Source organism: Pleurodeles waltl, chromosome 6 (assembly GCF_031143425.1).
Source record: "Pleurodeles waltl isolate 20211129_DDA chromosome 6, aPleWal1.hap1.20221129, whole genome shotgun sequence".
Taxonomy (NCBI): domain Eukaryota; kingdom Metazoa; phylum Chordata; class Amphibia; order Caudata; family Salamandridae; genus Pleurodeles; species Pleurodeles waltl.
Genome location: NC_090445.1, coordinates 81,432,100 through 81,571,320, shown reverse-complemented (window position 1 = coordinate 81,571,320; position 139,221 = coordinate 81,432,100). Strand labels below are relative to the sequence as shown.

The following is a 139,221-nucleotide window of genomic DNA, read 5'->3' as shown; positions in this document are numbered from 1 at the left end:
GGGGGTGGCAGGACGGACCGGACCAGACTCCGAGCTCGCTGTAAGCACGGGCGGCTTAGGCTAGGAAAGGGCGCAGGAAAGGCTCGGCCTAGGACCGCTCCAAGCGGCGCCTCCCAGGGCGGGAAGTGCTGCGTTGTGTGGAGTCCTGTGGGAATCGTGAGGCAAACTGCAGGATGTTTCTGTGTGTAGATTCAAGCCTCAGCGAAATATCTGAAAAAGGTGAGAGTTAAAGTTAAACCCGAAAATGGAGAAGCCTTTGAAAAGCATTACGCCCAACATGGGGCTCGAACCCACACCCCTGAGATTAAGAGTCTCATGCTCTACTGACTGAGCTAGCCGGGGTGCTGTGCCTATGTCATTTCACACACCCTCTGTGTGTTCTTTGTGAGGAAGTAGTGTGTGGTTATCCCAGGAGGCCCCTTTGTTTCATTTTCTCTGCTGCTGACTCGACACAGGCACCTTTCTCTTTCTCCATCTCTCGCTCTACCCCAGTCTTATGTCCCCATCAGTCTCTCTGGAGCTCACTCTGGTACATACATGCATCTGTCCTCTCAACCTTTCTCAGGGCACATACTTAAATGTCCAATAGAGAACAGTGTGAAATCTCCCTGTTTCGCGAGGTGGCAGTCAGCCTCCAGAGCCGTGTTTCGGAGGCTGCCGGAATGGCTGAGCGGTGTAAGGCGCCACATTCAAGAGCAGTATCTTCCCCAGTCCCGTGATCAAATAGCGCTGCCGACGTAAAGTAGTTTTCATACCTACTTTAATCATAACACCAGGGGGGATGAGACCTTAAACTCCTCTTTTTGAAAGGATGGGGGGGACAGGACGGACTGCAGCGGACTCCGAGCTCGCTGTAAGCACGGGCGGCTCAGGCTAGGAAAGGGCGCAGGAAAGGCTCGGCCTAGGACCGCTCCCAGCGCGCCTCCCAGGGAGGGAAGTGCTGCGTTGTGTGGAGTCCTGTGGGAATCGTGAGGCAAACTGCAGGATGTGTGTGTGTGTAGTTTTAAGCCTCAGCGAAATATCTGAAAAAGGTGAGAGTTAATGTTAAACCCGAAAATGGAAAAGCCTTTAAAAAGCATCGCGCCCAACGTGGGGCTCAAGCCCACAACCCTGAGATTAAGTGTCCCATGCTTTACCGACTGAGCTAGCCAGACTGCTGTGCCTATGTCATTTCACACACCCTCTGTATGTTCTTTGTGAGGAAGTAGTGTGTGGTTTTCCCAGGAGGCCCCTTTGTTTCATTTTCTGTGCTGCTGATTCAACACAGGCACCTTTCTCTTTCTCCATCTCTCGCTCTACCCCAGTCTTATGTCCCCATCAGTCTCTCTGGAGCTCACTCTGGTACATACATGCATCTGTCCTCTCAACCTGTCTCTGGGCACATACTTAAATGTCCAGTAGAGAACAGTGTGAACTCTCCCTGTTTCGCGAGGTGGCAGTCAGCCTCCAGAGCCGTGTTCCGGAGGCTGCCGGAATGGCCGAGCGGTGTAAGGTGCCACATTCAAGAGCAGTATTTTCCCCAGTCCCGTGATCAAATCCCGCTGCCAACATAAAGTAGTTTTCATACCTACTTTAATCATAACACCAGCGGGGATGAGACTTTAAACTCCTCTTTTTGAAAGGATGGGGGCGGACAGGACGGACCGGAGCGGACTCCGAGCTCGCTGTAAGCACGGGCGGCTCAGGCTAGGAAAGGGCGCAGTAAAGGCTCGGCCTAGGACCGCTCCCAGTGGCGCCTCCCAGGGCGGAAAGTGCTGCGTTGTGTGGAGTCCTGTGGGAATCGTGAGGCAAACTGCAGGATGTGTGTGTGTGTGTGTAGTTTTAAGCCTCAGTGAAATATCTGAAAAAGGTGTGTGAGAAAGTAGCCTCTTTCTAGCCTTATTACCCCCACTTTTGGCCTGTTTGTGAGTGTATGTCAGGGTGTTTTCACTGTCTCACTGGGATCCTGCCAGCCAGGGCCCAGTGCTCATAGTGAAAACCCTATGTTTTCAGTATGTTTGTTATGTGTCACTGGGATCCTGCTAGCCAAGACCCCAGTGCTCATAAGTTTGTGACCTAGATGTATGTGTTCCCTGTGTGATGCCTAACTGTCTCACTGAGGCTCTGCTAACCAGAACCTCAGTGGTTATGCTCTCTCTTTCCAAATTGTCACTAACAGGCTAGTGACCAATTTTACCAATTTACATTGGCGTACTGGAACACCCTTATAATTCCCTGGTATATGGTACTGAGGTACCCAGGGTATTAGGGTTCCAGGAGATGCCTATGGGCTGCAGCATTTCTTTTGCCACCCATAGGGAGCTCTGACAATACTTACACAGGCCTGCCACTGCAGCCTGAGTGAAATAATGCCCACATTATTTCACAGCCATTTTCACTGCACTTATGTAACTTATAAGTCACCTATATGTCTAACCTTTACCTGGTAAAGGTTACGTGCAAAGTTACTTAGTATGTGGGCACCCTGGCACTAGCCAAGGTGCCCCCACATTGTTCAGGGCCAATTCCCCGGACTTTGTGAGTGCGGGGACACCATTACATGCGTGCACTACACATAGGTCACTACCTATGTGTAGCTTCACAATGGTAACTCCGAATATGGCCATGTAACATGTCTAAGATCATGGAATTGCCCCCTCTATGCCATCCTGGCATTGTTGGTACAATCCCATGATCCCACGGGTCTGTAGCTCAGACCTGGGTACTGCCAAACTGCCTTTTCTGGGGTTTCACTGCAGCTGCTGCTGCTGCCAACCCCTCAGACAGGTTTCTACCCTCATGGGGTCAAGCCAGGCTTGTCCCAGGATGGCAGAACAAAGGACTTCCTCTGAGAGAGGGTGTTACACCCTCTCCCTTTGGAAAATGGTGTGAAGGCAGGGGAGGAGTAGCCTCCCCAAGCCTCTGGAAATGCTTTCTTGGGCACATTTGTGCCCAATTCTGCATAAGCCAGTCTACACCGGTTCAGGGACCCCTTAGCCCTGCTCTGGCGCGAAACTGGACAAAGGAAAGGGGAGTGACCACTCCCCTGACCTGCACCCCCCTGGGAGGTGTCCAGAGCTACTCCAGTGTGCTCCAGACCTCTGCCATCTTGGAAACAGAGGTGCTGCTGGCACACTGGACTGTTCTGAGTGGCCAGTGCCACAAGGTGACGTCAGAGACTCCTTCTGATAGGCTCCTTCAGGTGTTGCTAGCCTATCCTCTCTCCTAGGTAGCCAAACCCTCTTTTCTGGCTATTTAGGGTCTCTGTCTCTGGGGAAACTTTAGATAACGAATGCAAGAGCTCATCAGAGTTCCTCTGAATCTCTCTCTTCACCTTCTGCCAAGGAATCGACTGCTGACCGCGCTGGAAGCCTGCAAAACTGCAACAAAGTAGCAAAGACGACTACTGCAACTCTGTAACGCTGATCCTGCCGCCTTCTCGACTGTTTTCCTGGTGGTGCATGCTGTGGGGGTAGTCTGCCTCCTCTCTGCACTAGAAGCTCCGAAGAAATCTCCCGTGGGTCGACGGAATCTTCCCCCTGCAACCGCAGGCACCAAAGAACTGCATTACCGGTCTCCTGGGTCTCCTCTCAGAACAACGAGCGAGGTCCCTTGAATCCAGCAACTCTGTCCAAGTGACTCCCACAGTCCAGTGACTCTTCAGTCCAAGTTTGGTGGAGGTAAGTCCTTGCCTCCCCACGCCAGACTGCATTGTTGGGAACTGTGACTTTTACAGCTAGTCCAGCCCCTGTGCACTTCCGGCGGAAATCCTTTTTGCACAGCCAAGCCTGGGTCCACGGCACTCTAACCTGCATTGCACGACTTTCTAAGTTGGTCTCCGGCGACGTGGGACTCCTTTGTGCAACTTCGGCGAGCACCGTTTCACACATCCTTGTAGTGCCTGTTTCTGGCACTTCTGCGGGTGCTACCTGCTGCTGAGAGGGCTCCTTGTCTTGCTCGATGCCCCTTCTGTCCCCAGACGCAATTGGCGACATCCTGGTCCCTCCTGGGCCACAGCAGCGTCCAAAAACCCTTTTCGCACGATTTGCAGCTAGCAAGGCTTGTTGGCTGTATTTCCACAGGAAAACACTTCTGCACGACTCTCCACATCGTCGCGGATCCATCCTCCAAAGGGAAAGTTTCTAGCCCTTGTCGTTCCTGCAGAATCCTAAGTTTCTACTGTCCAGTAGCAGTTTCTTTGCATCCACCATTGGCATTTCTTGGGCATCTGCCCATATCCGACTTGCTTGTGACTTTTGGACTTGGTCCCCTTGTTCCACAAGTACCCTCGTTTGGAAATCCATAGTTGTTGCATTGCTGGTTTGTGTCTTTCCTGCAGAATTCCCCTATCACGACTTCTTTGTCCTTTGGGGAACTTTAGTGCACTTTGCACTCACTTTTCAGGGTCTTGGGGTGGGCTATTTTTCTAACCCTTACTATTTTCTAATAGTCCCAGCGACCCTCTACAAGGTCACATAGGTTTGGGGTCCATTCGTGGTTCGCATTCCACTTTTGGAGTATATGGTTTGTGTTGCCCCTATCCCTATGTGTCCCCATTGCATCCTATTGTAACTATACATTGTTTGCACTGTTTTCTAAGACTATACTGCATATTTTTGGTATTGTGTACATATAACTTGTGTATAATTGCTATTCTCATACTGAGGGTACTCACTGAGTTACTTTGGCATATTGTCATAAAAATAAGGTACCTTTATTTTTAGTATATCCGTGTATTGTGTTTTCTTATGATATTGTGCAAGTGACACTAAGTGGTACTGTAGGAGCTTCACTCGTCTCCTAGTTCAGCCTAAGCTGCTCTGCTAAGCTACCATTATCTATCAGCCTAAGCTGCTAGACACCCTATACACTAATAAGGGATAACTGGGCCTGGTGCAAGGTGCAAGTACCCCTTGGTACTCACTACAAGCCAGTCCAGCCTCCTACAAGGTGAGAGTTAATGTTAAACCCGAAAATGGAGAAGCCTTTAAAAAGCATCACGCCCAATGTGGGGCACGAACCCACAACCCTGAGATTAAGAGCATCATGCTCTATCAACTGAGCTTGCCGGGCTGCTGTGCCTATGTCATTTCACACATCCTCTGTGTGTTCTTTGTGAGGAAGTAGTGTGTGGTTATCCCAGGAGGCCCCTTTGTTTCATTTTCTCTGCTGCTGACTCAACACAGGCACCTTTCTCTTTCTCCATCTCTTGCTCTACCCCAGTCTTATGTCCCCATCAGTCTCTCTGGAGCTCACTCTGATACATACATGCATCTGTCCTCTCAACCTGTTTCTGGGCACATACTTAAATGTCCAGTAGAGAACAGTGTGAACTCTCCCTGTTTCGCGAGGTGGCAGTCAGCCTCCAGAGACGCGTTCCGGAGGCTGCCGGAATGGCCGAGCAGTGTAAGGCGCCACATTCAAAAGCAGTATCTTGCCCAGTCCTGTGATCAAATCCTGCTGCCGACATTAAAGTAGTTTTCATAACTACTTTAATCATAAAACCAGCGGGGATGAGACCTTAAACTCCTCTTTTTGAAAGGATGGGGGGGGACAGGACGGACCAGAGCGTACTCCGAGCTCGCTGTAAGCACGGGCGGCTCAGGCTAGGAAAGGGCGCAGGAAAGGCTCGGCCTAGGACCGCTCCCAGCGGCGCCTCCCAGGGCGGGAAGTGCTGCGTTGTGTGGAGTCCTGTGGGAATCGTGAGGCAAACTGCAGGATGTGTGTGTGAGTGTGTAGTTTTAAGCCTCAGCGAAATATCTGAAAAAGGTGAGAGTTAATGTTAAACCTGAAAATGGAGAAGCCTTTAAAAAGCATCACGCCCAACATGGAGCTCGAGCCCACAACCGTGAGTTTAAGAGTCTCATGCTCTACCGACTGAGCTAGCAAGGCTGCTGTACCTATGTCATTTCACACACCCTCTGTGTGTTCTTTGTGAGGAAGTAGTGTGTGGTTATCCCAGGAGGCCCTTTTGTTTCATTTTCTCTGCTGCTGATTGGATACAGGCACCTTTCTCTTTCTCCATCTCTCGCTCTACCCCAGTCTTATGTCCCCATCAGTCTCTCTGGAGCTCACTCTGGTACATACATGCATCTGTCATCTCAACCTGTCTCTGGGCACATACTTAAATGTCCAGTAGAGAACAGTGTGAACTCTCCCTGTTTCACGAGGTGGCAGTCAGCCTCCAGAGCTGTGCTCCGGAGGCTGCCGGAATGGCCGAGCGGTGTAAGGTGCCACATTCAAGAGCAGTATCTTGCCCAGTCCTGTGATCAAATCCTGCTGCCGACATAAAGAAGTTTTCATACCTACTTTAATCATAACACCAGCGGGGATGAGACCTTAAACTCCTCTTTTTGAAAGGATGGGGGGGGGACAGGACGGACCGGAGCGGACTCCGAGCCCGCTGTAAGCACGGGCGGCTCAGGCTAGGAAAGGGCGCAGGAAACGCTCGGCCTAGGAGCGCTCCCAGTGGTGCCTCCCAGGGCGGGAAGTGCTGCGTTGTGTGGAGTCCTGTGGGAATCGTGAGGCAAACTGCAGGATGTGTGTGTGTGTAGTTTTTAGCCTCAGCGAAATATCTGAAAAAGGTGAGAGTTAAAGTTAAACCCGAAAATGGAGAAGCCTTTAAAAAGCATCACACCCAACGTGGGGCTCGAGCCCACAACCCTGAGATTAAGAGTCTCATGCTCTACCGACTGAGCTAGCCAGGTTGCTGTGCCTATGTCATTTCACACACCCTCTGTGTGTTCTTTGTGAGGAAGTAGTGTGTGGTTATCCCAGGAGGCCCCTTTGTTTCATTTTCTCTGCTGCTGATTCGACACAGGCACCTTTCTCTTTCTCCATCTCTCGCTCTACCCCAGTCTTATGTCCCCATCAGTCTCTCTGGAGCTCACTCTGGTACATACATGCATCTGTCATCTCAACCTGTCTCTGGGTACATACTTAAATGTCCAGTAGAGAACAGTGTGAACTCTCCCTGTTTTGCGAGGTGGCAGTCAGCCTCCAGAACTGTGTTCCGGAGGCTGCCGGAATGGCCGAGCGGTGTAAGGTGCCACATTCAAGAGCAGTATCTTGCCCAGTCCTGTGATCAAATCCCTCTGCCGACATAAAGTAGTTTTCATACCTAATTTAATCATAACACCAGCGGGGATGAAACCTTAAACTCCTCTTTTTGAAAGGATGGGGGGGGGGGACAGGACGGACCGGAGCGTACTCCGAGCTCGCTGTAAGCACGGGCGGCTCAGGCTAGGAAAGGGCGCAGGAAAGGCTCGGCCTAGGACCGCTCCCAGCGGCGCCTACCAGGGCGGGAAGTGCTGCGTTGTGTGGAGTCCTGTGGGAATCGTGAGGCAAACTGCAGGATGTGTGTGTGTGTAGTTTTAAGCCTCAGCGAAATATCTGAAAAAGGTGAGAGTTAATGTTAAACCCGAAAATGGAGAAGCCTTTAAAAAGCATCACGCCCAACGTGGGGCTCAAGCCCACAACCCTGAATTAAGAGTCTCATGCTCTACCGACTGAGCTAGCCAGGCTGCTGTGCCTATGTCATTTCACACACCCTCTGTGTGTTCTTTGTGAGGAAGTAGTGTGTGGTTATCCCAGGAGGCCCCTTTGTTTCATTTTCTCTGCTGCTGATTTGACATAGGCCCATTCTCTTTCTCCATCTCTCACTCTACCCCAGTCTTATGTCCCCATCAGTCTCTCTGGAGCTCACTCTGGTACATACATGCATCTGTCCTCTCAACCTGTCTCTGGGCACATACTTAAATGTCCAGTAGAGAAGATTTGCAACTCTTCCTGTTTCGCGAGGTGGCAGTCAGCCTCCAGAGCCGTGTTCCAGAGGCCTGCCATGGGCTGCCTGAATGGCTGAGCGGTGTAAGGCGCCACATTCAAGAGCAGTCCTGTGATCAAATCCCGCTGAAGACATAAAGTAGTTTTCATACCTACTTTAATCATAATGTTAGAAATGGGGTGTTTGGTTGGCAGTCAGGTTACCCCCTGTCCAAGCAAAGCCCTCACTCTAGTCAGGGTAAGTCACACACAATCCAAGATTATCCTGTGCCCACCCTCTGGTAGCTTGGCACGAGCAGTCAGGCTTAACTTAGAATGCAATGTGTAAAGTATTTGTGCAATAAATCATACAATACCACCATATAGCACCACAAAAATACACCACACAGTGTTTAGAAAAATATATAATATTTATCAGGATAATTGTAGGTCAAAACGAAATAAAGTTGCAATGTGAATTTGTAGAGATATCACTGGAAAGTGATATAAAGTGTCTTAAGTCTTTAAAAAGCAAACAAAGGGGGTCATTCCAACCCTGGCGGTCGGTGTTAAAGCGGCGGCCAACCCGCAAACAGGCAGGCGGCCAAAAAAATGGAATTCCGACCCTGGCGGGAACCGCCAACACAGCCCGCCACTTTACCACTCCGACCGCCACGGCGGTACAGACAAGCAGCGCGGCGGTCACCGCCAACAGACAGGCGGCAGACAATGTACCGCCCACCGTATCACAACTCACCTATCCGCCACCTTTTCCGGGGCGGGAGCCCCTGGATAAAACACGGTGGAAACAGACTTCGAACGAGAAAACGCTCACCTCCATACACCCCATGAGGAATCTGGACAGCATGGAACCCGAACTACACATCCTACCAGCTATTGTCTACCTGCTCCTCTACCAGGAGCACGAACGCCGGCGCAGAAGACAACGGTGAGTACTGCACCTACGACACAGGGGAGGCAAAAAATTACGGGGACACACATACGCCACACACCCACCCCCACCCTCACCCACTACAACACACACATCAATGCAGAGCAACAAGTCAGAGTGACACCCCCCATCCTCCCCGGAAGAATGCAAAGACAAAATAAAATGATGATTAAAAATGAAGTATATTATAGCATAATTGAAGTTAAGTGAAATATGAAAATATAAATAAAATATATTACATCATGAACAATATATACATAGGTCAAAAGTCCGGCCCATATTGGCTATCATCCATTGTTCGTGGGCCATTGGAGAGAACACTGCAGGGGCATCAGATAGTAAAACTACAGGCACCTCAGGGGGAAGGGAAGGGGGGCACCTCAGCCAGTTCAGTCCACGACGCCAGATCCACGAGGGGCCTCCATGCCCACTGTACCATCCTGGGGAGTGCAAAGCCACAGTCTCACAAGTCTCTACATTGGGTGGTTTGCCCACTGTTCCATCCTGGGGAGTGCAAAGCCACAGTCCATCAAGTGGATTACAGACTCCACTGGTTCTGGAGGAGGCATGGTGCCCAGAGTGCTTCGTGAAGCCCTGGCCGACACAGATCCGGCCCTGCCAATGGGCCAGCGGTGCTTGAAATGAAGGGCCCAGCGGAGCGGTGCTTGAGATGAAGGGCCCAGCGGGGCGGTTCTTGAGATGAAGGGCCCAGCGGAGCGGTGCTTGACAGGAAGGGCCCAGCGGAGCGGTGCTTGAGATGAAGGGCCCAGCGGAGCGGTGCTTGCCACGGCGGGCCCAGTTCGGTGGTGCCTGCCACAGCGGGGCCCTGTTCAGCGGTGCTTGTCACAGCGGGGCTCTGTTCGGCGGTGCTTGCCACGGCGGGGCCCAGTTCGGCGGTGCTTGTCACGGCGGGGCCCTGTTCAGCAGTGCTTGTCACGGCGGGGCCCTGTTCAGCGGTGCTTGTCACGGCGGGGCCCTGTTCAGCGGTGCTTGTCACGGTGGGGCCCTGTTCAGCGGTGCTTGTCACGGCGGGCCCAGTTCGGCGGTGCCTGTCACGGTGGGGCCCTGTTCAGCGGTGCTTGTCACGGCGGGGCCCTGTTCAGCGGTGCTTGACATGTGTTCCCAGGGAACCAGATCGGGCCAATATTGTCCGCTCAGTCGCCATCCGACCTTTCGCTTGCGGGGCCCTCCTCTGCTGGAGTCCTGGGCCCGTGGGTGTCCTCCTTCACACCCGAAATGGGGCTGGTGGGGCACTCCTGGCAGCTCGCCTGCTGCCTTGCCCTCCTTCGCCAATTCTCTGGGGCCCTTGCCTCCCTTTGTGGATGTGCCAGGTGACGGTGCCAGGGTATTGCCTTTGGGGGCTGCCGTCTCTGGCCTCTCGCGCCGGCCCTTCCCTTTTTTAGTTTTTTTCCCAGGGGGATGGGCTGCCTGTCCTCTTGCTGCTGGCTGATGTTGCTGCCCTAGAAGCTGGTGGACTCCAATAGCCCTGGACTATGGTCCTTGTAGGTGCAGGGCTTGTGGTGGCTGAGGTGCTGTTTGGACTCTTACGAGATGGAGGGGGTGGGTCAGGTGATGCAAAGAGGTTAATTTTGGAGAGGAAAAACTTTTTAGGAGCAGTGGGAAGGGTAGGTGCAGTGGGTATGGGAGTGGAGGAAGAGGATGTGGTTGTAGGAGAGTCAAGTGTGCTGTCTTTGGGTGCAGGTGCTTGTGACGGAGGCTGTCGTGAGGTGGATGGCTGTTGGGTGGGTGGCTGCCTGCGTTTGTGTGGTTTGGAAGAGGGGGTGACAGACACACTGGGAGAGGACACAGGGGACGTGTAAATGGCAGCGGGGGTGGTGACTGCACGTGTGCAGAGTGTTCTGGTGGGTGTGCTGGTGATGGACGTACTGGCTGATGGTGGCGTGCATGCAGGTGTGAGTGGAGACGTCACAGGGAGGGAGGAGGGAGACGAGGAGGAGGGGGACACAGAGGAGGCAGTGGCTGTTGGCATGTCTGTATGTGGATGTTGCATGTGTGATCTGTGGTGCTTATGTCTGGATGAGCTGCCCTTGGGTATTGATGTGTGTGCAGGCTGGTCTGTAGGTGTGGCTGGGATAGGCAGAGGAACAGGGGAGTGGGACTGGGATGAGGAAATTGGAGGGGGGAGGCAGGAGACAGGGACAATGGTTGCCGTCAGTGCTGAGGCCAGAGCGTTGAACGATCGCTGATGGGCAGCCTGACCCGAATGAATGCCCTCCAGGTATGCATTGCTCCGGTGCACCTCCCTTTCTACACCCTGGATGGCATTCAGAAGGGTAGACTGCCCAACAATGAGCGTCTGCGGAGGTCAATGATCTCCTCACTGAGGGCAGCAGGGGTAACTGGGGCAGGGCCTGAGGTGCCTGGGGCGAAGGAGATGCCCGCCTTCCTGGCCGAGCGGGCATGGGGCGAACGCTGAGGGGCTGCTTGGAGGGCAGAGCTGGTGCGCGGGGTGGCGGCTGTACCTGTTGTAGCGGTGGGCACGGATGTTGCCCCCACCACAAGGGAGCTCCCTTCCGAGGACGTGTCTGTGTCGCTGACGTCTCCACGGGTCCCTGTTGTGGAGCTCCCCTCGCCCTCCGTCTCACTGGTGAACTCGGAGTCGGTTGCATGGCCCTCCGGGGCCATGTGAGATGCAGCTCCCTCATGCTCCGATGCCACCTCTCCTCCGCCTGATGATGCTAATGCACACATGAACAGGAAGACCACAAAAAAGGGGGGGGAGAAAAAATGACATGTTGAGTGCATGCACTGGCGACACCGTTGGCAGAGAGGACAGACACAGAAGCCCCCTGCACTACACCGCGCACTCGGTGTACACTACTCAATTATTGTGACTTGGCCTACAAGCCTATGGACGACAACTGCACACATAGGTGACCCAGGGCCATGGATAGCTGTACTTAGCACCCTACAGAGGTGGGGGGGGCGGGGGCACAGGGCCATGCGTTACGGAGGGGACCAGCCTACAGAAGTCGCCCTGGCCTAGAGATACCCACAGCCCTCCTCCCCCACCCAGACACCTCCACTGTGCGCTAACATAGCAGAATGTGCTGGTACTCACCCCCTTGTGTCTGCTGTGATGTCCTCACGCGCCCATCCAAATCGGGGTAGGCCACCGCCAGGATCCGGGACATCAGGGGGATCAATTGACGGGAGCCACCCCTCCTACGTTGGGAGGCCATCCCCAGCAGAGCCTCCGCGGTCTTCCTGCTCCCGCAGCGGATGTCCTCCCACCTCTTGTGGCAGTGGGTGCCCCGTCTGTTGTGGCCCCCCAGGGTCCTGACGTCCTTGGCGATGGCCCGCCAAATGTCGATCTTCTGATGGGCGCTGACCTATGTGACATGGACAGGGTGGGGAAAAAAAATCATCATTTTCTGCATGGTCGATGTGAGTGGCCCCCTCTCCCCAACCTTGCCATATGGCACATGCTCTCATCTGTTGTGCGATGCATGCCTCATTCGCTCCCCTCCCCACCATCTTTCATCCACCCCACTCAACACAGGCATTGCCCCCAAAGCATGGTCCCAGTTTACTTACCTGTTGGTCTGGAGGACCGTAGAGTAGCGCATACTGGGGGAGGACCCCATCAACAAGTTTCTCCAATTCCTCAGATGTGAAGGCAGGGGCCCTTTCCCCAGTCGCAGCAGCCATTGTATCTTCCAGACCGAGGTCACAGCAGCACTTGCAGTATAGGTCCTCTCCTGTGGATGATCAGGTTTCGAGTGATTAAGCAGATAGAAGATGGCGGTCACGCCCGCGGCGGTGCGTACCGCGGCGATGCGTACCGCGACCGCCGGCGCACATCGTCATTGGCTCCTGAGACCCATAGGTTAACCAATGCTGCTTTGCGCCGTGGTCTTCGAGCGTCTACCGCCACGGTGTGCCACGCCAGCGCATTGACCTCACATCCCATTGTCACACTTTACAGGTCAGGCAGCCGCCATTTCAAGGGCCCACATGGCTTAATTTGTACTGCGTCCCACAGGCCTAGGCCTTGCATTGCCACTCATACAAGCCATTCAATGCATAGCGAATCGTGTTCTGTGCAAGCTGTGGTTACGTACCTGTGGGTTGCTTGACTCTGTGCTCCATGTTGTCCTTCCTAGGCACCGTCCGCTGGGACTTGCGAGGAGACAGAGGAATGTTCCCGTGTACAGACCGCTGGTGGACCTGTCGACAATGGAAGAAAGACATGTCATACTGACATACAGACTTGACCGAGCCACTATACCGGAACTGTGTGCCCAGCTGGAGCCAGACCTGATGTCCCCCATTCGCCAACCCACAGGGATTCCCCCTCTGGTGCAGGTTCTGTCAGTACTCCATTTTTTGGCAAGTGGATCATTCCAAACAACAGTGGCCATATCATCAGGGATGTCTCAGCCTATGTTTTCTAAGGTTTTGTCCAGAGTGTTGTTTGCCCTGATGAAATACATGCGGAGATACATTGTTTTCCCTGAGGTGGGCGATTTGGCTACAGTGAAGGGTGATTTCTATGCCCTTGGCCATATCCCCAACATCATTGGTGCCATTGATGGGACCCATGTGGCTTTGGTTCCCCCCAGTGAAAGTGAGCAGGTGTACAGGAACAGAAAAAGTTATCATTCGATGAATGTCCAGGTGGTCTGTTTGGCTGACCAGTACATCTCCTATGTAATGCCAAGTTCCCTGGGTCAGTGCATGACGCGTACATCATGCGAAATAGCAGCATCCCTTACGTGATGGAACAGCTACAGAGACACCGTGTGTGGCTAATTGGTGACTCTGGTTACCCCAACCTGTCGTGGTTACTGACCCCAGTGAGGAATCCCAGGACAAGGGCAGAGGAACAGTACAATGAGGCCCATGGGCGTACTAGGAGGGTGATCGAGTGGACCTTCGGCCTCCTGAAGGCCAGGTTTAGGTGCCTGCATATGACAGGTGGATCCCTAATGTACTCACCAAAGAAGGTGTGCCATATCATCGTGGCCTGCTGTATGCTTCACAACCTGGCTTTGCGACGCCAGGTGCCTTTCCTGCAGGAGGATGGTCCAGATGGTGGTATTGTAGCAGCTGTGGAGCCTGTGGAGAGTGAAGAGGAGGAAGACGACGGGGACGACACAGACAACAGGGACACAGTGATACAACAGTATTTTCAGTAGCACACAGGTACGAATCAACCCCGCCATTTTACATTTACTTAAAGTCTCCTGCCTCTCCTCTCTACTGTCTGTGTTTCCCCCCAGTTCCTGTTAACTGAGTTGTGACTTTCCCTTCCGTTTTCAGAGCTGTGGGCCCCACTGCGTGACCTCTGCTTTGTTTGCCCATGGACTACAGCTGTGTGACAGTGGTATGTTGTCATCACAATGTAACTGAACATTTTGGCACCGTTATGTCTGATACATTTGTTCAAAATACAAGCAGACTCCAGATTTTTAAAGTGCAATAAGTGATTTTATTAAAGTGCTAAATTTAGGGACATGATTGAAAAACGGTGATGGGTGATGGTGGAGTAATGTCCATGGCAGAGTCCAGTTTTCAGTCTCACAGGTGCATTGTCCATATGCCTGTGGAAGGATGGAGCAGGGGCAGTTTAAGTTTGGACAGGGTGACAATGTGGGACAGTGGGATGACATCAGGGGGTATCGTTTGCTGGCGGGGGTCTTGGCATCCTACTCTGTCTTCTTGTGAGATCTCAGGTACCGCTTGCGGGGTGGTTCTTCTTCTGCAGGAGGTGGGGTTCTGGTGGCCTGTCGTTGTGTGGGGGCCTCCTGTACACTAGCGACGGCGGAGGTGGTAGGCTGTTCCTGGTCCAGGCTAGTGACAGGGGCCCTTTGTGGTGCCACATGGCCCTGCAATGTGGTGACTATCTGGTTAAGGGCCACGACGATGGTCCCCATTGCGGAACTAATGTTTCTCAGTTCCTCTCTGAACCCCATGTACTGTTCCTCCTGCAGTACCTGGATCTCCTGGAACCTGGCCAGTACCGTAGCCATCGTCTCCTGGGAGCGGTGGTATGCTCCCATGATGGAGGAGAGGGCTTCTTGGAGAGTCGGTTCCCTGGGCCTGTCCCCCCCCCTGTCGCACAGCAGCCCTCCCAGTTCCCCTGTTTCCCTGGGCCTCTGTCCCTTGGACCGTGTGCCCACTACCACTGCCCCCAGGTCCCTGTTGTTGTTGGGGTGGTGGGTCAACCTGGGTGCCCTGTAGTGGTGGACACACCGCTGATTGACGTGTCCTGGAGACAGAGGCATGGGCCCGCTGGGTGGGAGCTGTGCTGGTGTTCCCAGAGGGGGTTAGGTCTGCTGTAGCCTGTGGCTGTCTGTGGGGAACCGACTGTCCCGAGGTCCCCGATGGGCCGGGCTGGTCATCTGGGTCCAGGGAGACAGAGCTGCTGTCATCACTGGGGGCCTCTTCTGGGGGTGGGATGGACATCTCTGGACCCTCCTGGGCGGTGTGGTGGCGTTCGGGTCCTGCAGGGGTATAAGAGTATGGTTATTGCTTCTGTGTGTGCCATTTCGTGTAATGGGTGGGTGGCCGTGTACCCCAGTGCTGGCATTCCCTTGTGGGGGCTTTTGTGACGGTGGCTTGTGGGGGAGATGGGTATGTGCAGTGGGCATGCTTTGGTGATGGGTGTCCATGCTTTGGGGAGGCATGCAGGGCTAGGTTTTGGGATGGGTGGGTTGTGATGGTGAGCCATTTGCAAGGAGTTGGTGTGATGGGGGTGGGGGTGAGGGTGGGGGTATGATTTGGCATGCAGGTGGGGTGGGGGGAATGAAGTAGTGAAGATTTGACTTACCAGAGTCCATTCCTCCGCCTACTCCTGCGAGGCCCTCAGGATGCAGGATGTGCAAGACTTCCTCCTCCCATGCTGTGAATTCTGGGGGAGTAGGTGGGGGTCCGCCGCCAGTCCGCTGTACCGCGATGTTGTGCCTTGATACCATGGAACGCACCTTCCCCCGTAGGTCGTTCCACCGCTTCCTGATGTCGTCCCGATTTCGTGGATGCTGTCCCACAGCGTTGACCCTGTCCACTATTCTGCTCCATAGCTCCATCTTCCTGGCAATGGTGGTGTGCTGCACCTGTGCCCCGAAGAGCTGGGGCTCTGCACAAACTATTTCCTCCACCATGACCCTGAGTTCGGCGTCAGAGAACCTGGGGTGTCTTTGGGGTGCCATGGGGTGGTGTGGAGGAGGTGAGGGGTGGTGTATGTGTTGTAGAGTGTGGTGAGTGTGGTGGTGTATGATGTTTTGTGCGTGGAAATTGTGTGGGTGATGTTGTGATTTGCCTCTGTGTGATGGTCTACTCTATGCTGTGCTGTCTCTCTCTGTCCTTCAGTCGCAATTGTGGTCGTAAGGGTTTGTGGGTGATGTGGGTGTGTGTTTTATATTTAATTGGGTGTGTGGGAGTGGTGTGTGTATGTGTCTCAGGTCTGTGTATTTTGAATTGTCCAATGTGGTAGTGTTTTGTAAAGGTGTGTGTATTTTGAGCGCGGCGGTGTGTACCGCCAATGGAATACCGCGGTTGAAAGACCGCTGCGGGGATTTGTGGGTCAGAATGGCATGGGCGTATTTCTGTTGGCGTGACGGTGGAGGTTTGGTCATCGCCAGTTTTTCGCTGGCCGTTGCTGTGGCGGACTTTTGTTGATGTCGGGTTTTTGGCGGCTTGCCAGTTGCGGGTCAGAATGACCGTGGCGGTTTACCGCGACCACGGCGGTGTTATGGCAGTCTCCTGACCGGCGGTAAGCGCCTTTTACCGCCGAGGTCAGAATGACCACCAAAGTCTCTTTCATGCACAAAGTACCTGGTTTGGAGTGGAAAATCTCCTCAGAGGGCCACAGAAGAAGAGATACGTGGAAAAAGGGTGTGTGCGTCGATTTCTCCTCAGCACACACGGACTTGTGTCGTTATTTTTCACGCGGGGAAGTCGTGCGTCGTTTTCTGGTGCGCGGACAGTCTCTTTCTGTGGATCGTGGGGATTACCAGATGTCCCGGGTCTGTGCGTGGATTTTCCTCCTTGTTTTCCGGTTGCGCGTCGTTCTGCGGGGCTGCGCGTCGAAATTACGATCTCACGGCAGGCGTCGCGTCGATTTCTCCTCTAGAGGTCGGGCGGCGTTGTCCTTGCGAAGCCGTGCGTCGCAGTTCCGGTCGTCCCGAAGGTGTCGCGTCGATCAGCGTCGGTGTGCGGCGTTTTTCTCGTAGCGGAACAAGCTGTGCGTCAAAATTTTCGTCGCACGGAGCGTCCAAGTGAAAAAGAGAAGTCTTTTTGATCCTGAGACTTCAGGGAACAGGAGGCAAGCTCTATCCAAGCCCTTGGAGAGCACTTTCACAGCCAGACAAGAGTTCACCAAGGCAGCAGGCCAACAGCAAGGCAGCAGTCCTTTGTAGAAAGCAGACAGGTGAGTCCTTTGAGCAGCCAGGCAGTTCTTCTTGGCAGGATGTAGTTTCTGGTTCAGGTTTCTTCTCCAGCAAGTGTCTGATGAGGTAGGGCAGAGGCCCTGTTTTATACCCAAATGTGCCTTTGAAGTGGGGGAGACTTCAAAGAGTGGCTAAGAAGTGCACCAGGTTCCCTTTCAGTTCAATCCTGTCTGCCAGGGTCCCAGTAGGGGGTGTGGCAGTCCTTTGTGTGAGAGCAGGCCCTCCACCCTCTCAGCCAAGGAACACCCATTCAAAATGCAGATGTATGCAAGTGAGGCTGAGTACCCTGTGTTTGGGGTGTGTCTGAGTGAATGCACAAGGAGCTGTCAACTAAGCCCAGCCAGACGTGGATTGTAAGGCACAGAAAGATTTAAGTGCAAAGAAATGCTCACTTTCTAACAGTGGCATTTCTAGAATAGTAATATTAAATCCAACTTCACCAGTAAGCAGGATTTTTTATTACCATTCTGGCCATACTAAATATGACCTTCCTACTCCTTTCAGATCAGCAGCTACCACTTCAATACTGTATGAGGGCAGCCCAAATGTTAGCCTATGAAGGGAGCAGGCCTCACAGTAGTGCAAAAACGAATTTAGGAGTTTTACACTACCAGGACATGTAAACTACACAGGTACATGTCCTGCCTTTCACCCACACAACACCCTGCTCTAGGGGTTACCTAGGGCACACATTAGAGGTGACTTATATGTGGAGAAAGGGGAGGTTTAGGCTTGGGAAGTACTTTTAAATGCCAAGTCGAGGTGACAGTGAAACTGCACACCCAGGCCTTGCAATGGCAGGCCTGAGACAAGGAAAAGGGACTACTTAAGTGGGTGGCACAACCAGTGCTGCAGGCCCACTAGTAGCATTTAATCTACCGGCCCTATGCACATAGAGTGCACATTACTAGGGACTTATAAGTAAATTAATAGTCCAATCAGGTATGATTCAAGGTTACCATGTTTTAAGGGAGAGAGCATATGCTCTTTAGCACTGGTTAGCAGTGGTAAAGTGCGAAGAGTCTAAAAGCCAGCAAAAACAGTGTCCAAAAAGTGGAGGGAGGCAGGCAAAAAGTTAGGGGTGACCACCCTAAGGCTGTCAGGTCTAACACATAACACTAGCGGGGATGAGAACTTAAACTCCTCTTTTTGAAAGGATGGGGGGGGGACAGGACGGACTGGAGCGGACTCCGAGCTCGCTGTAAGCACGGGCGGCTCAGGCTAGGAAAGGGCACTGGAAAGGCTCGGCCTAGGACCGCTCCTAGCGGCGCCTCCCAGGGGGGGAAGTGCTGCGTTGTGTGAAGTCCTGTGGGAATCGTGAGGCAAACTGCAGTATGTGTGTGTGTTTAGTTTTAAGCCTCAGCGAAATATCTGAAAAAGGTGAGAGTTAATGTTAAACCCGAAAATGGAGAAGCCTTTAAAAAGCATCTCACCCAACGTGGGGCTCGAACCCACGACCCTGAGATTAAGAGTCTCATGCTCTACCAACTGAGCTAGCCGGGCTGCTGTGCCTATGTTATTTCACACACCCTCTGTGTGTTCTTTGTGAGGAAGTAGTGTGTGGTTATCCCAGGAGGCCCCTTTGTTTCATTTTCTCTGCTGCTGACTCGACACAGGCACCTTTCTCTTTCTCCATCTCTCGCTCTACCCCAGTCTTATGTCCCCATCAGTCTCTCTGGAGCTCACTCTGGTACATACATGCATCTGTCCTCTCAACCTGTCTCTGGGCACATACTTAAATGTCCAGTAGAGAACAGCATGAACTCTCCCTGTTTCGCGAGGTGGCAGTCAGACTCCAGAGCAGTGTTCCAGTGGCTGCCAGAATGGCCGAGCGGAGTAAGGTGCCACATTCAAGAGCAGTATCTTCCCCAGTCCTGTGATCAAATCCCGCTGCCGAGATAAAGTAGTTTTCATACCTACTTTAATCATAACACCAGCGGGGATGAGACCTTAAACTAATCTTTTTGAAAGGATGGGGGAGGACAGCACGGACCGGAGCGGACTCCGAGCTCGCTGTAAGCACGGGCGGCTCGGGCGCAGGAAAGGCTCGGCCTAGGACTGCTCCCAGCGGCGCCTCAAAGGGCATCACAGGTACAGACTTGAACACCACGGTAGTCAAGAAGCACCGCAGGTACAGACTTGCACAGGGCAGGCTGGCACAATGCAAAGAGCTACATCAGGGTAGTCAAGAAGCATTGCAGGTATAGACTGGTGTAATGCAAAGTGCTGCACACAGGATGTGTAGTAGTATTAAAGGGGTAGATTGGTGCAGGTCAGACTGGTGCAATGCAGAGACGTACAGGACTGATGTTAAGTGTCAAGATACAGACTGGCACAGGGCAGACTTGTGCAATGCAGATAACTACAGCACTGATGTGAAGTATCAGAGGAACCTGCAGGGTAGACTTGTACAATGCAGACAGCCGCAGCACTGATATGAAGTATCACTGGCGCAGACTGATGCAGGGCAAACTGGCGACATGCAGAGAGATACAATATAGATGTGAACTGTAGAATATCTGCCTTTTCTGCATAGTCACTACAATGGACCCTATATTTTTGCTGGTTTTAGAACTCTGTGCAGGTTACCCCTGCTATTAAGTAGTAAAGTGCCTGTGCTCCCCCTTTGAACATGGTTGAATTGGCATACTTGTTAATGGCATAGTTAACTTGCCAATAAGGTCCTGGTATATGGTACAAAGTGTACCAAAGACATGGAAGTTAAATGTCACTAGTGCTATGCAGCACATATTGTGACATCCACTACAGTCACAGTGCAAACCTGGCTTCAGACTCATCATTATAGCCTGACTGTAGCATATGGAAGATGCCATTCAATCAGTCAAAATAAACCCTCTCAATAAGTAAAAACCTCCCTTTTAAATATTAACAACTCATCCCAATGTAGGTGTGGTAGTCCGCTAGACAGGGAACATGGTATTTAACCATAGGGCATGTAGAACTTTAATGTTAACATGTCCTTACAGTGATTAGCACCCACAAACTATTTTCCACTGTGGGATGCCTAGCTGTCCTATTTAGAAAACCAGAGTACAGATTAAAATACTAATACTATATTTTGGGGATGGAACTAGTTACCAAAAAATTTAAACAACTATTTTAATAGTTAATAAAAATCCAATTCAATGGTGGGGTCAGATTTTTAATAGAAATGGAGGAAAAGTTACTTTTAGAAATCTATATTTTCCATGCCTGAAGTTCCTAGAGTCTAGTTTGCGTTGGCTCTGCAGCTTTTCACATCCAATAATTAGCCTTGAAAAGGTATGAAATGCTTCCCAGAAGCCGGTGCTGTAACAATAACCGAGGGGACCCTCTCGAAGGGAAGATAAGGGTGCTCCATCACCCCACCTTAGTCCTATTGCACTGGATGCATTGTTGCGCTATCCCCCTATACACTTTGCCTCACTGCACAGTCTCTAGGATATATTAGACCTTTTTGAAAACAGTTCCTCAAAGACAGTCAATCAATATAAGGACAACCCAAGATTCTACAAAAACCTTTTTATTTAAGTTAGTTTTGGATTACATAATCTGACTTCAAAACAACCTTACATTGCTACACTGATCTGGCTACGGAGAGAGGGAATGTAACCAAAGCTTCACCATCCTGAGATCTACCTGGTTATACCTGTGTAGTGACTGGGTACAAACTGTACATTACATCAGGGATGGTATGAAAATAAGCAAAGCATTCATCACCCGAGAGGAGGACAGTTTTACCCACACAGTGTTTAGAAATAGGCCACACATTTTCTCAGCATAGGCCGGTAAATATCCCCAATACTGATAACTGAAGAGTTTCACCCCTGTAATGGCTGGAAAAAAATCTTATATTATCACACAATAAATCTGTAATAACAATTACCCACACCTTTGCTATATAATTATACCCAGCATCATCGGAAGGGAAGTTTACAGGCTTTCTGACAATGAAAGTGAAAAAGAACAATGTCTCTAAATAACAGGAAAACAATGCCTGGTCATTATCTTTTTTGTTTTGGCCTGAGGAGGACAACCTCCATGACATTAGCATTGTTAATATAGGGAAATAAACATCCTAACTTTTAAATAAAGGTGTGGTTATTCATGACTGCGAGGTCATGGTGTGTCAATTACTGACTTTTAATGATTACTAATGTTATTGATTATTGTTGAAATTGACAAATTGGTGATTGATCAGTGTTGGTATTGTTTCTTTATGGTGGAAACATCTCAATCGTTAGTCAAAAGGTTCATCGACCTACTCGCCTCCCCTTGTAAGTTTACTTAATACGGTCTGACGTGCTAACATCTGTTGTGTGACATTTAACCCCTGATGTCTTTGCAAGAATCCTCTATACTACATGGCCGGTGACAATATTACATATGTAATAGTTGTTTTGTCTTGTGTGCTGTATGTGTCTACCCTGAGGCGTTTAAATCTAGGTGTCTCTTCTAGAGCTCCATGAAGTATGTCTGACCCAGGATGCGTTGCCATCGGGCTCTCATGGCAGACGCCATTAGCGATGTCTTTACTGCAACATTTGATTTGTAATCGAAAATATCTCACTATTGATGAACCTTCTGGGAACAGTCCCTTTAGATGTGGCTTAGGGGACAGTTTATACCGTAAGTCTGTGACATTCTTCTCAATTGTGAATGTGAGATAGAGAACCTGGCATTGCTGATAGCTGTTTCGGGAAGTATGCTCAAGATGTCTGTTGTGAAACATTTACATGCTGCTATCTCTGCTAAAAAGAGGCGATGCCTGTGGCATAAATGTCTGGTACAGCAGATGCCAACGGCTGTGCTCTTACTGTGACTTCAGTGCCAGATGCCTGTTCCAAGAGATCTGGGTTCCAGATGTCTGAACTAGAATATCTCACTGGAGATGTCAGTGAAATGATATTAAATCATTGGTTTATGTTCATGAACGTCAATTCACCGAAATGCCGGGGGGAGCAGAAGTGACATCACACGACCTTTGACCTCCACTTTCACTCACACACACATACTTATAAAAACATACAAATTGACACTTGCATACATTCTCTCTCACATAAATACCCTCTCACCCGCAAGCATGCACACAATAGACATTTACAAGCATTTTTTACTTACCTCAGCTGCCATGGACAGGCATTTCCCAGCTAACTGTACTCCATTTTTATTACACTAATAGTGAATAATATATTATTTTTCACTATTAGTGTAATAAAAAAATTGACAGACTACAAAGAGTGGAGCCCAAACTGAAGTCCATAAGGACGAGCTGCCACTGTGTTCCTGGCAGTGAATTTGCCATGAATGACATTTATGTCAGAAAGGTCTGGTGCCGGGTTTGAAGGGGCAGGGTGGATTAGTAAGGGCAGTTGTGTAATATTAAGCGGCAGCCTTGGGCTCTGTGGCCTTTAGGGTCTGACACCTGCTCTAGATGGAGAGATGTGTAAATTTGACAATGATTTTTCTAGTTCCTGATGTGATATGCCTTTTCTGACGCGTCCTTGAATGAGCAAGCCGTGGTATGTGCTGTAAAAGCATTGGGGTTGGGTGTGTGATGTAGAAGGTTGAAGTGCTGGTGTTTATTGTTAAACATTTGGTCCTTCGATGCCCGTCTTGCAGCAGCGTCTCCCTGATGTCTGTTGAGGAGGCCCGTGCTGCTGAGGGTGTTGTGATAAGTGTCCAGTAGAGAACAGTGTGAACTCTCCCTGTGTCGCGAGGTGGCAGTCGGCCTCCAGAGCCGTGTTCCAGAGGCCTGCCGCGGGCTGCTGGATTGGCCGAGCGTTGTAAGGCGCCACATTCAAGAGCAGTATCTTCCCCATTCCCGTGATCAAATCCTGCTTCCGACATAAAGTAGTTTTCATACCTACTTTAATCATAACACCAGCGGGGATGAGACCTTAAAATCCTCTTTTTGAAAGGATGGGGGAGGACAGGACGGACCGGAGCGGACTCCGAGCTCGCTGTAAGCACGGGCGGCTCAGGCTAGGAAAGGGCTCAGGAAAGGCTCGGCCTAGGACCGCTCTGTGAGAAGGTAGCCTCTTTCTAGCCTTATTACCCCCACTTTTGGCCTGTTTGTGAGTGTATGTCAGGGTGTTTTCACTGTCTCACTGGGGTCCTGCCAGCCAGGACCCAGTGCTCATAGTGAAAACCCTATGTTTTCAGTATGTTTGTTATGTGTCACTGGGACCCTGCTAGCCAGGACCCCAGTGCTCATAAGTTTGTGACCTATATGTATGTGTTCCCTGTGTGATGCCTAACTGTCTCACTGAGGCTCTGCTAACCAGAACCTCAGTGGTTATGCTCTCTCTTTACAAATCGTCACTAACAGGCTAGTGACCAATTTCACCAATTCACATTGGCATACTGGAACACCCTTATAATTCCCTCGTATATGGTACTGAGGTACCCAGGGTATTGGGGTTCCAGGAGATCCCTATGGGCTGCAGCATTTTTTTTGCCACCCATAGGGAGCTCTGACAATTCTTACACAGGCCTGCCACTGCAGCCTGAGTGAAATAATGCACACATTATTTCACAGCCATTTTCACTGCACTTATGTAACTTATAAGTCACCTATATGTCTAACCTTTACCTAGTAAAGGTTAGGTGCAAAGTTACTTAGTGTGAGGGCACCTTGGCACTAGCCAAGGTGCCCCCACATTGTTCAGGGCCAATTCCCCGGACTTTGTGAGTGCGGGGACACCATTACACGCGTGCACTACATATAGGTCACTACCTATATGTAGCTTCACAATGGTAACTCCGAATATGGCCATGTAACATGTCTATGATCATGGAATTGCCCCCTCTATGCCATCCTGGCATAGTTGGCACAATCCCATGATCCCAGTAGTCTGTAGCACAAACCCTGGTACTGCCAAACTGCCTTTCCTGGGGTTTCACTGCAGCTGCTGCTGCTGCCAACTCCTCAGACAGGTTTCTGCCCCCCCTGGGGTCAAGCCAGGCTTGTCCCAGGATGGCAGAACAAAGGACTTCCTCTGAGAGAGGGTGGTACACCCTCTCCCTTTGGAAAATGTTGTGAAGGCAGGGGAGGAGTAGCCTCCCCCAGCCTCTGGAAATGCTTTCATGGGCACAGATGTGCCCAATTCTGCATAAGCCAGTCTACACCGGTTCAGGGGACCCCTTAGCCCTGCTCTGGCGCGAAACTGGAGAAAGGAAAGGGGAGTGACCACTCCCCTGACCTGCACCTCCCCTGGGAGGTGTCCAGAGCTCCTCCAGTGTGCTCCAGACCTCTGCCATCTTGGAAACAGAGGTGCTGCCAGCACACTGGACTGCTCTGAGTGGCCAGTGCCACCAGGTGACGTCAGAGACTCCTTCTGATAGGCTCCTTCAGGTGTTGCTAGCCTATCCTCTCTCCTAGGTAGCCAAACCCTCTTTTCTGGCTATTTAGGGTCTCTGTCTCTGGGGAAACTTTAGATAATGAATGCAAGAGCTCATCAGAGCTCCTCTGCATCTCTCTCTTCACCTTCTGCCAAGGAATCGACTGCTGACCGCGCTGGAAGCCTGCAAAACTGCAACATAGTAGCAAAGACGACTACTGCAACTCTGTAACGCTGATCCTGCCGCCTTCTCGACTGTTTTCCTGGTGGTGCATGCTGTGGGGGTAGTCTGCCTCCTCTCTGCACTAGAAGTTCCTAAGAAATCTCCTGTGGGTCGACGGAATCTTCCCCCTGCAACCGCAGGCACCAAAAAGCTGCATTACCGGTCCCTTGGGTCTCCTCTCAGCATGACGAGCGAGGTCCCTTGAATCCAGAAACTCTGTCCAAGTGACTCCCACAGTCCAGTGACTCTTCAGTCCAAGTTTGGTGGAGGTAAGTCCTTGCCTCCCCACGTCAGACTGCATTGTTGGAAAACCGCGTCTTTTGCAACTACTCCGGCTTCCGTGCACTTCCGGCAGAAATCCTTTGTGCACAGCCAAGCCTGGGTCCACGGCACTCTAACCTGCATTGCACGACTTTCTAAGTTGGTCTCCGGTGACGTGGGTCTCCTTTGTGCAACTTCGGTGAGCACCGTTTCACGCATCCTTGTAGGGCCTATTTCTGGCACTTTTCTGGGTGCTACCTGCTGCTTAGAGGGCTCCTTGTCTTGCTCGACGTCCCCTCTCTCTCCTGACGAAATTTGCGACATCCTGATCTCTCCTGGGCCACAGCAGCACCCAAAAACGCTTACCACACGATTTGCAGCTAGCAAGGCTTGTTGGCAGTCTTTTGGCGGGAAAACACTTTTGTACGACTTTCCAAGGCGAGAGGGATCCGTCCTCTAAAGGGGAAGTCTCTAGCCCCTTGCGTTCCTGCAGAAACCTCAGCTTCTTCTGTCCAGTAGAAGCTTCTTTGCACCCACAGCTGGCATTTCCTGGGCATCTGCCCATCTCCGACTTGCTTGTGACTTTTGGACTTGGTCCCCTTGTTCCACAGGTACCCTAGATTGGAAATCCACAGTTGTTGCATTGCTGGTTTTTGTCTTTCCTGCATTATTCCCCTATCACGACTTCTTTGTCCTTTGGGGAACTTTAGTGCACTTTGCACTCACTTTTCAGGGTCTTAGGGAGGGTTATTTTTCTAACTCTCACTATTTTCTAATAGTCCCAGCGACCCTCTACAAGGTCACATAGGTTTGGGGTCCATTCGTGGTTCGCATTCCACTTTTGGAGTATATGGTTTGTGTTGCCCCTATCCCTATGTGTCCCCATTGCATCCTATTGTAACTATACATTGTTTGCACTGTTGTCTAAGACTATACTGCATATTTTTGGTATTGTGTACATATATCTTGTGTATATTTCCTATCCTCTCACTGAGGGTACACTCTGAGATACTTTGGCATATTGTCATAAAAATAAAGTACCTTTATTTTTAGTATAACTGTGTATTGTGTTTTCTTATGATATTGTGCAAGTGACACTAGTGGTACTGTAGGAGCTTCACTCGTCTCCTAGTTCAGCCTAAGCTGCTCTGCAAAGCTACCATTATCTATCAGCCTATGCTGCTAGACACCCTATACACTAATAAGGGATAACTGGGCCTGGTGCAAGGTGCAAGTACCCCTTGGTACTCACTACAAGCCAGTCCAGCCTCCTACATTGGTTGTGCAGCGGTGGGATAAGTGCTTTGAGACTACTTACCACTCTTGTCATTGTACTTTTCATAAGAGAAAAATATACAAAACAAGTTCAGCGTGTGTACACATTGCTAAAAGTTATGCATTTCTTCTTTTCACTCTTTTCTAAGTGCTGAAAAGTACTTCTAACTTTCTAAAAAGTTCTTTAAAAGTTTAAAAAGTTTTTTTTCTCTTTCTAAAAGTTCTGAAAACCTTTTTCTTCACTTTTTCTATCACTTAAACTCTTTCTAAAATGTCTGGCACAGACCAAAATGTTGATCTGTCCAAACTTGCATATGACCACCTTAGCTGGAAAGGAGGAAGGAGTCTTTGTATAGAAAGAGGTTTGAGTGTAGGGAAGAATCCTTCCTTGGAATTGTTACTTAACATGCTTAGAGAACAAGATAAGGCTAAAAGTGCCCCATCTGTTGAAAAAGTAGCTAATGGTTCCCAATCTGATCCAGGGACTCCCCTAGGAAAAGATTCAGGAAAGAAACTTCTCAGCCTGCCCATTACTAGACAGTCTAGCATAGTTGGTACTGATGTAGAGTCACACCATACAGATAGTGTTGTCTCACATCATAGCAAGAGCATTGTTTCTCACCACAGTAGAACTGATGTTTCTGTTAGCCAAGCGGTTAGGGTGCCTTCTGTAAGGGACAGGTCTCCTTCTGTCCATTCTCACCATACTTCTGTGTCTAGGAATGTCCCTCCCACCCACCCTGAAGACAGATTGTTAGAAAGGGAGCTCAATAGATTGAGAGTGGAACAAACCAGACTGAAGCTCAAGAAGCAACAGCTGGATTTGGATAGACAGACCTTAGAAGTAGAGAAGGAGAGACAGAAATTGGGTTTAGAAACCCATGGTGGCAGCAGCAGTATTCCCCATAGTCATCCTGCAAGAGAGCATGATTCAAGGAATCTGCACAAGATAGTTCCCCCTTACAAGGAGGGGGATGACATTAACAAGTGGTTTACTGCACTTGAGAGGGCCTGTGTTGTACAGGATGTCCCTCAAAGGCAGTGGGCTGCTATCCTATGGCTATCATTTAGTGGAAAAGGTAGGGGTAGGCTCCTTACTGTGAAAGAAAGTGATGCCAATAATTTTACAGTTCTTAAGAATGCACTCCTGGATGGTTATGGCTTAACCACTGAACAATACAGGATAAAGTTCAGAGAGACCAAAAAGGAGTCTTCACAAGACTGGGTTGATTTTGTTGACCATTCAGTGAAGGCCTTGGAGGGGTGGTTACATGGCAGTAAAGTTACTGATTATGACAGCCTGTATAACTTGATCCTGAGAGAGCATATTCTTAATAATTGTGTGTCTGATTTGTTGCACCAGTACCTGGTAGACTCTGATCTGACCTCTCCCCAACAATTGGGAAAGAAGGCAGACAAATGGGTCAGAACAAGGGTGAACAGAAAAGTTCATACAGGGGGTGACAAAGAGAACAATAAGAAGAAAGATGGTGAAAAATCTCAAGATAAGCATAGGGATAAGGGTAAAACCAAAGATCCCACTTCTAATCTTAAACACTCTTCAGGGGGTGGAGAAAAAACAAATTCTTCCTCTTCTTCTCAACCTACACAATTTAAAAAGACTTGGTGCTTTGTGTGTAAAAATAGAGGCCATAGGCCAGGGGATAAGTCCTGTCAAGGTAAACCCCCTGAGCCTACCACCACTAATACATCAAGCTCTAGTGCCCCTAGCAGTAGTGGTACTAGTGGTGGGACTGCTGGCAACAGTCAAGTTAAGGGTGTAGTTGGGTTCACTTATGGGTCCATAGTAGAAACTGGGGTAGTCACTCCCAAGACAGTTTCTGTCACACCTAGTGGCATTGGCCTTGCCACACTGGCTGCTTGTCCCCTTACAATGGATAAGTACAGGCAGACAGTTTCAATAAATGGTGTTGAGGCCTTGGCCTACAGGGACACAGGTGCCAGTATCACTTTGGTGACTGAAAACCTAGTGCACAATGATCAACACATCATTGGACAACAGTTTAAAATTATAGATGTCCATAACGCCACTAAGTTTCTTCCCTTAGCTATAATTCAGTTTAGTTGGGGTGGAGTTACTGGCCCTAAGCAGGTGGTGGTATCACCTAGCTTACCTGTAGACTGTCTCTTAGGTAATGACCTAGAGGCCTCAGGTTGGGCTGATGTAGAGTTTTATGCCCATGCAGCCATGCTGGGCATCCCTGAGGAATTGTTCCCTCTCATTTCTACTGAAATGAAAAAGCAAAGGAGAGAAGGCCTGAAAACTCAGGATCCCTCTCCATCAACAGGTAAAAAGGGTATCACAGTATTCCCTAACAACCCTACCATTCAGGACACCATTCCTGTGGTGGGAGAAACCTCTCCTGGGGTGGCACCTGTTCCAAGGGAATCATCAGTTGGCAAAACTGTACTCCCTGAGGTAGAAGTACCTCTCTGTGGGATAACTAACATTGTTGAGAAAAAGAGCACCATTTTAGTTAACATGGAGCATCCCTCCAACCCTCCCAGAGAAACTTTAGTGCAGAAAATCTGCACTGCCTCACAACACTTAGGACAGCATCCCTGCCCTAGTGTGGAGCTCATAGGACAGCATCCCTGCCCTGCTCCAACTCAAGAGAAACAGCATCCCTGTTCTCTCTTCCAGCCATATGGACAAAGTTTTTGCCCAGCAATGGCGTTATTGAGCCAGCATCCCTGTCTGGCATTTCCATCATTACAAATAGGTTCAGTGGACAATTCCCACTGCTCTAAACTAAACCTTACTGATAGAAACTATGAAAATACATCTTCACATTGTTGCTTAGCTAAAAAACTTCAAACAGGGTGGTTTACATCCTCACAGGGAAGTAACCATATAGTGGATGATAAAGGGAGTAACCAGTCTATTGCAGAGCTACTCTCTACTTATCACCACTTAGACAATAAAGTCTCAACTGGCCAAGGTTAGCCTTATTGTCCTTCGTTTGGGGGGGTGGGGTTGTGTGAGAAGGTAGCCTCTTTCTAGCCTTATTACCCCCACTTTTGGCCTGTTTGTGAGTGTATGTCAGGGTGTTTTCACTGTCTCACTGGGGTCCTGCCAGCCAGGACCCAGTGCTCATAGTGAAAACCCTATGTTTTCAGTATGTTTGTTATGTGTCACTGGGACCCTGCTAGCCAGGACCCCAGTGCTCATAAGTTTGTGACCTATATGTATGTGTTCCCTGTGTGATGCCTAACTGTCTCACTGAGGCTCTGCTAACCAGAACCTCAGTGGTTATGCTCTCTCTTTACAAATTGTCACTAACAGGCTAGTGACCAATTTCACCAATTCACATTGGCATACTGGAACACCCTTATAATTCCCTAGTATATGGTACTGAGGTACCCAGGGTATTGGGGTTCCAGGAGATCCCTATGGGCTGCAGCATTTCTTTTGCCACCCATAGGGAGCTCTGACAATTCTTACACAGGCCTGCCACTGCAGCCTGATTGAAATAATGCACACATAATTTCACAGCCATTTTCACTGCACTTATGTAACTTATAAGTCACCTATATATCTAACCTTTACCTAATAAAGGTTAGGTGCAAAGTTACTTAGTGTGAGGGTACCCTGGCACTAGCCAAGGTGCCCCCACATTGTTCAGGGCCAATTCCCCGGACTTTGTGAGTGCGGGGACACCATTACACGCGTGCACTACATATAGGTCACTAGCTATATATAGCTTCACAATGGTAACTCCGAATATGGCCATGTAACATGTCTATGATCATGGAATTGCCCCCTCTATGCCATCCTGGCATAGTTGGCACAATCCCATGATCCTAGTGGTCTGTAGCACAAACCCTGGTACTGCCAAACTGCCTTTCCTGGGGTTTCACTCCAGCTGCTGCTGCTGCCAACCCCTGAGACAGGTTTCTGCCCCCCTGGCATCAAGCCAGGCTTGTCCCAGGATGGCAGAACAAAGGACTTCCTCTGAGAGAGGGTGGTACACCCTCTCCCTTTGGAAAATGGTGTGAAGGCAGGGGAGGAGTAGTCTCCCCCAGCCTCTGGAAATGCTTTCATGGGCACAGATGTGCCCAATTCTGCATAAGCCAGTCTACACCGGTTCAGGGGACCCCTTAGCCCCGCTCTGGCGCGAAACTGGACAAAGGAAAGGGGAGTGACCACTCTCCTGACCTGCACCTCCCCTGGGAGGTGTCCAGAGCTCCTCCAGTGTGCTCCAGACCTCTGCCATCTTGGAAACAGAGGTGCTGCCAGCACACTGGACTGCTCTGAGTGGCCAGTGCCACCAGGTGACGTCAGAGACTCCTTCTGGTAGGCTCCTTCAGGTGTTGCTAGCCTATCCTCTCTCCTAGGTAGCCAAACCCTCTTTTCTGGCTATTTAGGGTCTCTGTCTCTGGGGAAAGTTTAGATAACGAATGCAAGAGCTCATCAGAGTTCCTCTGCATCTCTCTCTTCACCTTCTGCCAAGGAATCGACTGCTGACCGCGCTGGAAGCCTGCAAAACTGCAACATAGTAGCAAAGACGACTACTGCAACTCTGTAACGCTGATCCTGCCGCCTTCTCGACTGTTTTCCTGGTGGTGCATGCTACTACTCCGGCGTCTGTGCACTCCCGGCGGAAATCCTTTTTGCACAGCCAAGCCTGGGTCCACGGCACTCTAACCTGCATTGCATGACTTTCTAAGTTGGTCTCCGGCGACGTGGGACTCCTTTGTGCAACTTCAGCGAGCACCGTTTCACGCATCCTTTTAGTGCCTGTTTCTGGCACTTCTCTGGGTGCTACCTGCTGCTGAGAGAGCTCCTTGTCTTGAACGACGTCTCTTCTCTCACCAGTCGCAATTTGCGACATCCTGGTCCCTCCTGGGCCACAGCACCACCCAAAAACGCTTACCGCACGATTTGCAACTAGCAAGCCTTGTTGGCAGTCTTTTGGCGGGAAATTACTTTTGCACGACTCTCCAAGGCGAGTGGAATCCGTCCTCCAAAGGGGAAGTCTCTATCCCTTTGCGTTCTTGCAGAAACCTCAGCTTCTTCTGTCCAGTAGAAGCTTCTTTGCACCCACAGCTGGCATTTCCTGGGCATCTGCCCATCTCCGACTTGCTTGTGACTTTTGGACTTGGTCCCCTTGTTCCACAGCTACCCTAGATTGTAAATCCACCGTTGTTGCATTGCTGGTTTGTGTCTTTCCTGCATTATTCCCCTATCACGACTTCTTTGTCCTTTGGGGAACTTTAGTGCACTTTGCACTCACTTTTCAGGGTCTTGGGGAGGGTTATTTTTCTAACTCTCACTATTTTCTAATAGTCCCAGCGACCCTCTACAAGGTCACATAGGTTTGGGGTCCATTCGTGGTTCGCATTCCACTTTTGGAGTATATGGTTTGTGTTGCCCCTATCCCTATGTGTCCCCATTGCATCCTATTGTAACTATACATTGTTTGCACTGTTTTCTAGGACTATACTGCATATTTTTGGTATTGTGTACATATATCTTGTGTATATTTCCTATCCTCTCACTGAGGGTACACTCTGAGATACTTTGGCATATTGTCATAAAAATAAAATACCTTTATTTTTAGTATAACTGTGTATTGTGTTTTCTTATGATATTGTGCAAGTGACACTAGTGGTACTGTAGGAGCTTCACTCGTCTCCTAGTTCAGCCTAAGCTGCTCTGCTAAGCTACCATTATCCATCAGCCTATGCTGCTAGACACCCTATACACTAATAAGGGATAACTGGGCCTGGTGCGAGGTGCAAGTACCCCTTGGTACTCACTACAAGCCAGTCCAGCCTCCTACACGCTCCCAGCGGCGCCTCCCAGGGTGGGAAGTGCTGCGTTGTGTGGAGTCCTGTGGGAATCGTGAGGCAAACTGCAGGATGTGTGTGTGTGTAGTTTTAAGCGTCAGCGAAATATTTGAAAAAGGTGAGAGTTAATGTTAAACCCTAAAATGGAGAAGCCTTTTAAAAGCATCACGCCCAACGTGGGGCTTGAACCCACAACCCTGAGATTAAGAGTCTCATGCTCTACCAACTGAGCTAGCCGGGCTGCTGTGCCTATGTCATTTCACACACCCTCTGTGTGTTCTTTGTGAGGAAGTAGTGTGTGGTTATCCCAGGAGGCCCCTTTGTTTCATTTTCTCTGCTGCTGACTCGACACAGGCACCTTCCTCTTTCTCCATCTCTCGCTCTACCCCAGTCTTATGTCCCCATCAGTCTCTCTGGAGCTCACTCTGGTACATACATGCATCTGTCCTCTCAACCTGTCTCTGGGCACATACTTAAATGTCCAGTAGAGAACAGTGTGAACTCTCCCTGTTTCGCAAGGTGGCAGTCAGCCTCCAGAGGCATGTTCCGGAGGCTGCCGGAATGGCTGAGCGGTGTAAGGCGCCACATTCAAGAGCACTATTTTCCCCAGTCCCGTGATCAAATCCTGCTGCTGACATAAAGTAGTTTTCATACCTACTTTAATCATAACACCAGCGGGTTGAGACCTTAAACTCCTCTTTTTGAAAGGATGTGGGGGGACAGGACGGACCGGACTCCGACCTCGCTGTAAGCACGGGCGGCTCAGGCTAGGAAAGGCACGGCCTAGGACCGCTCCGAGCGGCGCCTCCCAGGGCGGGAAGTGCTGCTTTGTGTGGAGTCCAGTGGGAATCGTGAGGCAAACTGCAGGATGTGTGTGTGTGCAGTTTTAAGCCTCAGTGAAATATCTGAAAAAGGTGAGAGTTAACGTTAAACCCGAAAATGGAGAAGCCTTTAAAAAGCATCACGCCCACCGTGGGGCTCAAACCCACGACCCTGAGATTAAGAGTCTCATGCTCTACCAACTGAGCTAGCCGGGCTGCAGTGCCTATGTCATTTCACACACCCTCTGTGTGTTCTTCGTGTGGAAGCAGTGTGTGGTTATCCCACGAGGCCCCTTTGTTTCATTTTCTCTGCTGCTGACTCGACACAGGCACCTTTCTCTTTCTCCATCTCTCGCTCTACCCCAGTCTTATGTCCCCATCAGTCTCTCTGGAGCTCACTCTGGTACATACATGCATCTGTCCTCTCAACCTGTCTCTGGGTACATACTTGCAGTTGCTTTTGTCTGTTTGCCACTGTTCTGGGTACACTACACTGATCTGTCTCCCTGCATCCAGCCGCCTGTATCTCTGGACCAGCTTCTGCTTACATACATGCAGCTCTCTTTCTGCTTCCTGCAGGCTGTCTCTCTTTGGGCCAGGTTTCAGAATCCCCCACTGCCACCTTGCGCCACATTTGCATCAGTTTTAAAGCAAATGCGGTGCTAAGGTGGCATTTTCACCCAGGCCATATTTACAAAGTGGCGCAATGCATGCATTCTGCCACTTTGTAACCCCTTTGTGCCACATTATGCCTGCACCAGGCATAATGTATGCAAGGGTGGTGTTCAGGCGTTAGTAGGCCCGAAAGAATGGCACAGTGAAATTTACCAGATTTCACTGTGCCACTTTTTCTCTCATTTTGCACAGCTGCTCAGAGCAGGCATTAAAATGACTCACCCATTTAAATCAATGCGCCTCCTTGCACTTTGCTACACTAGCATCAAATATTTTGGCGCTAGTGTAGCAAAGCGCCACAATAGCGTCAAACATTTTGATGCTATTGTTCTAACTACCACCATGGTGTGCCTTATGTTAAATATGGCACAACTATGGCGTTGTAGGTGCCTCTAGGGTGGCACAGAAAAAGTGGCTCGTCAGAGCTAATGAGCTACTTTTTTATCAATCTGGGTATTTGTGTGTCTTCACTTGAATGAAAAGATTCTGAAGCAGCCCGCCCTGTGTGCATTTCCACCAACCATTAATACCCACTCCAGTCTGTCACCCCGGGCAGATAAATAGCTTTGGAGGCGGTTCATAGCGCAAATACGTGTCTGTGAAAACAAGACAAAGTTGTTTTTCTGCCTCAGTTACATTTCCACCTTCCATTACATTCAGGGACATAGGCACAGACTCTGTCAGAGAGAGTGTGAAGAGCAGAGTGACCCCATAGGGCCTCACAACCTTGCTACAGTGAGCTACAACAGCTGAAGAGAGTGAAGGATTAACTGAACAACACACAGAGTTCCACTGGTTTGCGAGGCCCGACAGCAACTGACTCAGAAGGGCAGACTGGCACAGTGGAAAGAGCACCAAGGCTGTGTAGAACCATCACAGGTACAGACTTGAACACCACGGTAGTCAAGAAGCACCGCAGGTACAGACTTGCACAGGGTAGACTGGCACAATGCAAAGAGCTACATCAGGGTAGTCAAGAAGCATTGCAGGTATAGACTGGTGTAATGCAAAGTGCTGCACACAGGATGTGTAGAAGTATTAAAGGGGTAGATTGGTGCAGGTCAGGCTGGTGCAATGCAGAGAGGTACAGGACTGATGTTAAGTGTCAAGATACAGACTGGCACAGGGCAGACTGGTGTAATGCAGATAACTACAGCACTGATGTGAAGTATCATAGGAACCTGCAGGGTAGACTCGTACAATGCAGACAGCCGCAGTACTGATATGAAGTATCCCTGGCGCAGACTGATGCAGGGCAAACTGGCGACATGCAGAGAGCTACAATATAAATGTGAACTGTAGAATATCTGCCTTTTCTGCATAGTCACTACAATGGACCCTATATTTTTGCTGGTTTTAGAACTCTGTGCAGTTTACCCCTGCTATTAAGTAGTAAAGTGCCTGTGCTCCCCCTTTGAACATGGTTGAATTGGCATACTTGTTAATGACATAGTTAACTTGCCAATAAGGTCCTGGTATATGGTACAAAGTGTACCAAAGACATGGAAGTTAAATGTCACTAGTGCTATGCAGCACATATTGTGACATCCACTACAGTGACAGTGCAAACCTGGCTTCAGGCTCATCATTATAGCCTGACTGTAGCATATGGAAGATGCCATTCAATCAGTCAAAATAAACCCTCTCCATAAGTAAAAACCTCCCTTTTAAATATTAACAACTCATCCCAATGTAGGTGTTGTAGTCCGCTAGACAGGGAACATGGTATTTAACCATAGGGCATGTAGAACTTTAATGTTAACATGTCCTTACAGTGATTAGCACCCACAAGCTATTTTCCACTGTGGGATGCCTAGCTGTCCTATTTAGAAAACCAGAGTACAGACTAATACTATATTTTGGGGATGGAACTAGTTACCAAAAAATGTAAACAACTATTTTAATAGTTAATAAAAATCCAATTCAATGGTGGGGTCGGATTTTTAATAGAAATTAAGGAAAAGTAACTTTTAGAAATCTATATTTTCCATGCCTGAAGTTCCTAGAGTCTAGTTTGCGTTGGCTCTGCAGCTTTTCACATCCAATAATTAGCCTTGAAAAGGTATGAAATGCTTCCCAGGAGCCGGTGCTGTAACAATACCTGAGGGGACCCTCTCGAAGGGAAGATAAGGGTGCTCCATCACCCCACCTTAGTCCTATTGCACTGGATGCATTGTTGCGCTATCCCCCTATACACTTTGTCTCACTGCACAGTCTCTAGGATATATTAGACCTTTTTGAAAACAGTTCCTCAAAGACAGTCAATCAATATCAGGACAACCCAAGATTCTACAAAAACCTTTTTATTTAAGTTAGTTTTGGATTATATAATCTGACTTCAAAACAACCTTACATTGCTACACTGATCTGGCTACGGAGAGAGGGAATGTAACCAAAGCTTCGCCATCCTGAGATCTACCTGGTTATACCTGTGTAGTGACTGGGTACAAACTGTACATTACATCAGGGATGGTATGAAAATAAGCAAAGCATTCATCACCCCGAGAGGAGGACAGTTTTACCCACACAGTGTTTAGAAATAGGCCACACATTTTCTCAGCATAGGCCTGTAAATATCCCCAATACTGATAACTGAAGAGTTTCACCCCTGTAATGGCTGGAAAAAAGTCTTATATTATCACACAATAAATCTGTAATAACAATTACCCACACCTTTGCTATATAATTATACCCAGCATCATCGGAAGGGAAGTTTCCAGGCTCTCTGACAATGAAAGTGAAAAAGAACAATGTCTCTAAATAACAGGAAAACAATGCCTGGTCATTATCTTTTTTGTTTTGGCCTGAGGAGGACAACCTCCATGACATTAGCATTGTTAATATAGGGAAATAAACATCCTAACTTTTAAATAAAGGTGTGGTTATTCATGACTGCGAGGTCATGGTGTGTCAATTACTGACTTTTAATGATTACTAATGTTATTGATTATTGTTGAAATTGAAAAATTGGTTATTGATCAGTGTTGGTATTGTTTCTTTATGGTGGGAACATCTCAAGCGTAAATCAAAAGGTTCATCGACCTACTCGCGTCCCCTTGTAAGTTTACTTATTACGGTCTGACGTGCTAACATCTGTTGTGTGACATTTAACCCCTGATGTCTTTGCAAAAATCCTCTATACTACATGGCCGGTGACAATATTACATATGTAATAGTTGTTTTGTCTTGTGTGCTGTATGTGTCTACTCTGAGGCGTTTAAATCTAGGTGTCTCTTCTAGAGCTCCATGAAGTATGTCTGACCCAGGATGCGTTGCCATCGGGCTCTCATGGCAGACGCCATTAGCGATGTCTTTACTGCAACATTTGATTTTATTACAAGACCGGAGGCTCATATTATGCAGTCTTTTCTTGCTTTAATTACAACAGCAGCCAAGCAAGAACTACAGTTCCCAGAAACAAAGAACCACAAAATGACATCATAGTGTAGTAACCAATGGGATATCACAATGCACTACTAATATCTTAACTGCGAGCAACAAGTCCTCTTTTCTTGCTGCTGGCAGTCAAGATAAGTACCTGCATTATTTATTCGATAAGTTATTAGCTTTTTTAACCGCTCCGGTAGGGTTTTAAGCTTGTTGACTTCATACGCTGTTATTCTGAGTGCACGCGCGTCTTTTTCCTTCTTTCACAGCGCGTCTCTCAACGGCCGTCTTCGGCCGTTGAGGACGCGCGCTCGCGCGTTTTGCATTTCCACAGATTCTTCACATTCTCCTGCCGCCATACCTCGTCGGTAGTCGCTCGGTGTTGTCAAACGGTTTTGGGGCTGCTTTTGAGCACAATTGGCTCGGTTTCCTCCCGTTTTTCTTCATCGTCGAAGCCCTGCCCACTTCAGTTCAGCCTGCTTCGTTTCTACTGAAACGCCTCCTTTTGCTTGTACCGCCCCTTCAGCCACTCCTCCCTTGTTTTTCTTCAGAAGTTAACCCTTGTGTGCCCAGTGCTTTAGCTATTTGCTTGTTTTTATTTTTTTGACTAGTGTTTTTACATTATGGCTGGGGAGGAGGATTCCCAAGTGTTTCAGGAGAGCTTGAAGTCCTTCATAAGGGACTCTGTTCAACAAGCAGTTTCTGTTTCCATGTCTGAGGTTACCAAAAATTTTGAAGCCTCGGTTTCAAAGATGATGTCTTCTTCCAAGTTGCCTCTTAATAAGAGCAGGAAACGTGCGGCCACTCTCCCAATATCGTCTAAAGGTGTTTCCTCTGGTCCTTCCACCCGAAAGGTCTATAAATCGGGTCCCCCTCCTTCCCCTTTGTATGTTTCACAGTTACGAGACACGGATGACGATGATAATGTTTCCAGCCATGATGGCGATATGGACGGATCAGGAGATCCATTTACTTATGGGCCTCTGGAGAAAAGGCGTAGAATTTCTCCTTCTGACTGTGGTGACGTTCACCCAGTGTCTCATGATTTGGTAGACCAGGCTGGTGAGCCCTTATTTGATCCCTCCTTCATGGTCCATCCAAATTCAAAGGAGTGGTATCCATCAGAACATGTGGCGGATTATGTTTCCTTCTTTTTGCGTCATCATCTGGATAAAGCCGCTCATAATAAACTTAAGTCAGAATGTCCTCGTCCCTCTCTTCCGGATAATATTACAGCAACTCCGGTAATTGATCCTAACATGCTGATGTTTTTCTCAAAATTCGGCAAGGATCCCAAAAAGGGCGTGGATAGAGCCTGGTCAGGCTGCCAGGACAAGCTTCTTGATTTGGTGGGCCCTCTCACCAGAATTTTTGATTTGGCGGAAGAAGCAAAAATGGATAATAACCCCATTGATCCGGAGGTCCTTTCAAACTGGGCGCAACGCGCTATTTGCATGCTGGGGAACGCTAACACTCAGCTTTCTATTGAAAGGAGGAAGAGTCTACTTTTAAAGATCGATCCCAAATTAACTTCTCTGGCCTCTAAAGATGAGGGTCCTTTGGCCAAAGGCCTGTTATTTGGAGACTCTTTTATTAAAGATTTGGGCAAATATGTGTCCACCTTTGCCTCACTGGATAAGGCCCAGCTCTCGATGAAGAAAATGTTTTCATCTCGGGTTTTTGACAGGGCCGGCAAAGGCAGGAGTCGCTTTGCCGGCCGTTCCATCAGGAATCAATATTCCAACAGAGACTCCTTCAACCAGCAATCACAGCTTGAATCCTATTCAGGATACAAACCGAAGTTCTATCCCCGTCGCTCAAGAGGCTACCGTTCCAGAGGTTACTCCAACAGGGGAGACCAAACCTCCGGTAAGTATTTCCGCTTCTGGCCTTCCTCCTGTAGGAGGCAGATTAGCTCTGTGTCTCGACTCATGGCGTTCTCTCACCTCAGATCCGTGGGTGATTCAATCTGTTCAAGGGTACCTGTTGGAATTCTATCAGATGCCAGTTCAAGGGCGCGTCCCTATACCCCTAGTTTTTTCCCAAGAGCAAAACGAGCTTCTGCGCGTCGAAATCCAATCTCTCCTGGCCAAGTGCGCAATAGAGCCTGTTCAATTCGACTCTTCGGGCTTCCTCAGCACCATCTTTCTAGTTCAGAAGAAAAATCACAAATTTCGACTAGTGTTGAATCTCAGGGCTTTCAACAACTTCATAATCTATTGTCACTTCAAGATGGAGACTATTCTCCATCTCAGGGACATTCTGCTTCATCGAGATTGGCTAGTCAGACTGGATCTGCAGGACGCCTATCTCACAGTCCCTATCCATCATTCGCACAGGAAGTTTCTTCAATTCCAATGGCAGGACTCTTTCTACCACTTTCGAGTTCTTCCCTTCGGCCTTTCTTCCGCTCCATGGTGTTTCACCAAGATTCTCAAACCCGTCGCAGCCTTTCTCCGGTCTCACGGGGTGCGTTTAATTCTTTATTTGGACGACTTCCTTTTGATGGCACCGGACAAGAATCTACTTCTAGATCATCTTCAACTGTGTCTAAACCTGCTTCGCGGTCTAGGTTTTCTCATCAATGTGCAAAAGTCGGTTTTAGTTCCGACTCAAACACTGGAGTTTCTCGGTTTTCAAATAGATACTACTCTGTCGGTGTTGCAGCTCCCGCAACACAAGGTATCATTGATCAAGAAGGAGATTCGTCACTCCCTTTCCCTTCCGCATATCTCTCTCAGAATCTGGCACGCCTAGTAGGTCTGTTAGCTTCTTCCATTCAGGCAATCTTCCCAGGTCCTTTACATTATCGAGCCCTACAACGGCTCAAGATACGTCATCTTCACAAAGGTCTCGCTTATTCGGATCCCTTGGTCTTAGATGCCGAATCCAAAGAAGAGCTTCAGTGGTGGCTAACGCATCTAGATGCCTGGAACGGCAGAACTATCTTCTCTGCCGCCCCAGACCTTGTATTAGAATCCGATGCAAGTCGGACGGGTTGGGGCGCGAGATGTGGTCAGTTCTCGACTGGGGGCGCATGGTCTCTGAAGGAGTCCTTCTTGCACATCAACAGTTTAGAGATGCTTGCAGGTTCCTTTGCCATCCGCACTTTTGCAAAAAACAGGGTAAGTTGCACCATCCTTCTCAGGATGGACAATTTGTCCGCGGTCAGATACATCAATCACCTAGGAGGTACCAGGTCCAAGGTACTCTCCTCTCTAGCAAAACATCTTTGGGAATATTGTCTGCCTCGTCGGATTTCAGTCAAGGCGGTGTTCTTGCCAGGCAAATTCAATACAGTAGCGGACTGGTATTCCAGACACCTTCACGATTCCAGCGATTGGCAATTGCACCCTTCAGTGTTCAGTCACCTTTCTTCTATCTTTGGAGAAATGTCCATAGATCTGTTTGCTTCTCGCCTCAATTCTCACCTTCCTTCCTATTTCAGTTGGAGGCCAGATCCGCAAGCCCTGGCTACAGATGCCTTTCTTCAGATTTGGCCGTCTTCCCTTCTATATGCATTCCCCCCTTTCCTTCTCATTCCCAGGGTCCTCGCTCAAGTGCGCAGGCACCGGTCTATTCTGGTGATTGTAACTCCTTTCTGGCAAACCCAACCGTGGTATCCGACTCTATTAGAGTTGGCGATCGCTCCGCCTATTTGGCTGCCTCAATTCCCCGATCTCCTCTTGAACCCCCAGGGCCAACAACATCAATTGATCCTCGACGGGTCCCTGTTCCTCATAGCTTGGAAGGTTTCGGGTCGTCCTGGAGAGCCTCAGGAATTTCGGAGGACGCTGTTAAATTTATCCAGCAGGCCAGAGCCCCTGGAACTTCCAGGGCCTACAAGTCAGCTTGGTCCCTTTGGCACAGCTGGTGTCTGGACAGGGATTCAGATCCCTTTTCAGCGAGTGTAGTACTAATTATAAATTTTTTGGCTTCCCTGGCTTCTCAAGGTAAGGCTTATCGCACTATTAATTTGTATAGATCTGCCATTTCTGCGGAGCATCAAAGAGTTGATGGTAGGCCAGTTGGAGAGCATCCCCTTGTCTGCCAATTGTTAAAGGGAGTAAGATATGTTAATACACCGTCTCCTAAATATAATGTTATGTGGGATGTTACTCTGGTGTTGCGTTTTCTTACCTCGTGGCCTGATAATGAGTTGTTATCTCTCAAACAGCTTTCGGCCAAGTTAACCATGCTTTTATGTTTGGTCTCTATCAAGCGGATCTCAGACGTTAGAGCATTAGAGGTTACTTCTTTTTTCTTTTCTCCCCTAGGTGTTTCGTTTCAGATCAAAAGGCGTACGAAAACCAATTTGTCTAGTATTAATTATCCATTTTTTCCTTCTCAACCCAAGATATGTGTTGGAAATTGTTTAAAAACTTATGTAACCCGTACTGCAGATTTGAGATCGTCCTCTTCATCCCAACTACTTATTTCCTTTCAGAAACCTCACCTTCCTGTGTCTTCCCCTACCCTGGCTCGCTGGGTTAAATGGGTTATGTCCCTTGCTGGCATCGATATTAGTGCCTTTGGTGCCCATTCGGCCAGAGGGGCTATGGCCTCTCGCGCCTTTTGGGCAGGTTCCTCTTTACAGGATATTCTCAAGTCTGCAGACTGGTCGAATGAAAATACGTTTAGAACTTTTTATTGTAAGCCGATTTCTCATGTCTCAGATTCTGTGATTGCAATGCTTTGAACATGCATAATATGAGCCTCCGGTCTTGTAATAAAATTGAGATTTTCCTAGCCTTGGTGTCTGAAAGGCTAGATTTTATTAAAGACACGGAGGCGAGTATTATCCCACCACGATTTAACCCGCCCTGTTTCTCTCTTCCAGTGCCAACTCCCTCTTCCAGTGTTGGCTCAACTTGATGCACACCAACGTCTCTTACAGAGCTTGGACTTGATCGGCATCGACTATTCCTCCCAGTCGGCCTTCGGTCTCCGTCATCTTCAAGATTGCTGCATGGACTTTATGACTTTGGTTTTTATGTTCTATGTAATTGTTTTGGTTACTTCTCCTCTGTAGTTCGCATCAAGAAAAGAGGACTTGTTGCTCGCAGTTAAGATATTAGTAGTGCATTGTGATATCCCATTGGTTACTACACTATGATGTCATTTTGTGGTTCTTTGTTTCTGGGAACTGTAGTTCTTGCTTGGCTGCTGTTGTAATTAAAGCAAGAAAAGACTGCATAATACTCGCCTCCGTGTCTTTAATAAAATCTAGCCTTTCAGACACCAAGGCTAGGAAAATCTCAATTTGTAATCGAAAATATCTCACTAGTGATGAACCTTCTGGGAACAGTCCCTTTAGATGTGGCTTAGGGGACAGTTTATACCGTAAGTCTGTGACATTCTTCTCAATTGTGAATGTGAGATAGAGAATCTGGCATTGCTGAAAGCTGTTTCGGGAAGTATGCTCAAGATGTCTGTTGTGAAACATTTACATGCTGCTATCTCTGCTAAAAAGAGGCGATGCCTGTGGCATAAATGTCTGGTACAGCAGATGCCAACATCTGTGCTCTTACTGTGAATTCAGTGCCAGATGCCTGTTCCAAGAGATCTGGGTTCCAGATGTCTGAACTAGAATATCTCACAGGAGATGTCAGTGAAATGATATTAAATCATTGGTTTATGTTCATGAACGTCAATTCACCGAAATGCCGGGGGTAGCAGAAGTGCCATCACACGACCTTTGACCTCCACTTTCACTCACACACACATACTTATAAAAACTTACAAATTGACACTTGCATACATTCTCTCTCACATAAATACCCTCTCACCCGCAAGCATGCACACAATAGACATTTACAAGCATTTTTTACTTACCTCAGCTGCCATGGACAGGCATATCCCAGCTAACTGTACTCCATTTTTATTACACTAATAGTGAATAATATATTATTTTTCACTATTAGTGTAATAACAAAATTGACAGACTACAAAGAGTGGAGCCCAAACTGAAGTCCATAAGGACGAGCTGCCACTGTGTTCCTGGCAGTGAATTTGCCATGAATGACATTTATGTTTATGTCCCAGAAAGGTCTGGTGCCCGGTTTGAAGGGGCAGTGTGGATTAGTAAGGGCAGTTGTGTAATATTAAGCAGCAGCCTTGGGCTCTGTGGCCTTTAGGGTCTGGCACCTGCTCTAGATGGAGAGATGTGTAAATTAGACAATGATTTTTCTAGTTCCTGACGTGATATGCCTTTTCTGACGCGTCCTTGAATGAGCAAGCCGTGGTATGTGCTGTAAAAGCATAGGGGTTGGGGGTGTGATGTAGAAGGTTGAAGTGCTGGTGTTTATTGTTAAACATTTGGTCCTTCGATGCCCGTCTTGCAGCAGCGTCTCCCTGATGTCTGTTGAGGAGGCTCGTGCTGCTGAGGGTGTTGTGATAAATGTCCAGTAGAGAAGATTGGGAACTCTTCCTGTTTCGCGAGGTGGCAGTCAGCCTCCAGAGCCGTGTTCCAGAGGAATACTGTGGGCTGCTGGAATGGCTGAGCGGTGTAAGGCGCCACATTCAAGAGCAGTATCTTCCCCAGTTCTGTGATCAAATCCCGCTGCTGACATAAAGCAGTGTTCATACCTACTTTAATCATAACACCAGCGGGGATGAGACCTTAAACTCCTCTTTTTGAAAGGATGGGGGGGGAGGGACAGGACGGACCGGAGCGGACTCCGACCTCGCTGTAAGCACGGGCGGCTCAGGCTAGGAAAGGGCGCAGGAAAGGCTCGGCCTAGGACCGCTCCCAGCGGCGCCTCCCAGGGGCGGAAGTGCTCCGTTGTGTGGAGTCCTGTGGGAATCGTGAGGCAAACTGCAGGATGTGTGTGTGTGTAGTTTCAAGCCTCAGCGAAATATCTGAAAAAGGTGAGAGTTAATGTTAAACCCGAAAATGGAGAAGCCTTTAAAAAGCATCACACCCAATGTGGGGCTCGAACCCACGACCCTGAGACTAAGAGTCTCATGCTCTACTGACTGAGCTAGCCGGGCTGCTGTGCCTTTGACATTTCACACACCCTCTGTGTGTTCTTTGTGAGGAAGTAGTGTGTGGTTTTCCCAGGAGGCCTCTTTGTTTCATTTTCTCTGCTGCTGACTCGACACAGGCACCTTTCTCTTTCTGCATCTCTCGCTCTACCCCAGTCTTATGTCCCCATCAGTCTCTCTGGAGCTCACTCTGGTACATATATGCATCTGTCCTCTCAACCTGTCTCTGGGCACATACTTAAATGTCCAGGAGAGAACAGTGTGAACTCTCCCTGTTTCGCGAGGTGGCAGTCAGCCTCCAGAGGTGTGTTCCGGAGGCTGCCGGAATGGCTGAGCGGTGTAAGGCGCCACATGCAAGAGCAGTATCTTACCCAGTCCTGTAATCAAATCCCGCTGCTGACATAAAGCAGTGTTCATACCTACTTTAATCATAACACCAGCGGGGATGAGACCTTAAACTCCTCTTTTTGAAAGGATGGGGGGGGAGGGACAGGACGGACCGGAGCGGACTCCGACCTCGCTGTAAGCACGGGCGGCTCAGGCTAGGAAAGGGCGCAGGAAAGGCTCGGCCTAGGACTGCTCCCAGCTGCGCCTCCCAGGGCGGGAAGTGCTGCGTTGTGTGGAGTCCTGTGGGAATCGTGAGGCAAACTGCATGATGTGTGTGTGTGTAGTTTTAAGCCTCAGTGAAATATCTGAAAAAGGTGAGAGTTAATGTTAAACGCGAAAATGGAGAAGCCTTTAAAAAGCATCACGCCCAACATGGGGCTCAAACCCACAACCCTGAGATTAAGAGTCTCATGTTCTACCAACTGAGGTAGCCAGCTGCTGTGCCTCTGTCATTTCACACACCCTCTGTGTGTTCTTTGTGAGGAAGTAGTGTGTGGTTATCCCAGGAGGCCCCTTTGTTTAATTTTCTCTGCTGCTGACTCGACACAGGCACCTTTCTCTTTCTCCATCTCTCGCTCTACCCCAGTCTTATGTCCCCATCAGTCTCTCTGGAGCTCACTCTGGTACATACATGCATCTGTCCTCTCAACCTGTCTCTGGGCACATACTTAAATGTCCAGTAGAGAACAGTGTGAACTCTCGCTGTTTCGCGAGGTGGCAGTCAGCCTCCAGAGGCGTGTTCTGGAGGCTGCCAGAATGGCCGAGCAGTGTAAGGTGCCACATTCAAGAGCAGTATCTTCCCCAGTCCTGTGATCAAATCCTGCTGCTGACAAAAAATAGTTTTCATACCTACTTTAATCATAACACCAGCGGGGATGAGACCTTAAACTCCTCTTTTTGAAAGGATGGGGGGGACAGGACGGACCAGAGCGGACTCCGAGCTCGCTGTAAGCACGGGCGGCTCAGGCTAGGAAAGGGCGCAGGAAAGGCTCGGCCTAGGACCGTTCCCAGCGGCGCCTCCCAGGGCGGGAAGTGCTCCGTTGTGTGGAGTCCTGTGGGAATCGTGAGGCAAACTGCAGGATGTGAGTGTGTGTAGTTTCAAGCCTCAGCGAAATATCTGAAAAAGGTGAGAGTTAATGTTAAACACGAAAATGGAGAAGCCTTTAAAAAGCATCACACCCAACATGGGGCTCGAAACCACGACCCTGAGACTAAGAGTCTCATGCTCTACTGACTGAGCTAGCCTGGCTGCTGTGCCTTTGTCATTTCACACACCCTCTGTGTGTTCTTTGTGAGGAAGTAGTGTGTGGTTATCCCAGGAGGCCCCTTTGTTTCATTTTCTCTGCTGCTGACTCGACACAGGCACCTTTCTCTTTCTCCATCTCTCACTCTACCCCAGTCTTATGTCCCCATCAGTCTCTCTGGAGCTCACTCTGGTACATACATGCATCTGTTCTCTCAACTTGTCTCTGGGCACATACTTAAATGTCCAGTAGAGAACAGTGTGAACTCTCCCTGTTTCGCGAGGTGGCAGTCAGCCTCCAGAGCCGCGTTCCGGAGGCTGCCGGAATGGCCGAGCGCTGTAAGGTGCCACATTCAAGAGCAGTATCTTCCCCAATCCCGTGATCAAATCCCGCTGCTGACATAAAGTAGTTTTCATACCTAGTTTAATAATAACACCAGCGGGGATGAGACCTTAAACTCTTCTTTTTGAAAGGATGGGGGGGGACAGGACGGACCGGAGCGGACTGCGAGCTCGCTGTAAGCACGGGCGGCTCAGGCTAGGAAAGGGTGCAGGAAAGGCTCAGCCTAGGACCGCTCCCAGCGGCGCCTCCCAGGGCGGGAAGTGCTGTGTTGTGTGGAGTCCTGTGGGAATCGTGAGGCAAACTGCAGGATGTGTGTGTGTGTAGTTTCAAGCCTCAGCGAAATATCTGAAAAAGGTGAGAGTTAATGTTCAACCCGAAAATGGAGAAGCCTTTAAAAAGCATCACACCCAATGTGGGGCTCGAACCCACGACCCTGCGACTAAGAGTCTCATGCTCTACTGACTGAGCTAGCCGGGCTGCTGTTCCATTGTCATTTCACACACCCTCTGTGTGTTCTTTGTGAGGAAGTAGTGTGTGGTTATCCCAGGAGGCCTCTTTGTTTCATTTTCTCTGCTGCTGACTCGACACAGGCACCTTTCTCTTTCTCCATCTCTCGCTCTACCCCAGTCTTATGTCCCCATCAGTCTCTCTGGAGCTCACTCTGGTACATATATGCATCTGTCCTCTCAACCTGTCTCTGGGCACATACTTAAATGTCCAGTAGAGAACAGTGTGAACTCTCCCTGTTTCGCGAGGTGGCAGTCAGCCTCCAGAGGTGTGTTCCGGAGGCTGCCGGAATGGCTGAGCGGTGTAAGGTGCCACATGCAAAAGCAGTATCTTACACAGTCCTGTAATTAAATCCCGCTGCCGACATAAAGCAGTGTTCATACCTACTTTAATCATAACACCAGCAGGGATGAGACCTTAAACTGCACTTTTTTAAAGGATGGGGGGGGAGGGACAGGACGGACCGGAGCGGACTCCGACCTCGCTGTAAGCACGGGCAGCTCAGGCTAGGAAAGGGCGCAGGAAAGGCTCGGCCTAGGACTGCTCCCAGCTGCGCCTCCCAGGGCGGGAAGTGCTGCGTTGTGTGGAGTCCTGTGGGAATCGTGAGGTAAACTGCAGGATGTGTGTGTGTGTAGTTTTAAGCCTCAGCGAAATATCTGAAAAAGGTGAGAGTTAATGTTAAACCCGAAAATGGAGAAGCCTTTAAAAAGCATCACGCCCAACATGGGGCTCAAACCCACGACCCTGAGATTAAGAGTCTTATGTTCTACCAACTGAGCTAGCCAGCTGCTGTGCCTCTGTTATTTCACACACCCTCTGTCTGTTCTTTGTGAGGAAGTAGTGTGTGGTTATCCCAGGAGGCCCCTTTGTTTCATTTTCTCTGCTGCTGACTCGACACAGGCACCTTTCTCTTTCTCCATCTCTCGCTCTACCCCAGTCTTATGTCCCCATCAGTCTCTCTGGAGCTCACTCTGGTACATACATGCATCTGTCCTCTCAACCTGTCTCTGGGCACATACTTAAATGTCCAGTAGAGAACAGTGTGAACTCTCGCTGTTTCGCGAGGTGGCAGTCAGCCTCCAGAGGCGTGTTCTGGAGGCTGACAGAATGGCCGAGCAGTGTAAGGTGCCACATAAAGAGCAGTATCTTCCCCAGTCCGGTGATCAAATCCCGCTGCCGACAAAAAATAGTTTTCATACCTACTTTAATCATAACACCAGCGGGGATGAGACCTTAAACTCCTCTTTTTGAAAGGATGGGGGGGACAGGACGGACCAGAGCGGACTCCGAGCTCGCTGTAAGCACGGGCGGCTCAGGCTAGGAAATTGCGCAGGAAAGGCTCGGCCTAGGAGCGCTCCCAGCGGCGCCTCCCAGGGCGGGAAGTGCTGCGTTGTGTAGAGTCCTGTGGGAATCGTGAGGCAAACTGCAGGATGTGTGTGTGTGTAGTTTTAAGCCTCAGCGAAATATCTGAAAAAGGTGAGAGTTAATGTTAAACCCGAAAATGGAGAAGCCTTTAAAAAGCATCACCCCCAACGTGGGGCTCGAGCCCACAACCCTGAGATTAGGAGTCTCATGCTCTATCGACTGAGCTAGCCAGGCTGCTGTGCCTATGTCATTTCACACACCCTCTGTGTGTTCTTTGTGAGGAAGTAGTGTGTGGTTATCCCAGGAGGCCCCTTTGTTTCATTTTCTCTGCTGCTGATTCGACACAGGCACCTTTGTCTTTCTCCATCTCTCGCTCTACCCCAGTCTTATGTCCCCATCAGTCTCTCTGGAGCTCACTCGGGTACATACATGCATCTGTCCTCTCAACCTGTCTCTGGGCACATACTTAAATGACCAGTAGAGAACAGTGTGAACTCTCCCTGTTTCCCCAGGTGGCAGTCAGCCTCCGGAGCTGTGCTCCGGAGGCTGCCGGAATGGCCGAGCGGTGTAAAGGCGCCACATTCAAGAGCAGTATCTTCCCCAGTCCCGTGATCAAATCCCGCTGCTGACATTAAGAAGTTTTCATACCTACTTTAATCATAACACCAGCGGGGATGAGACTTTAAACTCCTCTTTTTGAAAGGATGGGGAGGGACAGGACGGACCGGAGCGGACTCCGAGCTTGCTGTAAGCACTGGTAGCTCAGGCTAGGAAAGGGCGCAGGAAAGGCTCGGCCTAGGACCGCTCCCAGCGGCGCTTCCCAGGGCGGGAAGTGCTGCGTTGTGTGGAGTCCTGTGGGAATCGTGAGGCAAACTGCAGGATGTGTGTGTGTGTGTAGTTTTAAGCCTCAGCGAAATATCTGAAAAAGGTGAGAGTTAATGTTAAAACCGAAAATGGAGAAGCCTTTAAAAAGCATCACGCCCAACGTGGGTCTCGAACCTACAACCCTGAGATTAAGAGTGTCATGCTCTATCGACTGAGCTAGCCGGGGTGCTGTGCCTATGTCATTTCACACACCCTCTGTGTGTTCTTTGTGAGGAAGTAGTGTGTGGTTATCCCAGGAGGCCCCTTTGTTTCATTTTCTCTGCTGCTGACTCGACACAGGCACCTTTCTCTTTCTACATCTCTCGCTCTACCCCAGTCTTATGTCCCCATCAGTCTCTCTGGAGCTCACTCTGGTACATAAATGCATCTGTCCTCTCAACCTGTCTCTGGGCACATACTTAAATGTCCAGTAGAGGACAGTGTGAACTCTCCCTGTTTCGCAAGGTGGGAGTCAGCCTCCAGAGCTGTGTTCCGGAGGCTGCCGGAATGGCTGAGCGGTGTAAGGCGCCACATTCAAGAGCAGTATCTTCCCCAGTCCTGTGATTAAATCCTACTGCCGACATAAAGTAGTTTTCATACCTACTTTAATCATAACACCAGCGGGGATGAGACCTTAAACTCCTCTTTTTGAAAGGATGTGGGGGGGGGGACAGGACGGACCGGAGCGTACTCCGAGCTCGCTGTAAGCACGGGCGGCTCAGGCTAAGAAAGGGCGCAGGAAAGGCTCGGCCTAGGACCGCTCCCAGCGACGCCTCCCAGGGCAGGAATTTCTGCGTTGTGTGGAGTCCTGTGGGAATCGTGAGGCAAACTGCAGGATGTGTGTGTGTGTAGTTTTAAGACTCAGCGAAATATCTGAAAAAGGTGAGAGTTAATGTTAAACCCGAAAATGGAGAAGCCTTTAAAAAGCATCACGCCCAACGTGGGGCTCGAGCCCACAACCCTGAGATTAAGAGGCTCATGCTCTACCAACTGAGCTAGCCAGGCTGCTGTGCCTATGTCATTTGACACACCCTCTGTGTGTTCTTTGTGAGGAAGTAGTGTGTGGTTATCCCAGGAGGCCCCTTTGTTTAATTTTCTCTGCTGCTGATTCGACACAGGCACCTTTCTCTTTCTCCATCTCTCGCTCTACCCCAGTCCTATGCCCCATCAGTCTCTCTGGAGCTCACTCTGGTACATACATGCATCTGTCATCTTAACCTGTCTCTGGGTACATACTTAAATGTCCAGTAGAGAACAGTGAGAACTCTCCCTGTTTCGCGAGGTGGCAGTCAGCCTCCAGAGCTGTGCTCCAGAGGCGGCCGGAATGGCCGAGCGCTGTAAGAGGCCACATTCAAGAGCAGTATCTTGCCAAAGTCTGTGATCAAATCCCGCTGCCGACATAAAGTAGTTTTCATACCTACTTTAATCATAACACCAGCGGGGATGAGACCTTAAACTCCTCTTTTTGAAAGGATGGGGGGGTGGGACAGGACGGACCGGAGCGTACTCCGAGCTCGCTGTAAGCACGGGCGGCTCAGGCTAGGAAAGGGCGCAGGAAAGGCTCGGCCTAGGACCGCTCCCAGCGGCGCCTCCCAGGGCGGGAAGTGCTGCGTTGTGTGGAGTCCTGTGGGAATCGTGAGGCAAACTGCAGGATGTGTGTGTGTGTAGTTTTAAGCCTCAGCGAAATATCTGAAAAAGGTGAGAGTTAATGTTAAACCCGAAAATGGAGAAGCCTTTAAAAAGCATCACACCCAACGTGGGGCTCGAGCCCACAACCCTGAGATTAGGAGTCTCATGCTCTACCGACTGAGATAGCCAGGCTGCTGTGCCTATGTCATTTCACACACCCTTTGTGTGTTCTTTGTGAGGAAGTAGTGTGTGGTTATCCCAGGAGGCCCCTTTGTTTCATTTTCTCTGCTGCTGATTCGACACAGGCACCTTTGTCTTTCTCCATCTCTCGCTCTACCCCAGTCTTATGTCCCCATCAGTCTCTCTGGAGCTCACTCTGGTACATACATGCATCTGTCCTCTCAACCTGTCTCTGGGCACATACTTAAATGTCCAGTAGAGAACAGTGTGAACTCTCTCTGTTTCGCGAGGTGGCAGTCAGCCTCCAGAGCCGTGTTCGGGAGGATGCCGGAATGGCCGAGCGGTGTAAGGTGCCACATTCAAGAGCAGTATCTTCTCCAGTTCCGTTATCAAATACCTCTGCCGACATAAAGTAGTTTTCATACCTACATTAATCATAACACCAGTGGTGATGAGATCTTAAACTCCTCTTTTTGAAAGGATGGGGGGGACAGGACGGACCGGAGCAGACTCCGAGCTCGCTGTAAGCACGGGCGGCTCAGGCTAGGAAAGAGCGCAGGAAAGGCTCGGCCTAGGACCGCTCCCAGCAAAGCCTCCCAGGGCGGGAAGTGCTGCGTTGTGTGGAGTCCTGTGGGAATCGTGAGGCAAACTGCAGGATGTGTGTGTGTGTAGTTTTAAGCCTCAGCTAAATATCTGAAAAAGGTGAGAGTTAATGTTGAACCCGAAAATGGAGAAGCCTTTAAAAAGCATCACGCCCAACATGAGGCTCGAAACCACGACCCTGAGATTAAGAGTCTCATGCTCTACCGACTGAGCTAGCCGGGCTGCTGTGCCGAAGTCATTTCACTCACCCTCTGTGTGTTCTTTGTGAGGAAGTAGTGTGTGGTTATCCCAGGAGGCCCCTTTGTTTCATTTTCTCTGCTGCTGACTCGACACAGGCACCTTTCTCTTTCTCCATCTCTCGCTCTACCCCAGTCTTATGTCCCCATTAGTCTCTCTAGAGCTCACTCTGGTACATACATGCATCTGTCCTCTCAACCTGTCTCTGGGCACATACTTAAATGTCCAGTAGAGAACAGTGTGAACTCTCCCTGTTTCGCGAGGTGGCAGTCAGCCTCCAAAGCCCTGTTGCACAGGCTGCCGGAATGGCTGAGCGGTGTAAGGTGCCACATTCAAGAGCAGTATCTTCCCCAGTCCTGTGATCAAATCCCGCTGCTGACATAAAGTAGTTTTCATACCTACTTTAATCATAACACCAGCGGGGATGAGAATTTAAACTCCTCTTTTTGAAAGGATGGGGGGGGGGACAGGACGGACCGGAGCAGACTCCGAGCTCGCTGTAAGCACGGGCAGCTCAGGCTAGGAAAGGTCGCAGGAAAGGCTCGGCCTCGGACCGCTCCCAGCGGCGCCGCCCAGGGCGGGAAGTGCTGCGCTGCGTGGAGTCCTGTGCGAATCGTGAGGCAAACTGCAGGATGTGTGTGTGTGTGTGTAGTTTTAAGCCGCAGCGAAATATCTGAAAAAGGTGAGAGTTAATGTTAAACCCGAAAATGGAGAAGCCTTTAAAAAGCATCACACCCAACATGGAGCTCGAACCCACAACCCTGAGATTAAGAGTCTCATGCTCTACTGACTGAGCTAGCCGGACTGCTGTGCCTGTGTCATTTCACACACCCTCTGTGTGTTCTTTGTGAGGAAGTAGTGTGTGGTTATCCCAGGAGGCCCCTTTGTTTCATTTTCTCTGCTGCTGACTCGACACAGGCACCTTTCTCTTTCTCCATCTCTCGCTCTACCCCAGTCTTATGTCCCCATCAGTCTCTCTTGAGCTCACTCTGGTACATACATACATCTGTCCTCTCAATCTGTCTCTGGGCACATACTTAAATGTCCAGTAGAGAACAGTGTGAACTCTCCCTGTTTCGTGAGGTGGCAGTCAGCCTCCAGAGGCGTGTTTCGGAGGCTGCCGGAATGGCCGAGCGGTGTAAGGCGCCACATTCAAGAGCAGTATCTTCCCCAGTCCTGCGATCAAATCCTGTTGCTGACATAATGTAGTTTTCATACCTACTTTAATCATAACACCAGCGGGGATGAGACTTTAAATTCCTCATTTTGAAAGGATGGGTGGGGGACAGGACGGACCGGAGCGGACTCCGAGCTCGCTGTAAGCACGGGCGGCTCAGGCTAGGAAAGGGTGCAGGAAAGGCTCGGCCTAGGACCGCTCCCAGCGGCGCCTCAAAGGGCGGGAAGTGCTGCGTTGTGTGGAGTCCTGTGGGAATCGTGAGGAAAACTGCAGGATGTGTGTGTGTGTGTAGTTTTAAGCCTCACCGAAATATCTGAATAAGGTGAGAGTTAATGTTAACCCCGAAAATGGAGAAGCCTTTAAAAAGCATCATGCCCAACATGGGACTCAAACCCACGACCCTAGGATTAAGAGTCTCATGCTCTACCGACTGAGCTAGCCGGGCTGCTGTGCCTATGTCATTTCACACACCCTCTGTGTGTTCTTTGTGAGGAAGTAGAGTGTGGTTATCCCAGGAGGCCCGTTTGTTTCATTTTCTCTGCTGCTGAATCGACACAGGCACCTTTCTCTTTCTACATCACTCGGTCTACCCCAGTCTATTGTCCCCATCAGTCTCTCTGGAGCTCACTCTGGTACATACATGCATCTGTCCTCTCAACCTGTCTCTGGGCACATACTTAAATGTCCAGTAGAGAACAGTGTGAACTCTCCCTGTTTTGCGAGGTGGCAGTCAGCCTCCAGAGCCATGTTCCGGAGGCTGCCGGAATGGCTGAGCGGTGTAAGGCGCCACATGCAAGAGCAGTATCTTACCCAGTCCTGTAATCAAATCCCGCTGCTGACATAAAGCAGTGTTCATACCTACTTTAATCATAACACCAGCGGGGATGAGACCTTAAACTCCTCTTTTTGAAAGGATGGGGGGGGAGGGACAGGACGGACCGGAGCGGACTCCGACCTCGCTGTAAGCACGGGCGGCTCAGGCTAGGAAAGGGCGCAGGAAAGGCTCGGCCTAGGACTGCTCCCAGCTGCGCCTCCCAGGGCGGGAAGTGCTGCGTTGTGTGGAGTCCTGTGGGAATCGTGAGGCAAACTGCATGATGTGTGTGTGTGTAGTTTTAAGCCTCAGTGAAATATCTGAAAAAGGTGAGAGTTAATGTTAAACGCGAAAATGGAGAAGCCTTTAAAAAGCATCATGCCCAACATGGGACTCAAACCCACGACCCTAGGATTAAGAGTCTCATGCTCTACCGACTGAGCTAGCCGGGCTGCTGTGCCTATGTCATTTCACACACCCTCTGTGTGTTCTTTGTGAGGAAGTAGAGTGTGGTTATCCCAGGAGGCCCGTTTGTTTCATTTTCTCTGCTGCTGAATCGACACAGGCACCTTTCTCTTTCTACATCACTCGGTCTACCCCAGTCTATTGTCCCCATCAGTCTCTCTGGAGCTCACTCTGGTACATACATGCATCTGTCCTCTCAACCTGTCTCTGGGCACATACTTAAATGTCCAGTAGAGAACAGTGTGAACTCTCCCTGTTTTGCGAGGTGGCAGTCAGCCTCCAGAGCCATGTTCCGGAGGCTGCCGGAATGGCCGAGCGGTGTAAGGTGCCACATTCAAGAGCAGTATCTTCCCCCGTCCTCTGATTAAGTCCTGCTGTTGACATAAAGTAGATTTCATACCTACTTTAATCATAACACCAGCGGGAATGAGACCTTAAACTCCTCTTTTTGAAAGGATGGGGGGGCGACAGGACGGACCGGAGCAGACTTCGAGCTCGCTGTAAGCACGGGCGGCTCAGGCTAGGAAAGGGCGCGGGAAAGGCTCGGCCTAGCACCGCTCCCAGAGGCGCCTCCCAGGGCGGGAAGTGCTGTGTTGTGTGGAGTCCTGTGGGAATCATGAGGCAAACTGCAGGATGTGTGTGTGTGTGTAGTTTTACGTCTCAGCGAAATATCTGAAAAAGGTGAGAGTTAATGTTCAACCCGAAAATGGAGAAGCCTTTAAAAGCATCACGCCCAACGTGGGGCTTGAGCCCACGACCCTGAGATTGAGAGTCTCATGCTCTACAGACTGAGCTAGCCGGTCTGCTGTGCCTATGTCATTTCACACACCCTCTGTGTGTTCTTTGTGAGGAAGTAGTGTGTGGTTATCCCAGGAGGCCCCTTTGTTTCATTTTCTCTGCTGCTGACTCGACACAGGCACCTTTCTCTTTCTCCATCTCTCGCTCTACCCCAGTCTTATGTCCCCATCAGTCTCTCTGGAGCTCACTCTGGTACATACATGCATCTGTCCTCTCAACCTGTCTCTGGGCACATACTTAAATGTCCAGTAGAGAACAGAGTGAACTCTCCCTGTTTTGCGAGGTGGCAGTCAGGCTCCAGGGCCGTGTTCCGGAGGCTACCGGAATGGCCGAGCGGTGTAAGGCGCCACATTCAAGAGCAGTATCTTCCCCAGTCCCGTGATCAAATCCTGCTGCCGACATAAAGTAGTTTTCATACCTACTTTAATCATAACACCAGCGGGATGAGACCTTAAACTGCTCTTTTTGAAAGGATGGTGGGGGGGACAGGACGGACCAGAGCGGACTCCGAGCTCGCTGTAAGCACGGGCGGCTCAGGCTAGGAAAGGGCGCAGGAAAGGCTCGGCCTAGACCGCTCCCAGCGGCGCCTCCCAGGGCGGGAAGTGCTGCGTTGTGTGGAGTCCTGTGGGAATCGTGAGGCAAACTGCAGGATGTGTGTGTGTGTAGTTTTAAGCCTCAGCGAAATATCTGAAAAAGGTGAGAGTTAATGTTAAACCCGAAAATGGAGAAGCCTTTAAAAAGCATTACGCCCAACATGGGGCTCAAACCCACGACCCTGAGATTAAGAGTCTCATGCTCTACCGACTGAACTAGCCACGCTGCTGTGCCTATGTCATTTCACACACCCTCTGTGTGTTCTTTGTGAGGAAGTAGTGTGGTTATCCCAGGAGGCCCCTTTGTTTCATTTTCTCTGCTGCTGACTCGACACAGGCACCTTTCTCTTGCTACATCTCTCGCTCTACCCCAGTCTTATGTCCCCATCAGTCTCTCTGGAGCTCACTCTGGTACATACATGCATCTGTCCTCTCAACCTGTCTCTGGGCACATACTTAAATGTCCAGTAGAGAACAGTGTGAACTCTCCCTGTTTTGCGTGGTGGCAGTCATCCTCCAGAGGTGTGTTCCGTAGGCTGCCGGAATGGCCGAGCGGTGTAAGGCACCCCATTCAAATGCAGTGTTTTCCCCAGTCCCGTGATCCAATCCTGCTGGCGACATAAAGTAGTTTTCATATCTACTTTAATCATAACACCAGCGGGGAAGAGACCTTAAACTCCTCTTTTTGAAAGGATGGGGAGACAGGACGGACCGGAGCGGACTCCGAGCTCGCTGTAAGCACGGGCGGCTCAGGCTAGGAAAGGGTGCAGGAAAGGCTCGGCCTAGGACCGCTCCAAGCGGCGCCTCCCAGGGCGGGAGGTGCTGCGTTGTGTGGAGTCCTGTAGGAATCGTGAGGCAAACGTCAGGAAGTGTGTGTGTGTGTGTAGTTTTAAGCCTCAGCGATATATCGGAAAAAGGTGAGAGTTAATGTTAAACCCGAAAATGGAGAAGCCTTTAAAAAGCATCACGCCCATCTTGGGGCTCAAACCCACGACCCTGAGATTAAGAGTCTCATGCTCTACAGACTGAGCTAGCTGGGCTGCTGTGTCTATGTCATTTCACACACCCTTTGTGTGTTCTTTGTGAGGAAGTAGTGTGTGGTTATCCCAGGAGGCCCCTTTGTTTCATTTTCTCTGCTGCTGACTCGACACAGGCACCTTTCTCTTTCTCCATCTCTCGCTCTACCCCAGTCTTATGTCCCCATCAGTCTCCCTGGAGCTCACTCTGGTACATACATGCATCTGTCCTCTCAACGTGTCTCTGGGCACATACTTAAATGTCCAGTAGAGAACAGTGTGAATTCTCTCTGTTTCGCAAGGTGGCAGTTAGCCTCCAGAGTCATGCTCCAGAGGCTGCCGGAATGGCCGAGCGGTGTAAGGTGCCACATTCAAGAGCAGTATTTTCCTCAGTCCCGTGATCAAATCCTACTGCCGACATAAAGTAGTTTTCATACCTACTTTAATAATAACACCAGCGGGATGAGACCTTAAATTGCTCTTTTTGAAAGGATGGTGGGGGGGACAGGACGGACCAGAGCGGACTCCGAGCTCGCTGTAAGCACGGGCGGCTCAGGCTAGGAAAGGGCGCAGGAAAGGCTCGGCCTAGACCGCTCCCAGCGGCGCCTCCCAGGGCGGGAAGTGCTGCGTTGTGTGGAGTCCTGTGGGAATCGTGAGGCAAACTGCAGGATGTGTGTGTGTGTAGTTTTAAGCCTCAGCGAAATATCTGAAAAAGGTGAGAGTTAATGTTAAACCCGAAAATGGAGAAGCCTTTAAAAAGCATTACACCCAACATGGGGCTCAAACCCACGACCCTGAGATTAAGAGTCTCAAGCTCTACCGACTGAACTAGCCACGCTGCTGTGCCTATGTCATTTCACACACCCTCTGTGTGTTCTTTGTGAGGAAGTAGTGTGTGGTTATCCCAGGAGGCCCCTTTGTTTCATTTTCTCTGCTGCTGACTCGACACAGGCACCTTTCTCTTGCTACATCTCTCGCTCTACCCCAGTCTTATGTCCCCATCAGTCTCTCTGGAGCTCACTCTGGTACATACATGCATCTGTCCTCTCAACCTGTCTCTGGGCACATACTTAAATGTCCAGTAGAGAACAGTGTGAACTCTCCCTGTTTTGCGTGGTGGCAGTCATCCTCCAGAGGTGTGTTCCGTAGGCTGCCGGAATGGCCGCGCAGTGTAAGGCACCCCATTCAAATGCAGTGTTTTCCCCAGTCCCGTGATCAAATCCTGCTGGCGACATAAAGTAGTTTTCATATCTACTTTAATCATAACACCAGCGGGGAAGAGACCTTAAACTCCTCTTTTTGAAAGGATGGTGGGACAGGACGGACCGGAGCGGACTCTGAGCTCGCTGTAAGCACGGGCGGCTCAGGCTAGGAAAGGGTGCAGGAAAGGCTCGGCCTAGGACCGCTCCAAGCGGCGCCTCCCAGGGCGGGAGGTGCTGCGTTGTGTGGAGTCCTGTAGGAATCGTGAGGCAAACGGCAGGAAGTGTGTGTGTGTGTGTAGTTTTAAGCCTCAGCGATATATCGGAAAAAGGTGAGAGTTAATGTTAAACCCGAAAATAGGGAAGCCTTTAAAAAGCATCACGCCCATCTTGGGGCTCAAACTCACAACCCTGAGATTAAGAGTCTCATGCTCTACAGACTGAGCTAGCTGGGCTGCTGGGTCTATGTCATTTCACACACCCTTTGTGTGTTCTTTGTGAGGAAGTAGTGTGTGGTTATCCCAGGAGGCCCCTTTGTTTCATTTTCTCTGCTGCTGACTCGACACAGGCACCTTTCTCTTTCTCCATCTCTCGCTCTACCCCAGTCTTATGTCCCCATCAGTCTCTCTGGAGCTCACTTTGGTACATACATGCATCTGTCCTCTCAACCTGACTCTGGGCACATACTTAAATGTCCAGTAGAGAACAGTGTGAACTCTCCCTGTTTCGCAAGGTGGCAGTTAGCCTCCAGAGCCATGTTCCGGAGGCTGCCGGAATGGCCGAGCGGTGTAAGGTGCCACATTCAAGAGCAGTGTCTTCCCCAGTCCCGTGATCAAATCCTGCTGCCGATATAAAGTAGTTTTCATACCTACTTTAAACATAACACCAGCGGGGATGAGACCTTAAACTCCTCTTTTTGAAAGGATGGGGGAGAGACAGGACGGACCGGAGCGTACTCCGAGCTCGCTGTAAGCATGGGCGGCTCAGGCTAGGAAAGGGCGCAGGAAAGGCTCGGCCTAGGACCGCTCCAGCAGCGCCTCCCAGGGCGTGAGGTGCTGCGTTGTGTGGATTCCTGTGGCAATTGTGAGGGAAACTGCAGGATGTGTGTGTGTGTAGTTTTAAGCCTCAGCGAAATATCTGAAAAAGGTGAGAGTTAATGTTAAACCCGAAAATGGATAAGCCTTTAAAAAGCATCACACCCAACGTGGGGCTCAAACCCACGACCCTGAGATTCAGAGTCTCGTGCTCTACCGACTGAGCTAGCCCGGCTGCTGTGCCTGTTGTTTCACACACCCTCTGTGTGTTCTTTGTGAGGAACTAGTGTGTGGTTATCCGAGGAGGCCCCTTTGTTTCATTTTCTCTGCTGCTGACTCGACACAGGCACCTTTCTCTTTCTCCATCTCTCGCTCTACCCCAGTCTTATGTCCCCATCAGTCTATCTGGAGCTCACTCTGGTACATACATGCATCTGTCCTCTCAACCTGTCTCTGGGCACACACTTAAATGTCCAGTAGAGAACAGTGTGAACTCTCCCTGTTTCGCGAGGTGGCAGTCAGCTTCCAGAGCGGTGTTCCAGAGGCTGCCAGAATGGCCGAGCGGTGTAAGGCGCCACATTTAAGAGCAGTATCTTCCCCAGTCCGGTGATCCAATCCTGCTGCCAACATAAAGTAGTTTTCATACCTACTTTAATCATAACACCAGAGGGGATGAGACCTTAAACTCCTCTTTTTGAAAGGATGGGGGGGGACAGGACGGACCGGAGCGGACTCCGAGCTCGCTGTAGGCACGGGCGGCTCAGGCTAGGAAAGGGCGCAGGAAAGGCTCGACCTAGGACCGCTCCCAGCGGCGCCTCCCAGGGCGGGAAGTTCTGCGTTGTGTGGAGTCCTGTGGGAATTGTGTGGCAAACTGCAGGATGTTTGTGTGTGTAGTTTTAAGCCTCAGCGAAATAGCTGAAAAAGGTGAGAGTTAATGTTAAACCCGAAAATGGAGAAGCCTTTAAAAAGCATCACGCCCAACATGGGGCTCTAACCCACGACCCTGAGATTAAAAGTCTCATGCTCTACCGACCTAGCTAGCCGGGTTGCTGCGCCTATGTCATTTCACACACCCTATGTGTGTTCTTTGTGAGGAAGTAGTGTGTGGTTATCCCAGGAGGCCCCTTTGTTTCATTTTCTCTGCTGCTGAGTAGACACAGGCACCTTTCTCTTTCTCCATCTCTCGCTCTACCCCAGTCTCATGTCCCCATCAGTCTCTCTGGAGCTCATTCTGGTACATACATGCATCTCTCCTCTCAACCTGTCTCTGGGCACATACTTAAATGTCCAGTAGAGAACAGTGTGAACTCTCCCTGTTTTGCAAGGTGGCAGTCAGCCTCCAGAGCTGTGTTCTGAAGGCTGCCGAAATGGCTGAGCGGTGTAAGGCACCACATTCAAGAGCAGTATCTTCCCCAGTCCGGTGATCAAATCGTGCTGCCGACATAAAGTAGTTTTCATACCTACTTTAATCATAACACCAGCGGGGATGAGACCTTAACTCCTCTTTTTGAAAGGATGGTGGGGACAGGACGGACCGGAGCAGACTCCCAGCTCGCTGTAAGCACAGGCAGCTCAGGCTAGGAAAGGGCGCAGGAAAGGCTCGGCCTAGGACCGCTCCCAGTGGCGCCTCCCAGGGCGGGAAGTGCTGCGTTGTGTGGAGTCCTGTGGGAATCATGAGGCAAACTGCAGGATGTGTGTGTTTGTAGTTTTAAGACTCAGCTAAATATATCTGAAAAAGGTGAGAGTTAATGTTAAACCCGAAAATGGAGAAGCCTTTAAAAAGCATCACACACAACGTGGGGCTCGAACCCACGCCCTTGAGATTAAGAGTCTCATGCTCTACCGACTGAGCTAGCCAGGCTGCTGTGCCTATGTCATTTCACACACCCTCTGTGTGTTCTTTGTGAGGAAGTAGTGTGTGGTTATCCCAGGAGGCCCCTTTGTTTCATTTTCTCTGCTGCTGACTCGACACAGGCACCTTTCTCTTTCTCCATCTCTCGCTCTACTCCAGTCTTATTTCCCCATCAGTCTCTCTGGAGCTCAGTCTGGTACATACATGCATCTGTCGTCTCAACCTGTCTCTGGGCACATACTTAAATGTCCAGTAGAGAACAGTGTGAACTCTCCCTGTTTCGCGAAGTGGCAGTCAGCCTCCAGAGCCGTGTTCAGGAGGCTTCCTGAATGGCCGAGCGGTGTAAGGTGCCACATTTTAGAGCAGTATCGTCCCCAGTCCTGTGATCAAATCCCACTGCCGACATAAGGTAGTTTTCATACCTACTTTAATCATAACACCAGCGGGGATGAGACCTTAAACTCCTCTTTTTGAAAGGATGGGGGGGACAGGACAGACCGGAGCGGACTCCGAGCTCGCTGTAAGCACGGGCAGCTCAGGTTAGGAAAGGGCGCAGGAAAGGCTGGGCCTAGGACCGCTCCCAGCGGCGCCTCCCAGGGCGGGAAGTGCTGCGTTGTGTGGAGTCCTGTGGGAATCGTGAGGCAAACGGCAGGATGTGTGTGTGTGTGTGTGTGTGTCGTTTTAAGCCTCAGCGAAATATCTGAAAAAGGTGAGAGTTAATGTTAAACCCGAAAATGGAGAAGCCTTTAAAAAGTATCATGCCCAACGTCGGGCTCGAAGCCACGACCCTGAGATTAAGAGGCTCATGCTCTACCGACTGAGCTAGCCAGGCTGCTGTGCATGTGTCATTTCACACACCCTCTGTGTGTTCTTTGTGAGGAAGTAGTGTGTGGTTATCCCAGAAGGCCCCTTTGTTTCATTGTCTCTGCTGTTGACTCGACACAGGCACCTTTCTCTTTCGCCATCTCTCGCTCTACCCCAGTCTTATGTCCCCATCAGTCTCTCTGGAGCTCACTCTGGTAAATACATGCATCTTTCCTCTCAACCTGTCTCTGGGCACATACTTAAATGTCCAGTAGAGAACAGTGTGAACTCTCCCTGTTTCGCGAGGTGGCAGTCAGCCTCCAGAGCCGCGTTCCGGAGGCTGCCGGAATGGCCGAGCGCTGTAAGGTGCCACATTCAAGAGCAGTATCTTCCCCAATCCCGTGATCAAATCCCGCTGCTGACATAAAGTAGTTTTCATACCTACTTTAATCATAACACCAGCGGGGATGAGACCTTAAACTCTTCTTTTTGAAAGGATGGGGGGGGACAGGACGGACCGGAGCGGACTGCGAGCTCGCTGTAAGCACGGGCGGCTCAGGCTAGGAAAGGGTGCAGGAAAGGCTCAGCCTAGGACCGCTCCCAGCGGCGCCTCCCAGGGCGGGAAGTGCTGTGTTGTGTGGAGTCCTGTGGGAATCGTGAGGCAAACTGCAGGATGTGTGTGTGTGTAGTTTCAAGCCTCAGCGAAATATCTGAAAAAGGTGAGAGTTAATGTTCAACCCGAAAATGGAGAAGCCTTTAAAAAGCATCACTCCCAATGTGGGGCTCGAACCCACGACCCTGCGACTAAGAGTCTCATGCTCTACTGACTGAGCTAGCCGGGCTGCTGTACCTTTGTCATTTCACACACCCTCTGTGTGTTCTTTGTGAGGAAGTAGTGTATGGTTATCCCAGGAGGCCTCTTTGTTTAATTTTCTCTGCTGCTGACTCGACACAGGCACCTTTCTCTTTCTCCATCTCTCGCTCTACCCCAGTCTTATGTCCCCATCAGTCTCTCTGGAGCTCACTCTGGTACATATATGCATCTGTCCTCTCAACCTGTCTCTGGGCACATACTTAAATGTCCAGTAGAGAACAGTGTGAACTCTCCCTGTTTCGCGAGGTGGTAGTCAGCCTCCAGAGGCGTGTTCCGGAGGCTGCCGGAATGGCTGAGCGGTGTAAGGTGCCACATGCAAGAGCAGTATCTTACACAGTCCTGTAATCAAATCCCGCTGCCGACATAAAGCAGTGTTCATACCTACTTTAATCATAACACCAGCAGGGATGAGACTTTAAACTCCTCTTTTTTAAAGGATGGGGGGGGAGGGACAGGACGGACCGGAGCGGACTCCGACCTCGCTGTAAGCACGGGCAGCTCAGGCTAGGAAAGGGCGCAGGAAAGGCTCGGCCTAGGACTGCTCCCAGCTGCGCCTCCCAGGGCGGGAAGTGCTGCGTTGTGTGGAGTCCTGTGGGAATTGTGAGGCAAACTGCAGGATGTGTGTGTGTGTAGTTTTAAGCCTCAGCAAAATATCTGAAAAAGGTGAGAGTTAATGTTAAACCCGAAAATGGAGAAGCCTTTAAAAAGCATCACACCCAACATGGGGCTCAAACCGACGACCATGAGATTAAGAGTCTTATGTTCTACCAACTGAGCTAGCCAGCTGCTGTGCCTCTGTCATTTCACACACCCTCTGTCTGTTCTTTGTGAGGAAGTAGTGTGTGGTTATCCCAGGAGGCCCCTTTGTTTAATTTTCTCTGCTGCTGACTCGACACAGGCACCTTTCTCTTTCTCCATCTCTCGCTCTACCCCAGTCTTATGTCCCCATCAGTCTCTCTGGAGCTCACTCTGGTACATACATGCCTCTGTCCTCTCAACCTGTCTCTGGGCACATACTTAAATGTCCAGTAGAGAACAGTGTGAACTCTCGCTGTTTCGCGAGGTGGCAGTCAGCCTCCAGAGGCGTGTTCTGGAGGCTGACAGAATGGCCGAGCAGTGTAAGGTGCCACATAAAGAGCAGTATCTTCCCCAGTCCGGTGATCAAATCCCGCTGCCGACAAAAAATAGTTTTCATACCTACTTTAATCATAACACCAGCGGGGATGAGACCTTAAACTCCTCTTTTTGAAAGGATGGGGGGGACAGGACGGACCAGAGCGGACTCCGAGCTCGCTGTAAGCACGGGCGGCTCAGGCTAGGAAATTGCGCAGGAAAGGCTCGGCCTAGGAGCGCTCCCAGCGGCGCCTCCCAGGGCGGGAAGTGCTGCGTTGTGTAGAGTCCTGTGGGAATCGTGAGGCAAACTGCAGGATGTGTGTGTGTGTAGTTTTAAGCCTCAGCGAAATATCTGAAAAAGGTGAGAGTTAATGTTAAACCCGAAAATGGAGAAGCCTTTAAAAAGCATCACCCCCAACGTGGGGCTCGAGCCCACAACCCTGAGATTAGGAGTCTCATGCTCTATCGACTGAGCTAGCCAGGCTGCTGTGCCTATGTCATTTCACACACCCTCTGTGTGTTCTTTGTGAGGAAGTAGTGTGTGGTTATCCCAGGAGGCCCCTTTGTTTCATTTTCTCTGCTGCTGATTCGACACAGGCACCTTTGTCTTTCTCCATCTCTCGCTCTACTCCAGTCTTATTTCCCCATCAGTCTCTCTGGAGCTCAGTCTGGTACATACATGCATCTGTCGTCTCAACCTGTCTCTGGGCACATACTTAAATGTCCAGTAGAGAACAGTGTGAACTCTCCCTGTTTCGCGAAGTGGCAGTCAGCCTCCAGAGCCGTGTTCAGGAGGCTGCCGGAATTTCCGAGCGGTGTAAGGTGCCACATTCAAGAGCAGTATCTTCCCCAGTCCCGTAATCAATTCCCGCTGCCGACATAAATTAGTTTTCATACCTACTTTAATCATAACACCAGCGGGGATGAGACCTTAAACTCCTCTTTTTGAAAGGATGGGGGGGGACAGGACGGACCGGAGCGGACTCCGAGCTCGCTGTAAGCACGGGCGGCTCAGGCTAGGAAAGGGCGCAGGAAAGGCTGGGCCTAGGCTCGCTTGCAGTGGCGCCTCCCAGGGCTGGAAGTGCTGCTTTGTGTGGAGTCATTTGGGAATCGTGAGGCAAACGGCAGGATGTGTGTGTGTGTGTGTCATTTTAAGCGACAGCGAAATATCTGAAAAAGGTGAGAGTTAATGTTAAACCCGAAAATGGAGAAGCCTTTAAAAAGCATCACGCCCAACGCGGGGCGCAAACCCACAACCCTGAGATTAAGAGTCTCATGCTCTACCGACTGAGCTAGCCGGGCTGCTGTGCCTATGTCATTTCACACACCCTCTGTGTGTTCTTTGTGAGGAAGTAGTGTGTGGTTATCCCAGGAGGCCCCTTTGTTTCATTTTCTCTGCTGCTGACTCGACACAGGCACCTTTCTCTTTCTCCATCTCTCGCTCTACCCCAGTCTTATGTCCCCATCAGTCTCTCTGGAGCTCACTCTGGTACATACATGCATCTGTCGTCTCAACCTGTCTCTGAGCACATACTTAAATGTCCAGCAGAGAACAGTGTGAACTCTCCCTGTTTCGCGAGGTGGTAGTCAGCTTCCAGAGCCATGTTCTAGAGGCTGCCGGAATGGCTGAGCGGTGTAAGGTGCCACATTCAAGAGGAATATTTTCCCCAGTCCCGTGATCAAATCCCGCTGCTGACATAAAGTAGTTTTCATACCTACTTTAATCATAACACCAGCGGGGGTGAGACCCTAAACTCCTCTTTTTTAAAGGATTGGGGGGGACAGGACAGACCGGAGCGGACTCCGAGCTCGCTGTAAGTACGGGCGGCTCAGGCTAGGAAAGGGCGCAGGAAAGGCTCGGCCTAGGACCGCTCCCAGCGGCGCCTCCCAGGGCGGGAAGTGCTACGTTGTGTGGAGTCCTGTGGGAATCTTGAGGCAAACTGCAGGATGTGTGTGTGTGTGTGTGTGTAGTTTTAAGCCTCAGCGAAATATATCTGAAAAAGGTGAGAGTTAATGTTAAACCCAAAAATGGAGAAGCCTTTAAAAAGCATCACGCCGAACGTGGGGCTCGCACCCACGACCCTGAGATTAAGAGACTCATGCTCTACCAACTGAGCTAGCCGGGCTTCTGTGCCTATGTCATTTCACACACCCTCTGTGTATTCTTGGTGAGGAAGTAGTGTGTGGTTATCCCAGGAGGCCCCTTGGTTTCATTTTCTCTGCTGCTGACTCGATACAGGCACATTTCTCTTTCTCCATCTCTCGCTCTACTCCAGTCTTATGTCCCCATCAGTCTCTCTGGAGCTCACTCTGGTACATACATGCATCTGTCGTCTCAACCTGTCTCTGGGCACATACTTAAATGTCCAGTAGAGAACAGTGTGAACTCTCTCTGTTTTGCGAGGTGGCAGTCAGCCTCCAGAGCCGTGTTCCGGAGGCTGCCCGAATGGCCGAGCGGTGTAAGGTGCCACATTCTAGAGCAGTATCGCCCCAGTCCCGTGATCAAATCCCACTGCTGACATAAGGTAGTTTTCATACCTACTTTAATCATAACACCAGCGGGGATGAGACCTTAAACTCCTCTTTTTGAAAGGATGGGGGGGGACAGGACGGACCGGAGCAGACTCCGACCTCACTGTAAGCACGGGTGGCTCAGGCTAGGAAAGGGCGCAGGAAAGGCTCCGCCTAGGACCGCTCCCAGCGGCGCCTCCCAGGGCTGGAAGTGCTGCGTTGTGTGGAGTCCTGTGGGATTCGTGAGGCAAACTGCAGGATGTGTGTTTGTGTAGTTTTATACCTCAGCGAAATATCTGAAAAAGGTGAGAGTTAATGTTAAACCCGAAAATGGATAAGCCTTTAAAAAGCATCACGCCCAACTTGGGGCTTGAAACAACGACCCTGAGATTAAGAGTCTCATGCTCTACCGACTGAGCTAGTCAGGGTGCTGTGCCTATGTCATTTCACACACCCTCTGTGTGTTCTTTGTGAGGAAGTAATGTGTGGTTATCCCAGGAGGCCCCTTTGTTTCATTTTCTCTGCTGCTGACTCGACACAGGCATCTTTCTCTTTCTCCATCTCTCGCTCTACCCCAGTCTTATGTCCCCATCAGTCTCTCTGGAGCTCACTCTGGTACATACATGCATCTGTCCTCTCAACCTGTCTCTGGGCACATACTTGAATGTCCAGTAGAGAACAGTGTGAACTCTCCCTGTTTCGCGAGGTGGCAGTCAGCCTCCAGAGCCGTGTTCGGGAGGCTGCCGGAATTTCCGAGCGGTGTAAGGCGCCACATTCAAGAGCAGTATCTTCCCCAGTCCCCTAATCAATTCCCGCTGCCGACATAAAGTAGTTTTCATACCTACTTTAATCATAACACCAGCGGGGTTGAGACCTTAAACTCCTCTTTTTGAAAGGATGGGGGGGAGACAGGACGGACCGGAGCGGACTCCGAGCTCGCTGTAAGCACGGGCGGCTCAGGCTAGGAAAGGGCGTAGGAAAGGCTCGGCCTAGGACCGCTCCCAGCGGCGCCTCCCAGGGTGGGAAGTGCTGCGTTGTGTGGAGTGCTGTGGGAATCGTGAGGCAAACTGCAGGATGTGTGTGTGTGTGTAGTTTTAAGCCTCAGCGAAATATCTGAAAAAGGTGAGAGTTAATGTTAAACCCGAAAATGGATAAGCCTTTAAAAAGCATCAAGCCCAACGTGGGGCTCGAACCCACGACCCTGAGACTAAGAGTCTCATGCTCTACCGACTGAGCTAGCCGGGCTGCTGTGCCTATATCGTTTCACACATCCTCTGTGTGTTCTTTGTGAGGAAGTAGTGTGTGGTTATCCCAGGAGGCCCCTTTGTTTAATTTTTTCTGCTGCTGACTCGACACAGGCACCTTTCTCTTTCTCCATCTCTCGCTCTAACCCAGTCTTATGTCCCCATCAGTCTCTCTGGAGCTCACTCTGGTACATACATGCATTTCGCCTCTCAACCTGTCTCTGGGCACATACTTAAATGTCCAGTAGAGAACAGTGTGAACTCTCCCTGTTTTGCGAGGTGGCAGTCAACCTCCAGAGCCGTGTTCCGCAGGCTGCCGGAATGGCCGAGCGGTGTAAGGTGCCCCATTTTAGAGCAGTATCATCCCCAGTCCCGTGATCAAATCCCGCTGCTGACGTAAAGTAGTTTTCATACCTACTTTAATCATAACACCAGCGGGGATGAGACCTTAAACTCCTCTTTTTGAAAGGATGGGGGGGGACAGGACGGACCGGAGCGGACTCCGAGCTCGCTGTAAGCACAGGCGGCTCAGGCTAGGAAAGGGCGCAGGAAAGGCTCCGCCTAGGACCGCTCCCAGCGGCGCCTCCCAGGTTGGGAAGTGGTGCGTTGTGTGGAGTCCTGTGGGAATCGTGAGGCAAACTGCAGGATGTGTGTGTGTGTGTGTGTAGTTTTAAGCCTCAGCGAAATATATCTGAAAAAGGTGAGAGTTAATGTTAAACCCGAAAATGGAGAAGCCTTTAAAAATCATCACGGCCAACGTGAGGCTCAAACCCACGACCCTGAGATTAAGAGTCTCATGCTCTACCGAATGAGCTAGCCGGGCTGCTGTGCCTATGTCATTTCACACACCCTCTGTGTGTTCTTTGTGAGGAAGTAGTGTGTGGTTATCCCAGGAGGCCCCTTGGTTTCATTTTCTTTGCTGCTGACTCGATACAGGCACCTTTCTCTTTCTCCATCTCTCGCTCTACTCCAGTCTTATGTCCCCATCAGTCTCTCTGGAGCTCACTCTGGTACATACATGCATCTGTCGTCTCAACCTGTCTCTGGGCACATACTTAAATGTCCAGTAGAGAACAGTGTGAACTCTCCCTGTTTTGCGAGGTGGCAGTCAGCCTCCAGAGCCATGTTCCGGAGGCTGCCCGAAAGGCCGAGCGGTGTAAGGTGCCACATTCTAGAGCAGTATCGTCCCCAGTCCCGTAATCAAATCCCGCTGCCGACATAAGGTAGTTTTCATACCTACTTTAATCATAACACCAGCGGGGATGAGACCTTAAACTCCTCTTTTTGAAAGGATGGGGGGGGACAGGACGGACCGGAGCGGACTCCGAGCTCGATGTAAGCACGGGCAGCTCAGGTTAGGAAAGGGCGCAGGAAAGGCTGGGCCTAGGACCGCTCACAGCGGCGCCTCCCAGGGTGGGAAGTGCTGCGTTGTGTGGAGTCCTGTGGGAATCGTGAGGCAAACGGCAGGATGTGTGTGTGTGTGTGTAGTTTTAAGCCTCAGCAAAATATATCTGAAAAAGGTGAGAGTTAATGTTAAACCCGAAAATGGTGAAGCCTTTAAAAAGCATCACACCTAACGTGGGGCTCGAACCCACGACCCTGAAATTAAAAGTCTCATGCTCTACCGACTGAGCTAGCCGGGCTGCTGTGCCGATGGTATTTCACACAACCCTTGTGTGTTCTTTGTGAGGAAGTAGTGTGTGGTTATCCCAAGAGGCCCCTTTGTTTCATTTTCTCTGCTGCTGACTCGACACAGGCACCTTTCTCTTTCTCCATCTCTCGCTCTACCCCAGTCTTATGTCCCCATCAGTCTCTCTGGAGCTCACTCTGGTACATACATGCATCTGTCCTCTTAACCTGTCTCTGGGCACATACTTGAATGTCCAGTAGAGAACAGTGTGAACTCTCCCTGTTTCGCGAGGTGGCAGTCAGCCTCCAGAGCTGTGTTCGGGAGGCTGCCGGAATTTCCGAGCGGTGTAAGGTGCCACATTCAAGAGCAGTATCTTCCCCAGTCCCGTGATCAATTCCCGCTGCTGACATAAAGTAGTTTCATACCTACTTTAATCATAACACCGGCGGGGTTGAGACCTTAAACTCCTCTTTTTGAAAGGATGGGGGGGAGACAGGACGGACCGGAGCGGACACCGAGCTCGCTGTAAGCACGGGTGGCTCAGGCTAGGAAAGGGAGCAGGAAAGGCTCGGCCTAGGACCGCTCCCAGCGGCGCCTCCCAGGGTGGGAAGTGCTGCGTTGTGTGGAGTCCTGTGGGAATCGTGAGGCAAACTGCAGGATGTGTGTTTGTGTAGTTTTATGCCTCAGCAAAATATCTGAAAAAGGTGAGAGTTAATGTTAAACCCGAAAATGGAGAAGCCTTTAAAAAGCATCATGCCCAACATGGGGCTCGAACACATGACCCTGAGATTAAGAGTCTCATGCTCTACCGACTGAGCTAGCCGGGTTGCTGTGCCTATGTCATTTCACACATCCTCTGTGTGTTCTTTGTGAGGAAGTAGTGTGTGGTTATCCCAGGAGGCCCCTTTGTTTCATTTTCTCTGCTGCTGACTCGACACAGGCACCTTTCTCTTTCTCCATCTCTCGCTCTACCCCAGTCTTATGTCCCCATCAGTCTCTCTGGAGCTCACTCTGGTACATACATGCATCTGTCCTCTCAACCTGTCTCTGGGCACATACTTAAATGTCCAGTAGAGAACAGTGTGAACTCTCCCTGTTTCGCAAGGTGGCAGTCAGCTTCCAGAGGCTTGCTCCGGGGGCTGCCGGAATGGCAGAGCGGTGTAAGGTGTCACATTCTAGAGCAGTATCTTCCCCAGTTCTGTGATCAAATCCCGCTGCCGACATAAAGTAGTTTTCATACCTACTTTAATCATAACACCAGCGGGGATGAGACCTTAAACTCCTCTTTTTGAAAGGATGGGGGGGGACAGGACGGACCGGAGCGGACTCCGAGCTCGCTGTAAGCACGGGCGGCTCAGGCTAGGAAAGGGCGCAGGAAAGTCTCGGCCTAGGACCGCTCCCAGCGGCGCCTCCCAGGGCGGGAAGTGCTGCATTGTGTGGAGTCCTGTGGGAATCGTGAGGCAAACGGCAGCATGTGTGTGTGTGTGTAGTTTTAAGCCTCAGCAAAATATCTGAAAAAGGTGAGAGTTAATGTTAAACCCGAAAATGGTGAAGCCTTTAAAAAGCATCACGCCCAATGGGGGGCTGAAACCCACGACCCTGAGCTTCAGAGTCTCATGCTCTACCGACTGAGCTAGCCGGGCTGGTGTGCCTATGTCATTTCACACACCCTCTGTGTGTTCTTTGTGAGGAAGTAGTGTGTGGTTATCCCAGGAGGCCCCTTTGTTTCATTTTCTCTGCTGCTGACTCGACACAGGCACCTTTCTCTTTCTACATCTCTCGCTCCTCCCCAGTCTTATGTCCCCATCAGTCTCTCTGGAGCTCACTCTGGTACATACATGCATCTGTCCTCTCAACCTGTCTCTGGGCACATACTTAAATGTCCAGTAGAGAACAGTGTGAACTCTCCCTGTTTCGCGAGGTGGCAGTCAGCCTCCAGAGCCGTGTTCCGTATGCTGCCGGAATGGCCGAGATATGTAAGGCGCAACATTCAAGAGCAGTATCTTCCCCAGTACCATGATCAAATCCCGCTACTGACATAAATTAGTTTTCATACCTACTTTAATTATAACACCAGCGGGGATTAGACCTTAAACTCCTCTTTTTGAAAGGATGGGGGGGACAGGACGGACCGGAGCGGACACCGAGCTCGCTGTAAGCACGGGCGGCTCAGGCTAGGAATGGGCGCAGGAAAGGCTCGGCCTAGGACCGCTCCCAGCGGCGCCTCCCGGGGCGGGAAGTGCTGCGTTGTGTGGAGTCCTGTGGGAATCGTGAGGCAAACTGCAGGATGTGTGTGTGTGTGTAGTTTTAAGCTTCAGCAAAATATATATGAAAAAGGTGAGAGTTAATGTTAAACCCGAAAATGGAGAAGCCTTTAAAAAGTATCACCCACAACGTGGGGCTCGAACCCACAACCCTGAGATTAAGAGTCTCATGCTCTACCAACTGAGCTAGCCAGGCTGCTGTGCCTATGTTATTTCACACACCCTCTGTGTGTTCTTTGTGAGGAAGTAGTGTGTGGTTATCCCAGGAGGCCCCTTTGTTTCATTTTCTCTGCTGCTGACTCGACAAAGGCACCTTTCTCTTTCTCCATCTCTCGCTCTACTCTTGTCTTATGTCCCCATCAGTCTCTCTGGAGCTCACTCTGGTACATACATGCACCTGTCCTCTCAACCTGTCTCTGGGCACATACTTAAATGTCCAGTAGAGAACAGTGTGAACTCTCCCTGTTTCGCGAGGTGGCAGTCAGCTTCCAGAGCCATGTTCCGGAGGCTGCTGGAATGGGCGAGCGGTGTAAGGTGCCACATTCAAGAGGAGTATCTTCCCCAGTCCTGTGATCAAATCCCGCTGCTGACATAAAGTAGTTTTCATACCTACTTTAATCATAACACCAGCGGGGATGAGACCTTAAACTCCTCTTTTTTAAAGGATGGGGGGGACAGGACGGACCGGAGCGGACTCTGAGCTCGCTGTAAGCACGGGCGGCTCAGGCTAGGAAAGGGCGCAGGAAAGGCTCGGCCTAGGACCGCTCCCAGCGGCGCCTCCAAGGGCGGGAAGTGCTGCGTTGTGTGGAGTCCTGTGGGAATCGTGAGGCAAACTGCAGGATGTGTGTGTGTGTGTGTAGTTTTAAGCCTCAGCGAAATATATCTGAAAAAGGTGAGAGTTAATGTTAAACCCGAAAATGGAGAAGCCTTTAAAAATCATCACACCCAACGTGAGGCTCGAACCCACGACCCTGAGATTAAGAGTCTCATGCTCTACCGACTGAGCTATCCGGGCTGCTGTGCCTATGTCATTTCACACATCCTCTGTGTGTTCTTTGTGAGGAAGTAGTGTGTGGTTATCTCAGGAGGCCCCTTGGTTTCATTTTCTTTGCTGCTGACTCGATACAGGCACCTTTCTCTTTCTCCATCTCTCGCTCTACTCCAGTCTTATGTCCCCATCAGTCTCTCTGGAGCTCACTCTGGTACATACATGCATCTGTCGTCTCAACCTGTCTCTGGGCACATACTTAAATGTCCAGCAGAGAACAGTGTGAACTCTCCCTGTTTTGCGAGGTGGCAGTCAGCCTCCACAGCCGTGTTCCGGAGGCTGCCCGAATGGCCGAGCGGTGTAAGGTGCCACATTCTAGAGCAGTATTGTCCCCAGTCCCGTAATCAAATCCCGCTGCCGACGTAAGGTAGTTTTCATACCTACTTTAATCATAACACCAGCGGGGATGAGACCTTAAACTCCTCTTTTTGAAAGGATGGGGGGGGACAGGACGGACCGGAGCGGACTCCGAGCTCGCTGTAAGCACGGGCAGCTCAGGTTAGGAAAGGGCGCAGGAAAGGCTGGGCCTAGAACCGCTCCCAGCGGCGCCTCCCAGGGCGGGAAGTGCTGCGTTGTGTGGAGTCCTGTGGGAATCGTGAGGCAAACGGCAGGATGTGTGTGTGTGTGTGTGTGTGTGTGTGTGTGTGTGTGTGTGTCGTTTTAAGCCTCAGCGAAATATCTGAAAAAGGTGAGAGTTAATGTTAAACCCGAAAATGGAGAAGCCTTTAAAAAGCATCACACTCAACGTGGGGCTCGAACCCACGACCCTGAGATTAAGAGGCTCATGCTCTACCGACTGAGCTAGCCAGGCTGCTATGCCTATGTCATTTCACACACCCTCTCTGTGTTCTTTGTGAGGAAGTAGTGTGTGGTTATCCCAGGAGGCCCCTTTGTTTCATTTTCTCTGCTGCTGACTCGACACGGGCACCTTTCTCTTTCGCCATCTCTCGCTCTACCCCAGTCTTATGTCCCCATCAGTCTCTCTGGAGCTCACTCTGGTAAATACATGCATCTGTCCTCTCAACCTGTCTCTGGGCACATACTTAAATGTCCAGTAGAGAACAGTGTGAACTCTCCCTCTTTCGCGAGGTGGCAGTCAGCTTCCAGAGCCATGTTCCGGAGGCTGCCGGAATGGCCGAGCGGTGTAAGGTGCCACATTCAAGAGGAGTATCTTCCCCAGTCCTGTGAACAAATCCTGCTGCTGACATAAAGTAGTTTTCATACCTACTTTAATCATAACACCAGCGGGGATGAGACCTTAAACTCCTCTTTTTGAAAGGATGGGGTGGGGACAGGACGGACCGGAGCGGACTCCGACCTCACTGTAAGCACGGGTGGCTCAGGCTAGGAAAGGGTGCAGGAAAGGCTCCGCCTAGGACCGCTCGCAGCGGCGCCTCCCAGGACGGGAAGTGCTGCGTTGTGTGGAGTCCTGTGGGATTCGTGAGGGAAACTGCAGGATGTGTGTTTGTGTAGTTTTATACCTCAGCGAAATATCTGAAAAAGGTGAGAGTTAATGTTAAACCCGAAAATGGAGAAGCCTTTAAAAAGCATCACGCCGAACATGAGGCTCAAACCCACGACCCTGAGATTAAGAGTCTCATGCTCTACCAACTAAGCTAGCCGGGCTGCTGTGCCTATGTCATTTCACACACCCTCTGTGTGTTCTTTGTGAGGAAGTAGTGTGTGGTTATCCCAGGAGGCCCCTTTGTTTCATTTTCTCTGCTGCTGACTCGACACAGGCACCTTTCTCTTTCTCCATCTCTCGCTCTACCCCAGTCTTATGTCCCCATCAGTCTCTCTGGAGCTCACTCTGGTACATACATGCATCTGTCCTCTCAACCTGTCTCTGGGCACATACTTAAATGTCCAGTAGAGAACAGTATGAACTCTCCCTGTTTCGCGAGGTGGCAGTCAGCCTCCAGAGCCGTGTTCGGGAGGCTGCCGGAATTTCTGAGCGGTGTAAGGCGCCACATTCAAGAGCAGTATCTTCCACAGTCCCGTAATCAATTCCCGCTGCCGACATAAAGTAGTTTTCATACCTACTTTAATCATAACACCAGCGGTGTTGAGACCTTAAACTCCTCTTTTTGAAAGGATGGGGGGGAGACAGGACGGACCGGAGCGGACTCCGAGCTCGCTGTAAGCACGGGCGGCTCAGGCTAGGAAAGGGCGCAGGAAAGGCTCGGCCTAGGACCGCTCCCAGCGGCGCCTCCCAGGGTGGGAAGTGCTGCGTTGTGTGGAGTCCTCTGGGAATCGTGAGGCAAACTGCAGGATGTGTGTGTGTGTGTCGTTTTAAGCCTCAGCGAAATATCTGAAAAAGGTGAGAGTTAATGTTAAACCCGAAAATGGTGAAGCCTTTAAAAAGCTTTACACCCAACGTGGGGCTCGAACCCACGACCCTGAAATTAAGAGTCTCATGCTCTACCGACTGAGCTAGCCGGGCTGCTGTGCCTATGGTATTTCACACAACCTCTGTGTGTTCTTTGTGAGGTAGTAGTGAGTGGTTATCCCAAGAGGCCCCTTTGTTTCATTTTCTCTGCTGCTGACTCGACACAGGCACCTTTCTCGTTCTCCATCTCTCGCTCTACCCCAGTCTTATGTCCCCATCAGTCTCTCTGGAGCTCACTCTGGTACATACATGCATCTGTCCTCTTAACCTGTCTCTGGGCACATACTTGAATGTCCAGTAGAGAACAGTGTGAACTCTCCCTGTTTCGCGAGGTGGCAGTCAGCCTCCAGAGCCGTGTTCGGGAGGCTGCCGGAATTTACGAGCGGTGTAAGGCGCCACATTCAAGAGCAGTATCTTCCCCAGTCCCGTGATCAATTCCCGCTGCTGACATAAAGTAGTTTCATACCTACTTTAATCATAACACCGGCGGGGTTGAGACCTTAAACTCCTCTTTTTGAAAGGATGGGGGGGAGACAGGACGGACCGGAGCGGACTCCGAGGTCGCTGTAAGCACGGGCGGCTCAGGCTAGAAAAGGGCGCAGGAAAGGCTCGGCCTAGGACCGCTAACAGCGGCGCCTCCCAGGGTGGGAAGTGCTGCGTTTGTGGAGTCCTGTGGGAATCGTGAGGCAAACTGCATTATGTTTGTGTGTATAGTTTTAAGCCTCAGCGAAATATCTGAAAAAGGTGAGAGTTAATGTTAAACCCGAAAATGGATAAGCCTTTAAAAAGCATCACGCCCAACATGGGTCTCGAACACATGACCCTGAGATTAAGAGTCTCATGCTCTACCGACTGAGCTAGCCGGGCTACTGTGCCTCTGTCATTTCACACATCCTCTGTGTGTTCTTTGTGAGGAAGTAGTGTGTGGTTATCCCAGGAGGCCCCTTTGTTTCATTTTCTCTGCTGCTGACTCGACACAGGCACCTTTCTCTTTCTCCATCTCTCGCTCTACCCCAGTCTTATGTCCCCATCAGTCTCTCTGGAGCTCACTCTGGTACATACATGCATCTGTCCTCTCAACCTGTCTCTGGGCACATACTTAAATGTCCAGTAGAGAACAGTGTGAACTCTCCCTGTTTCGCGAGGTGGCAGTCAGCTTCCAGAGGCTTGGTCTGGAGGCTGCCGGAATGGCAGAGCGGTGTAAGGTGCCACATTCAAGAGCAGTATCTTCCCCAGTTCTGTGATCAAATCCCGCTGCCGACATAAAGTAGTTTTCATACCTACTTTAATCATAACACCAGCGGGGATGAGACCTTAAACTCCTCTTTTTGAAAGGATGGGCGGGGACAGGACGGACTCCGAGCTCGCTGTAAGCACGGGCGGCTCAGGCTAGGAAAGGGCGCAGGAAAGTCTCGGCCTAGGACCGCTCCCAGCGGCGCCTCCCAGGGCGGAAAGTGCTGCGTTGTGTGGAGTCCTGTGGGAATCGTGAGGCAAACAGCAGGATGTGTGTGTGTGTAGTTTTAAGCCTCAGCGAAATATCTGAAAAAGGTGAGAGTTAATGTTAAACCCGAAAATGGATAAGCCTTTAAAAAGCATCACACCCAATTGGGGGCTGAAACCCACGACCCTGAGCTTAAGAGTCTCATGCTCTACCGACTGAGCTAGCCGGGCTGCTGTGCCTATGTCATTTCAGACATCCTCTGTGTGTTCTTTGTGAGGAAGTAGTGTGTGGTTATCCCAGGAGGCCCCTTTGTTTCATTTTCTCTGCTGTTGACTCGACACAGGCACCTTTCTATTTCTCCATCTCTCGCTCTACCCCAGTCTTATGTCCCCATCAGTCTCTCTGGAGCACACTCTGGTACATACATGCATCTGTCCTCTCAACCTGTCTCTGGGCACATACTTAAATGTCCAGTAGAGAACAGTGTGAACTCTCCCTGTTTCGCGAGGTGGCAATCAGCTTCCAGAAGCATGTTCCGGAGGCTGCCGGAATGGCCGAGCGGTGTAAGGTGCCACAGTCAAGAGCAGTATCTTCCCCAGTCCCGTGATCAAATCCTGCTGCTGAAATAAAGTAGTTTTCATACCTACTTTAATCATAACACCAGCGGGGATGAGACCTTAAACTTCTCTTTTCGAAAGATTGGGGGGGGACAGGACGGACCGGAGCGGACTCCGAGCTCGCTGTAAGCACGGGCTGCTCAGGATAGGAAAGGGCGCAGGAAAGGCTCGGCCTAGGACCGCTCCCAGCGGTGCCTCCCAGGGCGGGAAGAGCTGTGTTGTGTGGAGTCCTGTGGGAATCGTGAGGCAAACTGCACGATGTGTGTGTGTGTGTAGTTTTAAGCCTCAGCGAAATATCTGAAAAAGGTGAGAGTTAATGTTAAACCCGAAAATGGATAAGCCTTTAAAAAGCATCACGCCCAACGTGGGGCTCTAACCCACAACCCTGAGATCAAGAGTCTCATGCTCTACCGACTGAGCTAGCCGGGTTGCTGTGCCTATGTTATTTCACACATCCTCTATGTTCTTTGTGAGGAAGTAGTGTGTGGTTATCCCAGGAGGCCCCTTTGTTTCATTTTCTCTGCTGTTGACTCGACACAGGCACCTTTCTCTTTCTCCATCTCTCGCTCTACCCCAGTCTTATGTCCCCATCAGTCTCTATGGAGCTCACTCTGGTACATACATGCATCTGTCTTCTCAACCTGTCTCTGGGCACATACTTAAATGTCCAGTAGAGAACAGTGTGAACTCTCCCTGTTTCGCGAGGTGGCAGTCAGCTTCCAGAGCAGTGTTCTGGAGGCTGCCGGAATGGCCGAGCGGTGTAAGGCGCCACATTCAACAGCAGTATCTTCCCCAGTCCTGTGACCAAATCCCGCTGCCGACATAAAGTAGTTTTCATACCTACTTTAATCATAACACCAGTGGGGATGAGACCTTAAACTCCTCCTTTTTGAAAGGATGGGGGGGGACAGGACGGATCGGAGCGGACTCCGTGCTCGCTGTAAGCACGGGCGGCTCAGGCTAGGAAAGCGCGCAGGAAAGGCTCGGATTAGGACCGCTCCCAGCGGCGCCTCCCAGGGCGGGAAGTGCTGCGTTGTGTGGAGTCCTGTGGTAATCGTGAGGTAAACTGCAGGATGTGTGTGTGTGTAGTTTTAAGCCTCAGCGAAATATCTGAAAAAGTGAGAGTTAATGTTAAACCCGAAAATGGAGAAGCCTTTAAAAAGCATCACACCCAACGTGGGGCTCAAACCCACAAATTAAGAGTCTCATGCTCTACCGACTGAACTGGCCGCGCTGCTGTGTCTATGTTGTTTCAAACACCCTCTGTGTGTTCTTTGTGAGGAATTAGTGTGTGGTTATCCCAGGAGGCCCTTTGTTTCATTTTCTCTGCTGCTGACTCGACACAGGCACCTTTCTCTTTGTCCATCTCTCGCTCTACCCCAGTCTTCTGTCCCCATCAGTCTCTCTCGAGTTCACTCTGGTACATACATGCATCTGTCCTCTCAACCTGTCTCTGGGCACATACTTAAATGTCCAGTAGAGAACAGTGTGAACTCTCCCTGTTTCGAGAGGTGGCAGTCAGCCTCCAGAGCTGTGTTCCGGAGGCTGCCGGAATGGCCGATCGGTGTAAGGTGCCACATTCAAGAGCAGTATCTTTCCCAGTCCCGTAATCCAAACCCACTGCCCACATAAAGTAGTTTTCATACCTACTTTAATCATAACAACAGCGGTGTTGAGAGCTTAAACTCCTCTTTTTGAATGATGGGGGGGGACAGCACGGACCGGAGCGGACTCCGAGGTCGCTGTAAGCACGTGCGGCTCAGGCTAGGAAAGGGCACAGGAAAGGCTCGGCCTAGGACTGCTCCCAGCGGCGCCTCCCAGGGCGGGAAGTGCTGCGTTGTGTGGAGTCCTGTGGGAATTGTGAGGCAAACTGCAGGATGTGTGTGTGTGTAGTTTTAAGCCTCAGTGAAATATCTGAAAAAGGTGAGAGTTAATGTTAAACCCGAAAATGGAGAAGCCTTTAAAAAGCATCACAACCAACGTGGGGCTCGAACCCACGACCCTGAGATTAAGAGTTTCATGCTCTACTGACTGAGCTAGCCAGGCTGCTGTGCCTATGTCATTTCACACACCCTCTGTGTGTTCTTTGTGAGGAAGTAGTGTGTGGTTATCCAAGGAGGCCCCTTTGTTTCATTTTCTCTGCTGCTGACTCGACACAGGCACCTTTCTCTTTCTCCATCTCTCGCTCTACCCCAGTCTTATGTCCCCATCAGTCTCTCTGGAGCTCACTCTGGTTCATACATGCATCTGTCCTCTCAACCTGTCTCTGGGCACATACTTAAATGTCCAGTAGAGAACAGTGTGAACTCTCCCTGTTTCGCGAGGTGGCAGTCAGCTTCCAGCGTCGTGTTCTGGAGGCTGCCGGAATGGCCGAGCGGTGTAAGGTGCCACCTTCAAGAGCAGTATCTTCCCCAGTCCCGTGATCAAATCCTGCTGCCGACATAAAGTAGTTTTCATACCTACTTTAATCATAACAGCAGCGGGGATGAGACCTTAAACTCCTCTTTTTGAAAGGATGGGGGGGGGAACAGGACGGACCGGAGCGGACTCCGAGCTCGCTGTAAGCACGGGCTGCTCAGGCTAGGAAAGGGCGCAGGAAAGGCTCAGCCTAGGACCGCTCCCAGCGGCGCCTCCCAGGGCGGGAAGTGCTGCGTTGTGTGGAGTCCTGTGGGAATCGTGAGGCAAACTGCAGGATATGTGTGTGTGTGTAGTTTTAAGCCTCAGCAAAATATCTGAAAAAGGTGAGAGTTAATGTTAAACCCCAAAATGGATAAGCCTTTAAAAAGCATCACGCCCAACGTGGGGCTCGAACCCACGACCCTGAGATTAAGAGTCTCATGCTCTACCGACTGAGCTAGCCGGGCTGGTGTGCCTATGTCATTTCACACATCCTCTGTGTGTTCTTTGTGAGGAAGTAGTGTGTGGTTATCCCAGGAGGCCCCTTTGTTTCATTTTCTCTGCTGCTGACTCGACACAGGCACCTTTCTCTTTCTCCATCTCTCGCTCTACCCCAGTCTTATGTCCCCATCAGTCTCTCTGGAGCTCACTCTGGTACATACATGCATCTGTCCTCTCAACCTGTCTCTGGGCACATACTTAAATGTCCAGTAGAGAACAGTGTGAACTCTCCCTGTTTCGCGAGGTGGCAGTCAGCCTCCAGAGCCGTGTTCCGCTGGCTGCCGGAATGGCCGAGCGGTGTAAGGTGCTACATTCTAGAGCATTATCGTCCCCAGTCCCGTGATCAAATCCTACTGCTGACATAAAGTAGTTTTCATACCTACTTTAGTCATAACACCAGCGGGGATGAGACCTTAAACTCCTCTTTTTGAAAGGATGTGGGGAGACAGGACGGACCGGAGCGGACTCCGAGCTCGCTGTAAGCACGGGCAGCTCAAGCTAGGAAAGGGCGCAGGAAAGGCTCAGCCTAGGACCGCAACCAGCGGCACCTCCCAGGGTGGGAAGTGCTGCGTTGTGTGGAGTCCTGTGGGAATCGTGAGGCAAACTGCAGGGTGTGTGTGTGTGTAGTTTTAAGCCTCAGCGAAATATCTGAAAAAGGTGAGAGTTAATGTTAAACCCGAAAATGGAGAAGCCTTTAAAAAGCATCACCCCCAACGTGGGGCTCGAACCCAGGACCCTGAGATTAAGACTCTCAAGCTCTACCGACTGAGCTAGCCGGGCTGCTGTGCCTATGTCATTTCACGAATCCTCTGTGTGTTCTTTGTGAGGAAGTAGTGTGTGGTTATCCCAGGAGGCCCCTTTGTTTCATTTTCTCTACTGCTGACTCGACACAGGCACCTTTCTCTTTCTCCATCTCTCGCTCTACCCCAGTCTTATGTCCCCATCAGTCTCTCTGGAGCTCACTCTGGTACATACATGCATCTGTCCTCTCAAACTGTCTCTGGGCACATACTTAAATGTCCAGTAGAGAACAGTGTGAACTCTCCCTGTTTCGCGAGGTGGCAGTCAGCCTCCAGAGCCATGTTCCGCTGGCTGCCGGAATTGGCGAGCGGTGCAAGGTGCCACATTCTAGAGCAGTATCGTCCTCAGTCCCGTGATCAAATCCCACTGCTGACATAAAGTAGTTTTCATACCTACTTTAATCATAACACCAGCGGGGATGAGACCTTAAACTCCTCTTTTTGAAAGGATGGGGGGGGACAGGACGGACCGGAGCAGACTCCGAGCTCGCTGTAAGCACGGGCGGCTCAGGCTAGGAGAGGGCGCAGGAAAGGCTGGGCCTAGGACCGCTCCCAGCGGCGCCTCCCAGGGATGGAAGTGCTGCGTTGTGTGGAGTCCTGTGGGAATCGTGAGGCAAACGGCAGGATGTGTGTGTGTGTGTCGTTTTAAGCCTCAGCGAAATATCTGAAAAAGGTGAGAGTTAATGTTAAACCCGAAAATGGAGAAGCCTTTAAAAAGCATCACGCCCAACGTGGGGCTCGAACCCACGACCCTGAGATTAAGAGTCTCATGCTCTACCGACTGAGCTAGCCGGGCTGCTGTGCCTATGGTGTTTCGCACAACCTCTGTGTGTTCTTTGTGAGGAAGTAGTGTGTGGTTATCCCAGGAGGCCCCTTTGTTTCATTTTCTCTGCTGCTGACTCGACACAGGCACCTTTCTCTTTCTCCATCTCTCGCTCTACCCCAGTCTTATGTCCCCATCAGTCTCTCTGGAGCTCACTCTGGTACATACATGCATCTGTCCTCTCAACCTGTCTCTGGGCACATACTTGAATGTCTAGTAGAGAACAGTGTGAACTCTCCCTGTTTCGCGAGGTGGCAGTCAGCCTCCAGAGCTGTGTTCGGGAGGCTGCCGGAATTTCCGAGCGGTGTAAGGCTCCACATTCTAGAGCAGTATCTTCCCCAGTCCCGTGATCAATTCCCGCTGCCGACATAAAGTAGTTTTCATACCTACTTTAATCATAACACCAGCGGGGATGAGACCTTAAACTCCTCTTTTTGAAAGGATGTGGGGAGACAGGACGGACCGGAGCGGACTCCGAGCTCGCTGTAAGCACGGGCAGCTCAAGCTAGGAAAGGGCGCAGGAAAGGCTCGGCCTAGGACCGCTACCAGCGGCACCTCCCAGGGTGGGAAGTGCTGCGTTGTGTGGAGTCCTGTGGGAATCGTGAGGCAAACTGCAGGGTGTGTGTTTGTGTAGTTTTAAGCCTCAGCGAAATATCTGAAAAATGTGAGAGTTAATGTTAAACCCGAAAAAGGAGAAGCCTTTAAAAAGCATCACCCCCAACGTGGGGCTCGAACCCAGGACCCTGAGATTAAGAGTCTCAAGCTCTACCGACTGAGCTAGCCGGGCTGCTGTGCCTATGTCATTTCACGCATCCTCTGTGTGTTCTTTGTGAGGAAGTAGTGTGTGGTTATCCCAGGAGGCCCCTTTGTTTCATTTTCTCTACTGCTGACTCGACACAGGCACCTTTCTCTTTCTCCATCTCTCGCTCTACCCCAGTCTTATGTCCCCATCAGTCTCTCTGGAGCTCACTCTGGTACATACATGCATCTGTCCTCTCAACCTGTCTCTGGGCACATACTTAAATGTCCAGTAGAGAACAGTGTGAACTCTCCCTGTTTCGCGAGGTGGCAGTCAGCCTCCAGAGCTGTGTTAAGAAGGCTGCCGGAATGGCCGAGCGGTGTAAGGTGCCACGTTCAAGAGCAGTATGTTCCCCAGTACCATTATCAAATCCTGCTGCCGACATAAATTAGTTTTCATACCTACTTTAACTATAACACCAGTGGGGATTAGACCTTAAACTCCTCTTTTTGAAAGGATGGGGGGGACAGAACGGACCGGAGCGGACACCGAGCTCGCTGTAAGCAAGGGCGGCTCAGGCTAGGAAAGGGCGCAGGAAAGGCTCGGCCTAGGACCGCTCCCAGCGGCGCCTCCCAGGGCGGGAAGTGCTGCGTTGTGTGGAGTCCTGTGGGAATTGTGAGGCAAACTGCAGGATGTGTGTGTGTGTAGTTTGAAGCCTCAGCGAAATATCTGAAAAAGGTGAGAGTTAATGTTAAACCCGAAAATAGAGAAGCATTTAAAAAGCATTACGCCCAACATGGGGCCCGAACCCACAATCCTGTGAATAAGATTCTCATGCTCTACCAACTGAGCTAGGCAGGTTACTGTGCCTATGTCATTTCACACACCCTCTGTGTGTTCTTTGTGAGGAATTAGTGTGTGGTTATCCCAGGAGGCCCCTTTGTTTCATTTTCTCTGCTGCTGACTTGACACAGGCACCTTTCTATTTCTCCATCTCTCGCTCTACCCCAGTCTTATGTCCCCGTCACTCTCTCTGCAGCTCACTCTGGTACATACATGCATCTGTCCTCTCAACCTGTCTCTGGGCACATACTTAAATGTCCAGTAGAGAACAGTGTGAACTCTCCCTGTTTCGCGAGGTGACAGTCAGCCTCCAGAAGTGTGTTCCGTAGGCTGCCGGAATGGCCGAGCGATGTAAGGTGCCACATTCAAGAGCAGTATCTTCCCCAGTACCATGATCAAATCCCGCTGCTGACATAAAGTAGTTTTCATACCTACTTTAATCATAACACCAGCGGGGATTAGACCTTAAACTCCTCTTTTTGAAAGGATGGGGGGGACAGGACGGACCGGAGCGGACTCCGAGCTCGCTGTAAGCACGGGCGGCTCAGGCTAGGAAAGGGCGCAGGAAAGGCTCGGCCTAGGACCGCTCCCAGCGGCGCCTCCCAGGGTGGGAAGTGCTGCGTTGTGTGGAGTCCTGTGGGAATCGTGAGGCAAACTGCAGGATGTGTGTGTGTGTGTGTAGTTTTAAGCCTCAGCGAAATATCTGAAAAAGGTGAGAGTTAATGTTAAACCCGAAAATGGAGAAGCCTTTAAAAAGCATCACGCCCAACGTGGGGCTCGAACCGACGACCCTGAGATTAAGAGTCTCATGCTCTACCGACTGAGCTAGCCGGGCTGGTGTGCCTATGTCATTTCACACATCCTCTGTGTGTTCTTTGTGAGGAAGTAGTGTGTGGTTATCCCAGGAGGCCCCTTTGTTTCATTTTCTCTGCTGCTGACTCGACACAGGCACCTTTCTCTTTCTCCATCTCTCGCTCTACCCCAGTCTTATGTCCCCATCAGTCTCTCTGGAGCTCACTCTGGTACATACATGCATCTGTCCTCTCAACCTGTCTCTGGGCACATACTTAAATGTCCAGTAGAGAACAGTGTGAACTCTCCCTGTTTCGCGAGGTGGCAGTCAGCCTCCAGAGCCGTGTTCCGCTGGCTGCCGGAATGGCCGAGCGGTGTAAGGTGCCACATTCTAGAGCATTATCGTCCCCAGTCCCGTGATCAAATCCTACTGCTGACATAAAGTAGTTTTCATACCTACTTTAGTCATAACACCAGCGGGGATGAGACCTTAAACTCCTCTTTTTGAAAGGATGTGGGGAGACAGGACGGACCGGAGCGGACTCCGAGCTCGCTGTAAGCACGGGCAGCTCAAGCTAGGAAAGGGCGCAGGAAAGGCTCAGCCTAGGACCGCAACCAGCGGCACCTCCCAGGGTGGGAAGTGCTGCGTTGTGTGGAGTCCTGTGGGAATCGTGAGGCAAACTGCAGGGTGTGTGTGTGTGTAGTTTTAAGCCTCAGCGAAATATCTGAAAAAGGTGAGAGTTAATGTTAAACCCGAAAATGGAGAAGCCTTTAAAAAGCATCACCCCCAACGTGGGGCTCGAACCCAGGACCCTGAGATTAAGACTCTCAAGCTCTACCGACTGAGCTAGCCGGGCTGCTGTGCCTATGTCATTTCACACACCCTCTGTGTGTTCTTTGTGAGGAAGTAGTGTGTGGTTATCCAAGGAGGCCCCTTTGTTTCATTTTCTCTGCTGCTGACTCGACACAGGCACCTTTCTCTTTCTCCATCTCTCGCTCTACCCCAATCTTATGTCCCCATCAGTCTCTCTGGAGCTCACTCTGGTACATACATGCATCTGTCCTCTCAACCTGTCTCTGGGCACATACTTAAATGTCCAGTAGAGAACAGTGTGAACTCTCCCTGTTTCGCGAGGTGGCAGTCAGCTTCCAGCGTCGTGTTATGGAGGCTGCCGGAATGGCCGAGCGGTGTAAGGTGCCACCTTCAAGAGCAGTATCTTCCCCAGTCCCGTGATCAAATCCTGCTGCTGACATAAAGTAGTTTTCATACCTACTTTAATCATAACAGCAGCGGGGATGAGACCTTAAACTCCTCTTTTTGAAAGGATGGGGGGGGGAACAGGACGGACCGGAGCGGACTCCGAGCTCGCTGTAAGCACGGGCTGCTCAGGCTAGGAAAGGGCGCAGGAAAGGCTCAGCCTAGGACCGCTCCCAGCGGCGCCTCCCAGGGCGGGAAGTGCTGCGTTGTGTGGAGTCCTGTGGGAATCGTGAGGCAAACTGCAGGATATGTGTGTGTGTGTAGTTTTAAGCCTCAGCAAAATATCTGAAAAAGGTGAGAGTTAATGTTAAACCCCAAAATGGATAAGCCTTTAAAAAGCATCACGCCCAACGTGGGGCTCGAACCCACGACCCTGAGATTAAGAGTCTCATGCTCTACCGACTGAGCTAGCCGGGCTGGTGTGCCTATGTCATTTCACACATCCTCTGTGTGTTCTTTGTGAGGAAGTAGTGTGTGGTTATCCCAGGAGGCCCCTTTGTTTCATTTTCTCTGCTGCTGACTCGACACAGGCACCTTTCTCTTTCTCCATCTCTCGCTCTACCCCAGTCTTATGTCCCCATCAGTCTCTCTGGAGCTCACTCTGGTACATACATGCATCTGTCCTCTCAACCTGTCTCTGGGCACATACTTAAATGTCCAGTAGAGAACAGTATGAACTCTCCCTGTTTCGCGAGGTGGCAGTCAGCCTCCAGAGCCGTGTTCGGGAGGCTGCCGGAATTTCTGAGCGGTGTAAGGCGCCACATTCAAGAGCAGTATCTTCCACAGTCCCGTAATCAATTCCCGCTGCCGACATAAAGTAGTTTTCATACCTACTTTAATCATAACACCAGCGGTGTTGAGACCTTAAACTCCTCTTTTTGAAAGGATGGGGGGGAGACAGGACGGACCGGAGCGGACTCCGAGCTCGCTGTAAGCACGGGCGGCTCAGGCTAGGAAAGGGCGCAGGAAAGGCTCGGCCTAGGACCGCTCCCAGCGGCGCCTCCCAGGGTGGGAAGTGCTGCGTTGTGTGGAGTCCTCTGGGAATCGTGAGGCAAACTGCAGGATGTGTGTGTGTGTGTCGTTTTAAGCCTCAGCGAAATATCTGAAAAAGGTGAGAGTTAATGTTAAACCCGAAAATGGTGAAGCCTTTAAAAAGCTTTACACCCAAAGTGGGGCTCGAACCCACGACCCTGAAATTAAGAGTCTCATGCTCTACCGACTGAGCTAGCCGGGCTGCTGTGCCTATGGTATTTCACACAACCTCTGTGTGTTCTTTGTGAGGTAGTAGTGAGTGGTTATCCCAAGAGGCCCCTTTGTTTCATTTTCTCTGCTGCTGACTCGACACAGGCACCTTTCTCGTTCTCCATCTCTCGCTCTACCCCAGTCTTATGTCCCCATCAGTCTCTCTGGAGCTCACTCTGGTACATACATGCATCTGTCCTCTTAACCTGTCTCTGGGCACATACTTGAATGTCCAGTAGAGAACAGTGTGAACTCTCCCTGTTTCGCGAGGTGGCAGTCAGCCTCCAGAGCCGTGTTCGGGAGGCTGCCGGAATTTACGAGCGGTGTAAGGCGCCACATTCAAGAGCAGTATCTTCCCCAGTCCCGTGATCAATTCCCGCTGCTGACATAAAGTAGTTTCATACCTACTTTAATCATAACACCGGCGGGGTTGAGACCTTAAACTCCTCTTTTTGAAAGGATGGGGGGGAGACAGGACGGACCGGAGCGGACTCCGAGGTCGCTGTAAGCACGGGCGGCTCAGGCTAGAAAAGGGCGCAGGAAAGGCTCGGCCTAGGACCGCTAACAGCGGCGCCTCCCAGGGTGGGAAGTGCTGCGTTTGTGGAGTCCTGTGGGAATCGTGAGGCAAACTGCATTATGTTTGTGTGTATAGTTTTAAGCCTCAGCGAAATATCTGAAAAAGGTGAGAGTTAATGTTAAACCCGAAAATGGATAAGCCTTTAAAAAGCATCACGCCCAACATGGGTCTCGAACACATGACCCTGAGATTAAGAGTCTCATGCTCTACCGACTGAGCTAGCCGGGCTACTGTGCCTCTGTCATTTCACACATCCTCTGTGTGTTCTTTGTGAGGAAGTAGTGTGTGGTTATCCCAGGAGGCCCCTTTGTTTCATTTTCTCTGCTGCTGACTCGACACAGGCACCTTTCTCTTTCTCCATCTCTCGCTCTACCCCAGTCTTATGTCCCCATCAGTCTCTCTGGAGCTCACTCTGGTACATACATGCATCTGTCCTCTCAACCTGTCTCTGGGCACATACTTAAATGTCCAGTAGAGAACAGTGTGAACTCTCCCTGTTTCGCGAGGTGGCAGTCAGCTTCCAGAGGCGTGGTCTGGAGGCTGCCGGAATGGCAGAGCGGTGTAAGGTGCCACATTCAAGAGCAGTATCTTCCCCAGTTCTGTGATCAAATCCCGCTGCAGACATAAAGTAGTTTTCATACCTACTTTAATCATAACACCAGCGGGGATGAGACCTTAAACTCCTCTTTTTGAAAGGATGGGCGGGGACAGGACGGACTCCGAGCTCGCTGTAAGCACGGGCGGCTCAGGCTAGGAACGGGCGCAGGAAAGTCTCGGCCTAGGACCGCTCCCAGCGGCGCCTCCCAGGGCGGAAAGTGCTGCGTTGTGTGGAGTCCTGTGGGAATCGTGAGGCAAACAGCAGGATGTGTGTGTGTGTAGTTTTAAGCCTCAGCGAAATATCTGAAAAAGGTGAGAGTTAATGTTAAACCCGAAAATGGATAAGCCTTTAAAAAGCATCACACCCAATTGGGGGCTGAAACCCACGACCCTGAGCTTAAGAGTCTCATGCTCTACCGACTGAGCTAGCCGGGCTGCTGTGCCTATGTCATTTCACGCATCCTCTGTGTGTTCTTTGTGAGGAAGTAGTGTGTGGTTATCCCAGGAGGCCCCTTTGTTTCATTTTCTCTACTGCTGACTCGACACAGGCACCTTTCTCTTTCTCCATCTCTCGCTCTACCCCAGTCTTATATCCCCATCAGTCTCTCTGGAGCTCACTCTGGTACATACATGCATCTGTCCTCTCAAACTGTCTCTGGGCACATACTTAAATGTCCAGTAGAGAACAGTGTGAACTCTCCCTGTTTCGCGAGGTGGCAGTCAGCCTCCAGAGCCATGTTCCGCTGGCTGCCGGAATTGGCGAGCGGTGCAAGGTGCCACATTCTAGAGCAGTATCGTCCCCAGTCCCGTGATCAAATCCCACTGCTGACATAAAGTAGTTTTCATACCTACTTTAATCATAACACCAGCGGGGATGAGACCTTAAACTCCTCTTTTTGAAAGGATGGGGGGGGACAGGACGGACCGGAGCAGACTCCGAGCTCGCTGTAAGCACAGGCGGCTCAGGCTAGGAGAGGGCGCAGGAAAGGCTGGGCCTAGGACCGCTCCCAGCGGCGCCTCCCAGGGATGGAAGTGCTGCGTTGTGTGGAGTCCTGTGGGAATCGTGAGGCAAACGGCAGGATGTGTGTGTGTGCGTCGTTTTAAGCCTCAGCGAAATATCTGAAAAAGGTGAGAGTTAATGTTAAACCCGAAAATGGAGAAGCCTTTAAAAAGCATCACGCCCAACGTGGGGCTCGAACCCACGACCCTGAGAGTAGAGAGTCTCATGCTCTACCGACTGAGCTAGCCGGGCTGCTGTGCCTATGGTGTTTCGCACAACCTCTGTGTGTTCTTTGTGAGGAAGTAGTGTGTGGTTATCCCAGGAGGCCCCTTTGTTTCATTTTCTCTGCTGCTGACTCGACACAGGCACCTTTCTCTTTCTCCATCTCTCGCTCTACCCCAGTCTTATGTCCCCATCAGTCTCTCTGGAGCTCACTCTGGTACATACATGCATCTGTCCTCTCAACCTGTCTCTGGGCACATACTTGAATGTCTAGTAGAGAACAGTGTGAACTCTCCCTGTTTCGCGAGGTGGCAGTCAGCCTCCAGAGCTGTGTTCGGGAGACTGCAGGAATTTCCGAGCGGTGTAATGCTCCACATTCTAGAGCAGTATCTTCCCCAGTCCCGTGATCAATTCCCGCTGCCGACATAAAGTAGTTTTCATACCTACTTTAATCATAACACCAGCGGGGATGAGACCTTAAACTCCTCTTTTTGAAAGGATGTGGGGAGACAGGACGGACCGGAGCGGACTCCGAGCTCGCTGTAAGCACGGGCAGCTCAAGCTAGGAAAGGGCGCAGGAAAGGCTCGGCCTAGGACCGCTACCAGCGGCACCTCCCAGGGTGGGAAGTGCTGCGTTGTGTGGAGTCCTGTGGGAATCGTGAGGCAAACTGCAGGGTGTGTGTTTGTGTAGTTTTAAGCCTCAGCGAAATATCTGAAAAATGTGAGAGTTAATGTTAAACCCGAAAATGGAGAAGCCTTTAAAAAGCATCACCCCCAACGTGGGGCTCGAACCCAGGACCCTGAGATTAAGAGTCTCAAGCTCTACCGACTGAGCTAGCCGGGCTGCTGTGCCTATGTCATTTCACGCATCCTCTGTGTGTTCTTTGTGAGGAAGTAGTGTGTGGTTATCCCAGGAGGCCCCTTTGTTTCATTTTCTCTACTGCTGACTCGACACAGGCACCTTTCTCTTTCTCCATCTCTCGCTCTACCCCAGTCTTATCTCCCCATCAGTCTCTCTGGAGCTCACTCTGGTACATACATGCATCTGTCCTCTCAACCTGTCTCTGGGCACATACTTAAATGTCCAGTAGAGAACAGTGTGAACTCTCCCTGTTTCGCGAGGTGGCAGTCAGCCTCCAGAGCTGTGTTAAGAAGGCTGCCGGAATGGCCGAGCGGTGTAAGGTGCCACGTTCAAGAGCAGTATGTTCCCCAGTACCATTATCAAATCCTGCTGCCGACATAAATTAGTTTTCATACCTACTTTAACTATAACACCAGTGGGGATTAGACCTTAAACTCCTCTTTTTGAAAGGATGGGGGGGACAGGACGGACCGGAGCGGACACCGAGCTCGCTGTAAGCAAGGGCGGCTCAGGCTAGGAAAGGGCGCAGGAAAGGCTCGGCCTAGGACCGCTCCCAGCGGCGCCTCCCAGGGCGGGAAGTGCTGCGTTGTGTGGAGTCCTGTGGGAATCGTGAGGCAAACTGCAGGATGTGTGTGTGTGTGTAGTTTTAAGCCTCAGCGAAATATATCTGAAAAAGGTGAGAGTTAATGTTAAACCCGAAAATGGAGAAGCCTTTAAAAAGTATCACGCCCAACGTGGGGCTCGAACCCACGACCCTGAGATTAAGAGTCTCATGCTCTACCGACTGAGCTAGCCAGGCTGCTGTGCCTATGTAATTTCACACACCCTCTGTGTGTTCTTTGTGAGGAAGTAGTGTGTGGTTTCCCAGGAGGCCCCTTTGTTTCATTTTCTCTGCTGCTGACTCGACACAGGCACCTTTCTCTTTCTCCATCTCTCGCTCTACTCCAGTCTTATGTCCCCATCAGTCTCTCTGGAGCTCACTCTGGTACATACATGCATCTGTCGTCTCAACCTGTCTCTGGGCACATACTTAAATGTCCAGTAGAGAACAGTGTGAACTCACCCTGTTTCGCGAGGTGGCAGTCAGCCTCCAGAGCCGTGCTCCGTAGGCTGCCGGAATGGCCGAGCGGTGTAATGCGCCACATTCAAGAGCAGTATTTTCCCCAGTACCATGATCAAATCCCGCTGCTGACATAAAGTAGTTTTCATACCTACTTTAATCATAACACCAGCGGGGATGAGACCTTAAACTACTCTTTTTTAAAGGATGGGGGGGGACAGGACGGACCGGAGCGGACTCCGAGCTCGCTGTAAGTACGGGCAGCTCAGGCTAGGAAAGGGCGCAGGAAAGGCTGGGCCTAGGACCGCTCCCAGCGGCGCCTCCCAGGGCGGGAAGTGCTGCGTTGTGTGGAGTCCTGTGGGAATTGTGAGGCAAACTGCAGGATGTGTGTGTGTGTGTAGTTTTTTGAAGCCTCAGCGAAATATCTGAAAAAGGTGAGAGTTAATGTTAAACCCGAAAATGGAGAAGCCTTTAAAAAGCATCACGCCCAACATGGGGCTCAAACCCACGACTCTGAGATTAAGAGTCTCATGCTCTACCAACTGAGCTAGCCGGGCTGCTGTGCCTATGTCATTTCACACACCCTCTGTGTGTTCTTTGTGAGGATTAGTGTGTGGTTATCCCAGGAGGCCCCTTTGTTTCATTTTCTCTGCTGCTGACTCGACACAGGCACCTTTCTCTTTCTCCATCTCTCGCTCTACCCCAGTCTTATGTCCCCGTCAGTCTCTCTGGAGCTTACTCTGGTACATACATGCATCTGTCCTCTCAACCTGTCTCTGGGCACATACTTAAATGTCCAGTAGAGAACATTGTGAACTCTCCCTGTTTCGCGAGGAGGCAGTCAGCCTCCAGAGCCGTGTTCCGTAGGCTGCTGGAATGGCCGAGCGGTGTAAGGCGCCACGTTCAAGAGCAGTATCTTCCCCAGTACCGTGATCAAATCCCGCTGTTGACATAAAGTAGTTTTCATACATACTTTAATCATAACACCAGCGGGGATTAGACCTTAAACTCCTCTTTTTGAAAGGATGGGCGGGACAGGACGGACCGGAGCGGACTCCGAGCTCGCTGTAAGCACGGGCGGCTCAGGCTAGGAAAGGACGCAGGAAAGGCTCAGCCTAGGACCGCTCCCAGCGGCGCCTCCCAGGGCAGGAAGTGCTGCGTTGTGTGGAGTCCTGTGGGAATCGTGAGGCAAACTGCAGGATGTGTGTGTGTGTAGTTTTAAGCCTCAGCGAAATATATCTAAAAAAGGTGAGAGTTAATGTTAAACCCGAAAATGGAGAAGCCTTTAAAAAGCATCACGCCCAACGTGGGGCTCAAACCCACAACCCTGAGATTAAGAGTCTCATGCTCTACCGACTGAGCTAGCCGGGCTGCTGTGCCTATGTCATTTCACACACCCTCTGTGTGTTCTTTGTGAGGAAGTAGTGTGTGGTTATCCCAGGAGGCCCCTAGGTTTCATTTTCTCTGCTGCTGACTCGATACAGGCACCTTTCTCTTTCTCCATCTCTCGCTCTACTCCAGTCTTATGTCCCCATCAGTCTCTCTGGAGCTCACTCTAGTACATACATGCATCTGTCGTCTCAACCTGTCTCTGGGCACATACTTAAATGTCCAGTAGAGAACAGTGTGAACTCTCCCTGTTTCGCGAGGTGGCAGTCAGCCTCCAGAGCCGTGTTTTGGAGGCTGCCGGAATGGCTGAGCGGTGTAAGCCGCCGCATTCAAGAGCAGTATCTTCCCCAGTCCTGTGATAAAATCCCGCTGCCGACATAAAGTAGTTTTCATACCTACTTTAATCATAACACCAGCGGGGATGAGACATTAAACTCCTCTTTTTGAAAGGATGGGTGGGGGACAGGACGGACCGGAGCGGACTCCGACCTCGCTGTAAGCACGGGCGGCTCAGGCTAGGAAAGGGCGCAGGAAAGGCTCGGCCTAGGACCGCTCCCAGCGGCGCCTCCCAGGGCTGGAAGTGCTGCGTTGTGTGGAGTCCTGTGGGAATCGTGAGGCAAACTGCAGGATGTGTGTTTGTGTAGTTTTATGCCTCAGCGAAATATCTGAAAAAGGTGAGAGTTAATGTTAAACCCGAAAATGGAGAAGCCTTTAAAAAGCATCACGCCCAACGTGGGGCTCGAACCCACGACCCTGAGATTAAGAGTCTCATGCTCTACCAACTGAGCTAGCCGGGCTGCTGTGCCTATGTCATTTCACACACCCTCTGTGTGTTCTTTGTGAGGAAGTAGTGTGTGGTTATCCCAGGAGGCCCCTTTGTTTCATTTTCTCTGAGGCTGACTCGACACAGGCATCTTTCTCTTTCTCCATCTCTCGCTCTACCCCAGTCTTATGTCCCCATCAAGCTCTCTGGAGCTCACTCTGGTACATACATGCATCTGTCCTCTCAACCTGTCTCTGGGCACATACTTGAATGTCCAGTAGAGAACAGGTGAACTCTCCCTGTTTCGCCAGGTGGCAGTCAGCCTCCAGAGCCGTGTTTGGGAGGCTGCCGGAATTTCCGAGCGGTGTAAGGTGCCACATTCAAGAGCAGTATCTTCCCCAATCCCGTAATCAATTCCCGCTGCCGACATAAAGTAGTTTTCATACCTACTTTAATCATAACACCAGCGGGGATTAGACCTTAAACTCCTCTTTTTGAAAGGATGGGGGGGACAGGACGGACCGGAGCGGACTCCGAGCTCGCTGTAAGCACGGGCGGCTCAGGCTAGGAAAGGGCGCAGGAATGGCTCGGCCTAGGACCGCTCCCAGCGGTGCCTCCCAGGGTGGGAAGTGCTGCGTTGTGTGGAGTCCTGTGGGAATCGTGAGGGAAACTGCAGGATGTGTGTGTGTGTAGTTTTAAGCCTCAGTGAAATATCTGAAAAAGGTGAGAGTTAATGTTAAACCCGAAAATGGAGAAGCCTTTAAAAAGCATCACAACCAACGTGGGGCTCGAACCCACGACCCTGAGATTAAGAGTTTCATGCTCTACTGACTGAGCTAGCCAGGCTGCTGTGCCTATGTCATTTCACACACCCTCTGTGTGTTCTTTGTGAGGAAGTAGTGTGTGGTTATCCAAGGAGGCCCCTTTGTTTCATTTTCTCTGCTGCTGACTCGACACAGGCACCTTTCTCTTTCTCCATCTCTCGCTCTACCCCAGTCTTATGTCCCCATCAGTCTCTCTGGAGCTCACTCTGGTACATACATGCATCTGTCCTCTCAACCTGTCTCTGGGCACATACTTAAATGTCCAGTAGAGAACAGTGTGAACTCTCCCTGTTTCGCGAGGTGGCAGTCAGCTTCCAGCGTCGTGTTCTGGAGGCTGCCGGAATGGCCGAGCGGTGTAAGGTGCCACCTTCAAGAGCAGTATCTTCCCCAGTCCCGTGATCAAATCCTGCTGCCGACATAAAGTAGTTTTCATACCTACTTTAATCATAACAGCAGCGGGGATGAGACCTTAAACTCCTCTTTTTGAAAGGATGGGGGGGGGAACAGGACGGACCGGAGCGGACTCCGAGCTCGCTGTAAGCACGGGCTGCTCAGGCTAGGAAAGGGCGCAGGAAAGGCTCAGCCTAGGACCGCTCCCAGCGGCGCCTCCCAGGGCGGGAAGTGCTGCGTTGTGTGGAGTCCTGTGGGAATCGTGAGGCAAACTGCAGGATATGTGTGTGTGTGTAGTTTTAAGCCTCAGCGAAATATCTGAAAAAGGTGAGAGTTAATGTTAAACCCGAAAATGGATAAGCCTTTAAAAAGAATCACGCCCAACATGGGGCTCAAACCCACAACCCTGAGATTGAGAGTCTTATGCTCTACCGACTGAGCTAGCCAGGCTGCTGTGCCTGGGTTGTTTCACACACCCTCTGTGTGTTCTCTGTGAGGAAGTAGTGTGTGGTTATCCCAGGAGGCCCCTTTGTTTCATTTTCTCTGCTGCTGACTCGACACAGGCACCTTTCTCTTTCTCCATCTCTCGCTCTACCCCAGTCTTATGTCCCCATCAGTCTCTCTGGAGCTCACTCTGGTACATACATGCATCTGTCCTCTCAACCTGTCTCTGGGCACATACTTAAATGTCCAGTAGAGAACAGTGTGAACTCTCCCTGTTTCGCGAGGTGGCAGTCAGCCTCCAGAGCCGTGTTCCGGAGGCTGCCGGAATGGCCGTGCGGTGTAAGGTGCCATATTTAAGAGCACTATCTTCCCCAGTCCCGTGATCAAATCCTGCTGCTGACATAAAGTAGTTTTCATACCTACTTTAATCATAACACCAGCGGGGATGAGACCTTAAACTCCTCTTTTTGAAAGGATGAGGGGGGGACAGGACGGACCGGAGCGGACTCCGAGCTCGCTGTAAGCACGGGCGGCTCAGGCTACGAAAGGGCGCAGGAAAGGTTCGGCCTAGGACCGCTCCCAGCGGCGCCTTCCTGGGCTGGAAGTGCTGCGTTGTGTGGAGTCCTGTGGGAATCGTGAGGCAAACTGCAGTATGTGTGTGTGTGTAGTTTTAAGCCTCAACGAAATATCTGAAAAAGGTGAGAGTTAATGTTAATCCTGAAAATGGAGAAGCCTTTAAAAAGCATCACGCCTAACGTGGGGCTTGAACCCACAACCCTGAGATTAAGAGTCTCATGCTCTTCCGACTGAGCTAGCCGGGCTGCTTTGCCTATGTCCTTTCACACACCCTCTGTGTGTTCTTTGTGAGGAATTAGTGTGTGGTTATCCCAGGAGGCCCCTTTGTTTCATTTTCTCTGCTGCTGACTCGACACAGGCACCTTTCTCTTTGTCCATCTCTTGCTCTACCCCAGTCTTATGTCCCCATCAGTCTCTCTAGAGCTCACTCTGGTAGATACATGCATCTGTCCTCTCAACCTGTCTCTGGGCACATACTTAAATGTCCAGTAGAGAACAGTGTGAACTCTCCCTGTTTCGAGAGGTGGCAGTCAGCCTCCAGAGCTGTGTTCCGGAGGCTGCCGGAATGGCCGATCGGTGTAAGGTGCCACATTCAAGAGCAGTATCTTTCCCAGTCCCGTAATCAAATCCCGCTGCCCACATAAAGTAGTTTTCATACCTACTTTAATCATAACAACAGCGGGGATGAGAGCTTAAACTCCTCTTTTTGAATGATGGGGGGGGACAGGACGGACCGGAGCGGACTCCGAGCTCGCTGTAAGCACGTGCGGCTCAGGCTAGGAAAAGGCACAGGAAAGGCTCGGCCTAGGACTGCTCCCAGCGGCGCCTCCCAGGGCGGGAAGTGCTGCGTTGTGTGGAGTCCTGTGGGAATTGTGAGGCAAACTGCAGGATGTGTGTGTGTGTAGTTTTAAGCCTCAGTGAAATATCTGAAAAAGGTGAGAGTTAATGTTAAACCTGAAAATGGAAAAGCCTCACGCCCAACGTGGGGCTCAAACACACAACCCTCAGATTAAGAGTCTCATGCTCTACCGAATGGGCTAGCCGCGCTGCTGTGCCTATATCATTTCACACACCCTCTGTGTGTTCTTTGTGAGGAAGTAGTGTGTGGTTATCCCAGGAGGCCCCTTTGTTTCATTTTCTCTACTGCTGACTCGACACAGGCACCTTTCTCTTTCTCCATCTCTCGCTCTACCCCAGTCTTATGTCCCCATCAGTCTCTCTGGAGCTCACTCTGGTACATACATGCATCTGTCCTCTCAACCTGTCTCTGGGCACATACTTAAATGTCCAGTAGAGAACAGTGTGAACTCTCCCTGTTTCGCGAGGTGGCAGTCAGCCTCCAGAGCTGTGTTAAGAAGGCTGCCGGAATGGCCGAGCGGTGTAAGGTGCCACGTTCAAGAGCAGTATGTTCCCCAGTACCATTATCAAATCCTGCTGCCGACATAAATTAGTTTTCATACCTACTTTAACTATAACACCAGTGGGGATTAGACCTTAAACTCCTCTTTTTGAAAGGATGGGGGGGACAGAACGGACCGGAGCGGACACCGAGCTCGCTGTAAGCAAGGGCGGCTCAGGCTAGGAAAGGGCGCAGGAAAGGCTCGGCCTAGGACCGCTCCCAGCGGCGCCTCCCAGGGCGGGAAGTGCTGCGTTGTGTGGAGTCCTGTGGGAATCGTGAGGCAAACTGCAGGATGTGTCTGTGTGTGTAGTTTTAAGCCTCAGCGAAATATATCTGAAAAAGGTGAGAGTTAATGTTAAACCCGAAAATGGAGAAGCCTTTAAAAAGTATCACGCCCAACGTGGGGCTCGAACCCACGACCCTGAGATTAAGAGTCTCATGCTCTACCGACTGAGCTAGCCAGCCTGCTGTACCTATGTAATTTCACACACCCTCTGTGTGTTCTTTGTGAGGAAGTAGTGTGTGGTTATCCCAGGAGGCCCCTTTGTTTCATTTTCTCTGCTGCTGACTCGACACAGGCACCTTTCTCTTTCTCCATCTCTCGCTCTACTCCAGTCTTATGTCCCCATCAGTCTCTCTGGAGCTCACTCTGGTACATACATGCATCTGTCGTCTCAACCTGTCTCTGGGCACATACTTAAATGTCCAGTAGAGAACAGTGTGAACTCACCCTGTTTCGCGAGGTGGCAGTCAGCCTCCAGAGCCGTGTTCCGTAGGCTGCCGGAATGGCCGAGCGGTGTAATGCGCCACATTCAAGAGCAGTATTTTTTCCAGTACCATGATCAAATCCCGCTGCTGACATAAAGTAGTTTTCATACCTACTTTAATCATAACACCAGCGGGGATGAGACCTTAAACTACTCTTTTTTAAAGGATGGGGGGGGACAGGACGGACCGGAGCGGACTCCGAGCTCGCTGTAAGTACGGGCAGCTCAGGCTAGGAAAGGGCGCAGGAAAGGCTGGGCCTAGGACCGCTCCCAGCGGCGCCTCCCAGGGCGGGAAGTGCTGCGTTGTGTGGAGTCCTGTGGGAATTGTGAGGCAAACTGCAGGATGTGTGTGTGTGTAGTTTGAAGCCTCAGCGAAATATCTGAAAAAGGTGAGAGTTAATGTTAAACCCGAAAATAGAGAAGCCTTTAAAAAGCATTACGCCCAACATGGGGCCCGAACCCACAATCCTGTGAATAAGATTCTCATGCTCTACCAACTGAGCTAGCCAGGTTACTGTGCCTATGTCATTTCACACACCCTCTGTGTGTTCTTTGTGAGGAATTAGTGTGTGGTTATCCCAGGAGGCCCCTTTGTTTCATTTTCTCTGCTGCTGACTTGACACAGGCACCTTTCTATTTCTCCATCTCTCGCTCTACCCCAGTCTTATGTCCCCGTCACTCTCTCTGCAGCTCACTCTGGTACATACATGCATCTGTCCTCTCAACCTGTCTCTGGGCACATACTTAAATGTCCAGTAGAGAACAGTGTGAACTCTCCCTGTTTCGCGAGGTGACAGTCAGCCTCCAGAACTGTGTTCCGTAGGCTGCCGGAATGGCCGAGCGATGTAAGGTGCCACATTCAAGAGCAGTATCTTCCCCAGTACCATGATCAAATCCCGCTGCTGACATAAAGTAGTTTTCATACCTACTTTAATCATAACACCAGCGGGGATTAGACCTTAAACTCCTCTTTTTGAAAGGATGGGGGGGACAGGACGGACCGGAGCGGACTCCGAGCTCGCTGTAAGCACGGGCGGCTCAGGCTAGGAAAGGGCGCAGGAAAAGCTCGGCCTAGGACCGCTCCCAGCGGCGCCTCCCAGGGTGGGAAGTGCTGCGTTGTGTGGAGTCCTGTGGGAATCGTGAGGCAAACTGCAGGATGTGTGTGTGTGTGTGTAGTTTTAAGCCTCAGCGAAATATCTGAAAAAGGTGAGAGTTAATGTTAAACCCGAAAATGGAGAAGCCTTTAAAAAGCATCACGCCCAACGTGGGGCTCGAACCCACGACCCTGAGATTAAGAGTCTCATGCTCTACCGACTGAGCTAGCCGGGCTGGTGTGCCTATGTCATTTCACACATCCTCTGTGTGTTCTTTGTGAGGAAGTAGTGTGTGGTTATCCCAGGAGGCCCCTTTGTTTCATTTTCTCTGCTGCTGACTCGACACAGGCACCTTTCTCTTTCTCCATCTCTCGCTCTACCCCAGTCTTATGTCCCCATCAGTCTCTCTGGAGCTCACTCTGGTACATACATGCATCTGTCCTCTCAACCTGTCTCTGGGCACATACTTAAATGTCCAGTAGAGAACAGTGTGAACTCTCCCTGTTTCGCGAGGTGGCAGTCAGCCTCCAGAGCCGTGTTCCGCTGGCTGCCGGAATGGCCGAGCGGTGTAAGGTGCCACATTCTAGAGCATTATCGTCCCCAGTCCCGTGATCAAATCCTACTGCTGACATAAAGTAGTTTTCATACCTACTTTAGTCATAACACCAGCGGGGATGAGACCTTAAACTCCTCTTTTTGAAAGGATGTGGGGAGACAGGACGGACCGGAGCGGACTCCGAGCTCGCTGTAAGCACGGGCAGCTCAAGCTAGGAAAGGGCGCAGGAAAGGCTCAGCCTAGGACCGCAACCAGCGGCACCTCCCAGGGTGGGAAGTGCTGCGTTGTGTGGAGTCCTGTGGGAATCGTGAGGCAAACTGCAGGGTGTGTGTGTGTGTAGTTTTAAGCCTCAGCGAAATATCTGAAAAAGGTGAGAGTTAATGTTAAACCCGAAAATGGAGAAGCCTTTAAAAAGCATCACCCCCAACGTGGGGCTCGAACCCAGGACCCTGAGATTAAGACTCTCAAGCTCTACCGACTGAGCTAGCCGGGCTGCTGTGCCTATGTCATTTCACGCATCCTCTGTGTGTTCTTTGTGAGGAAGTAGTGTGTGGTTATCCCAGGAGGCCCCTTTGTTTCATTTTCTCTACTGCTGACTCGACACAGGCACCTTTCTCTTTCTCCATCTCTCGCTCTACCCCAGTCTTATATCCCCATCAGTCTCTCTGGAGCTCACTCTGGTACATACATGCATCTGTCCTCTCAAACTGTCTCTGGGCACATACTTAAATGTCCAGTAGAGAACAGTGTGAACTCTCCCTGTTTCGCGAGGTGGCAGTCAGCCTCCAGAGCCATGTTCTGCTGGCTGCCGGAATTGGCGAGCGGTGCAAGGTGCCACATTCTAGAGCAGTATCGTCCCCAGTCCCGTGATCAAATCCCACTGCTGACATAAAGTAGTTTTCATACCTACTTTAATCATAACACCAGCGGGGATGAGACCTTAAACTCCTCTTTTTGAAAGGATGGGGGGGGACAGGACGGACCGGAGCAGACTCCGAGCTCGCTGTAAGCACAGGCGGCTCAGGCTAGGAGAGGGCGCAGGAAAGGCTGGGCCTAGGACCGCTCCCAGCGGCGCCTCCCAGGGATGGAAGTGCTGCGTTGTGTGGAGTCCTGTGGGAATCGTGAGGCAAACGGCAGGATGTGTGTGTGTGCGTCGTTTTAAGCCTCAGCGAAATATCTGAAAAAGGTGAGAGTTAATGTTAAACCCGAAAATGGAGAAGCCTTTAAAAAGCATCACGCCCAACGTGGGGCTCGAACCCACGACCCTGAGAGTAGAGAGTCTCATGCTCTACCGACTGAGCTAGCCGGGCTGCTGTGCCTATGGTGTTTCGCACAACCTCTGTGTGTTCTTTGTGAGGAAGTAGTGTGTGGTTATCCCAGGAGGCCCCTTTGTTTCATTTTCTCTGCTGCTGACTCGACACAGGCACCTTTCTCTTTCTCCATCTCTCGCTCTACCCCAGTCTTATGTCCCCATCAGTCTCTCTGGAGCTCACTCTGGTACATACATGCATCTGTCCTCTCAACCTGTCTCTGGGCACATACTTGAATGTCTAGTAGAGAACAGTGTGAACTCTCCCTGTTTCGCGAGGTGGCAGTCAGCCTCCAGAGCTGTGTTCGGGAGGCTGCAGGAATTTCCGAGCGGTGTAATGCTCCACATTCTAGAGCAGTATCTTCCCCAGTCCCGTGATCAATTCCCGCTGCCGACATAAAGTAGTTTTCATACCTACTTTAATCATAACACCAGCGGGGATGAGACCTTAAACTCCTCTTTTTGAAAGGATGTGGGGAGACAGGACGGACCGGAGCGGACTCCGAGCTCGCTGTAAGCACGGGCAGCTCAAGCTAGGAAAGGGCGCAGGAAAGGCTCGGCCTAGGACCGCTACCAGCGGCACCTCCCAGGGTGGGAAGTGCTGCGTTGTGTGGAGTCCTGTGGGAATCGTGAGGCAAACTGCAGGGTGTGTGTTTGTGTAGTTTTAAGCCTCAGCGAAATATCTGAAAAATGTGAGAGTTAATGTTAAACCCGAAAATGGAGAAGCCTTTAAAAAGCATCACCCCCAACGTGGGGCTCGAACCCAGGACCCTGAGATTAAGAGTCTCAAGCTCTACCGACTGAGCTAGCCGGGCTGCTGTGCCTATGTCATTTCACGCATCCTCTGTGTGTTCTTTGTGAGGAAGTAGTGTGTGGTTATCCCAGGAGGCCCCTTTGTTTCATTTTCTCTACTGCTGACTCGACACAGGCACCTTTCTCTTTCTCCATCTCTCGCTCTACCCCAGTCTTATCTCCCCATCAGTCTCTCTGGAGCTCACTCTGGTACATACATGCATCTGTCCTCTCAACCTGTCTCTGGGCACATACTTAAATGTCCAGTAGAGAACAGTGTGAACTCTCCCTGTTTCGCGAGGTGGCAGTCAGCCTCCAGAGCTGTGTTAAGAAGGCTGCCGGAATGGCCGAGCGGTGTAAGGTGCCACGTTCAAGAGCAGTATGTTCCCCAGTACCATTATCAAATCCTGCTGCCGACATAAATTAGTTTTCATACCTACTTTAACTATAACACCAGTGGGGATTAGACCTTAAACTCCTCTTTTTGAAAGGATGGGGGGGACAGGACGGACCGGAGCGGACACCGAGCTCGCTGTAAGCAAGGGCGGCTCAGGCTAGGAAAGGGCGCAGGAAAGGCTCGGCCTAGGACCGCTCCCAGCGGCGCCTCCCAGGGCGGGAAGTGCTGCGTTGTGTGGAGTCCTGTGGGAATCGTGAGGCAAACTGCAGGATGTGTGTGTGTGTGTAGTTTTAAGCCTCAGCGAAATATATCTGAAAAAGGTGAGAGTTAATGTTAAACCCGAAAATGGAGAAGCCTTTAAAAAGTATCACGCCCAACGTGGGGCTCGAACCCACGACCCTGAGATTAAGAGTCTCATGCTCTACCGACTGAGCTAGCCAGGCTGCTGTGCCTATGTAATTTCACACACCCTCTGTGTGTTCTTTGTGAGGAAGTAGTGTGTGGTTTCCCAGGAGGCCCCTTTGTTTCATTTTCTCTGCTGCTGACTCGACACAGGCACCTTTCTCTTTCTCCATCTCTCGCTCTACTCCAGTCTTATGTCCCCATCAGTCTCTCTGGAGCTCACTCTGGTACATACATGCATCTGTCGTCTCAACCTGTCTCTGGGCACATACTTAAATGTCCAGTAGAGAACAGTGTGAACTCACCCTGTTTCGCGAGGTGGCAGTCAGCCTCCAGAGCCGTGCTCCGTAGGCTGCCGGAATGGCCGAGCGGTGTAATGCGCCACATTCAAGAGCAGTATTTTCCCCAGTACCATGATCAAATCCCGCTGCTGACATAAAGTAGTTTTCATACCTACTTTAATCATAACACCAGCGGGGATGAGACCTTAAACTACTCTTTTTTAAAGGATGGGGGGGGACAGGACGGACCGGAGCGGACTCCGAGCTCGCTGTAAGTACGGGCAGCTCAGGCTAGGAAAGGGCGCAGGAAAGGCTGGGCCTAGGACCGCTCCCAGCGGCGCCTCCCAGGGCGGGAAGTGCTGCGTTGTGTGGAGTCCTGTGGGAATTGTGAGGCAAACTGCAGGATGTGTGTGTGTGTAGTTTTTTGAAGCCTCAGCGAAATATCTGAAAAAGGTGAGAGTTAATGTTAAACCCGAAAATGGAGAAGCCTTTAAAAAGCATCACGCCCAACATGGGGCTCAAACCCACGACTCTGAGATTAAGAGTCTCATGCTCTACCAACTGAGCTAGCCGGGCTGCTGTGCCTATGTCATTTCACACACCCTCTGTGTGTTCTTTGTGAGGATTAGTGTGTGGTTATCCCAGGAGGCCCCTTTGTTTCATTTTCTCTGCTGCTGACTCGACACAGGCACCTTTCTCTTTCTCCATCTCTCGCTCTACCCCAGTCTTATGTCCCCGTCAGTCTCTCTGGAGCTTACTCTGGTACATACATGCATCTGTCCTCTCAACCTGTCTCTGGGCACATACTTAAATGTCCAGTAGAGAACATTGTGAACTCTCCCTGTTTCGCGAGGAGGCAGTCAGCCTCCAGAGCCGTGTTCCGTAGGCTGCTGGAATGGCCGAGCGGTGTAAGGCGCCACGTTCAAGAGCAGTATCTTCCCCAGTACCGTGATCAAATCCCGCTGTTGACATAAAGTAGTTTTCATACATACTTTAATCATAACACCAGCGGGGATTAGACCTTAAACTCCTCTTTTTGAAAGGATGGGCGGGACAGGACGGACCGGAGCGGACTCCGAGCTCGCTGTAAGCACGGGCGGCTCAGGCTAGGAAAGGACGCAGGAAAGGCTCAGCCTAGGACCGCTCCCAGCGGCGCCTCCCAGGGCAGGAAGTGCTGCGTTGTGTGGAGTCCTGTGGGAATCGTGAGGCAAACTGCAGGATGTGTGTGTGTGTAGTTTTAAGCCTCAGCGAAATATATCTAAAAAAGGTGAGAGTTAATGTTAAACCCGAAAATGGAGAAGCCTTTAAAAAGCATCACGCCCAACGTGGGGCTCAAACCCACAACCCTGAGATTAAGAGTCTCATGCTCTACCGACTGAGCTAGCCGGGCTGCTGTGCCTATGTCATTTCACACACCCTCTGTGTGTTCTTTGTGAGGAAGTAGTGTGTGGTTATCCCAGGAGGCCCCTAGGTTTCATTTTCTCTGCTGCTGACTCGATACAGGCACCTTTCTCTTTCTCCATCTCTCGCTCTACTCCAGTCTTATGTCCCCATCAGTCTCTCTGGAGCTCACTCTAGTACATACATGCATCTGTCGTCTCAACCTGTCTCTGGGCACATACTTAAATGTCCAGTAGAGAACAGTGTGAACTCTCCCTGTTTCGCGAGGTGGCAGTCAGCCTCCAGAGCCGTGTTTTGGAGGCTGCCGGAATGGCTGAGCGGTGTAAGCCGCCGCATTCAAGAGCAGTATCTTCCCCAGTCCTGTGATAAAATCCCGCTGCCGACATAAAGTAGTTTTCATACCTACTTTAATCATAACACCAGCGGGGATGAGACATTAAACTCCTCTTTTTGAAAGGATGGGTGGGGGACAGGACGGACCGGAGCGGACTCCGACCTCGCTGTAAGCACGGGCGGCTCAGGCTAGGAAAGGGCGCAGGAAAGGCTCGGCCTAGGACCGCTCCCAGCGGCGCCTCCCAGGGCTGGAAGTGCTGCGTTGTGTGGAGTCCTGTGGGAATCGTGAGGCAAACTGCAGGATGTGTGTTTGTGTAGTTTTATGCCTCAGCGAAATATCTGAAAAAGGTGAGAGTTAATGTTAAACCCGAAAATGGAGAAGCCTTTAAAAAGCATCACGCCCAACGTGGGGCTCGAACCCACGACCCTGAGATTAAGAGTCTCATGCTCTACCAACTGAGCTAGCCGGGCTGCTGTGCCTATGTCATTTCACACACCCTCTGTGTGTTCTTTGTGAGGAAGTAGTGTGTGGTTATCCCAGGAGGCCCCTTTGTTTCATTTTCTCTGAGGCTGACTCGACACAGGCATCTTTCTCTTTCTCCATCTCTCGCTCTACCCCAGTCTTATGTCCCCATCAGTCTCTCTGGAGCTCACTCTGGTACATACATGCATCTGTCCTCTCAACCTGTCTCTGGGCACATACTTGAATGTCCAGTAGAGAACAGGTGAACTCTCCCTGTTTCGCCAGGTGGCAGTCAGCCTCCAGAGCCGTGTTTGGGAGGCTGCCGGAATTTCCGAGCGGTGTAAGGCGCCACATTCAAGAGCAGTATCTTCCCCAATCCCGTAATCAATTCCCGCTGCCGACATAAAGTAGTTTTCATACCTACTTTAATCATAACACCAGCGGGGATTAGACCTTAAACTCCTCTTTTTGAAAGGATGGGGGGGACAGGACGGACCGGAGCGGACTCCGAGCTCGCTGTAAGCACGGGCGGCTCAGGCTAGGAAAGGGCGCAGGAATGGCTCGGCCTAGGACCGCTCCCAGCGGTGCCTCCCAGGGTGGGAAGTGCTGCGTTGTGTGGAGTCCTGTGGGAATCGTGAGGGAAACTGCAGGATGTGTGTGTGTGTAGTTTTAAGCCTCAGTGAAATATCTGAAAAAGGTGAGAGTTAATGTTAAACCCGAAAATGGAGAAGCCTTTAAAAAGCATCACAACCAACGTGGGGCTCGAACCCACGACCCTGAGATTAAGAGTTTCATGCTCTACTGACTGAGCTAGCCAGGCTGCTGTGCCTATGTCATTTCACACACCCTCTGTGTGTTCTTTGTGAGGAAGTAGTGTGTGGTTATCCAAGGAGGCCCCTTTGTTTCATTTTCTCTGCTGCTGACTCGACACAGGCACCTTTCTCTTTCTCCATCTCTCGCTCTACCCCAGTCTTATGTCCCCATCAGTCTCTCTGGAGCTCACTCTGGTACATACATGCATCTGTCCTCTCAACCTGTCTCTGGGCACATACTTAAATGTCCAGTAGAGAACAGTGTGAACTCTCCCTGTTTCGCGAGGTGGCAGTCAGCTTCCAGCGTCGTGTTCTGGAGGCTGCCGGAATGGCCGAGCGGTGTAAGGTGCCACCTTCAAAAGCAGTATCTTCCCCAGTCCCGTGATCAAATCCTGCTGCCGACATAAAGTAGTTTTCATACCTACTTTAATCATAACAGCAGCGGGGATGAGACCTTAAACTCCTCCTTTTGAAAGGATGGGGGGGGGAACAGGACGGACCGGAGCGGACTCCGAGCTCGCTGTAAGCACGGGCTGCTCAGGCTAGGAAAGGGCGCAGGAAAGGCTCAGCCTAGGACCGCTCCCAGCGGCGCCTCCCAGGGCGGGAAGTGCTGCGTTGTGTGGAGTCCTGTGGGAATCGTGAGGCAAACTGCAGGATATGTGTGTGTGTGTAGTTTTAAGCCTCAGCGAAATATCTGAAAAAGGTGAGAGTTAATGTTAAACCCGAAAATGGATAAGCCTTTAAAAAGAATCACGCCCAACATGGGGCTCAAACCCACAACCCTGAGATTGAGAGTCTTATGCTCTACCGACTGAGCTAGCCAGGCTGCTGTGCCTGGGTTGTTTCACACACCCTCTGTGTGTTCTCTGTGAGGAAGTAGTGTGTGGTTATCCCAGGAGGCCCCTTTGTTTCATTTTCTCTGCTGCTGACTCGACACAGGCACCTTTCTCTTTCTCCATCTCTCGCTCTACCCCAGTCTTATGTCCCCATCAGTCTCTCTGGAGCTCACTCTGGTACATACATGCATCTGTCCTCTCAACCTGTCTCTGGGCACATACTTAAATGTCCAGTAGAGAACAGTGTGAACTCTCCCTGTTTCGCGAGGTGGCAGTCAGCCTCCAGAGTCGTGTTCCGGAGGCTGCCGGAATGGCCGTGCGGTGTAAGGTGCCATATTTAAGAGCACTATCTTCCCCAGTCCCGTGATCAAATCCTGCTGCTGACATAAAGTAGTTTTCATACCTACTTTAATCATAACACCAGCGGGGATGAGACCTTAAACTCCTCTTTTTGAAAGGATGAGGGGGGGACAGGACGGACCGGAGCGGACTCCGAGCTCGCTGTAAGCACGGGCGGCTCAGGCTAGGAAAGGGCGCAGGAAAGGCTTGGCCTAGGACCGCTCCCAGCGGCGCCTCCCAGGGCGGGAAGTGCTGCGTTGTGTGGAGTCCTGTGGGAATCGTGAGGCAAACTGCAGGATGTGTGTGTGTGTAGTTTTAAGCCTCAGCGAAATATCTGAAAAAGGTGAGAGTTAATGTTAAACCCAAAAATGGAGAAGCCTTTAAAAAGCATCACGCTCAACGTGGGGCTCGAACCCACAACCCTGAGATTAAGAGTCTCATGTTCTATCAACTGAGCTAGCCGGCCTGCTGCGCCTTTATCTTTTCACACACCCTCTGTGTGTTCTTTGTGAGGAAGTAGTGTGTGGTTATCCCAGGAGGCCCCTTTGTTTCATTTTCTCTGCTGCTGACTCGACACAGGCACCTTTCTCTTTCTCCATCTCTCGCTCTACCCCAGTCATATGGCCCCATCAGTCTCTCTGGAGCTCACTCTGGTACATACATTCATCTGTCCTCTCAACCTGTCTCTGGGCACATACTTAAATGTCCAGTAGAGAACAGTGTGAACTCTCCCTGTTTCGCGAGGTGGCAGTCAGCCTCTAGAGCGGCGTTCAGGAGGCTGCTGGAATGGCCGTGCGGTGTAAGGTGCCATATTCAAGAGCAGTATCTTCCCCAGTCCCGTGATCAAATCCCGCTGCAGACATAAAGTAGTTTTCATACCTACTTTAATCATAACACCAGTGGGGATGAGACCCTAAACTCCTCTTTTTGAAAGGATGGGGGGTGACAGGACGGACCGGAGCGGACTCCGAGCTCGCTGTAAGCACGGGCGGCTCAGGCTACGAAAGGGCGCAGGAAAGGTTCGGCCTAGGACCGCTCCCAGCGGCGCCTTCCTGGGCTGGAAGTGCTGCGTTGTGTGGAGTCCTGTGGGAATCGTGAGGCAAACTGCAGTATGTGTGTGTGTGTAGTTTTAAGCCTCAACGAAATATCTGAAAAAGGTGAGAGTTAATGTTAATCCTGAAAATGGAGAAGCCTTTAAAAAGCATCACGCCTAACGTGGGGCTCGAACCCACAACCCTGAGATTAAGAGTCTCATGCTCTTCCGACTGAGCTAGCCGGGCTGCTTTGCCTATATCCTTTCACACACCCTCTGTGTGTTCTTTGTGAGGAATTAGTGTGTGGTTATCCCAGGAGGCCCCTTTGTTTCATTTTCTCTGCTGCTGACTCGACACAGGCACCTTTCTCTTTGTCCATCTCTTGCTCTACCCCAGTCTTATGTCCCCATCAGTCTCTCTAGAGCTCACTCTGGTAGATACATGCATCTGTCCTCTCAACCTGTCTCTGGGCACATACTTAAATGTCCAGTAGAGAACAGTGTGAACTCTCCCTGTTTCGAGAGGTGGCAGTCAGCCTCCAGAGCTGTGTTCCGGAGGCTGCCGGAATGGCCGATCGGTGTAAGGTGCCACATTCAAGAGCAGTATCTTTCCCAGTCCCGTAATCAAATCCCGCTGCCCACATAAAGTAGTTTTCATACCTACTTTAATCATAACAACAGCGGGGATGAGAGCTTAAACTCCTCTTTTTGAATGATGGGGGGGGACAGGACGGACCGGAGCGGACTCCGAGCTCGCTGTAAGCACGTGCGGCTCAGGCTAGGAAAAGGCACAGGAAAGGCTCGGCCTAGGACTGCTCCCAGCGGCGCCTCCCAGGGCGGGAAGTGCTGCGTTGTGTGGAGTCCTGTGGGAATTGTGAGGCAAACTGCAGGATGTGTGTGTGTGTAGTTTTAAGCCTCAGTGAAATATCTGAAAAAAGTGAGAGTTAATGTTAAACCTGAAAATGGAAAAGCCTCACGCCCAACGTGGGGCTCAAACACACAACCCTCAGATTAAGAGTCTCATGCTCTACCGAATGGGCTAGCCGCGCTGCTGTGCCTATATCATTTCACACACCCTCTGTGTGTTCTTTGTGAGGAAGTAGTGTGTGGTTATCCCAGGAGGCCCCTTTGTTTCATTTTCTCTGCTGCTGACTCGACACAGGCACCTTTCTCTTTCTCCATATCTCGCTCTACCCCAGTCTTATGTCCCCATCAGTCTTTCTGGAGCTTACTCTGGTACATACATGCATCTGTCCTCTCAACCTGTCTCTGGGCACATACTTAAATGTCCAGTAGAGAACAGTGTGAACTCTCCCTGTTTCGCGAGGTGGCAGTCAGCTTCCAGAGTCATGTTCCGGAGGCTGCCGGAATGGCCGAGCGGTGTAAGGTGCAACCTTCAAGAGCAGTATCTTCCCCAGTCCCGTGATCAAATCCTGCTGCAGACATAAAGTAGTTTTCATACCTACTTTAATCATAACAGCAGCGGGGATGAGACCTTAAACTCCTCTTTTTGAAAGGATGGGGGGGGGGGGGGAACAGGACGGACCGGAGCGGACTCCGAGCTCGCTGTAAGCACGGGCTGCTCAGGCTAGGAAAGGGCGCAGGAAAGGCTCAGCCTAGGACCGCTCCCAGCGGCGCCTCCCAGGGCGGGAAGTGCTGCGTTGTGTGGAGTCCTGTGGGAATCGTGAGGCAAACTGCAGGATGTGTGTGTGTGTGTAGTTTTAAGCCTCAGTGAAATATCTGAAAAAGGTGAGAGTTAATGTTAAACCCGAAAATGGATAAGCCTTTAAAAAGAATCACGCCCAACATGGGGCTCAAACCCACAACCCTGAGATTGAGAGTCTTATGCTCTACCGACTGAGCTAGCCAGGATGCTGTGCCTGGGTTGTTTCACACACCCTCTGTGTGTTCTCTGTGAGGAAGTAGTGTGTGGTTATCCCAGGAGGCCCCTTTGTTTCATTTTCTCTGCTGCTGACTCGACACAGGCACCTTTCTCTTTCTCCATCTCTCGCTCTACCCCAGTCTTATGTCCCCATCAGTCTCTCTGGAGCTCACTCTGGTACATACATGCATCTGTCCTCTCAACCTGTCTCTGGGCACATACTTAAATGTCCAGTAGAGAACAGTGTGAACTCTCCCTGTTTAGCGAGGTGGCAGTCAGCCTCCAGAGCCGTGTTCCGGAGGCTGCCGGAATGGCCGTGCGGTGTAAGGTGCCATATTCAAGAGCACTATCTTCCCCAGTCCCGTGATCAAATCCTGCTGCCGACATAAAGTAGTTTTCATATCTACTTTAATCATAACACCAGCGGGGATGAGACCTTAAACTCCTCTTTTTGAAAGGATGAGGGGGGGACAGGACGGACCGGAGCGGACTCCGAGCTCGCTGTAAGCACGGGCGGCTCAGGCTAGGAAAGGGCGCAGGAAAGGCTCAGCCTAGGACCGCTCCCAGCGGCGCCTCCCAGGGCGGGAAGTGCTGCGTTGTGTGGAGTCCTGTGGGAATCGTGAGGCAAACTGCAGGATGTGTGTGTGTGTAGTTTTAAGCCTCAGCGAAATATCTGAAAAAGGTGAGAGTTAATGTTAATCCTGAAAATGGAGAAGCCTTTAAAAAGCATCACGCCTAACGTGGGGCTCGAACCCACAACCCTGAGATTAAGAGTCTCATGCTCTTCCGACTGAGCTAGCCGGGTTGCTTTGCCTATGTCATTTCACACACACTCTGTGTGTTCTTTGTGAGGAAGTAGTGTGTGGTTATCCCAGGAGGCCCCTTTGTTTCATTTTCTCTGCTGCTGACTCGACACAGGCACCTTTCTCTTTCTCCATCTCTCGCTCTACCCCAGTCATATGGCCCCATCAGTCTCTCTGGAGCTCACTCTGGTACATACATTCATCTGTCCTCTCAACCTGTCTCTGGGCACATACTTAAATGTCCAGTAGAGAACAGTGTGAACTCTCCCTGTTTCGCGAGGTGGCAGTCAGCCTCCAGAGCCGTGTTCCGGAGGCTGCCGGAATTTCCGAGCAGTGTAAGGTACCACATTCAAGAGCAGTATCTTCCCCAATCCCGTAATCAATTCCCGCTGCCGACATAAAGTAGTTTTCATACCTACTTTAATCATAACACCAGCGGGGATTAGACCTTAAACTCCTCTTTTTGAAAGGATGGGGGGGGACAGGACCGACCGGAGCGGACTCCGAGCTCGCTGTAAGCACGGGCGGCTCAGGCTAGGAAAGGGCGCAGGAAAGGCTCGGCCTAGGACCGCTCCCAGCGGCGCCTCCCAGGGTGGGAAGTGCTGCGTTGTGTGGAGTCCTGTGGGAATCGTGAGGCAAACTGCAGGATGTGTGTGTGTGTGTGTAGTTTTAAGCCTCAGCGAAATATCTGAAAAAGGTGAGAGTTAATGTTAAACCCCAAAATGGATAAGCCTTTAAAAAGCATCACGCCCAACGTGGGGCTCGAACCCACGACCCTGAGATTAAGAGTCTCATGCTCTACCGACTGAGCTAGCTTGGCTGGTGTGCCTATGTCATTTCACACATCCTCTGTGTGTTCTTTGTGAGGAAGTAGTGTGTGGTTATCCCAGGAGGCCCCTTTGTTTCATTTTCTCTGCTGCTGACTCGACACAGGCACCTTTCTCTTTCTCCATCTCTCGCTCTACCCCAGTCTTATGTCCCCATCAGTCTCTCTGGAGCTCACTCTGGTACATACATGCATCTGTCCTCTCAACCTGTCTCTGGGCACATACTTAAATGTCCAGTAGAGAACAGTGTGAACTCTCCCTGTTTCGCGAGGTGGCAGTCAGCCTCCAGAGCCGTGTTCCGCTGGCTGCCGGAATGGCCGAGCGGTGTAAGGTGCCACATTCTAGAGCATTATCGTCCCCAGTCCCGTGATCTAATCCTACTGCTGACATAAAGTAGTTTTCATACCTACTTTAGTCATAACACCAGCGGGGATGAGACCTTAAACTCCTCTTTTTGAAAGGATGTGGGGAGACAGGACGGACCGGAGCGGACTCCGAGCTCGCTGTAAGCACGGGCAGCTCAAGCTAGGAAAGGGCGCAGGAAAGGCTCAGCCTAGGACCGCAACCAGCGGCACCTCCCAGGGTGGGAAGTGCTGCGTTGTGTGGAGTCCTGTGGGAATCGTGAGGCAAACTGCAGGGTGTGTGTGTGTGTAGTTTTAAGCCTCAGCGAAATATCTGAAAAAGGTGAGAGTTAATGTTAAACCCGAAAATGGAGAAGCCTTTAAAAAGCATCACCCCCAACGTGGGGCTCGAACCCAGGACCCTGAGATTAAGACTCTCAAGCTCTACCGACTGAGCTAGCCGGGCTGCTGTGCCTATGTCATTTCACGCATCCTCTGTGTGTTCTTTGTGAGGAAGTAGTGTGTGGTTATCCCAGGAGGCCCCTTTGTTTCATTTTCTCTGCTGCTGACTCGACACAGGCACCTTTCTCTTTCTCCATCTCTCGCTCTACCCCAGTCTTATGTCCCCATCAGTCTCTCTGGAGCTCACTCTGGTACATACATGCATCTGTCCTCTCAACCTGTCTCTGGGCACATACTTGAATGTCTAGTAGAGAACAGTGTGAACTCTCCCTGTTTCGCGAGGTGGCAGTCAGCCTCCAGAGCTGTGTTCGGGAGGCTGCCGGAATTTCCGAGCGGTGTAAGGCTCCACATTCTAGAGCAGTATCTTCCCCAGTCCCGTGATCAATTCCCGCTGCCGACATAAAGTAGTTTTCATACCTACTTTAATCATAACACCAGCGGGGATGAGACCTTAAACTCCTCTTTTTGAAAGGATGTGGGGAGACAGGACGGACCGGAGCGGACTCCGAGCTCGCTGTAAGCACGGGCAGCTCAAGCTAGGAAAGGGCGCAGGAAAGGCTCGGCCTAGGACCGCTACCAGCGGCACCTCCCAGGGTGGGAAGTGCTGCGTTGTGTGGAGTCCTGTGGGAATCGTGAGGCAAACTGCAGGGTGTGTGTTTGTGTAGTTTTAAGCCTCAGCGAAATATCTGAAAAATGTGAGAGTTAATGTTAAACCCGAAAATGGAGAAGCCTTTAAAAAGCATCACCCCCAACGTGGGGCTCGAACCCAGGACCCTGAGATTAAGAGTCTCAAGCTCTACCGACTGAGCTAGCCGGGGTGCTGTACCTATGGCATTTCACGCATCCTCTGTGTGTTCTTTGTGAGGAAGTAGTGTGTGGTTATCCCAGGAGGCCCCTTTGTTTCATTTTCTCTACTGCTGACTCGACACAGGCACCTTTCTCTTTCTCCATCTCTCGCTCTACCCCAGTCTTATGTCCCCATCAGTCTCTCTGGAGCTCACTCTGGTACATACATGCATCTGTCCTCTCAAACTGTCTCTGGGCACATACTTAAATGTCCAGTAGAGAACAGTGTGAACTCTCCCTGTTTCGCGAGGTGGCAGTCAGCCTCCAGAGCCATGTTCCGCTGGCTGCCGGAATTGGCGAGCGGTGCAAGGTGCCACATTCTAGAGCAGTATCGTCCCCAGTCCCGTGATCAAATCCCACTGCTGACATAAAGTAGTTTTCATACCTACTTTAATCATAACACCAGCGGGGATGAGACCTTAAACTCCTCTTTTTGAAAGGATGGGGGGGGACAGGACGGACCGGAGCAGACTCCGAGCTCGCTGTAAGCACGGGCGGCTCAGGCTAGGAGAGGGCGCAGGAAAGGCTGGGCCTAGGACCGCTCCCAGCGGCGCCTCCCAGGGATGGAAGTGCTGCGTTGTGTGGAGTCCTGTGGGAATCGTGAGGCAAACGGCAGGATGTGTGTGTGTGTGTCGTTTTAAGCCTCAGCGAAATATCTGAAAAAGGTGAGAGATAATGTTAAACCCGAAAATGGAGAGGCCTTTAAAAAGCATCACGCCCAACGTGGGGCTCGAACCCACGACCCTGAGATTAAGAGTCTCATGCTCTACCGACTGAGCTAGCCAGGCTGCTGTGCCTATGGTGTTTCGCACAACCTCTGTGTGTTCTTTGTGAGGAAGTAGTGTGTGGTTATCCCAGGAGGCCCCTTTGTTTCATTTTCTCTGCTGCTGACTCGACACAGGCACCTTTCTCTTTCTCCATCTCTCGCTCTACCCCAGTCTTATGTCCCCATCAGTCTCTCTGGAGCTCACTCTGGTACATACATGCATCTGTCCTCTCAACCTGTCTCTGGGCACATACTTGAATGTCTAGTAGAGAACAGTGTGAACTCTCCCTGTTTCGCGAGGTGGCAGTCAGCCTCCAGAGCTGTGTTCGGGAGGCTGCCGGAATTTCCGAGCGGTGTAAGGCTCCACATTCTAGAGCAGTATCTTCCCCAGTCCCGTGATCAATTCCCGCTGCCGACATAAAGTAGTTTTCATACCTACTTTAATCATAACACCAGCGGGGATGAGACCTTAAACTCCTCTTTTTGAAAGGATGTGGGGAGACAGGACGGACCGGAGCGGACTCCGAGCTCGCTGTAAGCACGGGCAGCTCAAGCTAGGAAAGGGCGCAGGAAAGGCTCGGCCTAGGACCGCTACCAGCGGCACCTCCCAGGGTGGGAAGTGCTGCGTTGTGTGGAGTCCTGTGGGAATCGTGAGGCAAACTGCAGGGTGTGTGTTTGTGTAGTTTTAAGCCTCAGCGAAATATCTGAAAAATGTGAGAGTTAATGTTAAACCCGAAAATGGAGAAGCCTTTAAAAAGCATCACCCCCAACGTGGGGCTCAAACCCAGGACCCTGAGATTAAGAGTCTCAAGCTCTACCGACTGAGCTAGCCAGGCTGCTGTGCCTATGTTGTTTCACGCATCCTCTGTGTGTTCTTTGTGAGGAAGTAGTGTGTGGTTATCCCAGGAGGCCCCTTTGTTTCATTTTCTCTACTGCTGACTCGACACAGGCACCTTTCTCTTTCTCCATCTCTCGCTCTACCCCAGTCTTATCTCCCCATCAGTCTCTCTGGAGCTCACTCTGGTACATACATGCATCTGTCCTCTCAACCTGTCTCTGGGCACATACTTAAATGTCCAGTAGAGAACAGTGTGAACTCTCCCTGTTTCGCGAGGTGGCAGTCAGCCTCCAGAGCTGTGTTAAGAAGGCTGCCGGAATGGCCGAGCGGTGTAAGGTGCCACGTTCAAAAGCAGTATGTTCCCCAGTACCATTATCAAATCCTGCTGCCGACATAAATTAGTTTTCATACCTACTTTAACTATAACACCAGAGGGGATTAGACCTTAAACTCCTCTTTTTGAAAGGATGGGGGGGACAGAACGGACCGGAGCGGACACCGAGCTCGCTGTAAGCAAGGGCGGCTCAGGCTAGGAAAGGGCGCAGGAAAGGCTCGGCCTAGGACCGCTCCCAGCAGCGCCTCCCAGGGCGGGAAGTGCTGCGTTGTGTGGAGTCCTGTGGGAATCGTGAGGCAAACTGCAGGATGTGTGTGTGTGTGTAGTTTTAAGCCTCAGCGAAATATATCTGAAAAAGGTGAGAGTTAATGTTAAACCCGAAAATGGAGAAGCCTTTAAAAAGTATCACGCCCAACGTGGGGCTCAAACCGACGACCCTGAGATTAAGAGTCTCATGCTCTACTGACTGAGCTAGCCAGCCTGCTGTGCCTATGTAATTTCACACACCCTCTGTGTGTTCTTTGTGAGGAAGTAGTGTGTGGTTATCCCAGGAGGCCCCTTTGTTTCATTTTCTCTGCTGCTGACTCGACACAGGCACCTTTCTCTTTCTCCATCTCTCGCTCTACTCCAGTCTTATGTCCCCATCAGTCTCTCTGGAGCTCACTCTGGTACATACATGCATCTGTCGTCTCAACCTGTCTCTGGGCACATACTTAAATGTCCAGTAGAGAACAGTGTGAACTCACCCTGTTTCGCGAGGTGGCAGTCAGCCTCCAGAGCCGTGCTCCGTAGGCTGCCGGAATGGCCGAGTGTTGTAATGCGCCACATTCAAGAGCAGTATTTTCTCCAGTACCATGATCAAATCCCGCTGCTGACATAAAGTAGTTTTCATACCTACTTTAATCATAACACCAGCGGGGATGAGACCTTAAACTACTCTTTTTTAAAGGATGGGGGGGGACAGGACGGACCGGAGCGGACTCCGAGCTCGCTGTAAGTACGGGCAGCTCAGGCTAGGAAAGGGCGCAGGAAAGGCTGGGCCTAGGACCGCTCCCAGCGGCGCCTCCCAGGGCGGGAAGTGCTGCGTTGTGTGGAGTCCTGTGGGAATTGTGAGGCAAACTGCAGGATGTGTGTGTGTGTAGTTTGAAGCCTCAGCGAAATATCTGAAAAAGGTGAGAGTTAATGTTAAACCCGAAAATGGAGAAGCCTTTAAAAAGCATTACGCCCAACATGGGGCCCGAACCCACAATCCTGAGAATAAGATTCTCATGCTCTACCGACTGAGCTAGCCAGATTACTGTGCCTATGTTATTTCACACACCCTCTGTGTGTTCTTTGTGAGGAATTAGTGTGTGGTTATCCCAGGAGGCCCCTTTGTTTCATTTTCTCTGCTGCTGACTTGACACAGGCACCTTTCTATTTCTCCATCTCTCGCTCTACCCCAGTCTTATGTCCCCGTCACTCTCTCTGCAGCTCACTCTGGTACATACATGCATCTGTCCTCTCAACCTGTCTCTGGGCACATACTTAAATGTCCAGTAGAGAACAGTGTGAACTCTCCCTGTTTCGCAAGGTGACAGTCAGCCTCCAGAACTGTGTTCCGTAGGCTGCCGGAATGGCCGAGCGATGTAAGGTGCCACATTCAAGAGCAGTATCTTCCCCAGTACCATGATCAAATCCCGCTGCTGACATAAAGTAGTTTTCATACCTACTTTAATCATAACACCAGCGGGGATTAGACCTTAAACTCCTCTTTTTGAAAGGATGGGGGGGACAGGACGGACCGGAGCGGACTCCGAGCTCGCTGTAAGCACGGGCGGCTCAGGCTAGGAAAGGGCGCAGGAAAGGCTCGGCCTAGGACCGCTCCCAGCGGCGCCTCCCAGGGTGGGAAGTGCTGCGTTGTGTGGAGTCCTGTGGGAATCGTGAGGCAAACTGCAGGATGTGTGTGTGTGTGTGTAGTTTTAAGCCTCAGCGAAATATCTGAAAAAGGTGAGAGTTAATGTTAAACCCCAAAATGGATAAGCCTTTAAAAAGCATCACGCCCAACGTGGGGCTCGAACCCACGACCCTGAGATTAAGAGTCTCATGCTCTACCGACTGAGCTAGCCGGGCTGGTGTGCCTATGTCATTTCACACATCCTCTGTGTGTTCTTTGTGAGGAAGTAGTGTGTGGTTATCCCAGGAGGCCCCTTTGTTTCATTTTCTCTGCTGCTGACTCGACACAGGCACCTTTCTCTTTCTCCATCTCTCGCTCTACCCCAGTCTTATGTCCCCATCAGTCTCTCTGGAGCTCACTCTGGTACATACATGCATCTGTCCTCTCAACCTGTCTCTGGGCACATACTTAAATGTCCAGTAGAGAACAGTGTGAACTCTCCCTGTTTAGCGAGGTGGCAGTCAGCCTCCAGAGCCGTGTTCCGGAGGCTGCCGGAATGGCCGTGCGGTGTAAGGTGCCATATTCAAGAGCACTATCTTCCCCAGTCCCGTGATCAAATCCTGCTGCCGACATAAAGTAGTTTTCATATCTACTTTAATCATAACACCAGCGGGGATGAGACCTTAAACTCCTCTTTTTGAAAGGATGAGGGGGGGACAGGACGGACCGGAGCGGACTCCGAGCTCGCTGTAAGCACGGGCTGCTCAGGCTAGGAAAGGGCGCAGGAAAGGCTCAGCCTAGGACCGCTCCCAGCGGCGCCTCCCAGGGCGGGAAGTGCTGCGTTGTGTGGAGTCCTGTGGGAATCGTGAGGCAAACTGCAGGATGTGTGTGTGTGTGTAGTTTTAAGCCTCAGTGAAATATCTGAAAAAGGTGAGAGTTAATGTTAAACCCGAAAATGGATAAGCCTTTAAAAAGAATCACGCCCAACATGGGGCTCAAACCCACAACCCTGAGATTGAGAGTCTTATGCTCTACCGACTGAGCTAGCCAGGATGCTGTGCCTGGGTTGTTTCACACACCCTCTGTGTGTTCTCTGTGAGGAAGTAGTGTGTGGTTATCCCAGGAGGCCCCTTTGTTTCATTTTCTCTGCTGCTGACTCGACACAGGCACCTTTCTCTTTCTCCATCTCTCGCTCTACCCCAGTCTTATGTCCCCATCAGTCTCTCTGGAGCTCACTCTGGTACATACATGCATCTGTCCTCTCAACCTGTCTCTGGGCACATACTTAAATGTCCAGTAGAGAACAGTGTGAACTCTCCCTGTTTAGCGAGGTGGCAGTCAGCCTCCAGAGCCGTGTTCCGGAGGCTGCCGGAATGGCCGTGCGGTGTAAGGTGCCATATTCAAGAGCACTATCTTCCCCAGTCCCGTGATCAAATCCTGCTGCCGACATAAAGTAGTTTTCATATCTACTTTAATCATAACACCAGCGGGGATGAGACCTTAAACTCCTCTTTTTGAAAGGATGAGGGGGGGACAGGACGGACCGGAGCGGACTCCGAGCTCGCTGTAAGCACGGGCGGCTCAGGCTAGGAAAGGGCGCAGGAAAGGCTCAGCCTAGGACCGCTCCCAGCGGCGCCTCCCAGGGCGGGAAGTGCTGCGTTGTGTGGAGTCCTGTGGGAATCGTGAGGCAAACTGCAGGATGTGTGTGTGTGTAGTTTTAAGCCTCAGCGAAATATCTGAAAAAGGTGAGAGTTAATGTTAATCCTGAAAATGGAGAAGCCTTTAAAAAGCATCACGCCTAACGTGGGGCTCGAACCCACAACCCTGAGATTAAGAGTCTCATGCTCTTCCGACTGAGCTAGCCGGGTTGCTTTGCCTATGTCATTTCACACACACTCTGTGTGTTCTTTGTGAGGAAGTAGTGTGTGGTTATCCCAGGAGGCCCCTTTGTTTCATTTTCTCTGCTGCTGACTCGACACAGGCACCTTTCTCTTTCTCCATCTCTCGCTCTACCCCAGTCATATGGCCCCATCAGTCTCTCTGGAGCTCACTCTGGTACATACATTCATCTGTCCTCTCAACCTGTCTCTGGGCACATACTTAAATGTCCAGTAGAGAACAGTGTGAACTCTCCCTGTTTCGCGAGGTGGCAGTCAGCCTCCAGAGCCGTGTTCCGGAGGCTGCCGGAATTTCCGAGCAGTGTAAGGTACCACATTCAAGAGCAGTATCTTCCCCAATCCCGTAATCAATTCCCGCTGCCGACATAAAGTAGTTTTCATACCTACTTTAATCATAACACCAGCGGGGATTAGACCTTAAACTCCTCTTTTTGAAAGGATGGGGGGGGACAGGACCGACCGGAGCGGACTCCGAGCTCGCTGTAAGCACGGGCGGCTCAGGCTAGGAAAGGGCGCAGGAAAGGCTCGGCCTAGGACCGCTCCCAGCGGCGCCTCCCAGGGTGGGAAGTGCTGCGTTGTGTGGAGTCCTGTGGGAATCGTGAGGCAAACTGCAGGATGTGTGTGTGTGTGTGTAGTTTTAAGCCTCAGCGAAATATCTGAAAAAGGTGAGAGTTAATGTTAAACCCCAAAATGGATAAGCCTTTAAAAAGCATCACGCCCAACGTGGGGCTCGAACCCACGACCCTGAGATTAAGAGTCTCATGCTCTACCGACTGAGCTAGCTTGGCTGGTGTGCCTATGTCATTTCACACATCCTCTGTGTGTTCTTTGTGAGGAAGTAGTGTGTGGTTATCCCAGGAGGCCCCTTTGTTTCATTTTCTCTGCTGCTGACTCGACACAGGCACCTTTCTCTTTCTCCATCTCTCGCTCTACCCCAGTCTTATGTCCCCATCAGTCTCTCTGGAGCTCACTCTGGTACATACATGCATCTGTCCTCTCAACCTGTCTCTGGGCACATACTTAAATGTCCAGTAGAGAACAGTGTGAACTCTCCCTGTTTCGCGAGGTGGCAGTCAGCCTCCAGAGCCGTGTTCCGCTGGCTGCCGGAATGGCCGAGCGGTGTAAGGTGCCACATTCTAGAGCATTATCGTCCCCAGTCCCGTGATCTAATCCTACTGCTGACATAAAGTAGTTTTCATACCTACTTTAGTCATAACACCAGCGGGGATGAGACCTTAAACTCCTCTTTTTGAAAGGATGTGGGGAGACAGGACGGACCGGAGCGGACTCCGAGCTCGCTGTAAGCACGGGCAGCTCAAGCTAGGAAAGGGCGCAGGAAAGGCTCAGCCTAGGACCGCAACCAGCGGCACCTCCCAGGGTGGGAAGTGCTGCGTTGTGTGGAGTCCTGTGGGAATCGTGAGGCAAACTGCAGGGTGTGTGTGTGTGTAGTTTTAAGCCTCAGCGAAATATCTGAAAAAGGTGAGAGTTAATGTTAAACCCGAAAATGGAGAAGCCTTTAAAAAGCATCACCCCCAACGTGGGGCTCGAACCCAGGACCCTGAGATTAAGACTCTCAAGCTCTACCGACTGAGCTAGCCGGGCTGCTGTGCCTATGTCATTTCACGCATCCTCTGTGTGTTCTTTGTGAGGAAGTAGTGTGTGGTTATCCCAGGAGGCCCCTTTGTTTCATTTTCTCTGCTGCTGACTCGACACAGGCACCTTTCTCTTTCTCCATCTCTCGCTCTACCCCAGTCTTATGTCCCCATCAGTCTCTCTGGAGCTCACTCTGGTACATACATGCATCTGTCCTCTCAACCTGTCTCTGGGCACATACTTGAATGTCTAGTAGAGAACAGTGTGAACTCTCCCTGTTTCGCGAGGTGGCAGTCAGCCTCCAGAGCTGTGTTCGGGAGGCTGCCGGAATTTCCGAGCGGTGTAAGGCTCCACATTCTAGAGCAGTATCTTCCCCAGTCCCGTGATCAATTCCCGCTGCCGACATAAAGTAGTTTTCATACCTACTTTAATCATAACACCAGTGGGGATGAGACCTTAAACTCCTCTTTTTGAAAGGATGTGGGGAGACAGGACGGACCGGAGCGGACTCCGAGCTCGCTGTAAGCACGGGCAGCTCAAGCTAGGAAAGGGCGCAGGAAAGGCTCGGCCTAGGACCGCTACCAGCGGCACCTCCCAGGGTGGGAAGTGCTGCGTTGTGTGGAGTCCTGTGGGAATCGTGAGGCAAACTGCAGGGTGTGTGTTTGTGTAGTTTTAAGCCTCAGCGAAATATCTGAAAAATGTGAGAGTTAATGTTAAACCCGAAAATGGAGAAGCCTTTAAAAAGCATCACCCCCAACGTGGGGCTCGAACCCAGGACCCTGAGATTAAGAGTCTCAAGCTCTACCGACTGAGCTAGCCGGGGTGCTGTACCTATGGCATTTCACGCATCCTCTGTGTGTTCTTTGTGAGGAAGTAGTGTGTGGTTATCCCAGGAGGCCCCTTTGTTTCATTTTCTCTACTGCTGACTCGACACAGGCACCTTTCTCTTTCTCCATCTCTCGCTCTACCCCAGTCTTATGTCCCCATCAGTCTCTCTGGAGCTCACTCTGGTACATACATGCATCTGTCCTCTCAAACTGTCTCTGGGCACATACTTAAATGTCCAGTAGAGAACAGTGTGAACTCTCCCTGTTTCGCGAGGTGGCAGTCAGCCTCCAGAGCCATGTTCCGCTGGCTGCCGGAATTGGCGAGCGGTGCAAGGTGCCACATTCTAGAGCAGTATCGTCCCCAGTCCCGTGATCAAATCCCACTGCTGACATAAAGTAGTTTTCATACCTACTTTAATCATAACACCAGCGGGGATGAGACCTTAAACTCCTCTTTTTGAAAGGATGGGGGGGGACAGGACGGACCGGAGCAGACTCCGAGCTCGCTGTAAGCACGGGCGGCTCAGGCTAGGAGAGGGCGCAGGAAAGGCTGGGCCTAGGACCGCTCCCAGCGGCGCCTCCCAGGGATGGAAGTGCTGCGTTGTGTGGAGTCCTGTGGGAATCGTGAGGCAAACGGCAGGATGTGTGTGTGTGTGTCGTTTTAAGCCTCAGCGAAATATCTGAAAAAGGTGAGAGATAATGTTAAACCCGAAAATGGAGAGGCCTTTAAAAAGCATCACGCCCAACGTGGGGCTCGAACCCACGACCCTGAGATTAAGAGTCTCATGCTCTACCGACTGAGCTAGCCAGGCTGCTGTGCCTATGGTGTTTCGCACAACCTCTGTGTGTTCTTTGTGAGGAAGTAGTGTGTGGTTATCCCAGGAGGCCCCTTTGTTTCATTTTCTCTGCTGCTGACTCGACACAGGCACCTTTCTCTTTCTCCATCTCTCGCTCTACCCCAGTCTTATGTCCCCATCAGTCTCTCTGGAGCTCACTCTGGTACATACATGCATCTGTCCTCTCAACCTGTCTCTGGGCACATACTTGAATGTCTAGTAGAGAACAGTGTGAACTCTCCCTGTTTCGCGAGGTGGCAGTCAGCCTCCAGAGCTGTGTTCGGGAGGCTGCCGGAATTTCCGAGCGGTGTAAGGCTCCACATTCTAGAGCAGTATCTTCCCCAGTCCCGTGATCAATTCCCGCTGCCGACATAAAGTAGTTTTCATACCTACTTTAATCATAACACCAGCGGGGATGAGACCTTAAACTCCTCTTTTTGAAAGGATGTGGGGAGACAGGACGGACCGGAGCGGACTCCGAGCTCGCTGTAAGCACGGGCAGCTCAAGCTAGGAAAGGGCGCAGGAAAGGCTCGGCCTAGGACCGCTACCAGCGGCACCTCCCAGGGTGGGAAGTGCTGCGTTGTGTGGAGTCCTGTGGGAATCGTGAGGCAAACTGCAGGGTGTGTGTTTGTGTAGTTTTAAGCCTCAGCGAAATATCTGAAAAATGTGAGAGTTAATGTTAAACCCGAAAATGGAGAAGCCTTTAAAAAGCATCACCCCCAACGTGGGGCTCAAACCCAGGACCCTGAGATTAAGAGTCTCAAGCTCTACCGACTGAGCTAGCCAGGCTGCTGTGCCTATGTTGTTTCACGCATCCTCTGTGTGTTCTTTGTGAGGAAGTAGTGTGTGGTTATCCCAGGAGGCCCCTTTGTTTCATTTTCTCTACTGCTGACTCGACACAGGCACCTTTCTCTTTCTCCATCTCTCGCTCTACCCCAGTCTTATCTCCCCATCAGTCTCTCTGGAGCTCACTCTGGTACATACATGCATCTGTCCTCTCAACCTGTCTCTGGGCACATACTTAAATGTCCAGTAGAGAACAGTGTGAACTCTCCCTGTTTCGCGAGGTGGCAGTCAGCCTCCAGAGCTGTGTTAAGAAGGCTGCCGGAATGGCCGAGCGGTGTAAGGTGCCACGTTCAAAAGCAGTATGTTCCCCAGTACCATTATCAAATCCTGCTGCCGACATAAATTAGTTTTCATACCTACTTTAACTATAACACCAGAGGGGATTAGACCTTAAACTCCTCTTTTTGAAAGGATGGGGGGGACAGAACGGACCGGAGCGGACACCGAGCTCGCTGTAAGCAAGGGCGGCTCAGGCTAGGAAAGGGCGCAGGAAAGGCTCGGCCTAGGACCGCTCCCAGCAGCGCCTCCCAGGGCGGGAAGTGCTGCGTTGTGTGGAGTCCTGTGGGAATCGTGAGGCAAACTGCAGGATGTGTGTGTGTGTGTAGTTTTAAGCCTCAGCGAAATATATCTGAAAAAGGTGAGAGTTAATGTTAAACCCGAAAATGGAGAAGCCTTTAAAAAGTATCACGCCCAACGTGGGGCTCAAACCCACGACCCTGAGATTAAGAGTCTCATGCTCTACTGACTGAGCTAGCCAGCCTGCTGTGCCTATGTAATTTCACACACCCTCTGTGTGTTCTTTGTGAGGAAGTAGTGTGTGGTTATCCCAGGAGGCCCCTTTGTTTCATTTTCTCTGCTGCTGACTCGACACAGGCACCTTTCTCTTTCTCCATCTCTCGCTCTACTCCAGTCTTATGTCCCCATCAGTCTCTCTGGAGCTCACTCTGGTACATACATGCATCTGTCGTCTCAACCTGTCTCTGGGCACATACTTAAATGTCCAGTAGAGAACAGTGTGAACTCACCCTGTTTCGCGAGGTGGCAGTCAGCCTCCAGAGCCGTGCTCCGTAGGCTGCCGGAATGGCCGAGCGGTGTAATGCGCCACATTCAAGAGCAGTATTTTCTCCAGTACCATGATCAAATCCCGCTGCTGACATAAAGTAGTTTTCATACCTACTTTAATCATAACACCAGCGGGGATGAGACCTTAAACTACTCTTTTTTAAAGGATGGGGGGGGACAGGACGGACCGGAGCGGACTCCGAGCTCGCTGTAAGTACGGGCAGCTCAGGCTAGGAAAGGGCGCAGGAAAGGCTGGGCCTAGGACCGCTCCCAGCGGCGCCTCCCAGGGCGGGAAGTGCTGCGTTGTGTGGAGTCCTGTGGGAATTGTGAGGCAAACTGCAGGATGTGTGTGTGTGTAGTTTGAAGCCTCAGCGAAATATCTGAAAAAGGTGAGAGTTAATGTTAAACCCGAAAATGGAGAAGCCTTTAAAAAGCATTACGCCCAACATGGGGCCCGAACCCACAATCCTGAGAATAAGATTCTCATGCTCTACCGACTGAGCTAGCCAGATTACTGTGCCTATGTTATTTCACACACCCTCTGTGTGTTCTTTGTGAGGAATTAGTGTGTGGTTATCCCAGGAGGCCCCTTTGTTTCATTTTCTCTGCTGCTGACTTGACACAGGCACCTTTCTATTTCTCCATCTCTCGCTCTACCCCAGTCTTATGTCCCCGTCACTCTCTCTGCAGCTCACTCTGGTACATACATGCATCTGTCCTCTCAACCTGTCTCTGGGCACATACTTAAATGTCCAGTAGAGAACAGTGTGAACTCTCCCTGTTTCGCAAGGTGACAGTCAGCCTCCAGAACTGTGTTCCGTAGGCTGCCGGAATGGCCGAGCGATGTAAGGTGCCACATTCAAGAGCAGTATCTTCCCCAGTACCATGATCAAATCCCGCTGCTGACATAAAGTAGTTTTCATACCTACTTTAATCATAACACCAGCGGGGATTAGACCTTAAACTCCTCTTTTTGAAAGGATGGGGGGGACAGGACGGACCGGAGCGGACTCCGAGCTCGCTGTAAGCACGGGCGGCTCAGGCTAGGAAAGGGCGCAGGAAAGGCTCGGCCTAGGACCGCTCCCAGCGGTGCCTCCCAGGGTGGGAAGTGCTGCGTTGTGTGGAGTCCTGTGGGAATCGTGAGGCAAACTGCAGGATGTGTGTGTGTGTGTGTAGTTTTAAGCCTCAGCGAAATATCTGAAAAAGGTGAGAGTTAATGTTAAACCCCAAAATGGATAAGCCTTTAAAAAGCATCACGCCCAACGTGGGGCTCGAACCCACGACCCTGAGATTAAGAGTCTCATGCTCTACCGACTGAGCTAGCCGGGCTGGTGTGCCTATGTTATTTCACACATCCTCTGTGTGTTTTTTGTGAGGAAGTAGTGTGTGGTTATCCCAGGAGGCCCCTTTGTTTCATTTTCTCTGCTGCTGACTCGACACAGGCACCTTTCTCTTTCTCCATCTCTCGCTCTACCCCAGTCTTATGTCCCCATCAGTCTCTCTGGAGCTCACTCTGGTACATACATGCATCTGTCCTCTCAACCTGTCTCTGGGCACATACTTAAATGTCCAGTAGAGAACAGTGTGAACTCTCCCTGTTTTGCGAGGTGGTAGTCAGCCTCCAGAGCCGTGTTCCGCTGGCTGCCGGAATGGCCGAGCGGTGTAAGGTGCCTCATTCTAGAGCATTATCGTCCCCAGTCCCGTGATCAAATCCTACTGCTGACATAAAGTAGTTTTCATACCTACTTTAGTCATAACACCAGCGGGGATGAGACCTTAAACTCCTCTTTTTGAAAGGATGTGGGGAGACAGGACGGACCGGAGCGGACTCCGAGCTCGCTGTAAGCACGGGCAGCTCAAGCTAGGAAAGGGCGCAGGAAAGGCTCAGCCTAGGACCGCAACCAGCGGCACCTCCCAGGGTGGGAAGTGCTGCGTTGTGTGGAGTCCTGTGGGAATCGTGAGGCAAACTGCAGGGTGTGTGTGTGTGTAGTTTTAAGCCTCAGCGAAATATCTGAAAAAGGTGAGAGTTAATGTTAAACCCGAAAATGGAAAAGCCTTTAAAAAGCATCACCCCCAACGTGGGGCTCGAACCCAGGACCCTGAGATTAAGACTCTCAAGCTCTACCGACTGAGATAGCCAGGCTGCTGTGCCTATGTCATTTCACGCATCCTCTGTGTGTTCTTTGTGAGGAAGTAGTGTGTGGTTATCCCAGGAGGCCCCTTTGTTTCATTTTCTCTACTGCTGACTCGACACAGGCACCTTTCTCTTTCTCCATCTCTCGCTCTACCCCAGTCTTATATCCCCATCAGTCTCTCTGGAGCTCACTCTGGTACATACATGCATCTGTCCTCTCAAACTGTCTCTGGGCACATACTTAAATGTCCAGTAGAGAACAGTGTGAACTCTCCCTGTTTCGCGAGGTGGCAGTCAGCCTCCAGAGCCATGTTCCGCTGGCTGCCGGAATTGGCGAGCGGTGCAAGGTGCCACATTCTAGAGCAGTATCGTCCCCAGTCCCGTGATCAAATCCCACTGCTGACATAAAGTAGTTTTCATACCTACTTTAATCATAACACCAGCGGGGATGAGACCTTAAACTCCTCTTTTTGAAAGGATGGGGGGGGACAGGACGGACCGGAGCAGACTCCGAGCTCGCTGTAAGCACGGGCGGCTCAGGCTAGGAGAGGGCGCAGGAAAGGCTGGGCCTAGGACCGCTCCCAGCGGCGCCTCCCAGGGATGGAAGTGCTGCGTTGTGTGGAGTCCTGTGGGAATCGTGAGGCAAACGGCAGGATGTGTGTGTATGTGTCGTTTTAAGCCTCAGCGAAATATCTGAAAAAGGTGAGAGTTAATGTTAAACCCGAAAATGGAGAAGCCTTTAAAAAGCATCACGCCCAACGTGGGGCTCGAACCCACGACCCTGAGATTAAGAGTCTCATGCTCTACCAACTGAGCTAGCCGGGCTGCTGTGCCTATGGTGTTTCGCACAACCTCTGTGTGTTCTTTGTGAGGAAGTAGTGTGTGGTTATCCCAGGAGGCCCCTTTGTTTCATTTTCTCTGCTGCTGACTCGACACAGGCACCTTTCTCTTTCTCCATCTCTCGCTCTACCCCAGTCTTATGTCCCCATCAGTCTCTCTGGAGCTCACTCTGGTACATACATGCATCTGTCCTCTCAACCTGTCTCTGGGCACATACTTGAATGTCTAGTAGAGAACAGTGTGAACTCTCCCTGTTTCGCGAGGTGGCAGTCAGCCTCCAGAGCTGTGTTCGGGAGGCTGCAGGAATTTCCGAGCGGTGTAATGCTCCACATTCTAGAGCAGTATCTTCCCCAGTCCCGTGATCAATTCCCGCTGCCGACATAAAGTAGTTTTCATACCTACTTTAATCATAACACCAGCGGGGATGAGACCTTAAACTCCTCTTTTTGAAAGGATGTGGGGAGACAGGACGGAGCGGAGCGGACTCCGAGCTCGCTGTAAGCACGGGCAGCTCAAGCTAGGAAAGGGCGCAGGAAAGGCTCGGCCTAGGACCGCTACCAGCGGCACCTCCCAGGGTGGGAAGTGCTGCGTTGTGTGGAGTCCTGTGGGAATCGTGAGGCAAACTGCAGGGTGTGTGTTTGTGTAGTTTTAAGCCTCAGCGAAATATCTGAAAAATGTGAGAGTTAATGTTAAACCCGAAAATGGAGAAGCCTTTAAAAGGCATCACCCCCAAAGTGGGGCTCGAACCCAGGACCCTGAGATTAAGAGTCTCAAGCTCTACCGACTGAGCTAGCCAGGCTGCTGTGCCTATGTCATTTCACGCATCCTCTGTGTGTTCTTTGTGAGGAAGTAGTGTGTGGTTATCCCAGGAGGCCCCTTTGTTTCATTTTCTCTACTGCTGACTCGACACAGGCACCTTTCTCTTTCTCCATCTCTCGCTCTACCCCAGTCTTATCTCCCCATCAGTCTCTCTGGAGCTCACTCTGGTACATACATGCATCTGTCCTCTCAACCTGTCTCTGGGCACATACTTAAATGTCCAGTAGAGAACAGTGTGAACTCTCCCTGTTTCGCGAGGTGGCAGTCAGCCTCCAGAGCTGTGTTAAGAAGGCTGCCGGAATGGCCGAGCGGTGTAAGGTGCCACATTCAAGAGCAGTATGTTCCCCAGTACCATTATCAAATCCTGCTGCCGACATAAATTAGTTTTCATACCTACTTTAACTATAACACCAGTGGGGATTAGACCTTAAACTCCTCTTTTTGAAAGGATGGGGGGGACAGGACGGACCGGAGCGGACACCGAGCTCGCTGTAAGCAAGGGCGGCTCAGGCTAGGAAAGGGCGCAGGAAAGGCTCGGCCTAGGACCGCTCCCAGCGGCGCCTCCCAGGGCGGGAAGTGCTGCGTTGTGTGGAGTCCTGTGGGAATCGTGAGGCAAACTGCAGGATGTGTGTGTGTGTGTAGTTTTAAGCCTCAGCGAAATATATCTGAAAAAGGTGAGAGTTAATGTTAAACCCGAAAATGGAGAAGCCTTTAAAAAGTATCACGCCCAACGTGGGGCTCGAACCCACGACCCTGAGATTAAGAGTCTCATGCTCTACCGACTGAGCTAGCCAGGCTGCTGTGCCTATGTAATTTCACACACCCTCTGTGTGTTCTTTGTGAGGAAGTAGTGTGTGGTTATCCCAGGAGGCCCCTTTGTTTCATTTTCTCTGCTGCTGACTCGACACAGGCACCTTTCTCTTTCTCCATCTCTCGCTCTACTCCAGTCTTATGTCCCCATCAGTCTCTCTGGAGCTCACTCTGGTACATACATGCATCTGTCGTCTCAACCTGTCTCTGGGCACATACTTAAATGTCCAGTAGAGAACAGTGTGAACTCACCCTGTTTCGCGAGGTGGCAGTCAGCCTCCAGAGCCGTGCTCCGTAGGCTGCCGGAATGGCCGAGCGGTGTAATGCGCCACATTCAAGAGCAGTATTTTCCCCAGTACAATGATCAAATCCCGCTGCTGACATAAAGTAGTTTTCATACCTACTTTAATCATAACACCAGCGGGGATGAGACCTTAAACTACTCTTTTTTAAAGGATGGGGGGGGACAGGACGGACCGGAGCGGACTCCGAGCTCGCTGTAAGTACGGGCAGCTCAGGCTAGGAAAGGGCGCAGGAAAGGCTGGGCCTAGGACCGCTCCCAGCGGCGCCTCCCAGGGCGGGAAGTGCTGCGTTGTGTGGAGTCCTGTGGGAATTGTGAGGCAAACTGCAGGATGTGTGTGTGTGTAGTTTGAAGCCTCAGCGAAATATCTGAAAAAGGTGAGAGTTAATGTTAAACCCGAAAATGGAGAAGCCTTTAAAAAGCATTACGCCCAACATGGGGCCCGAACCCACAATCCTGAGAATAAGATTCTCATGCTCTACCGACTGAGCTAGCCAGGTTACTGTGCCTATGTTATTTCACACACCCTCTGTGTGTTCTTTGTGAGGAATTAGTGTGTGGTTATCCCAGGAGGCCCCTTTGTTTCATTTTCTCTGCTGCTGACTTGACACAGGCACCTTTCTCTTTCTCCATCTCTCGCTCTACCCCAGTCTTATGTCCCCGTCACTCTCTCTGCAGCTCACTCTGGTACATACATGCATCTGTCCTCTCAACCTGTCTCTGGGCACATACTTAAATGTCCAGTAGAGAACAGTGTGAACTCTCCCTGTTTCGCGAGGTGACAGTCAGCCTCCAGAACTGTGTTCCGTAGGCTGCCGGAATGGCCGAGCGGTGTAAGGTGCCACATTCAAGAGCAGTATCTTCCCCAGTACCATGATCAAATCCCGCTGCTGACATAAAGTAGTTTTCATACCTACTTTAATCATAACACCAGCAGGGATTAGACCTTAAACTCCTCTTTTTGAAAGGATGGGGGGGACAGGACGGACCGGAGCGGACTCCGAGCTCGCTGTAAGCACGGGCGGCTCAGGCTAGGAAAGGGCGCAGGAAAGGCTCGGCCTAGGACCGCTCCCAGCTGCGCCTCCCAGGGCGGGAAGTGCTGCGTTGTGTGGAGTCCTGTGGGAATCGTGAGGCAAACTGCAGGATGTGTGTGTGTGTGTGTGTAGTTTTAAGCCTCAGCGAAATATATCTGAAAAAGGTGAGAGTTAATGTTAAACCCGAAAATGGAGAAGCCTTTAAAAAGCATCACGCCCAACGAGGAGCTTGAACCCACGACCCTGAGATTAAGAGTCTCATGCTCTACCGACTGAGCTTGCCGGGCTGCTGTGCCTATGTCATTTCACACACCCTCTGTGTGTTCTTTGTGAGGAAGTAGTGTGTGGTTATCCCAGGAGGCCCCTTGGTTTCATTTTCTCTGCTGCTGACTCAATACAGGCACCTTTCTCTTTCTCCATCTCTCTCTCTACTCCAGTCTTATGTCCCCATCAGTCTCTCTGGAGCTCACTCTGGTACATACATGCATCTGTCGTTTCAACCTGTCTCTGGGCACATACTTAAATGTCCAGTAGAGAACAGTGTGAACTCTCCCTGTTTTGCGAGGTGGCAGTCAGCCTCCAGAGCCGTGTTCCGGAGGCTGCCCGAATGGCCGAGCGGTGTAAGGTGCCACGTTCTAGAGCAGTATCTTCCCCAGTACCATGATCAAATCCTGCTGCCGACATAAATTAGTTTTCATACCTACTTTAATTATAACACCAGCGGGGATTAGACCTTAAACTCCTCTTTTTGAAAGGATGGGGGGGACAGAACAGACCGGAGCGGACACCGAGCTCGCTGTAAGCACGGGCGGCTCAGGCTAGGAAAGGGCGCAGGAAAGGCTCGGCCTAGGACCGCTCCCAGCGGCGCCTCCCAGGACGGGAAGTGCTGCGTTGTGTGGAGTCCTGTGGGAATCGTGAAGCAAACTGCAGGATGTGTGTGTGTGTGTAGTTTTAAGCCTCAGCGAAATATCTGAAAAACGTGAGAGTTAATGTTAAACCCGAAAATGGAGAAGCCTTTAAAAAGTATCACGCCCAACGTGGGGCTCGAACCCACAACCCTGAAATTAAGAGTCTCATGCTCTACCAACTGAGCTAGCCGGGCTGCTGTGCCTAGGTCATTTCACACACCCTCTGTGTGTTCTTTGTGAGGAAGTAGTGTGTGGTTATCCCAGGAAGCCCCTTTGTTTCATTTTCTCTGCTGCTGACTCGACACAGGCACCTTTCTCTTTCTCCATCTCTCGCTCTACTCCAGTCTTATGTCCCCATCAGTCTCTCTGGAGCTCACTCTGGTACATACATGCATCTGTCGTCTCAACCTGTCTCTGGGCACATACTTAAATGTCCAGTAGAGAACAGTGTGAACTCTCCCTGTTTCGCGAGGTGGCAGTCAGCCTCCAGAGCCGTATTCCGTAGGCTGCCGGAATGGCCGCGTGGTGTAAGGCGCCACATTCAAGAGCAGTATCTTCCCCAGTACCATGATCAAATCCTGCTGCTGACATAAAGTAGTTTTCATACCTACTTTAATCATAACACCAGAGGGGATGGGACCTTAAACTCCTCTTTTTTAAAGGATGGGGGGGGGACAGGACGGACCGGATCGGACTCCGAGCTCGCTGTAAGTACGGGCGGCTCAGGCTAGGAAAGGGCGCAGGAAAGGCTCGGCCTAGGACAGCTCCCAGCGGCGCCTCCCAGGGCAGGAAGTGCTGCGTTGTGTGGAGTCCTGTGGGAATTGTGAGGCAAACTGCAGGATGTGTGTGTGTTTAGTTTTAAGCCTCAGCGAAATATCTGAAAAGGAGAGAGTTAATGTTAAACCCGAAAATGGAGAAGCCTTTAAAAAGCATCACGCCCAACATGGGGCTCAAACCCACGACTCTGAGATTAAGAGTCTCATGCTCTACCAACTGAGCTAGCCGGGCTGCTGTGCCTATGTCATTTCACACACCCTCTGTGTGTTCTTTGTGAGGATTAGTGTGTGGTTATCCCAGGAGGCCCCTTTGTTTCATTTTCTCTGCTGCTGACTCGACACAGGCACCTTTCTCTTTCTCCATCTCTCGCTCTACCCCAGTCTTATGTCCCCGTCAGTCTCTCTGGAGCTTACTCTGGTACATACATGCATCTGTCCTCTCAACCTGTCTCTGGGCACATACTTAAATGTCCAGTAGAGAACAGTGTGAACTCTCCCTGTTTCGTGAGGAGGCAGTCAGCCTCCAGAGCCGTGTTCCGTAGGCTGCTGGAATGGCCGAGCGGTGTAAGGCGCCACGTTCAAGAGCAGTATCTTCCCCAGTACCGTGATCAAATCCCGCTGTTGACATAAAGTAGTTTTCATACATACTTTAATCATAACACCAGCGGGGATTAGACCTTAAACTCCTCTTTTTGAAAGGATGGGGGGGACAGGACGGACCGGAGCGGACTCCGAGCTCGCTGTAAGCACGGGCGGCTCAGGCTAGGAAAGGACGCAGGAAAGGCTCAGCCTAGGACCGCTCCCAGCGGCGCCTCCCAGGGCAGGAAGTGCTGCGTTGTGTGGAGTCCTGTGGGAATCGTGAGGCAAACTGCAGGATGTGTGTGTGTGTAGTTTTAAGCCTCAGCGAAATATATCTAAAAAAGGTGAGAGTTAATGTTAAACCCGAAAATGGAGAAGCCTTTAAAAAGCATCACGCCCAACGTGGGGCTCAAACCCACAACCCTGAGATTAAGAGTCTCATGCTCTACCGACTGAGCTAGCCGGGCTGCTGTGCCTATGTCATTTCACACACCCTCTGTGTGTTCTTTGTGAGGAAGTAGTGTGTGGTAATCCCAGGAGGCCCCTAGGTTTCATTTTCTCTGCTGCTGACTCGATACAGGCACCTTTCTCTTTCTCCATCTCTCGCTCTACTCCAGTCTTATGTCCCCATCAGTCTCTCTGGAGCTCACTCTAGTACATACATGCATCTGTCGTCTCAACCTGTCTCTGGGCACATACTTAAATGTCCAGTAGAGAACAGTGTGAACTCTCCCTGTTTCGCGAGGTGGCAGTCAGCCTCCAGAGCCGTGTTTTGGAGGCTGCCGGAATGGCTGAGCGGTGTAAGCCGCCGCATTCAAGAGCAGTATCTTCCCCAGTCCTGTGATAAAATCCCGCTGCCGACATAAAGTAGTTTTCATACCTACTTTAATCATAACACCAGCGGGGATGAGACATTAAACTCCTCTTTTTGAAAGGATGGGTGGGGGACAGGACGGACTGGAGCGGACTCCGAGCTCGCTGTAAGCACCTGCGGCTCAGGCTAGGAAAGGGCGCAGGAAAGGCTCGGCCTAGGACCGCTCCCAGCGGCGCCACCCTGGCGGGAAGTGCTGCGTTGTGTCGAGTCCTGTGGGAATCGTGAGGCAAACTGCAGGATGTGTGTGTGTTAGTTTTAAGCCTCAGCAAAATATCTGAAAAAGGTGAGAGTTAATGTTAAACCCGAAATTGGAGAAGCCTTAAAAAAGCATCACTCCCAACGTGGGGCTCGAACCCACGACCCTGAGATTAAGTGTCTCATGTTCTACCGACTGAGCTAGCCGGGCTGCGGTGCCTATGTCCTTTCGCACACCCTCTGTGTGTTCTTTGTGAGGAAGTAGTGTGTGGTTATCCCAGGAGGCCCCTTTGTTTCATTTTCTCTGCTGCTGACTCGACACAGGCACCTTTCTCTTTCTCCATCTCTCGCTCTACCCCAGTCTTATGTCCCGTCAGTCTCTCTGGAGCTCACTCTGGTACATACATGCATCTGTCCTCTCAACCTGTCTCTGGGCACATACTTAAATGTCCAGTAGAGAACAGTGTCAACTCTCCCTGTGTCGCGAGGTGGCAGTCAGCCTCCAGAGCCGTGTTCCGCAGGCAGCCGGAATGGCCGAGCGGTGTAAGGTGCCACATTCAAGAGCAGTATCTTCACCAGTCCTGTGATCAAATCCCGCTGCTGACATAAAGTAGTTTTCATACCTACTTTAATCATAACACCAGCGGGGATGAGACATTAAACTCCTCTTTTTGAAAGGATGGGGGGGACAGGACGTACCGGAGCAGACTCCGACCTAGCTGTAAGCACTGGCGGCTCAAGCTAGGAAAGGGCGCAGGAAAGGCTCGGCCTAGGACCGCTCCCAGCGGCGCATCCCAGGGCGGGAAGTGCTGCATTGTGTGGAGTCCTGTGGGAATCGTGAGGCAAACTGCAGGATGTGTGTTTGTGTATTTTTAAGCCTCAGCGAAATATCTGAATAAGGTGAGAGTTAATGTTAAACCCGAAAATGGAGAAGACTTTAAAAAGCATCACGCCCAACGTGGGGCTCGAACCCATGAACCCTGAGATTAAGAGTCTTATGCTCTACCGACTAAGCTAGCCAGGCTGCTGTGGCTATGTCATTTCACACACCCTCTGTGTGTTCTTTGTGAGGAAGTAGTGTGTGGTTATCCCAGGAGGCCCCTTTGTTTCATTTTCTCTGCTGCTGACTCGACACAGGCACCTTTCTCTTTCTCCATCTCTCGCTCTACCCCAGTCTTATGTCCCCTTCAGTCTCTCTGGAGCTCACTCTGGTACATACATGCATCTGTCCTCTCAACCTGTCTCTGGGCACATACTTAAATGTCCAGTAGAGAACAGTGTGAACTCTCCCTGTTTCGCGAGGTGGCAGTCAGCCTCCAGAGTTGTGTCCGGAGGCTGCCGGGATGGTCGAGCGGTGTAAGGCGCCACATTCAAGAGCAGTATCTTCCCCAGTCCTGTGGTCAAATCCTGCTGCTGACAAAGTAGTTTTCATACCTACTTTAATCATAACACCAGCGGGGATGAGACCTTAAACTCCTCTTTTTTAAAGGATGGGGGGGACAGGACGGACCGGAGCGGACTCCGAGCTCGCTGTAAGCACGGGCGGCTCAAGCTAGGAAAGGGCGCAGGAAAGGCTTGGCCTAGGACCGCTCCCAGCGGCGCCTCCCAGGACGGGAAGTGCTGCGTTGTGTGGAGTCCTGTGGGAATCGTGAGGCAAACTGCAGGCTGTATGTTTGTGTATTTTTAAGCCTCAGCGAAATATCTGAAAAAGGTGAGAGTTTATGTTAAACGCGAAAATGGAGAAGCCTTTAAAAAGCATCACACCCAACGTGGGGCTCGAACCCACGACCCTGAGATTAAGAGTCTCGTGCTCTACCGACTGAGCTAGGCGGGCTGCTGTGCCTGTATCATTTCACACACCCTCTGTGTGTTCTTTGTGAGGAAGTAGTGTGTGGTTATCCCAGGAGGCCCCTTTGTTTCATTTTCTCTGCTGCTGACTCGACCCAGGCACCTTTCTCTTTCTCCATCTCTCGCTCTACTCCAGTCTTATGTCCCCATCAGTCTCTCTGGAGCTCACTGTGGTACATACATGCATCTGTCCTCTCAACCTGTCTCTGGGCATATACTTAAATGTCCAGTAGAGAACAGTGTGAACTCTCCCTGTGTCGCGAGGTGGCAGTCAGCCTCCAGAGTTGTGTCTGGAGGCTGCCGGAATGGTCGAGCGGTGTAAGGCGCCACATTCAAGAGCAGTATCTTCCCCAGTCCTGTGGTCAAATCCTGCTGCTGACAAAGTAGTTTTCATACCTACTTTAATCATAACACCAGCGGGGATGAGACCTTAAACTCCTCTTTTTTAAAGGATGGGGGGGACAGGACGGACCGGAGCGGACTCCGAGCTCGCTGTAAGCACGGGCGGCTCAAGCTAGGAAAGGGCGCAGGAAAGGCTTGGCCTAGGACCGCTCCCAGCAGCGCCTCCCAGGACGGGAAGTGCTGCGTTGTGTGGAGTCCTGTGGGAATCGTGAGGCAAACTGCAGGATGTGTGTTTGTGTATTTTTAAGCCTCAGCGAAATATCTGAAAAAGGTGAGAGTTTATGTTAAACCCGAAAATGGAGAAGCCTTTAAAAAGCATCACACCCAACGTGGGGATCGAACCCACAACCCTGAGATTAAGAGTCTCATGCTCTACCGACTGAGCTGGGCGGGCTGCTGTGTCTATATCATTTCACACACCCTCTGTGTGTTCTTTGTGAGGAAGTAGTGTGTGGTTATCCCAGGAGGCCCCTTTGTTTCATTTTCTCTGCTGCTGACTCGACCCAGGCACCTTTCTCTTTCTCCATCTCTCGCTCTACTCCAGTCTTATGTCCCCATCAGTCTCTCTGGAGCTCACTGTGTACATACATGCCTCTGTCCTCTCAACCTGTCTCTGGGCATATACTTAAATGTCCAGTAGAGAACAGTGTGAACTCTCCCTGTGTCGCGAGGTGGCAGTCAGCCTCCAGAGCCGTGTTCCGGAGGCTGCCGGAATGGCCAAGCGGTGTAAGGCGCCACATTCAAGGGCAGTATTTTCCCCAGTCCTGTGGTCAAATCCCGCTGCTGACATTAGTTTTCATACCTACTTTAATCATAACACCAGGGGGAATGAGACCTTAAACTCCTCTTTTTGAAAGGATGGGGGGGGACAGGACGGACCGGAGCGGACTCCGAGCTCGCTGTAAGCACGGGCGGCCCAGGCTAGGAAAGGGCGCAGGAAAGGCTCGGCCTAGGACCACTCCCAGCGGCGCCTCCCAGGGCGGGAAGTGCTGCGTTGTGTGGAGTTGTGTGGGAATCGTGAGGCAAACTGCAGGATGTGTGTGTGTGTGTAGTTTTAAGTCTCAGCGAAATATCTGAAAAAGGTGAGAGTTAATGTTAAACCCGAAAATGGAGAAGCCTTTAAAAAGCATCACACCCAACGTGGGGCTCAAACCCACGACCCTGAGATTAAGAGTCTCATGCTCTATCGACTGAGCTAGTCAGGCTGACGTGCCTATGTTATTTCACACACCCTCTGTGTGTTCTTTGTGAGGAAGTAGTGTGTGGTTATCCCAGGAGGCCCCTTTGTTTCATTGTCTTTGCTGCTGACTCGACACAGGCACCTTTCTCTTTCTCCGTCTCTCGCTCTACCCCAGTCTTATGTCCCCATCAGTCTCTCTGGAGCTCACTCTGGTACATACATGCATCTGTCCTCTCAACCTGTCTCTGGGCACATACTTAAATGTCCAGTAGAGAACAGTGTGAACTCTCCCTGTGTCGCAAGGTGGCAGTCAGCCTCCAGAGCCGTGTTCCGCAGCCTGCCGGAATGGCCGAGCGGTGTAAGGCGCCACATTCAAGAGCAGAATCTTCCCCAGTCCCGTGGTCAAATCCTGATGCTGACATAAAGTAGTTTTCATACCTACTTTAATCATAACACCAGCGGGGATGAGACTTTAAACTCCTCTTTTTGAAAGGATGGGGGGGGGCAGGACGGACCGGAGCGGACTCCGAGTTCGCTGTAAGCACGGGCGGCTCAGGCTAGGAAAGGGCGCAGGAAAGGCTCGGCCTAGGACCGCTCCCAGCGGCGCCACCCAGGGCGGGAAGTGCTGCGTTGTGTGGAGTCCTGTGGGAATCGTGAGGCAAACTGCAGGATGTGTGTGTGTGTAGTTTTAAGCCTCAGCAAAATATATGAAAAAGGTGAGAGTTTATGTTCAACCCGAAAATGGAGAAGCCTTTAAAAAGCATCACGCCCAACGTGGGGCTCGATCCCACAACCCTGAGATTAAGAGTCTCATGCTCTACCGACTGAGCTAGCCGGGATGCTGTGCCTCTGTCATTTCACACACCCTCTGTGTGTTCTTTACGAGGAAGTAATGTGTGGTTATCCCAGGAGGCCCCTTTGTTTCATTTTCTCTGCTGCTGACTCGACACAGGCACCTTTCTCTTTCTCCTTCTCTCGCTCTACCCCAGTCTTATGTCCCCATCAGTCTCTCTGGAGCTCACTCTGGTACATACATGCATCTGTCCTCTCAACCTGTCTCTGGGCACATACATTAATGTCCAGTAGAGAACAGTGTGAATTCTCCCTGTGTCGCGAGGTGGCAGTCAGCCTCCAGAGCAATGTTTCGCAGGTTGCCGGAATGGCCGAGCGGTGTAAGGCACCACATTCAAGAGCAGTATCTTCCCCAGTCCTGTTATCAAATCCCGCTGATGACATAAAGTAGTTTTCATACCTACTTTAATCAGAACACCAGCGGGGATGAGTCTTTAATCTCCTCTTTTTGAAAGGATGGGTGGGGACAGGACGGACCGGAGCGGACTCCGAGCTCGCTGTAAGCACGGGCGGCTCAGGCTAGGAAAGGGCGCAGGAAAGGCTCGCATAGGACCGCTCCCAGCGGCGCCTCCCAGGGCGGGAAGCGCTGAGTTGTGTGGAGTCCTGTGGGAATCGTGAGGCAAACTGCAGGATGTGTGTGTGTGTGTGTAGTTTTAAGCCTCAGCAAAATATCTGAAAAAGGTGAGAGTTCATGTTCAACCCGAAAATGGAGCAGCCTTTAAAAAGCATCACACCCAACGTGGGGCTCGAACCTACGACCCTGAGGTAAGAGTCTCATGCTCTACCGACTGAGCTAGGCGGGTTGCTGTGCCTAGATCATTTCACACACCCTCTGTGTGTTCTTTGTGAGGAAGTAGTGTGTGGTTATCCCAGGAGGCCCCTTTGTTTCATTTTCTCTGCTGCTGACTCGACCCAGGCACCTTTCTATTTCTCCATCTCTCGCTCTATCTGTGAGAAAGTAGCCTCTTTCTAGCCTTATTACCCCCACTTTTGGCCTGTTTGTGAGTGTATGTCAGGGTGTTTTCACTGTCTCACTGGGATCCTGCTAGCCAGGGCCCAGTGCTCATAGTGAAGACCCTATGTTTTCAGTATGTTTGTTATGTGTCACTGGGACCCTGCTAGTCAGGACCCCAGTGCTCATAAGGTTGTGGGCTATATGTATGTGTTCCCTGTGTGGTGCCTAACTGTCTCACTGAGGCTCTGCTAACCAGAACCTCAGTGGTTATGCTCTCTCATTTCATTCAAATTGTCACTAACAGGCTAGTGACCAATTTTACCAATTTACATTGGCTTACTGGAACACCCTTATAATTCCCTAGTATATGGTGCTGAGGTACCCAGGGTATTGGGGTTCCAGGAGATCCCTATGGGCTGCAGCATTTCTTTTGCCACCCATAGGGAGCTCTGACAATTCTTACACAGGCCTGCCACTGCAGCCTGAGTGAAATAACGTCCACGTTATTTCACAGCCATTTTACACTGCACTTAAGTAACTTATAAGTCACCTATATGTCTAACCTTTACCTGGTAAAGGTTAGGTGCAAAGTTACTTAGTGTGAGGGCACCCTGACACTAGCTAAGGTGCCCCCACATTGTTCAGAGCCAATTCCATGAACTTTGTGAGTGCGGGGACACCATTACACGCGTGCACTACATATAGGTCACTACCTATATGTAGCTTCACAATGGTAACTCCGAATATGGCCATGTAACATGTCTATGATCATGGAATTGCCCCCTCTATGCCATCCTGGCATAGTTGGCACAATCCCATGATCCCAGTGGTCTGTAGCACAGACCCTGGTAGTGCCAAACTGCCCTTCCTGGGGTTTCACTGCAGCTGCTGCTGCTGCCAACCCCTCAGACAGGCAGCTGCCCTCCTGGGGTCCAGCCAGGCCTGGCCCAGGATGGCAGAACAAAGAACTTCCTCTGAGAGAGGGTGTGACACCCTCTCCCTTTGGAAAATGGTGTGAAGGCAGGGGAGGAGTAGCCTCCCCCAGCCTCTGGAAATGCTTTGTTGGGCACAGAGGTGCCCAATTCTGCATAAGCCAGTCTACACCGGTTCAGGGACCCCTTAGCCCCTGCTCTGGCGCGAAACTGGACAAAGGAAAGGGGAGTGACCACTCCCCTGACCTGCACCTCCCATGGGAGGTGTCCAGAGCTCCTCCAGTGTGCTCCAGACCTCTGCCATCTTGGAAACAGAGGTGCTGCTGGCACACTGGACTGCTCTGAGTGGCCAGTGCCACCAGGTGACGTCAGAGACTCCTGCTGATAGGCTCCTTCAGGTGTTAGTAGCCTATCCTCTCTCCTAGGTAGCCAAACCCTCTTTTCTGGCTATTTAGGGTCTCTGTCTCTGGGGAAACTTTAGATAACGAATGCATGAGCTCAGCCGAGTTCCTCTGCATCTCTCTCTTCACCTTCTGATAAGGAATCGACTGCTGACCGCGCTGGAAGCCTGCAAACCTGCAACATAGTAGCAAAGACGACTACTGCAACTCTGTAACGCTGATCCTGCCGCCTTCTCGACTGTTTTCCTGCTTGTGCATGCTGTGGGGGTAGTCTGCCTCCTCTCTGCACCAGAAGCTCTGAAGAAATCTCCCGTGGGTCGACGGAATCTTCCCTCTGCAACCGCAGGCACCAAAAAGCTGCATTACCGGTCCCTTGGGTCTCCTCTCAGCACGACGAGCGAGGTCCCTCGAATCCAGCGACTCTGTCCAAGTGACCCCCACAGTCCAGTGACTCTTCAGTCCAAGTTTGGTGGAGGTAAGTCCTTGCCTCACCTCGCTGGGCTGCATTGCTGGGAACTGCGACTTTGCAGCTACTCCGGCCCCTGTGCACTTCCGGCGGAAATCCTTTGTGCACAGCCAAGCCTGGGTCCACGGCACTCTAACCTGCATTGCACGACTTTCTAAGTTGGTCTCCGGCGATGTGGGACTCCTTTGTGCAACTTCAGCAAGCACCGTTTCACGCATCCTCGTCGTGCCTGTTTCTGGCACTTCTCCGGGTGCTACCTGCTTCCGTGAGGGCTCTTTTTCTTGCTCGATGTCCCCTCTCTCTTCAGTTCCAATTTGCGACCTCCCGGTCCCTCCTGGGCCCCAGCAGCGTCCAAAAACGCCAAACGCACGATTTGCGACTAGCAATTCTTGTTGGCGTCCTTTCGGCGGGAAAACACTTCTGCACGACTCTCC

At 51.0% G+C, this 139,221-nt stretch overlaps 27 non-coding genes across 27 annotated transcripts; all 27 read right to left on the bottom strand.

The window, feature by feature from the left end:
* Positions 1 to 18,536: 18,536 nt before the first annotated feature.
* Positions 18,537 to 18,609, bottom strand: TRNAK-CUU (transfer RNA lysine (anticodon CUU)). Its single transcript has one exon. It is a non-coding gene; the product is annotated as a tRNA-Lys (tRNA).
* A 13,581-nt stretch (positions 18,610 to 32,190) lies between these two features.
* Positions 32,191 to 32,263, bottom strand: TRNAK-CUU (transfer RNA lysine (anticodon CUU)). The gene has a single exon. It is a non-coding gene; the product is annotated as a tRNA-Lys (tRNA).
* Positions 32,264 to 47,898: 15,635 nt separating this feature from the next.
* On the bottom strand, positions 47,899 to 47,971 carry TRNAR-CCU (transfer RNA arginine (anticodon CCU)). Its single transcript has one exon. It is a non-coding gene; the product is annotated as a tRNA-Arg (tRNA).
* A 2,378-nt stretch (positions 47,972 to 50,349) lies between these two features.
* Positions 50,350 to 50,422, bottom strand: TRNAR-CCU (transfer RNA arginine (anticodon CCU)). Its single transcript has one exon. It is a non-coding gene; the product is annotated as a tRNA-Arg (tRNA).
* Positions 50,423 to 54,433: 4,011 nt separating this feature from the next.
* TRNAE-CUC (transfer RNA glutamic acid (anticodon CUC)) lies at positions 54,434 to 54,506 on the bottom strand. The gene has a single exon. It is a non-coding gene; the product is annotated as a tRNA-Glu (tRNA).
* Positions 54,507 to 58,505: 3,999 nt separating this feature from the next.
* Positions 58,506 to 58,578, bottom strand: TRNAQ-CUG (transfer RNA glutamine (anticodon CUG)). Its single transcript has one exon. It is a non-coding gene; the product is annotated as a tRNA-Gln (tRNA).
* A 739-nt stretch (positions 58,579 to 59,317) lies between these two features.
* Positions 59,318 to 59,390, bottom strand: TRNAK-UUU (transfer RNA lysine (anticodon UUU)). The gene has a single exon. It is a non-coding gene; the product is annotated as a tRNA-Lys (tRNA).
* Positions 59,391 to 63,397: 4,007 nt separating this feature from the next.
* TRNAR-CCU (transfer RNA arginine (anticodon CCU)) lies at positions 63,398 to 63,470 on the bottom strand. Its single transcript has one exon. It is a non-coding gene; the product is annotated as a tRNA-Arg (tRNA).
* A 4,841-nt stretch (positions 63,471 to 68,311) lies between these two features.
* TRNAK-UUU (transfer RNA lysine (anticodon UUU)) lies at positions 68,312 to 68,384 on the bottom strand. The gene has a single exon. It is a non-coding gene; the product is annotated as a tRNA-Lys (tRNA).
* Positions 68,385 to 78,921: 10,537 nt separating this feature from the next.
* On the bottom strand, positions 78,922 to 78,994 carry TRNAK-CUU (transfer RNA lysine (anticodon CUU)). The gene has a single exon. It is a non-coding gene; the product is annotated as a tRNA-Lys (tRNA).
* A 1,557-nt stretch (positions 78,995 to 80,551) lies between these two features.
* Positions 80,552 to 80,624, bottom strand: TRNAK-CUU (transfer RNA lysine (anticodon CUU)). Its single transcript has one exon. It is a non-coding gene; the product is annotated as a tRNA-Lys (tRNA).
* Positions 80,625 to 84,627: 4,003 nt separating this feature from the next.
* TRNAK-CUU (transfer RNA lysine (anticodon CUU)) lies at positions 84,628 to 84,700 on the bottom strand. Its single transcript has one exon. It is a non-coding gene; the product is annotated as a tRNA-Lys (tRNA).
* Positions 84,701 to 89,509: 4,809 nt separating this feature from the next.
* On the bottom strand, positions 89,510 to 89,582 carry TRNAK-CUU (transfer RNA lysine (anticodon CUU)). The gene has a single exon. It is a non-coding gene; the product is annotated as a tRNA-Lys (tRNA).
* Positions 89,583 to 91,956: 2,374 nt separating this feature from the next.
* On the bottom strand, positions 91,957 to 92,029 carry TRNAK-CUU (transfer RNA lysine (anticodon CUU)). The gene has a single exon. It is a non-coding gene; the product is annotated as a tRNA-Lys (tRNA).
* Positions 92,030 to 93,586: 1,557 nt separating this feature from the next.
* On the bottom strand, positions 93,587 to 93,659 carry TRNAE-CUC (transfer RNA glutamic acid (anticodon CUC)). Its single transcript has one exon. It is a non-coding gene; the product is annotated as a tRNA-Glu (tRNA).
* A 3,992-nt stretch (positions 93,660 to 97,651) lies between these two features.
* Positions 97,652 to 97,724, bottom strand: TRNAK-CUU (transfer RNA lysine (anticodon CUU)). The gene has a single exon. It is a non-coding gene; the product is annotated as a tRNA-Lys (tRNA).
* A 3,189-nt stretch (positions 97,725 to 100,913) lies between these two features.
* On the bottom strand, positions 100,914 to 100,986 carry TRNAK-CUU (transfer RNA lysine (anticodon CUU)). The gene has a single exon. It is a non-coding gene; the product is annotated as a tRNA-Lys (tRNA).
* Positions 100,987 to 103,358: 2,372 nt separating this feature from the next.
* On the bottom strand, positions 103,359 to 103,431 carry TRNAK-CUU (transfer RNA lysine (anticodon CUU)). Its single transcript has one exon. It is a non-coding gene; the product is annotated as a tRNA-Lys (tRNA).
* A 1,557-nt stretch (positions 103,432 to 104,988) lies between these two features.
* Positions 104,989 to 105,061, bottom strand: TRNAE-CUC (transfer RNA glutamic acid (anticodon CUC)). Its single transcript has one exon. It is a non-coding gene; the product is annotated as a tRNA-Glu (tRNA).
* A 3,181-nt stretch (positions 105,062 to 108,242) lies between these two features.
* On the bottom strand, positions 108,243 to 108,315 carry TRNAE-CUC (transfer RNA glutamic acid (anticodon CUC)). Its single transcript has one exon. It is a non-coding gene; the product is annotated as a tRNA-Glu (tRNA).
* A 4,004-nt stretch (positions 108,316 to 112,319) lies between these two features.
* Positions 112,320 to 112,392, bottom strand: TRNAK-CUU (transfer RNA lysine (anticodon CUU)). The gene has a single exon. It is a non-coding gene; the product is annotated as a tRNA-Lys (tRNA).
* Positions 112,393 to 115,581: 3,189 nt separating this feature from the next.
* TRNAK-CUU (transfer RNA lysine (anticodon CUU)) lies at positions 115,582 to 115,654 on the bottom strand. Its single transcript has one exon. It is a non-coding gene; the product is annotated as a tRNA-Lys (tRNA).
* A 744-nt stretch (positions 115,655 to 116,398) lies between these two features.
* TRNAE-CUC (transfer RNA glutamic acid (anticodon CUC)) lies at positions 116,399 to 116,471 on the bottom strand. Its single transcript has one exon. It is a non-coding gene; the product is annotated as a tRNA-Glu (tRNA).
* A 4,004-nt stretch (positions 116,472 to 120,475) lies between these two features.
* TRNAK-CUU (transfer RNA lysine (anticodon CUU)) lies at positions 120,476 to 120,548 on the bottom strand. Its single transcript has one exon. It is a non-coding gene; the product is annotated as a tRNA-Lys (tRNA).
* Positions 120,549 to 123,737: 3,189 nt separating this feature from the next.
* On the bottom strand, positions 123,738 to 123,810 carry TRNAK-CUU (transfer RNA lysine (anticodon CUU)). Its single transcript has one exon. It is a non-coding gene; the product is annotated as a tRNA-Lys (tRNA).
* Positions 123,811 to 125,367: 1,557 nt separating this feature from the next.
* On the bottom strand, positions 125,368 to 125,440 carry TRNAK-CUU (transfer RNA lysine (anticodon CUU)). Its single transcript has one exon. It is a non-coding gene; the product is annotated as a tRNA-Lys (tRNA).
* A 1,558-nt stretch (positions 125,441 to 126,998) lies between these two features.
* Positions 126,999 to 127,071, bottom strand: TRNAK-CUU (transfer RNA lysine (anticodon CUU)). Its single transcript has one exon. It is a non-coding gene; the product is annotated as a tRNA-Lys (tRNA).
* Between the last annotated feature and the right edge of the window lie 12,150 nt (positions 127,072 to 139,221).